General features: G+C 41.6%; 6 protein-coding genes and 1 long non-coding RNA gene across 12 annotated transcripts; 4 read left to right on the top strand and 3 right to left on the bottom strand.

The window, feature by feature from the left end:
• Positions 1-3,050: 3,050 nt before the first annotated feature.
• LOC149971463 (uncharacterized) lies at positions 3,051-10,291 on the bottom strand. Its single transcript, XR_016492334.1, has 2 exons — positions 9,848-10,291; positions 3,051-4,893 (listed from the first exon to the last, which is right to left on the bottom strand). It is a non-coding gene; the product is annotated as an uncharacterized LOC149971463 (long non-coding RNA).
• LOC110506873 (major histocompatibility complex class I-related protein 1) lies at positions 6,232-9,327 on the top strand. The gene is made up of 2 exons (XM_021586739.3): positions 6,232-6,782; positions 6,878-9,327. The coding sequence occupies exons 1-2, from the start codon at positions 6,725-6,727 to the stop codon at positions 7,894-7,896; spliced, it is 1,077 nt and encodes a 358-aa protein (XP_021442414.3). The 5' UTR covers positions 6,232-6,724; the 3' UTR covers positions 7,897-9,327.
• Positions 8,932-10,895, top strand: LOC110506872 (major histocompatibility complex class I-related protein 1). Its single transcript, XM_021586738.3, has 2 exons — positions 8,932-9,263; positions 9,364-10,895. The coding sequence occupies exons 1-2, from the start codon at positions 9,206-9,208 to the stop codon at positions 10,383-10,385; spliced, it is 1,080 nt and encodes a 359-aa protein (XP_021442413.3). The 5' UTR covers positions 8,932-9,205; the 3' UTR covers positions 10,386-10,895.
• A 10,861-nt stretch (positions 10,896-21,756) lies between these two features.
• LOC110506871 (major histocompatibility complex class I-related protein 1) lies at positions 21,757-25,514 on the top strand. Its single transcript, XM_090222872.1, has 2 exons — positions 21,757-21,916; positions 23,476-25,514. Exon 2 carries the CDS (start codon positions 23,778-23,780, stop codon positions 24,495-24,497), a length of 720 nt encoding a protein of 239 aa, XP_090078998.1. The 5' UTR covers positions 21,757-21,916; positions 23,476-23,777; the 3' UTR covers positions 24,498-25,514.
• Positions 25,515-27,799: 2,285 nt separating this feature from the next.
• Positions 27,800-66,837, bottom strand: LOC110506880 (fumarylacetoacetase). Of its 3 annotated transcripts, none has more exons than XR_016492332.1 (14): positions 66,624-66,824; positions 66,272-66,382; positions 65,153-65,274; positions 63,237-63,286; positions 62,656-62,746; positions 41,994-42,091; positions 41,770-41,822; positions 41,358-41,457; positions 39,175-40,628; positions 37,698-37,773; positions 36,007-36,053; positions 31,564-31,665; positions 29,829-29,946; positions 27,800-28,143 (listed from the first exon to the last, which is right to left on the bottom strand). XR_016492332.1 is itself a non-coding variant. In XM_036963664.2 (14 exons), the coding sequence occupies exons 1-14, from the start codon at positions 66,786-66,788 to the stop codon at positions 28,073-28,075; spliced, it is 1,335 nt and encodes a 444-aa protein (XP_036819559.2). In that variant the 5' UTR covers positions 66,789-66,837; the 3' UTR covers positions 27,800-28,072. The 3 variants fall into 3 exon arrangements, 2 of the variants coding, with proteins under 2 accessions (XP_036819559.2, XP_090078997.1); XM_036963664.2 differs by having other exon boundaries at positions 39,175-39,305; positions 66,624-66,837; XM_090222871.1 differs by having other exon boundaries at positions 39,175-39,305; positions 65,153-65,603; positions 66,624-66,817.
• A 428-nt stretch (positions 66,838-67,265) lies between these two features.
• LOC110506884 (AN1-type zinc finger protein 6) lies at positions 67,266-88,152 on the bottom strand. Of its 4 annotated transcripts, none has more exons than XM_090222873.1 (6): positions 87,918-88,152; positions 76,313-76,470; positions 73,820-73,934; positions 72,464-72,567; positions 68,312-68,443; positions 67,266-68,157 (listed from the first exon to the last, which is right to left on the bottom strand). In XM_090222873.1, exons 2-6 carry the CDS (start codon positions 76,461-76,463, stop codon positions 68,009-68,011), a joined length of 651 nt encoding a protein of 216 aa, XP_090078999.1. In that variant the 5' UTR covers positions 76,464-76,470; positions 87,918-88,152; the 3' UTR covers positions 67,266-68,008. The 4 variants fall into 4 exon arrangements, with proteins under 4 accessions (XP_090078999.1, XP_090079000.1, XP_090079001.1 ...); XM_090222874.1 differs by lacking the exon at positions 87,918-88,152 and adding an exon at positions 87,069-87,320; XM_090222875.1 differs by lacking the exon at positions 87,918-88,152 and adding an exon at positions 87,055-87,175.
• Positions 88,148-101,846, top strand: LOC149971464 (5-formyltetrahydrofolate cyclo-ligase-like). Its single transcript, XM_090222877.1, has 3 exons — positions 88,148-88,508; positions 90,286-90,556; positions 98,596-101,846. The coding sequence occupies exons 1-3, from the start codon at positions 88,398-88,400 to the stop codon at positions 98,820-98,822; spliced, it is 609 nt and encodes a 202-aa protein (XP_090079003.1). The 5' UTR covers positions 88,148-88,397; the 3' UTR covers positions 98,823-101,846.
• Positions 101,847-144,179: the final 42,333 nt, after the last annotated feature.

Here is a 144,179-nt window from a genome sequence, read left to right on the forward strand (position 1 = left end):
GTGGTCATGGTTATGGTCACAATATTATGGTCTGTCCAGCCCACTGGCATTGATCTGGCTTTCAAACATTGCAATGGTATATTACAGAAGATCAGATCAGTGTATATGTACGAACGGTGACCCAACTTAGTTGATGATCTAGTAGTTTCATTCACCATTTGTTTCAAACCACAGTTCTCTGCATATCTTATTCATTTAGTTCTATTTCAATTATTGTGATCCTTCCAATTTATAATATAATCACCCATCTCTGTTGATGATATTAATTAACACAAATTGTTTTTTTGTTTTTTTACACCTTTTTCTCCCCAATTTAATGGTACCCAATTCTTTTTAGTAGCTACTATCTTGTCTCATCGCTACAACTCCCGTACGGGCTCGGGAGAGACGAAGGTTGAAAGTCATGCGTCCTCCGATACACAACCCAACCAAGCCGCACTGCTTCTTAACACAGCGCGCATCCAACCCGGAAGCCAGCCACACCAATGTGTTGGAGGAAACACCGTGCACCTGGCAACCTTGGTTAGCGCGTACTGCGCCCGGCCCGCCACAGGAGTTGCTGGTGCACGAGGAGACAAGGATATCCCTACCGGCCAAGCCCTCCCTAACCCAGACGATGCTAGGGAAATTGTGCGTCGACCTCCCGGTCGCGGCCGGTTACGACAGAGCCTGGGCGCAAACCCAGAGTCTCTGATGGCACAGCTGGCGCTGCAGTACAGCGCCCTTAACCACTGCGCCACCCGGGAGACCCTAATTAACACTAATTTTGTTCCGAATGTGCAAATTGTCCAAACAGATCTGCAAGGTAGATGGATGATTTTAAATATGTAATTGGACCATAAACAGATATGGCTCATTAACCTTTAGGGACCAAATAATGATGATCCACACTTCTTTGAAAATATACAGTGGGGAGATTTGATTATCTGGATTTTTGTTTTAGATTCCGTCTCTCACAGTTGAAGTGTACCTATGATAAAAAATTACAGACCTCTACATTTTGTAAGTAGGAAAACCTGCAAAATCGGCAGTGTATCAAATACTTGTTCTCCCCACTGTATACAATAAATGATTAACCCTGCAAGCAATACAAGACTTTATGAATATGGTGGGAGATTATAATACTGTTTTAAATACCTCAATTGACCGTAAAGGAAATCACACTACAAACTATAACCCTCAGGCTCTTAAGGAAATTTTGAATGTCATGGATATATTAGAACTAGTGTATATTTGGAGGCTTAAATATCCTGACCAAGTGAGATATACATAGAGGAGGTTTAATACCCTGACCTAGTGAGATATACATGGCAGAGGCTGAATCAAGCTAGTCATCTTGACATCTTTCTTATGTCATTCTCGTTGGCACCAAAAGTGAAAAAGGTTTTGATAGAATGCGGTCCGACCATCAGATATATACATTACTCTTACTGAATTTCCACGTGGGCGGGGATATTGGAAATTTAATCAAAGCCTATTGGATGATAACTTTTTTTGTAACTAGGACAGAGAAATGTATAACTGAATTGTTCTGCCGTAACATAGGTACAGCAAATCCGCTTATTATATGTGACACTTTTAAATGTGCCTTTAGAGGTCATGCAATTCAGTACTCATCTCTAAAACAAAAAGACATTTAGGTCAAAGGAATCCATACTAACAAAGCAAATAGAAGGTCTAACAGAACAGATAGATAGCAATAAAAACTGACCCATAGAGGCACAGAATCAGTTAGAGGAAAAACTAAAAGAAATGGAGGAATTTATTCAACAAAGATCAAGTGTAATAATAAAGCTGGATGGAAAATGGGGAAAAATGAATCTTCAACATAGAAATGCTACCAAAAATAATTTACTGAAACGTATTACAAATGATCGAGTCACCTACGATTCACCCCCAAAAATGTTGAAAGTGGAAGTAAAATACTTTAAGCATATGTTTTCGTTCCAGTCTCCTCCATCTCCTCTAACTGAAGCAATTTCTTTCTTCTTCTATTAATAATGTCAAATGAACAGCCATACAGAAAGACTCATGTGAAGGTGAAATTACAGAGGAGCAAATTCTTGATGCAATTAAAGCCTTTAAGTCCAGGAAAACTCCAGGGCTGGATGGCATACCAGTATAGGTATACCAAACCTTTTTTGATATACTCAGAGGACCGTTATTAGCGTGTTTTAACCCATCCTATGTAAATGGTAGATTATCGGACACTCAACAAGAAGGTCTGATTTCATTATTACTGAAACAGGATACAAGTGGGAAATATAAAGACCCAGTCCATTTAAAATTATTGGAGGCCCCTTACACTTCAATGTTGTGATGCAAAAATTCCAGCAAAATGTATAGCGCATTGAATTTAAAGGTTTTGTCCGACATTATTCATTCTAATCAGACAGATGTTTTACATGGATGATACATTGGAGATGATATAAGGCAAGTACTGGAGACAATAGAACACTATAAAAAATCTGGGAAACCAGGCCTGCTATTCATAGCGGACTTTGAAAAGGCAATTTTATAAAGTACGACTGGAGTTTATATATAAATGCCTGGAACATTTCAATTTTGGAGAATCTCTTTTAAAATGGGTTAAAATCATGTATAGTAACCCTAGGTGTAAAATATTAAACAATGGCTACTTCTCAGAAAGTTTTAAACTGTCAAGAGGAGTAAAACAAGGTTGTCCACTATCGGCATATCTATTTATTATGGCCATCGAAATGTTAGCTATTAAAATCAGATCCAACAGTAACAACAATGGATTAGAAATAGAGGGCTTAAAAACAAAGGTGTCATTGTATGCTGATGATTCATATTTTCTTTTAAATCCACAACTTGGATCCCTCCACTGCCTCATAGAGGATGTTTTTTGGAACAGCAAGCCAGACAAAATTAAACGTGCATATTTATATAATTAATAAAAATTCAGAGGACTGAAATGATTAAATATTAAAGCATTAGACCTCTCACTAAAGGCTTCAGTCATACAAAAGTTATACTTAAATCTAAACTGGTTCTCTATCAAATTAGTAAAATTGTCTCAACCTATGTTCAAGAAAGGCCTTTTTCACTTTATTCAGATTACAACCTCTCACTTTCATTTGTTTGAAAAGGAAATCATCTCCCAAATATCGCTATTTTTAAAACAAGTCATAAGAAGTTGGTTACAATTTCAATTTAATCCACCAGAAAAGACAGAACAAAAATTACAACGAATATAATACACTAATTGATTAAAAAAAACATTATAAAATAAAAAAAGACGCCTCACAGGTCCTCAACTGGCAGCTTCATTAAATAGTACCCACAAAACACCAGGCTCAATGTTAACAGTGAAGAGGCGACTCTGGGATGCTGGCCTTCTAAGCAGAGTTGCAAAGAAAAACCATATCTCAGACTGGCCAATAAAAATAAAAGATTAAGATGAGCAAAAGAACACAGACACTGGACAGAGGAACTCTGCCTAGAAGGCCAGCGTCACGGAGTCACCTCTTCACTGTTGACGTTGAGACTGGTGTTTTGTGGGTACTATTTAATGAAGCTGCCAGTTGAGGACTTTGAGGTCTGTTTGTCAAACTAGACACTCTAATGTACTTGTCCTCTTGCTCAGTTGTGTACCGTGGCCTCCCACTCCTCGTTCTATTCTGGTTAGAGACAGTTTGCGCTGTTGAAGGGCGCAGTACACTGCATTGTACGAGATCTTCAGTTTCTTGGCAATTTCTTGTATGGAATAGCCTTCATTTCTCAGGATGTTCTCAATGGTGCAGCTGTAGAACTTGTTGATGATCTGAGGACCCATGCCAAATCTTTTCTGTCTCTTGAGGTGGAAAAGATGTTGTCGTGCCCTCTTCAAGACTGTCTTGTGTGTTTGGACCATGATATTTTGTTGGTGATGTGGACACCAAGGAACTTGAAGCTCTCGACCTGCTTTACTACAGCCCCGCCGATGTGAATGGGGGAGTGCTCGGCCCTCCTTTTCCTGTAGTCCACGATCAATCTCTGGTTCTATCACACTTAGAGTACTGTCCTTTCATATGGTCATCTGCAGCAACAAACGTACCTAAACCAGCTCCAACTCACTCAAAACACGGCTGCCAGGTTAACTCTTTAATGCTTTGTTCAAATGAATATCAACCAAATGCACCAGAATATCTTATGGCTCTCCGTTGAACACAAATTACCATCAAGTCTTTCGATTTTCTTTATGAATGTTAGATTTTTCAAGAAACCACAGTATTTCTCAGACCAATTAGTGTATACTGGTGTAAGAGATGGTAAGAGAATATGGTTCTCGGGCCCAGTGTAACAGATGCTCCATGAAGACCAGAAGACTGGTTTCGGGCCCAGTGTAACAGATGTCCCATTAAGACCAGAAGACTGGTCTCGGGCCCAGTGTAACAGATGCTCCATGAAGACCAGAAGACTGGTTTTGGGCCCAGTGTAACAGATGTCCCATGAAGACCAGAAGGCTGGTCTCATACCCAGTGTAACAGATGCTCCATGAAGACCAGAAGACTTGTCTCGGGCCCAGTGTAACAGATGTCCCATGAAGACCAGAAGACTTGTCTCGGGCCCAGTGTAACAGATGTCCCATGAAGACCAGAAGACTGGTTTTGGGCCCAGTGTAACAGATGTCCCATGAAGACCAGAAGACTGGTCTCGGGCCTAGTGTAACAGATGTCCCATGAAGACCAGAAGACTGGTCTCAGGCCCAGTGTAACAGATGTCCCATGAAGACCAGAAGACTGGTCTCGGGCCCAGTGTAACAGATGCTCCATGAAGACCAGAAGACTGGTCTCGGCACCAGTGTAACAGATGTGATCGTACTTCGTAAATCTCGAGTAATAGAGAAAAGATGTCTATCCAGAGATCCCAGTTGATTGCTGTTTATTCCTGATGATAGACACAAGGAAGCACATTAGATGGGTGTAGATTTGTGATTCGTCTGTAGTAATAACTGTGAATTAGCAAGGAGCTAATGCCACCATTGTAATTAGAGCATGCTAGCTAACTCGCTCTTACAGCAATAACATACTATTAGAGCATGCTATCTAACTCGCTCTTACAGCAATAACATACTATTAGAGCATGCTAGCTAACTCGCTCTTACAGCAATAACATACTATTAGAGCATGCTAGCTAACTCGCTCTTACAGCAATAACATACTATTAGAGCATGCTAGCTAACTCGCTCTTACAGCAATAACATACTATTAGAGCATGCTAGCTAACTCGCTCTTACAGCAATAACATACTATTAGAGCATGCTAGCTAACTCGCTCTTACAGCAATAACATACTATTAGAGCATGCTAGCTAACTCGCTCTTACAGCAATAACATACTATTAGAGCATGCTAGCTAACTCGCTCTTACAGCAATAACATACTATTAGAGCATGCTAGCTAACTTGCTCTTACAGCAATAACATACTATTAGAGCATGCTAGCTAACTCGCTCTTACAGCAATAACATACTATTAGAGCATGCTAGCTAACTCGCTCTTACAGCAATAACATACTATTAGAGCATGCTAGCTAACTCGCTCTTACAGCAATAACATACTATTAGAGCATGCTAGCTAACTCGCTCTTACAGCAATAACATACAAAAGCACATCCCAGGATGCCCCCATTTACGCTTCTGCTACAATAAGGCACTACTTAGTTAGTGTTGAAAAGTCTATTATAAAAGTCTAGGGTTGGAAAGTTATAGGAACTAAACATAAGCAATACCTACAACATACTGTATTTGGTTGTACTTTTATATGAACAGCTGCTGTTTTTATCATGTGTATGACAATATAATTCATACATCATTTAATGTCACCCTGCCATTTTAAAACAAAAGATGGCTCCTGTAATATCCATCCAAAAGCACAAACAACCTAAACTAACTGGTTCAAAGTCCCCATTCCAAAGCACAATACCTAATGGTGGTTAATATTTGACCAGCTGTATTGGAAACTGATCTTTTCCACAAGTCTATTCAAGTCAAGAGTGGCCCCCAGCCTTTCCCTTCCTTTTCCTGTTTCATTGATTTAAAGGCAACAGTCAGTCATTTTTTGGGCAAAGTGGTCCTCAATCTTACTTAGCCTCTTATAGAAGTTTGTCTGGATTGGAAATTGTTCAGAAGGTAACATTAAAAATTCCCATTCCTGAACACACTCTGACAGGAGACGGGGAGGGAGGAGTGTGTATGTTTGTGTATGAGGAGAGCTGGACAGGCAAAACAGAGAGAGGGGAAGAATTAGTAGGGTAATACACACACACGCTCGCACGCACACACGCACGCACACACGCGCGCGCACACACACACACACACACACGCACGCACGCACGCACGCACGCACACACACACACGGACACAAACCACACACATGCTGCACACTCTAGCACAAATTTGAATCAAATACAGACAGACAGAACATGAACATACACACAAACGAACACATTCATGTCTAAGGATTTTTTGTAATTCATTTACAGTATCATCTGAATGGTGTTTGGCTGTGTGCGCAACATGCAACATGACTCACCCTCTCTTCCTCATTATACCCTCAGCTTCATTTGGTCTTAAATTTCCACCTCCATTTGTTCGACTCGTTCAACAACATTAAAGTACTTTACCTTGTTTTGACAAGTGAAAAGAAAAGTCTGTCAGACACTTCAGAGCTAGAAACCTGCTACGTGAGGCTACTGGAAAAGTAGTGAACATTTTAAAATCATGGGCAAACTGTCTGTCCTTCTTTTTGTTCATTCGTTTTCCACCATTGTCAACGCAGGTAAGATGTACTATCTACTTTCTCTCATAACTCATTTAATGATTTGTTATGTTATAAAAATATCCATATCTGTGTATAATATCACTCCTCTCCAGGTTCAGGATCACATTCTCTGTGGGTACTTGCAACATATATAAGTGGAGAGACGCCTTTCCCTGAGTTTACGGTTGTGGTGATGTTGGATGACATTCAAGTGACTTACTATGACTCCAACATGAAACACTTCATCTACAGGGTAAATAACACCCCTAACAAAATGCATGATAACGAAGCTCAGGACGGAGCTTATGTATTTGGAATGATGTTCAACAACATGAAAGAGAGATCATTTAACCTAAAGCACCACTTCAACCTCACGGAAGGTGTTCAAGTTCAGCAAAGAATGTCTGGCTGTGAGATGTTGGACAATGGTGAACCGGTCATGTTCGTGGTAAAGGACACTTTCAATGCCATTTATACAGATCAAATGGTATGTTACAACATGACACATTTTATATATGATGCTGGGAAACTACTACGAGGATGGGATGGGATGAGGCAAGCGTTTGAAAGAGTATTATTTGAGAATGTTCATCTTCCCATTTGCATCAGAACACTGAAGACAATCCTGAAGAGAGAGAAGACCTTTGCGATGCGTAAAGTTCCTCCCAGACTCAGGTTGATAAAGAAAGAGGTTTCTGGAGGGCTCAAGGTGAGCTGCCTGGCGTTTGGTTTCTACCCCCGCCACATCAACATGACCCTGCTGAGAGACGGCCAGCCAGTGGCAGAACAGGATCTGACAGGGGGGGAGGTTCTGCCTAGTGGAGACGGGACCTACCAGCTGAGGAAGAGTCTGGAGGTCAGTACTGAGGAGCTAAAGAAGAGACACAACTACACCTGTACTGCCTCTCACCTCAGTCTGGACAACAAGCTGGATGTCAGTTGGGAGTCTGGGGCAGAGAGAGTTCACCTATCCACCTTCTCAGCTCTACTGGTGATGCTGCTGATTGTTATTCTATTGGGCATTTTCATTTGCGTTAGGAGGTGGAGATACACTGCCTCACAGTCTAAAATTGCCAACGTTGATGCAAAAGTGTCAGAGGAAATGAACCTTTCTTCAGATTCTGAGACCTAATAAATTTTTGGGACACTGAGGCAGCTTTGTCAATTCAGCTCAATTCACAATGAAAATATGACTGCCAGAGCACCTATGAGGGAAGACACAAAATGTGTGAATGATTCTGTTATGGTCAGTTGATCTTCCCTTCCCCTCAACAAAGGACTGTAAAGGATCAATTTGGGGAGACTGATGACCAGAACAAATATCTGGGTATTATTAGTACAGATCTGCATTCATATATTTTATAGGCTGGTTTGGCATCCTGCTCATTAACAAAGGTATTATTTGAATTATTTCTGTTATGTAATCTGTCATTTTTAATCATGACTATTGATTCATTTCACAATGCACTTCATATCTGCAGTCAGTGCCATGAAAAAGTAATTTAGTGCTACTTTTCCCCAGTCAAATATTCAGGCCTACATTTCCACTCTGAGGCTGGACCACAACATAAAACATAGCTTTTGAATATAAGGTCTGTTTTAATTAACTGTTATTTTGTATTGGACACCCAATGATACATCAAAAGGCTACAAATCCAATGTCTCCATTCCACATTTTAAATAAGTATCCTTCCATGTTACCTGCTTCCTAATGAGACCAGCTAGGTTTGATGCACATCACAATACTGTGTTAGCCCTCTGAGCTAAAGCATAGGACCACTGGCCATATTATATTCCCTAAACCTGCTTTGTGCATTTTTCCATGTAAAAGCCATAAACATCTTTATCTAACCTACATTCTATTAATTATGTAAAGGGCAGGTGCTCAGAGGATACGTTCCAAATGGCACTCTATTCCCTACATGGTTCACTATGGGCCCTGGTCAAAAGAAGTGCACTATATAGACAATAGGGTGCCATTTGGGATGCATCATTATCATTGGCTTTAGTAATTCCAGTGACACACTTTTTTCCTATAATCTCGCAAATCTCCATTTTGGACGAGACTGACTTTATGACCAAAGTTATCCTATTTACACTTTGTAGTCAATGTTGACACTAGAATAAATGTTTCTGTCTCATATCGATGCCACACAGGACATTTTCTAAACGAGAAGTGATATTTCAGGGGCAGTAGCGCTTTTATAAAAGGGAGCATAGAAATATCAGAAATAGAACGGATATACCGCTTCTCAGACTTGCTTTCATTGAGAATGACATATCTATAACGTACATTTCTACGTGAATTTGGTATTGTCCCCCAAAAAGCTACACAACCAACTGTGTAGCACATTGTTATTCATAGCTAAAAGAAAGGGGAAGTCTGTCAGACACTCTTGAGAGCTTAGAAACTTGCTACGCGAGGCTACATTTTCTAAATCATGGGCAAACTGTCTGTCTTTTTGTTTGTTCTTTCCTTTTGCACCATTGTCAACTCAGGTAATATGGACTATTTACTTTATCTCAACTCATTAAATGATTTGTTATGTTATAAAATATAAAATGTTCATAACTCATTTTAATATAACTGCTCTCCCAGGTTCAGGATCACATTCTCTGTGGGCACTTGCAACATATATAAGTGGAGAGACGCCTTTCCCTGAGTTTACGGTTGTGGTGATGTTGGATGATGTTCAAGTGACTTACTATGACTCCAACATGAAACACTTCATCTACAAGGGACATAACACCTCAGACAAAATACATGATGATGAAGCTAAGAACGGAGATTTTGTATTTGGAGTTATGTACCACCACATGAAGGAGAGATACTTTCACCTAAAGCACCACTTGAATCTCACGGAAGGTGTTCAAGTTCAGCAAAGAATGGCTGGCTGTGAGATGTTTGACAATGGTGAACCAGCCCTGATCATGACAAAGAATACTTTCAATGCAGTTTTTGTAGATCATGCAATATATTACAACATGACACATTTTACATATGATGCTGGTAAACTACTGCAAGGATGGGATGGGATGAGGCAATTACAGGAAAAAAATCTTTATGAGAATGTTTTACTTACCCTTTGCATCAGAACACTGAAGACAATCCTGAAGAGAGAGAAGAACGTTATGATGCGTAAAGTCCCTCCCAGACTCAGGTTGATAAAGAAAGAGGTTTCTGGAGGGTTCCAGGTGAGCTGCCTGGCGTTTGGTTTCTATCCCCGCCACATCAACCTGACCCTGCTGAGAGACGGCCAGCCAGTGGCAGAACAGGAGCTGACAGGGGGGGAGGTTCTGCCTAGTGGAGACAGGACCTACCAGCTGAGGAAGCGTCTGGAGGTCAGTACTGAGGAGCTAAAGAAGAGACATAACTACACCTGTACTGCCTCTCACCTCAGTCTGGACAACAAGCTGGATGTCAGTTGGGAGTCTGGGGCAGAGAGAGTTCACCTATCCACCCTCTCAGTTCTACTGGTGATGCTGCTGGTTGTTATTCTATTGGGCATTTTCATTTGTGTCAAAAGGAGGTGGAGTAACACTGCCTCTCAGTCTAAACTTGCCAACGTTGATGCAACAGTGTCAGAGGAAATGAACCTTTCTTCAGATTCTGAGACCTAATATATTCCTGGGACACTGAGGCAGCTTTGTCGATTCAGCTCAATTCACAATGAAAATATGACTGCCAGAGCACCTATCAGAGCAGACACAAAATGTGTGAATGATTCTGTTATTGTCAGTCAATCTTCCCTTCCTCTCAATAGAGAACTGTAAAGGATCAGTTTGGGGAGACGTATCCAACATCTGGGCATTAGTCCAGAGCTGTCATTTCCAATCATGACTATTCATTAATTTCAGAATGTTCTCTATATCTGTGCTGTATCAGCTGATATCCAGTATCTTACCCAGAATGAGAATCATGTGATCATGTGTATGAGGTCTGTTTATTATTGGAATGTCTTTACAGTGTCTCTGTGTTGTATTGCATGTAGTGTTTGTTCATCATTACTGCACAATAATACCTTTATTACAGACAGTAACATGTAGCCTAATCGATTAATGGATTGATTCATGCCTACATTTCCACTTCAAGGCTGGACCACAACAATAAACATATGATTTTGAATATAAGATCTAGTTGAACTATTATTTTATGATGAACACTGAATGGTATATCAAAAGGCTGCAAAGCCAGTGTCTCCATTACACATTTTAATTAAGTATCCTTCCATGTTACCTTCTTCCTAATGAACCCAGCTAGGTTTGAACCTAGGTTTCCTGCACACCACGATACTGTGTTAGCCCTCTGAGACAAATCCCACAACCCCTGACAACATTCCTAAACTTGCTGCAATTTTAGATATAAAAGAAACATCTACATCTTCTCTACATTTCATTACTGACATAAAGGGCATGTGCACAATGACTGTGATCCAAATGGCACCCTATATAGTGCATTATGGGCCCTGGTTAAAAGTAGTGCATTATGTAGGGAATAGGGTGCCATTTGGGACATATCCGTATTTACTGTGTAACGGCTTTCTTCCGCTGAAGGAGAGGAGGACCAAAATTCAACGTGGTTAGTGTTCAACATCTTTAATATAGACGATCAACGAGAACACTACAAAATACAAAACAATAAATGTGAAAACCGAAACAGTCCTATCTGGTGCAATGACACAAAGACAGAAGACAATCACCCACAAAATACCCACAGAATATGGCTGCCTAAATATGGTTCCCAATCAGAGACAAAGATAGACAGCTGCCTCTAATTGAGAACCAATCTAGGCAACCATAGACCTACAAACTACCTAGAAAGGAAACAGCCCCATAAACATACAAAAAACCCTAGACCAGACAAAACACAATAAATCCCCCATGTCACACCCTGACCTAACCAAAATAATAAAGAAAACAAAGATAACTAAGGCCAGGGCGTGACATACTGGCTTTAGTCAATTTGTTTCCCCAGGTCTGCACACTCCAATGTTTAACCATTTAAAAACCTAAAGGTAGAAAAAAGCGTAATTGTATTTGTCTTGGAGACGGATGCCTCATAAAGAGTAAATGTCATTTGTCAATCTGAAATGAGTCAGAGTTAGTGCCTCTACCCTTTTCCAAATAAAGTATTGTTCATTGTGAAACTTGCCTGGTTGTCGTTCATACTTCCTGAAATTGCACTGGGGCACAAAATAACCCAAAATATCCACATCTGACACACACACAGGCACACAGTCACACACATAGGCAGGTATGGACAGACTTGGAGGTCGGGGACCCCTAGATAGCATGTGAGAAGAAAAAGTTTAGAATTGCAGGATATTAGCTTTAAAACTGCAACATTTTCTTTTAGCCTCATGACAAAATGTATAGAATAGCATTATAAAACTGCAAAATGTTGTCTCTGCACCATGGCAAAATGTGTTGAAATGTAGGAAGTTAGCTGATTCCTCTCCCCCTCTATCTTTTGCCAATTATTTGGATCTCAATCCTGATACAATTCGGCTCCACATGTGACCTCAGTCTGGAAGCTCAAAAATCAGATTTGTTTTGCTCTGAAGTATTTGTACATGACCTGCCATTACCATGACAACCATCCCAAAAATGTTAAGGAACAGTGACAGGAAATGAGCATTGCATCTGTGTGCTACTACAAAGGTTACATCCTGAACGTGCAAATCTGATTTGGGTCACATGTAAAACGGAGTGTGGACAGTTAGAAAAAAAGATGAGATATTTACCAGTTAATCCAATAGCAAACAATGTAAGATACAGTATGTGTTTCAAATCACCCTTAGAAGTGCAGAAAGTAATATGCTACAGTACTGTAAATACACTACAGTAGATTACACAGTTTTCACATTAGGCAATGCACTTACATTACCCAACACAATTGACAGAAAATCTATAATTCCCATATATATCCAATGTGTAATCAAAGATGTGATCAGTGAAGACATCCTGTACATTCATTCATGCAAATTTAGATTTTTTAAATTGTTCCGATATAATTGCATCAGAGGTGTACTGTCTGTAATCAAATGTAAGCAATTTAATTAAACAAATTAAATGAGAATGAAAACAAAACAACATTTAGCAGGCATTTGCATTCACAGTGAATGTGCTCATTGTTCATGCACCGTGGGAGAAACCTTTCGGCATGGCGAATCCAAGCTTGACAATGGTCTGCATTGATGTCATTGCATGCCTCGTCCATGGCCAGAAGGAGGGTGGCACACTCATGCGGATGGTGATCGTACACCTTCCACCTCCATGCTGAAAGGAGAGTATGGTGGCAGGTATAGGGTCACGAATCGGCGATGGGCCCGAAACCATGCCTGAACCACCTCTGCATGGTGGAACCTGATATTGTCCCACAGAATGACATAGGTGACCCCTTCACCTTGACAGGCCTGCTCAATTTAATTGAGAAACACATTGAGGTGTGCAGTGTTGTAGGATCCAAGTAATGGCCTACGTCCTAACACACCATCTTCAGAGATAGGGCGCATATGGAGATGTTTCCCCCACGTTGTCCAGGCACTTGGACAGTCAGTCGCCTGATGGCCGATGAGGTTCCGCCCACAGCACCAACTTTTGGCCAGGTTGAAGCCCGCTTCATCAACAAAGATATACTTGGTTCACAGCAGCATCAAGCACCATCACCCTCTAAAAATATATTTTGATATTGTGAAGTAGCATGTACATCAAATAATAACAGTAATACAGTATATAGTGCTGTACCTGAACATACTCGGCCCGCAGTTGTTTCACCCGGTCATTGTTTCTCTCAAAAGGCACCAGGTAAATGTGTTTCATATATACCTGGTGCCTCTTCAAAAGGCAGGTGATTGGATATTAGATTAGATATTAAAACAGTTACATTAAAAATATAATTATGTTGTGTTTTGGTGATTAAACCAATGTTCTCATTACATTTCACACTAAACATATATTTTGAATAAATGGTTGTGTGGTGAGAGATGTTTACAATCCACATGAATGAACAATGAATTAAAGCCTGGCAGTGTTACGTGTGTGACCAGTCTGTAGTTTTGCACTAAGAGTTGTGAAAATGTACCACATATAAGTGAAAATTGTACCAAAGCGAGAAAAAGAAAAGCTGTAATTTCACAAGTCTTCTTGATTATCTGGCATTTCTAACCAGATCCTTCCTCAGCAGCTCTGTCCTTCTGAGTGTAACGAAACAGTGGATCTCCTATTCTACCAGCCACTGCCCAGACGATGTCCTGAGGTGGTGAGAATGAGGGCTGTCCAGCATGTCTCCTGTCCTGAGGTGGTGAGAATAAGGGCTGTCCAGCATGTCTCCTATCCTGAGGTGGTGAGAATAAGGGCTGTCCAGCATGTCTCCTATCCTGAGGTGGTGAGAATAAGGGCTGTCCAGCATGTCTCCTGTCCTGAGGTGGTGAGAATGAGGGCTGTCCAGCATGTCTCCTATCCTGAGGTGGTGAGAATGAGGGCTGTCCAGCATGTCTCCTGTCCTGAGGTGGTGAGAATGAGGGCTGTCCAGCATGTCTCCTGTCCTGAGGTGGTGAGAAGAGTGGAAGAAAGGAGTGAAGTTGAAGAAGTAATGGTAGTAGGAGAAGAGACACCAGAGAATATTCCTTGTCAACAGAGGGACCTGTTGCATGTAAAGAAGGTGGACATGGTGGTGTTTATTGCATTGGTTATCAACTGCACAGCGCAAACAGAGAGGGAATCTGAGAAAATAGGCACCGTTGTGTGCGGCTGAAAGTTTTTTGGGACTCATGGACTTTCCACAGAGGCACTACAAGGAATCCTGTCGATGAAGGCCCCCGAGCCGGTGTAGGGATGTGATTTGAATTGTGACTTTAGTGGGATGTTTTTATTTTTAATTTTATTTTGTATGACGTCTGTGTTTTCCCCTAACTTTCCCACAATGGAACATTTTTGTTTCCCCACCCCGTACAGTAGGTGTCGGCAATAGAGCAGTAGGTTGTAGTCTGCCATAAAACCTCAAAGAAGAAGATTCACTTCTAACGTTTGTTTGCAGACAGCCATAATACCATAGAAGAAGAAGAAAGTTTTCTCAGCACCAAATATGGTAGTGAGAGCAAGTCCAGCTGTGGGTCGGAGACCGGAAGGACGCGCTATGACAAGAAAGGGAAAGAATGGTACCGTTAAGATCAGAGATTCATCTCCTGCCTCTTGATTTACATACCTTCGTCTTTGTTACGGATACAAGTATCCTGTGTGTGTATCCTGTGTGTGTGTTTATTTTCTCTCCTTCTCCCCTCACAGGTGAAAATCATCACTCCCCAATCAGTCACCAATCCAATCATCTATCAGAAGATACACCTCCTCCTGTTTCCTACCCTATCACAGTTCCTTTCCCTTGGTTTAAAAACTCTGTCAGTTGTTTGCTCTAGAGCTCAATCTCTCTGTAAATGCCATGTCTGTAGGTCTCTCTGTTTTACTTTCTCTTTGTTTATTGACCTCTCTGTTGTTTGAGCACCTCCATAGCACTTTGTTATCACCTGTGAGTATTGTTTTTGGTTATGGTGTTTGTTTGCTGGTGGGAAAAGGGGGAACCAAGACAAGTCGCCCATGGGCATACACTACCCGTAGGTAGACTTTGTTAAATACACTAGTTAGAACTGGGCGGACCACCCACTGTATTTTTGGTTAGTTAGTTAGCTGTTGTTAAAGTAGGCTAGTCTAGCTTAGGGGTGTTTTTGAATACTTATTGTTTCTTTCCTTGGGTCCAGCTCAGCCCCTTTTCCTGCTCCCCCCATTACCGTGTGTTTATTAATAAACCCTGAGTTTGACGGTAGATTTTAGTAGTCGTGGTTATTTCCTTCTCACTTATACTTTGTCACAATTATAATTTGCATGAGTTATGTTACGGGTCTCATTACCATCCCCCCTAGACTGTCGGGCCAAAAGGGATTCGTAACAGTCTTCCTAATACACACCAACAAATATGACTTATTGGTCTTCATGCTCTCCTTGAGCCAGCCCAGGATCAAGGGGACCTTCCTGCGGCGGCAGGTGTATTGGAGAGTTCCAACGTTTGTCCTGAGAATTCTACCAGAGGTGATTTTGGACGGGTAGGAGTAATACTTTTGGCCGACCCCACACCGACCCACACGTTGTGTCGCGCTGGTTAAAGGACAAACTGGGAATGGTCGATTCAGTGAAAGTTTTGAGAAGTGGCGCTGAGCTTTGACACAGCGTTTTTACCTTATAAGGTCAGGTTAGGTTATATTTTCTATTCTGTGAGGACCTATGTTTATAATCCACTGATGTTTTTTGTGTCAAGGATTCATACGTGTTGCAGCAGTGTGTAGAAGGGAGATCACCACACTGTGAGAAATGTCCAGGAGGGCATAGGCAGAGGGAGTGTACAGTTGCGAAAGAGAACAATCTGTGTGTCAACTGTGGGGGTGCTCATGCAGCTGAGGACCTGAAGTGAGAGAGACAGGTTGAGATTGCCAGAGTTTGAGTGGGACAGAATGTGTCCTATGCTGAGGCAGTGAAGAGAGCAGAGGATAGACCAAGGGTGAGTGAGTTGACTGGGTGATTCCCTGTGAGTAGGCCTGAAGAGAGAGATCCTGAGAGAATGAGTTTCAGTAAGATTGGATTTCTTGAGTTTATAGCTATAGGGATCATCTGCACTGTAATGATGGAGTGGAAGTCACAGCAGATAGATGTGGTAGTTACAGCAGCAGAGAAGTATTTGGATGTGAGAGATATCAGTGCAGAGATCTACAGGAAGTTGAGAGAATGGGTTACATCATAACAGGCCGATGGCCTGGTGTAGGATCGTTTAGGGCCAAAGTGGTGGGATGGGGTGGTGTTTTGGGGACACTGTATAACTGCAGGTTAGATGGTGGTGCAATTCAATATTTTCCTATTTCCCTTTTCCTTGTATTTTTTATTTCTTTTTTGTGACCAAAATGTGCAATCCACACCAAAACCTGTGAAAGGCAGCAATATGCAACACAGCGTCTAGCCTGTCAGAAAGTTACATGAAAAATAAGAAAGTTGCAGGTAGTGAGAGGATGGAACTAGGTGAAACTGGGCTGACATTCTGCACGTTTCCTCATCAATAAAACATCTGATCTCAATACATTTGTATGTTCCCCAAACTAGAATATGTTACAAACACAGTGCATTAAATGTTAGACTTGACGCTTTGACAGAGTTTCAGAAAATTGTGTTTAGGAGTGCAAGGTCGAATTGAGCTTGTGCACATGCGCACTTCACGGAGGAGACCTTCCCTCACGGAAATATGCAAACACATGCTACAACGTGCCAATAGGATCTCGCTAGCTCGTGCTTGGCTTTGCTTGTTCTGCCCAGTATGCTCCATTTGCTCCCACTGTAAACAACACAGATGAACGATCGGAGGAGGAAAGATGGGGGGAAGTGGATGTAGAGTACGATTTAGGCAACGTGTGGAGTAAATTTGGTGAAGAGGAATGTTCTGAATGGACTACAGTAGTATCGAAAACTGGAGCAAAAAGAAAATGGTCTAAAATTGTAGTGGAGGATGTGTGTGTAAATTATAATGAATCGCTTGTTGGGATGCGTTTATTGAGCAAGGATTCATATGTGGGAAACCCATTAGAGGTGTCAAAAATGGTGAAGTATGCCGTGTTTCAAGTGTGTGTAGATGAACAGAGTATATAGAAGAACGGTGTGTAGAAGGACGACGGTGTTGCTATTGTGGTGGGGATCATGATCCTGAGTTCCTGGAGTGCCCTGTAAAGGTGAAGGAGGTAGGGGTGGCAAAAGTTTGGTCAACCAAATCTCCTGTGTTGAGATTCACTGTCAGATGCTAGTGAAGATATGGTATTGGATAGAATACAGCCTGTAGTAAATGTTTGCTGTCAGACAAAAGATACCCTTTGTGTTAAAAGGTGGACTTTGTGGCGTTCATTGCCACAGTTATATACTGTACAGCACAAGTCTCAAAGAAGTTCAAGAAAAGTGACATTATTGTGGCTGAGGCAGAAAAGTTTTTGGCACTTACAAGGGGTACTGGAGCCGGAAGACCCGCCCTCCCAGGTACCCCTTGAGCCTGTGTAGGGATCAGATCTGTTTCATATAGTTATATTAACAGAAAAGTTGTTTAGTTTATTTATTTTTGGGTAGTTTTTTTGGTAGTTCAGTTTTTTGGTAGTTCAGTTTTTTGGGGAATCCTGTTTTCATCCTGTATTGTAGGTGGCAGAATGCACATTCAATTGTGATCATCAATATACCATAGAAGAAGAAGACACAAATGAACAATCATGGGTTAGTTATAAATATCTTTGACAACAAGCATGCAAGCTCTATACAAAAAATATGCTACTCAGTTGGCTAAGTGAAAGGGAAAGTCTTTCAGACTCACTTCTTGCTATGCAGTTGGCAGTGGCGATTTTAGCATGTAAATCTTGATGGGGCAAAACTAATAATAAGTGGGATGCATGCCAGCAATGCCACTACACAACAACACTTAACAATACATGAATTAAACTATAACGGTGACAAACGGTGCCCACAAACAGTTAGGGCCTCCATAAAGCTGTCCCAACAGCAGTCTCAACATCTTACCATTGCTACACCTGGCCATCAGCGGAGCCTTATCCGGCAGCAAAGCAGTTAATTCAGCCTCATTTACTGGATTTTAAAAAACATAGCTGATATGGCTGACTTGTTTAAACAAATATGGTTTCTAATAAGTATTGAGATGTACAAACTATGGCATAAGGGGATGACAAGCGAATAAGAGGCAATCCGTAATTTTGATTAGGACATTAATGAGCGAGCTAGGACGGACGTAATCAATATAACTATTTGTTCAGCAATTTTGAAATGTATTGTGACAGAATTCAGAACATGGACGGTTCTTACAGTGTTTTCCCTCTACACCAAGTCAGAACCGTATGATAAATAAGCAGACAATGAAAGCTTTACAATATTCAATAATTACATTTCTCTAAAACAGGTTATAGGCTAGATGTGCACCACCAAGTCAGAACAGTAGGCAAAATTAAGAGGGATAAATAGACCAAATGATTAGGGTGAGGCACATGGCCTACTAACATCTTACTACACAACATACACTTAGTATTACTTTCTTAGCGACAGTATACATACAGTGCCTTGCGAAAGTATTCGGCCCCCTTGAACTTTGCGACCTTTTGCCACATTTCAGGCTTCAAACATAAAGATATAAAACTATTTTTTTGTGAAGAATCAACAACAAGTGGGACACAATCATGAAGTGGAACGACATTTATTGGATATTTCAAACTTTTGTAACAAATCAAAAACTGAAAAATTGGGCGTGCAAAATTATTCAGCCCCCTTAAGTTAATACTTTGTAGCGCCACCATTTGCTGCGATTACAACTGTAAGTCGCTTGGGGTATGTCTCTATCAGTTTTGCACATCGAGAGACTGACATTTTTTCCCATTCCTCCTTGCAAAACAGCTCGAGCTCAGTGAGGTTGGATGGAGAGCATTTGTGAACAGCAGTTTTCAGTTCTTTCCACAGATTCTCGATTGGATTCAGGTCTGGACTTTGACTTGGCCATTCTAACACCTGGATATGTTTATTTTTGAACCATTCCATTGTAGATTTTGCTTTATGTTTTGGATCATTGTCTTGTTGGAAGACAAATTTCCGCCCCAGTCGCATGTCTTTTGCAGACTCCATCAGGTTTTCTTCCAGAATGGTCCTGTATTTGGCTCCATCCATCTTCCCATCAATTTTAACCATCTTCCCTGTCCCTGCTGAAGAAAAGCAGGCCCAAACCATGATGCTGCCACCACCATGTTTGACCGTGGGGATGGTGTGTTCAGCTGTGTTGCTTTTACGCCAAACATAACGTTTTGCATTGTTGCCAAAAAGTTCAATTTTGGTTTCATCTGACCAGAGCACCTTCTTCCACATGTTTGGTGTGTCTCCCAGGTGGCTTGTGGCAAACCTTAAACGACACTTTTTATGGATATCTTTAAAAATGTCTTTCTTCTTGCCACTCTTCCATAAAGGCCAGATTTGTGCAATATACGACTGATTGTTGTCCTACGGTAAGAGTCTCCCACCTCAGCTGTAGATCTCTGCAGTTCATCCAGAGTGATCATGGGCCTCTTGGCTGCATCTCTGATCAGTCTTCTCCTTGTATGAGCTGAAAGTTTAGAGGGACGGCCAGGTCTTGGTAGATTTGCAGTGGTCTGATACTCCTTCCATTTCAATATTATCGCTTGCACAGTGCTCTTTGGGATGTTTAAAGCTTGGGAAATATTTTTGTATCCAAATCCGGCTTTAAACTTCTTCACAACAGTATCTCGGACCTGCCTGGTGTGTTCCTTGTTCTTCATGATGCTCTCTGCGCTTTTAACGGACCTCTGAGACTATCACAGTGCAGGTGCATTTATACGGAGACTTGATTACACACAGGTGGATTGTATTTATCATCATTAGTCATTTTGGTCAACATTGGATCATTCAGAGATCCTCACTGAACTTCTGGAGAGAGTTTGCTGCACTGAAAGTAAGGGGCTGAATAATTTTGCACACCCAATTTTTCAGTTTTTGATATGTTAAAAAAGTTTGAAGTATCCAATAAATGTCGTTCCACTTCATGATTGTGTCCCACTTGTTGTTGATTCTTCACAAAAAAATACAGTTTTATATCTTTATGTTTGAAGCCTGAAATGTGGCAAAAGGTCGCAAAGTTCAAGGGGGCCGAATACTTTCGCAAGGCACTGTATATCCCTGCCATATTACATCATTTATGCAGCACCATAAAATGCATTTTTGGACTCACCTTGTTTTGCTGTTCTCACTTGAACAGGAAGGTGGCGCGGCGGCCCTTCGTGGGCAAATGTTGTCATCAAAGTCCGACATTCTCTGGATTGATGATGCTTTCAAGACAACTGGGAACTCTGGAAAAAAACTACGTTGAATCATGATGACGTCATTGATCTTCAGGTCGTAGCTCTAGAAAGAGGCCAGATTTACAATTCCGAGTTGGATGACCGTTCAAAACGTATTTTCACAGTCTTAGCTCATTTATTCCTGACTTCCCAGTTGTCTTGAACTCACTGAAGTCAGGTTTTCGCAGTTCTGAGTTAACAGTTGTTTTGACAGCATGGCCAATGTTGAATGTTTATCATTTTAAAATTGGGAAAGAACTTAATCCCAGATTTGGGACCACACATCCACTGTCACTGATTTCTTCCAAACCACTCATGGTTGAATTAGCGATTTCAAACTTGTGTAATGTTTATGTACAATGGCCGATGAGCACCGATACGCTTTATCTATAATTTCTCTTCATTAATTCTCTTCATATGACAAGGATTAAAAAGGATTTGCCAGTAGATTGTCGACTTGATTCATGATGATGTCTACTAGCTAAGATTTTGAAAGTATGATGTTGACATGATCAGTCCAATCAAAGCTACTGTAGATATAACGTGATTTGACGTAATTTTATCTGTGGCCAATGACCTTGAGCCTTCTTGGATGGGCACATCTAATGTAACTCTATGGTAGCATCCAAGGGGTTAAAGTTTGAGGTCTACCCTTAAGACTTTTCGGTGACGTAGTATCCCCATGAGTGACAGAACACTGAGCCAATCACTGCGCAATGCTCTGTGATGTACCCTAGTGGTTAGAACGTTGGACTAGTAACTGAAAGGTTGCAAGATCGAATCCCCAAGATGACAAGGTAAAAATCTGTCGTTCTGCCACTGAACAAGGCAGTTAACCCACTGTTCCTAGGCCGTCATTGAAAATAAGAATTTGTTAGATATTTTTATGTATATTTATACAGGCAAGCCTATATTTCTATATTTAAAATATCTATATTTTTTACATTGTTTGCAAACTGATATGTGACACTGATATGGGACATTAATGCTAAAAGAACATGCAAAACAGGCAAGCCTATTGCTCTGCCCCACCTGCCCTGAATGACGGGTCGCCATTGGCAGTTGGCTAAGTGAAAGAGAAAGTCTGACAGCCGATTGCGTAGCAAGAATTGAGTCTAAGTGGAAAGGAAAATCTGACAGACTCACTTTTTGCTATGCGAGGCTACACTATCAAAATCATGGGCAAACTGTCTGTCTTTTTGTTTGTTTTTTCATTTTACACCATTGTCAACGCAGGTAAGGGTTTAACTTTGTCGCTTACTCATTTAACGATTTATTATGTCAGACGATGTAAAATGTCCATAACTGTTTACAGGGTTGGGGAGTAGTGTGCCGACTATACTGATATAATTGATATCTAGGCTAAATGGCGCATTGATGATGCGAATCACACTGCTGCTCTCTATATCTTCTTGGCTGCATTCCAAACACTTGAAAGACACGGCCTATCCCCTGTGCCCTCAAATTAAGTGGACACTTCTGATGACGTATCATGACTTCTGACGGGTATACACTTGCAGGGCAAGGGGCAATCATCGCGGGATGAACGAGTGACGAATTTCCGGGCAAGTCCATTTAAAAATCATTACCTCCTCCCTTGCTCGGAAATTCGTCACTCGTTCATCCCACGTTGTGTTTTGAGCCACATGTAGCTTGTGGGTGCTTTATATGCACTACAGTCAATTATGATTTTAGTACTTAAATTTACTATATAATTATTAATTATATAATAATTATTATTATGCCTAATGTATGATCGCTATCAAATTAATTAGCTAACTAACGTTATTTCTCCAATTTCCAAAAGCTGACCGAACAAAAACATCATTACTTTTACGAGATGTGTTTGTGCCTTCATGTGCATTAGTAGCACAATTTCTGACTTATTTACATTTGTTTTTACTTACATTTGTATGTTGACTCCATATTGACATTGAGGTTTTACGTTTTTGCTGACTTTTCTTAGCAGATGTACAAACATTGTGAATTGAATTATGGGGTTTATAAAGGCTTCAAAGTGAACATAATTGTACACTCGCAAACTCCATTAAAAACGAGGGCTGAGGGGCTTATATGTTGAGGGCTGAGGGGCTTATATGTTGAGGGCTGAGGGGCTTATATGTTGAGGGCTGAGGGGTTTATATGTTGAGGGCTGAGGGGCTTATATGTTGAGGGCTGAGGGGCTTATATGTTGAGGGCTGAGGGGCTTATATGTTGAGGGCTGAGGGGCTTATATGTTGAGGGCTGAGGGGCTTATATGTTGCAAACGTCCCTTGCTTGGCTAATCGTTTGGACCGACAACAAATATGGCTGCGGGGATTCCCCCAAGGGCATAAGGCAAGTGGACGAGGGTGTCTTTTATGAGTTTGAAACGCAGCCCTAGTCAGTTGCACAACTGAATGCAGTCAACTGAAATGTGAGAATATGCCCCAGTAGACAGCCAATGAAAATGCGCTCCAACAACAGCTGCGGATCCCAACCTTTGGAATGAACGTTTGAGTTCCTCCCTTCTAAACTCCCCTGTGGTATTATGCTCCATACGTCATAAACTAGTTTAATTTAAGAAGACCACCAGTGGGGCTTTTATTTTCTTAATGGAAAATGACCATCTCGTTTTTCTTTCTCAACGAGAAGCAATGAGCCCAATCAGTCCTCCATGACAACAAAATAAAAAATAACAGATTAGGCTAATTAGTGGGTTATGCTCAGGTAAAACAATTTGGCTAATCTATGTTTCCATTTTCTTATAAAATGTCAAATGTCCACAATTGTGTATAATTTCACTTCTCTCCCAGGTTCAGGATCACATTCTCTGTGGGCACTTGCAACCTACATCACCGGAGAGACGCCTTTCCCTGAGTTTACGGTTGTGTTAATGTTGGACGATGTTCAAGTGGCTTACTATGACTCCAATGACAAACAGTCTGTCAACAGGGGACAACATATCACAGAAAGAAACAAGGACGATGAAGCTCAGGACGGAGCTCATGTATTTGGAGTAATATACCAGAGCATGAAAGACAGATCATTTGAACTAAAGCACCACTTTAATCTCACGGAAGGTGTTCAAGTTCAGCAAAAATGAACTGGCTGTGAGATGTTGGACAATGGAGAACCAGCCTTGGTCATGTTTAAGGATGCGTTCAATGCCATTTATACAGATCGAACATTATATTACAACATGACACATTTTACGTACGATGCTGGGAAACTACTACTAGGATGGGATGGGATGAGGCAAGCATATGAAAGAACACTTTATGAGAATGTTTACCTTCCTATTTGTATAAAATCACTGAAAAAAATCCTGAAGAGAGAGAAGAACATTGTGATGCGTAAAGTTCCTCCCAGACTCAGGTTGATAAAGAAAGAGGTCTCTGGAGGGTTTCAGGTGAGCTGCCTGGCGTTTGGTTTCTACCCCCGCCACATCAACCTGACCCTGCTGAGAGACGGCCAGCCAGTGGTAGAACAGGATCTGACAGGAGGGGAGGTTCTGCCTAGTGGAGACGGGACCTACCAGTTGAGGAAGCGTCTGGAGGTCAGTACTGAGGAGCTAAAGAAGAGACACAACTACACCTGTACTGCCTCTCACCTCAGTCTGGACAACAAGCTGGATGTCAGTTGGGAGTCTGGGGCAGAGAGAGTTCACCTATCCACCCTCTCAGTTCTACTGGTGATGCTGCTGGTTGTTATTCTATTGGGCATTTTCATTTGTGTCAAAAGGAGGTGGAGTAACACTGCCTCTCAGTCTAAACTGGTCAACGTTGATGCAACAGTGTCAGAGGAAATGAACCTTTCTTCAGATTCTGAGACCTGATACATTTTTGGGACACTGATGCAGCTTTGTCAATTCAGCTCAATTCACAATGAAAATATGACTGCCAGAGCACATTTGAGGGCAGAAACAAAATGTATGAATGATTATGGTCAGTCAATATTTCCTTCCCCTCAACAAAGGATCAGTTTGTGGAGACTGTTGACAAGAACAAATACCTGGCCATTATTAGTCTAGATCTGCATTTATACTTTTTATAGGCTGGTTTGGCATGCTGCTCATTAACAAACATAATCTGGTAGTTATATGTGTTATGTAATCTGTAATTTCTAATCATGACTATTCATTAATTTCAGAATGTTCTCTATATCTGTGCTGTATCAGCTGATATCCAGTATCTTAACCAGAAGGAGAATCATGTGATCATGTGTATGAGGTCTGTTTATTATTGGAATGTCTTTACAGTGTCTCTGTGTTGTATTGTATGTAGTGTTTGTTCATCACTGCACAATAATACCTTTATTACAGACAGTAACATGTAGCCTAATCAATTCATGGATTGATTCATGTTAACTACGACATTCATTTAAACAATGTCAAGTATACCGTAACTTCTCTCAGGAACTTGTTTATCAAGGTGGAAGGGAGAGATATCTGACACAATTTCTCTCCAGTTTAAGACTGGCATGAGTATTAAACTAAGGTGAATGTTTTATGCATTATAAACAACGAAACAGTTTTTTGATAGAACAGCTTTATTGGGGAATGAATCTGTTTGATCATGTTCAGGGCCATGAAAAGTATTTTTTTTACAATATGCACACCGCTCGTTCTAAACATTTTTTTAGTGCTACTTTTCCCCAGTCAAATATAGAAGCCTACATTTCCACTTCAAGCTTGGGCCACAACGTAAAACATAGCTTCTGAATATAAGATCAAGTTGAATTAACTGTTATTTTGTATTGAACACCCAATGATACATCAAAAGACTGCAAAGCCAATGTCTCCATTACACATTTTGAAATAAAATCCGGTCTTGCTATTTTACATATAAACAAACGTCAATATCGTATACCTACATAAAGGGCAAGTGCACAAAGGAAAGGTTGTGCTCCAAATAGCACCCTATTCCCTACATAGTGCACTATGTAGGGAATAGGGTGCCAATTAAATTCCCCAGGTCTGCATACTCCAGTGTCTTATCAATTATTTTATGCTTTATTTAAAGAGTTAAGTCAGTAAAGAACAAATTCTTATTTACACTGACGGCCTACTCCGGCCAAACACAAACAACACTGGGCCAATTATGCACCGCCCTATAGGACTCCCAATCAGGGTCGACTGTGATAGAGCCTGGATTCTAACCAGGTACTATAGTGACACCTCTTGCACTGAGATGCAGTTCCTTAGACAGCTGCGCCACTCGGGAGCCAACCATTAAATATCCTAAAGGAAGAAAAAAGGCAGAATTGTATTTGTCTTGGAGACTAATGACTAATAAAAAGTAAATGCCATTTATCATTCTGAAATGATTCAGAATTAGTGCTGCCTACCCTTTTCCAAATAAAGTATTGTTCATTGTGAAACTTGCCTGGTGTCGTAAAATGCACTGCGGCACAAAATATCCAGAAATGTCTATATCTGACACAAACAGGGACGGACAGACTTGGAGGTCGGGGGCCCCTAGATAGCGTGTGAGAGCAAAAAGTGTAAAATTGCAGGAAATTAGCTTTAAAACTGCAACATTTTATTTTAGCCTCATGACAAAATGTATAGAATAGCATTATAAAACTGCAAAATGTCTCTGCACCATGGCAAAATGTGTTGAAATGTAGGAAGTTAGCTGATTCCTCTCCCCCTCTATCTTTTGCCAATTATTTGGATCTCAATCCTGAAACAATTCGGCTCCACATGTGACCTCAGTCTGGAAGCTCAAAAATCAGATTTGTTTTGCTCTGAAGTATTTGTACATGACCTGCCATTACCATGACAACCACGGTCAAAATGTGAAGGAACAGTGACAGGAAATGAGCATTGTATCTGTGTGCTACTACAAAGGTTACATCCTGAACGTGCAAATCTGATATATTGGTCAGATGTAAAACAGAGTGTGAACAGTCAGAAAAAAAGATTGGATATGGAGAGAAAACAGAAGTGGGTTCTTCAGGTGGTTGTGTAAACATAGCCATGGAGAATTCAATAAATCAGAGTTTTGTTAAATATAAAGGCTTGCTAAAGTGCTAACATTCAGCATTTTGACATGTCTCTCATTCAACCATGTGTCACTTCTAGAAACATTTCAACCCCTTTAACCCCAAAATGTCTCCCAATTTTTATCATCATTTTAAAGCCCTAGCTATTTTTGAAAAGTCAAAGGAACAAAACAAGCTTCCATTCCCCCCTGTCAACAAAACAAGCTTCCATTCCCCCTGTCAACAAAACAAGCTTCCATTCCCCCTGTCAACAAAACAAGCTTCTATTCCCCCTGTCAACAAAACAAGCTTCCATTCCCCCTGTCAACAAAACAAGCTTCCATTCCCCCCGTCAACAAAACAAGCTTCCATTCCCCCCGTCAACAAAACAAGCTTCCATTCCCCCTGTCAACAAAACAAGCTTCCATTCCCCCTGTCAACAAAACAAGCTTCCATTCCCCCCCGTCAACAAAACAAGCTTCCATTCCCCCCCGTCAACAAAACAAGCTTCCATTCCCCCTGTCAACAAAACAAGCTTCCATTCCCCGTCAACAAAACAAGCTTCCATTCCTCCTGTCAACAAAACAAGCTTCCATTCCCTGCTGTCAACAAAACAAGCTTCCATTCCCTGCTGTCAACAAAACAAGCTTCCATTCCCCCTGTCAACAAAACAAGCTTCCATTCCCCCTGTCAACAAAATAAGCTTTCATTCCAAATAAATTAATTCATAAACACATGACGGCTTTATTGATTAGATATGCCAACAACATAGTAAAATAATATTCATTACAGATATTACCTAAAAGAGAACACCAGGCCTGACTCGTGAGGTAAGGGGTACTAGACAGTGGGCAATATGTTCATGGTGCAACAATATTCAAATCTGTGCAAAAGAATCTGTTTTAAAATGCCACTTCAGCAAAGTGCAAAATAAAAAGGCCACTATTTATGAATCGCTCAGTTTATTAAACTCTAGTTAAATAATCCCCTTTTCATAACGCACATTGTTCAAGAAAAGTGTCAAATTAAATGATACTTTCAGATTGTAATGCCTTTCATGGTACTTTTGTACAGATTTTAACTACAGTATTTTACACCATAAAGACGTCACTCAGTAAGTCAATAGGATGAAAACAAAACACAAAGTCACAGGAGGGTTTAAACATTTATAGTTTTTTAGATGTCAGGTCCCAAACCACATAGTTACAACATTATGGAATATAACACTGCTTCTGGCAACAATACTTTAGAATGATAAACAAGAATTAAAATGAACATTTAAAGAGTCAATCCTGGATTGGTACGTACATTCATCCAACTGATCTGTTGTATTTAAAATCCCAGATTTTCCCTTTTAAAGGACTTCAGTAACAACATTACTCCCCCCAGGATGGAAGAGACATTGAGGGTGGATGATTCTCAGGGTTACAGGGCTGGTAGAATGGTCCCCGCACACGGTCCGAAACCCACCCTATACCCACTCCCCTCACAGTAACCTAGAGAGAGAGGGGGGGGGGGGAGAGAGAGAGAGACGAGTGAGAGAGGGAAAAATAAATGAAGGACAACACAGACCAACAGGAGCGTCGGAACGTGTGTGTGTGTCTGTGTGAACGGTGGCTAATAGAAGCTGTGGTCACTAACACATAGGTGACAGACCGAGGTTCAAATAGGATTGAAGTTCCTGATGGGAGGGGTTTGCACTCCTAAGAATATCCCATTGGTTCCATTAAGACATGTCAGATCAATCAAGTTGAAGAATTGATTTAACTACTAATATTAGAAGGAAGAAAAACTAGCACCCTATTCCACCTGCCTTCCCAAACACTTCCTCTTTTCTGACTAGGACTGATGGAGCTGATGGCTGCTTTATAGAGGGATGTTCTACTTACAGTGATATGTGGTAGTCTAACCTAGCTAACGTAAGTTCATATAATAATAATGAATGCCATTTAGCAGACACTTTTATGCAAAGCCACACCACATGTGTGCATATACAGTATTTTATATATGGGTGGTCCCGGGAATCAAACCCTGAATCCTGGCAATAGAAGTGCCATGCTCTACCAACTGAGCAATACAGTTTCATTGTTGAATGCACTGACTGTCAGCTAAATGACCAAAATGTACATCTAAACAACAAGACTTGTCTCTTGATTTCTGTAGAGGTTCTGTCTGTAACAGTGTTTGTAGAGAGCTCAGTAAGGTTGTATCATGGTTTCTGTAGAGGTTCTGTCTGTAACAGTGTTTGTAGAGAGCTCAGTAAGGTTGTATCATGGTATCTGTAGTGGTTCTGTCTGTAACAGTGTTTGTAGTGAGTTCAGTAAGGTTGTATCATGGTTTCTGTAGTGGTTCTGTCTGTAACAGTGTTTGTAGAGAGCTCAGTAATGTTGTATCATGGTATCTGTAGAGGTTCTGTCTGTAACAGTGTTTGTAGAGAGCTCAGTAAGGTTGTATCATGGTTTCTGTAGAGGTTCTGTCTGTAACAGTGTTTGTAGTGAGTTCAGTAAGGTTGTATCATGGTTTCTGTAGTGGTTCTGTCTGTAACAGTGTTTGTAGAGAGCTCAGTAAGGTTGTATCATGGTTTCTGTAGTGGTTCTGTCTGTAACAGTGTTTGTAGAGAGCTCAGTAAGGTTGTATCATGGTTTCTGTAGAGGTTCTGTCTGTAACAGTGTTTGTAGAGAGCTCAGTAAGGTTGTATCATGGTTTCTGTAGTGGTTCTGTCTGTAACAGTGTTTGTAGAGAGCTCAGTAAGGTTGTATCATGGTTTCTGTAGAGGTTCTGTCTGTAACAGTGTTTGTAGAGAGCTCAGTAAGGTTGTATCATGGTTTCTGTAGAGGTTCTGTCTGTAACAGTGTTTGTAGAGAGCTCAGTAAGGTTGTATCATGGTTTCTGTAGTGGTTCTGTCTGTAACAGTGTTTGTAGAGAGCTCAGTAAGGTTGTATCATGGTTTCTGTAGAGGTTCTGTCTGTAACAGTGTTTGTAGAGAGCTCAGTAAGGTTGTATCATGGTTTCTGTAGTGGTTCTGTCTGTAACAGTGTTTGTAGTGAGCTCAGTAAGGTTGTATCATGGTTTCTGTAGAGGTTCTGTCTGTAACAGTGTTTGTAGAGAGCTCAGTAAGGTTGTATCATGGTTTCTGTAGAGGTTCTGTCTGTATCAGTGTGTATAATAGGGTTCCATCCACCTGTAAGAATGACCTCGTCTCCATCCTTTAGGAAGGTTCTTGTCTCTCCTCCTCCCAGGTCCACGGTCTTAGAACCCTTCCACGACAACTCCAACATAGAACCAAAACTGTCTGGATCCTACACACAGAGACAGAGAGAGACAGGCAGAGAGAGACAGGCAGGCAAAGAGAGACAGACAGACAGAGCGAGACAGAGACAAAGAGAGAGAGAGTGAGTGGGTCAGGAGAGAGAGACAGTCAATACTGAATAAAGTCATCAGAACATACACAGTAAAATGTGAAGACATGTAAACACTAATTCAGATAGAAAATGCTCCCAGACACACACAGAATAACACATACAGTACCGTTCAATAGTTTGGGGTCACTTAGAAATGTCTTTGTTTTTGAAAAAAAATAAAAAATAAAATCCATTCAAATAACATCACATTGATCAGAAATACATGGTAGACATTGTGAATGTGGTAAATGACTATTGTAGCTGGAAACAGCAGTTTTTTTTATGGAATATCAACATAGGCGTACAGAGGTCCATTATCAGCAACCATCACTCCTGTGTTCCAATGCCACGTTGTGTTAGCTAATCCAAGTTTATCATTTTAGAAGGTAATTGATCATTAGAAAACCCTTTTGCAGCATCAGCATTTGTGGGTTCGATTACAGGATCAAAATGGCCAGAAACAAAGACGTTTCTTCTGAAACTCGTCAGTCTATTCTTGTTCTGAGAAATGAAGGCTATTCCATGTGAGAAATTATCAAGAAACTGAAGATCTCGTACAACGCTGTGTACTACTCCCTTCACAGAACCAGTCTCAATGTCAACAGTGAAGAGGCGACTCCGGGATGCTGGCCTTCTAGGCAGAGTTGCAAATAAAAAGCCATATCTCAGACTGGCCAATAAAAAGAAAAGATTAAGATCGGCAACACAGACACTGGACAGACGAATCTAAGTTTGAGGTGTTCAGATCACAAAGAGGAACATTCATGAGACGCAGAAACAATGAAAAGATGCTGGAGGAGTGCTTGACGCTATCTGTCAAGGATGGTGGAGGCAATGTGATGGTCTGGGGGTGCTTTGGTGCTGGTAAAGTGGGAGATCTGTTCAGGGTAAAAGGGATCTTGAAGGAGGAATGGTATCATTCCATTTTGCAACTCCATGCCATACCCTGTGGACGGCGCTTCATTGGAACCAATTATTTATTTTTTTAACCTTTATTTAACTAGGCAAGTCAGTTAAGAACACATTCTTATTTTCAATGGAACATGTGCCTGTTCAGGTGCAGAACGACAGATTTGTACCTTATCAGCTCGGGGATTCGAACTTGCAACCTTTCGGTTACTCGTCCAATGCTCTAACCACTAGGCTACCCTGCCGCCCCAATTACAACAGGACAATGACCCAAAGCACAGCTCCAAATGATGCAATAACTATTTAGGGAAGAAGCAGTCAGCTGGTATTGTGTCTATAATGGAGTGGCCAGCACAGTCACCAGATCTCAACCCTATTGAGCTGTTGTTGGAGCAGCTTGACTGTATGGTACGTAAGAAGTGACCATCAAGCCAATCCAATTTGTGGGAGGTGCTTCAGGAAGCATGGGGTGAAATCTCTTCAGATTACCTCAACAAATTGACAACTAGAATGCCAACTCATTTCATGTATGCTTTCATGGAAAACAAGGACAAGTGACCTCAAACTTTTGAACGGTAGTGTATATGCATGCACACACACACTCACCGGTCCACTGATGGTTCCTGAGGCCAGCAGGTCTCCAGGTCTGACGTTACAGCCGTTGACTGTGTGATGGGCTAACTGTTGCTTCATAGTCCAGTACATATACTGGAGAGACAAAGAGAGAGATGGAGATAAGTGAGAGGGAAAGAGAGAAGTGAGTGACACACACCAACACACACACACCATGTGAATACAATGCTGCACAATTTAAACACTTGCGCCCCAATCCACCCTTACCCAGAACGGACACATGTCAATACTGGACTATAAATTGTGCCTTCCTGTATTATACTGATGTTAAAATGTTTATTCTATTCCACTGAGCCATTTACTTTATGTTTGTAGTCTTATATTTTATTATTGGTTATTGTTGTTGCATTGTCGAGAAGCAACCTGCAAGTAAGCATTTCATTGGACGGTGTATACCATGTGTATCCTGTACATACCACTAATACAACATAACTGTAACGCACACAGAAAGACAGGTAAAAAAGAGTCAGTCAGAAAGACATCCTGTACCTCATCAGTCAAAGCCATTGGACTAAGAGACGTTCTCATCAGAGAAGCTGATGGACTCCACTCACTCACCTCACCAATATATTGGTTACATCCCAAATGGCACTCTATTCTCTTCATAGTGCACTACTGTTGAACAGGTCCCGTAGGGCTCCCCTGATGGTCAAAAGTAGTGCACTATGTAGGGACTTGGGACATAACCATAGTCTATGTGTGAGTACTGAGTACTTGCAGCTGCCATAAGGAGGCTAGAGAGAGAGAGAGGGCTAATGAGATTTAAATCACACAGGATTTATTCCTATCATCTTCTGATTAAAGGGGTAGTCCACCCAATTTTTATAAATCATCATATTTAGTAATATATGATCGTAATATTACCGTTATGTTTTGTAATGTGTATCTTACCTTAGAAGTGGTCTAGAGACCAGTAGTGTGACAGTATCTACGCTAAGTCTTTCATTTCATGGGCATTTACATTGGAGGATGCTGCGTTGAAACATTGAAACTCAATGGTCAATGCTAACCGTTAGCCTGTGGAGCCTCTGGCAAAGACATGTAAGGGTCATCGTAGATGCTGTCACTCCTGCACTCTTAACTGCCTCTGACATGACAAATATTAACAACTTAAGAAAATTGAGTGACCTATCCCTTTAATGCAGTAAACACTAATGTATCTCAATGAAGGAAGCAATCAATCATCTATTGCTGATTACAAATTATCTATAGGGATAGGTCACTATTTTCTTAAGTTGTTAATATTTGTCATGTCAGAGGCATCACAGTAGTGACCGTGATGTATCGCTAATGTATCTCATCTACAGCTCGTCAAAACCCCTGGGCCAGTCCTGCATTCCATAAGAGCTGCATTCCAATTCAGAAAGTAAACCATATTCCAAATGTTCCTCATTGAAAATAATTGGAATTTTCGTGTACTTACTTAATTGACTGGAATTGAAATGGAATTGCCCCAAGCAAGTCTGGAGTAGAACAGTTCGTCTCTGCATTCTAAGTGCATGTTGAGTCAAGTTTGTTCAAGTCAAGTAAAATGTGTATATATATATATATATACACACATACACATTGACTTGTTCAACTACAATATTTTGTCTATTGATTGAGTCTACCAGATAGCCCTTTTCATTATTTTATCAAACTAAATATTTTTATTAAGTAAAAATTCATTTTAATATGGTTCAAAGCTTGCGACCCTCCCGCACGCTGCGCAAATGTAGCCTGTCATTACAGCCATAAACAGCGATTCATTTTTCAAAGTGCAAGACACAGAAATAAACTGCGTTTTACACCTGCATTTTTAGATGAAAGTCATTCATGTTAGCAGCCAATATCAACTTGGGATATCTTCTAACTCCTCTGGTGTCCAGAGACACCAGGATAATAGGCCTGTATGCAGCGGAGGCACCTTGCCTGTCACTCTGGAGGGCCGCCTGCCTGCACCTTGCCTGTCACTCTGGAGGGCCGCCTGCCTGCACCTTGCCTGTCACTCTGGAGGGCCGCCTGCCTGCACCTTGCCTGTCACTCTGAAGGGCCGCCTGTCTGCACCTTGCCTGTCACTCTGGAGGGCCGCCTGTCTGCACCTTGCCTGTCACTCTGGAGGGCCGCCTGCCTGCACCTTGCCTGTCACTCTGGAGGGCCGCCTGCCTGCACCTTGCCTGTCACTCTGAAGGGCCGCCTGTCTGCACCTTGCCTGTCACTCTGGAGGGCCGCCTGCCTGCACCTTGCCTGTCACTCTGGAGGGCCGCCTGCCTGCACCTTGCCTGTCACTCTGGAGGGCCGCCTGCCTGCACCTTGCCTGTCACTCTGAAGGGCCGCCTGTCTGCACCTTGCCTGTAACTCTGGAGGGCCGCCTGCCTGCAGCTCATTGCCAACTGGGAAGACCCTTTCTTCCTCACACATATGCTAATAAATTCACCAGAATATGTTAGTTCTACTTCTCCATCCCATAATATTCAAGGCTGTGTGATGTTACAGCTATCTTCAGACATATAGCCAGTTACCACCCAAACTAGGATTATCTGAAATGTGAAAATGATTAATGAAATCGCCACGTAGCCTAGCGTTGTTGTTCTGGAAAAGATGTGTCCGTAGTAGATTGCTAAACTGTAGATACGTGGTTCACTTTATATGGATAATATAAATGCAGTCTTACTCTGTTTTGACCAGGCAAAACCGGAGAAAATGAAACGCTTTCTGAAGACTAATCTGGATATGAGCCTTTGTGAGCTAATGCAGATCACTGTTCATTGGTCAACAGTCAAGACGTGCAACTTGATGGTTCTGAAGCACAGATGAGATGTTTTTTAGACAATAATTTGGTGTAATACCGTGGGCCTATGCCTGAAACCAGATCAAATAGACAACGGTATAAATATAAAATGTATGTAGCCAATTAAAATCTGTTTTAAAAATTCAGTTTCATACTCACAACAAACATCCCCTCTAAACTTTCGGGGGTGTGCAGTAGTGTGTGAATGCAGTGCAGCTCACAGAAGAAATATCAGACACGAGATTCCCTCCACTTTCTAGACTTTTCCCTGTTAGTTAACACTATCAACGTTTCCCTTTCCTGTGGCGATTGTGATGGAATCAACACATTAGCCACTGTCAATGCAACATACTGAAACAAAACTAACCATGCTAGAGATGATGTTGTAGGCAGAACGCATCACAGTAGGATTCTATTGCAACGACTCAGCCCTACTCTACACAGACCGGCAGCATAACCAATCAGAGCTGCAGTAGGCCTGTATGCAAAATCACCATTGCCACATATGGATCAATGCCATTAACTTTGAACTGGACTGTGTTTACAGCTGTGGTCATGAGTAGATGTGCTTGTTTTGAGATCAAAGCAAGAGCTTCATGTGTTCATATTCTTTGCTATTTAGTGAGCTATTAGCCCAGTTCTAGATCATTTGTCATCAGCAATAGATGATTGATTGCTTCCTACAAGAACACAAAACATGTACATTTCTAGACATCTTTGAAAAGCAAGACAGATTAACATATATTTATTTTGTCTTAAAAGGGCAGTGTTGTATTTTGAGACAGGCTTAAATAAACTAAGTAGCCAATAGGCAGAGGGTAGCATCATTTGTCTGATTCTCTGTAATAATGGTATGGGAATAATAATGAATTTGATTTTGTAAAGCGGTTTCTTGCATCAAACACAACAACATGTTCAGTCACCTCCTTGTCTGAAGGACAAGTGGATAAACAGGTTAATGTCAAGCCCTGCATTTTTTTATGGACTACAAGAACCCCACACATTGGCTGTTACTGTAGGCTGAATGATAGAACAGCTACTTACATGTTAAAATGTTATGGGATGCATTTTCTCCACTCTGGTAGGCCTCCATTATGATCAAATAGCCAGTGTAGCCTACTTGGTCACTGTTAAAAATATCTTAAAGCAGATACAGCCTCAGTGTTCACAGTAAACATGCACTGGAAGTTGCACAGAATTTTCACAACGTTCAAGTTTGTGCTTATCAGAACTTAAATTATCTCAGTGCCAGAAAAATTTAGGGAACATTGCTCACGACCCCACAAATAAACACTGCTCTACCTCACCAGACCTGTATTATTTGACCGTTTTCTGGTCCAATCAGAGGGCCAAGTGTGTGTTTCACTAGCCAATCTGTTGCTCTCTGGCTACGTGGAGAGTAATGTGCCACAAAATGAGTGACAAATTATTTCAAGTCATCAGTCTCAAGTCAAACTTGGGTCCCAAGTCTTGAGGCTCCAAGTCGAAGTCAAGCCTAAAGTTAATTTATTTTCTGTCGAATCTGAAGTCATCAAATATGTGACTCGAGTCAGACTCGAGACCAAGTCATGTGACTCGAGTCCACAACTCTGCACATTGATGCAACTGTAGTAAACTATCCAAAGTCTACTTCACCAACTGCTTACCTTGAAGTTGGACTTGCATATAGTGGCTGCTTCCTTCATTGCCTCTCCTGAAAAAAAACAACACACAACAGTTGATTGAGACAGGATATCAACACCTGATATACCCCCTCAATAATACCTCAGAATACATAGGAAGAGCAGTGGAGAGTCATGAGAGGGAGTCAGGACGGAGAGTCAGTGGAGATAGACAGGAGAGAGAGTCAGGACAGAGAGTCACTGGAGAGTCATTAGAGAGTGGGGACAGAGGTCACTGGAGAGAGAGTCAGGACAGAGAATCAGGACAGAGAGTCAGTGGAGAGTCAGAAGAGATAGTCAAGCCAGCGAGTCAGTGGAGAGTCAAGACAGAGAGTCAGGACAGAGTCAGTAGAGTGTCAAGACAGAGAGTCTGTGGAGAGTCAGGAGAGAGAGTCTGTGGAGAGTCAGGAGAGAGAGTCTGTGGAGAGTCATGAGAGAGAGTCTGTGAAGAGTCAGGAGAGAGAGTCTGTGGAGAGTCAGGAGAGAGAGTCTGTGGAGAGTCAGGAGAGAGAGTCTGTGGAGAGTCAGGAGAGAGAGTCTGGAGAGTCAGGAGAGAGAGTCTGTGGAGAGTCAGGAGAGAGAATCTGTGGAGAGTCAGGAGAGAGAGTCAGTGGAGAGTCAGTGGAGAGTCAGGAGAGATAGTCAAGCCAGCGAGTCAGTGGAGAGTCAAGACAGAGAGTCAGGACAGAGTCAGTGGAGAGTCAGGAGAGATAGTCAAGCCAGCGAGTCAGTGGAGAGTCAAGACAGAGAGTCAGGACAGAGTCAGTAGAGTGTCAGGAGAGAGTCAGTGGACAGTCGGACAGAGAGTCAGTGGAGAGAAAGTTAGTGGAGAGAGAGAGTAAGTGGAGAGAGAGTAAGTGGAGAGAGCGAGTCAGAGAATCAGTGGAGAGAGAGAGTCTGTGGAGAGTCAGGAGAGAGAGTCTTTGGAGAGTCAGGAGAGAGAATCTGTGGAGAGTCAGGAGAGAGAGTCTGTGGAGAGTCAGGAGAGAGAGTCTGTGGAGAGTCAGGGGAAAGAGAGTCTGTGGAGAGTCAGGGGAGAGAGTCTGTGGAGAGTCAGGAGAGACAGACAGGACAGAGAGTCAGGACAGAGAACCAGGAGAGAGTCAGTAGAGAGTCGGGAGAGAGAGTCAGTGGAGAGTCAGGAGAGATAGTCAAGCCAGCGAGTCAGTGGAGAGTCAAGACAGAGTCAGGACAGAGTCAGTAGAGAGTCAGGAGAGAGTCAGTGGACAGTCAGGACAGAGAGTCAGTGGAGATTCAGGAGAGATAGTAAGGACAGAGAGTCAGTGGAGAGAAAGTTAGTGGAGAGAAAGAGTAAGTGGAGAGAGTGAGTCAGTGGAGAGAGCAAGTCAGAGAATCAGTGGAGAGAGCAAGTCAGTGGAGTGAGCGAGTCAGTGGAGAGTGAGTCAGGAGAGAGTCAAGAGAGAGAGAGTCAAGAGAGAGAGGGTCAGGAGAGAGAGGGTCAGGAGAGAGAGGGTCAGGAGAGGGAAAGTCAGAACAGAGAGAATGAACAGTCTTGGTCGTAAAGAATACAAAGCTCTTAATGGTAAATCATTACCTCCCTTGTGTGTGTGTGCTTAATTACCAAGGCAAGGCACTCATTCACTAACAATTCCTTTTTACTGTGTGTCTGTGCACATACGTGTGTGTTGTGTGTGTTTGTGTAAAACCCAACATACCTTTCACTGACACAAATAAGTTAATGTTGAAGGTGAAGGCATCGTCATGGCATAGATAAGGGAGGGGCTTTGGATCCTGAAACAGAAAGTGGAAATAGAAGAGCATGAAGAGCCACAACACTCTTAGAAAAAAGGGTTCTTCAGCTGTCCCCATAGGAGAACCCTTTTTGGTTCCATGTTGAACCTTTTTTGGTTTCAGGTTGAACCCTTTTGGGTTCCATGTAGAAAATTGAGCCCAAAAGGGTTCTACCTGGAACCAAACAGGTTCTTCAAAGGGTTCTCCTATGGGGACAGCTGAATAACCCTTTTAGATTCTAGATGGCACCTTTTTTTCTAACACAGTGTGGATACTGGCTCTCATTACTAAAAGCTTACCTGAATGGTGAAAATGTAAGTGTTAATGTAATGTAAAATACATCCAGACCACCCACAGTATAATGTAATGTAAAATACATCCAGACCACCCGCAGTATAATGTAATGTAAAATACATCCAGACCACCCGCAGTATAATGTAATGTAAAATACATCCAGACCACCCGCAGTATAATGTAAAATACATCCAAACCACCCATAATGTAATGTAAAATACATCCAGACCACCCGCAGTATAATGTAAAATACATCCAGACCACCCGCAGTATAATGTAAAATACATCCAGACCACCCATAGTGTAATGTAAAATACATCCTGACCACCCGCAGTATAATGTAATGTAAAATACATCCAGACCACCCGCAGTATAATGTAAAATACATCCAAACCACCCATAGTGTAATGTAAAATACATCCAGACCACCCGCAGTATAATGTAAAATACATCCAGACCACCCGCAGTATAATGTAAAATACATCCTGACCACCCGCAGTATAATGTAAAATACATCCAGACCACCCGCAGTATAATGTAATGTAAAATACATCCAGACCACCCGCAGTATAATGTAATGTAAAATACATCCAGACCACCCGCAGTATAATGTAAAATACATCCTGACCACCCGCAGTATAATGTAAAATACATCCTGACCACCCGCAGTATAATGTAATGTAAAATACATCCAGACCACCCGCAGTATAATGTAAAATACATCCTGACCACCCGCAGTATAATGTAATGTAAAATACATCCAGACCACCCGCAGTATAATGTAAAATACATCCTGACCACCCGCAGTATAATGTAATGTAAAATACATCCAGACCACCCGCAGTATAATGTAAAATACATCCAGACCACCCGCAGTATAATGTAAAATACATCCAGACCACCCACAGTATAATGTAAAATACATCCAGACCACCCGCAGTATAATGTAAAATACATCCAGACCATCCACAGCATAATGTAATGTAAAATACATCCAAACCACCCATAATGTAATGTAAAATACATCCAGACCACCCGCATACTATAGGGCAGCAGGACCACCAGGTCTATACTATATTACACTACTATACTGTTTGTGTTCTTCACCTGGACAGTGTTGGGCTCAGCGAAGGGCAGCAGGGCCTCCATAGGAACCACCCAGGGTGAGATGGTTGTCCCAAAGTTCTTCCCCAGAAACGGACCCAGAGGAACGTACTCCCACGCCTGGATATCCCTGGCTGGAACACACACAGGAAGAAGAGTGGTTACCCTTTATTTTACCATTAGATGTTGAACTGGTATTTACTGAATATTCCTCAGTGGACACACAGATCACAGGTAGGTTTGAATACTATGTAACCTGCCCAGTGATGAGTCCATCCTATGTTGATTGGATGATCGTAGACCAACACAGCTAAAGTACCTGTACTAACAGTCCCTGTGCATAGCTTCAAAACCTTCGTATTGTGTAGGTGAAGTTGTGGGATGTTCAACTGAACTACTGGTCTTTTTGACTATTGACAATCCAGGAACTATTCTATGAAATATTGTGTTGAGGGATGTGATAAATGATCATGTACTGTAGTCAGCAGGAAAATCTATTTCAACTATCAATACCCCTCTACTCTACATATTAACCCAGGTGGAACCTGGCTCAGACTCCCTTACATCTGGGAGCCTGAGCCGCAGGGGTGGAAAATACGCCCCAAATGGCACCCTATTCCCTATATAGTGCATTCCCTTTGACCAAAGCCCTTAGAGTTCTATACACTGAGTGGACAAAACATTATGAACACCTGCCTTTTCCATGACAGACTGACCAGGTGAAAACTAAGATCCCTTATTGATGTCACTTGTTAAATCCACTTCAATCGGTGTAGATGAAGGGGAGGAGACAGGTTAAATAAGGATTGTTAAGCCTTGAGACAATTGAGACCGTGTGTATGTGTGCCATTCAGAGGGTGAATGGGAAAGACAAAAGATTTAAGTGCATTTGAACAGGGTATGGTAGTAGGTGCCAGGCGCACTGGTTTGTGTCAAGAACTGCAACGCTGCTGGGTTTTTCACACTTAACAGTTTCCTGTGTGTATCAAGAATGGTTCACCACCCAAAGGACATCCAACCAACTTGACACGACTGTGGGAAGCATTGGAGTCGATATGGGATCTGGCAAACTAACAATAAGGTGAAGCCTAGTAGGCTGCGTTCCAAATAGCACTCTATTCCATACAGTAAAGATACCTTAATAGAAAATTAAAAGTGAAAGTCACCCAGCATTATACTACTTGAGTAAAAGACTAAAAGCATTTGGTTTTAAATATCCTTAAGTATAAAAAGTCAAAATAATTTCAAATTCCTTATATTTAGCAAATAAGACGGCACACTTGTTTTTTAAATTTACGGATAGCCAGGGGCACACTCCACCACTCAGACATCATTTACAAACAAAGCATTTGTGTTTATTGAGTCTGCCAGATCAGAGGCAGTAGGGATGACCAGGGATGTTCTCTGTTTATTGAGTCTGCCAGATCAGAGGCAGTAGGGATGACCAAGGATGTTCTCTTGAGAGAGAAAGAGAGATAGAGAGACAGATCGCGACAGAAAGAGAGAGATGGAGAGAAGATGATCTTGAAATCTCAAGGCTACAGTCGAAACCACTCCTCCTCCTGAGATCCTTCTGCCTCATCAATAATCAATAACCTGTCATGTTTTCCTGAGTAACTTACCCTGATCCCAGTGACTAAATATGAAATGTTTACATCAACATGTATAATGAGGAACTAAATGAAGGAACTTACCCTGATCCCAGTGACTAAATATGAAATGCAGAACTAAATTAAGGAACTTACCCTGATCCCAGTGACTAAATATGAAATGCAGAACTAAATTAAGGAACTTAAGTTAGTGTTATTATGGAAAGTGGATGTTTTTCAATTAGTGTTATTGACGTTAGGATTTTTCATTTACTGATATATCATTTTTGGCTAATGATTCTACTATTGGCTGTTATAGTCGATAGATACATTCTTTTGAAAATAAAGAAATACGGTATGGTGCTTATTAATTTATGTCTTAAAGTGAGGTGGGCTGTGTAGGTGTGTGTGCATGCACATATGAGTGTGTAAATAAGTGAGTAAGTGTGTGTGTGTTATCGTGACTTGTGAGTGTTCTCATGAGTGAGTAAGCGTGTGTGTGTGTAGTTGTTAGTGACTGTGTGTGTACTCATGTGTGTGTGTGCGTGTGCATGAGTCTGCGAGTGAGTGTGTGTATAAGTGTGTGTGAGGCCTTACCACTCCAGTCATTCATTAGCACCATGCCAAAGATGTGTTGGTGGGCTCTCTCTATGGGAATGGGCTCACCAAGACGATTACCTCCACCTACAAAGAATGCCTGAGAGAGAAAAAAAGAGCCAGCGAGAGAGAGAGACATAGAGAAAGAGAACCAGCGAGAGAGAGAGAGACATAGAGAGAGAAAGAGAGCCAGCGAGAGAGAGAGACAGAGAGAAAGAGAGCCAGTGAGAGAGAGACATAGAGAGAGAAAGAGAGGCAGCGAGAGAGAGAGAGAGAGCCAGCGAGAGAGAGAGAAATGAGATAAAAGGCAGAGAAACAGAGTGAGAGAGACAGATCAATGTTTTGTGATGCCATTGATATGAACCATCTCCTTGGTTGTAATAAAGTGTAGCTATATAAAGTGTATACTGACCATCTCCAGCTCAATGTCCAGCTGCTTGGACTGGCCAAACACAGGAGGCTTAGCTAAGAGAGAACACAATGGAAGAGGAAGACCGTTAGTGAGGGACACAAAAACAAAGTGACACTGGTCTGAGAGGTTTTGTGTGTGTGTGTGTGTGTGTGTGTGTGTGTGTGTATTTCTCTTTGAATTCAGAGTCTGCTTTGATTTTCAGACTAGGCGGTGTGTTTCATTACATTGGTCGGGTCTCATCTGTCCAGAGGGTCTGCGTATGGGGGTCCCAGACACCACTATGGAAGAAGCCCTGCCATGATACCCCACGGGCAGCCTCAACCTGAGGGATACAATCAGTCAGTCAAACAAACATAATAATCATTTGGGGGGGGGGGTTATATTTGTCCTGTCACACATACGTGTTTTTTGCATATCCCAACTCCCCCAAAGACAGCCACAGGGAGTGTGATCACCATTGTCAAGAGCCCCTAGAGACATCGGGGTTAAGTGCCTTGCTCAAGGGCACAGGGACCAATTTTTTTCACCTTATCAGCTCCGGGATTGGAACCAGCAACCTTTTGGTTACTGGCCCAACACTCTAACCTTGAGGCTACCAATCAATTATTCAGCCAGCCAGCCAGCCAGTCCAATAAACAGGCAATTAGTCAGTCAGTCAGTTAGCCAGCCAGTCAATGCGTCAGTCATCCAGGCAGCCAGCCAGTCAAACAAACAGCTAGTCAATCAGTCAGGCAATGGTTCAGTTAATCAACCAATCAATCAGTTTGTTTATAACATTGTACAAATACAGAAATACGGATCCAGAGAGAGTAAGAAATGAAGAAAAATGGAAAGAGAGACAGAAAGAAGAGAGGTTCTACATAGAGGTTCCCAACCGTGACAAAGACAACAGCCATATGAACAGCAGCTGTGGTGTCTGAAGGATGGTGCAGTGTTGGACTACAGACTCACTGACTGACTGACTGGATGGTGCAGTGTTGGACTGCAGACTCACTGACTGACTGACTGGAAGGATGGTGCAGTGTTGGACTGCAGACTCACTGACTGACTGACTGGAAGGATGGTGCAGTTTGTGAAAGAACTGAAACCGCCCGAGCGCTCCAGTCAATTAGAGAAAACTAATTGTGTCCCTCACACATCATAGGTCACAGTACAGCACCAGGCCTTAGCACGTTTCTCTCTCTTTCTCCCTCTCTATCTTGTTCTCTCACTTTGAATTCTTATTTCATCCTTTCTCTTTTCTTATTTTTCCCTCTCCCGCTTATTCTCTCTTCTATCTCTCTTTTTATTTATCATTTATTTTTCTCACCGTGTCTCTCTCCAAAAACCACCAGGAGAGATAAAAACAACTCAAACAAGACAAGCTACACTGTTATCTGAGGAGTTTGACTTCTAGTGGATGGTTTTCAGAGAACCTGACCAATATGATTACTCTGTCTACATCTAATAATATGGTTAGTTAGTGAGTTACTCTGTCTACATCTAATAATATGGTTAGTTAGAGAGTTACTCTGTCTACATCTAATAATATGGTTAGTTAGTGAGTTACTCTGTCTACATCTAATAATATGGTTAGTTAGTTACTCTGTCTACATCTAATAATATGGTTAGTTAGTGAGTTACTCTGTCTACATCTAATAATATGGTTAGTTAGTTACTCTGTCTACATCTAATAATATGGTTAGTTAGTGAGTTACTCTGTCTACATCTAATAATATGGTTAGTTAATGAGTTACTCTGTCTACATCTAATAATATGGTTAGTTAGTGAGTTACTCTGTCTACATCTAATAATATGGTTAGTTAGTGAGTTACTCTGTCTACATCTAATAATATGGTTAGTTAGCGAGTTACTCTGTCTACATCTAATAATATGGTTAGTTAGTGAGTTACTCTGTCTACATCTAATAATATGGTTAGTTAGTGAGTTACTCTGTCTACATCTAATAATATGGTTACTCTGTCTACATCTAATAATATGGTTAGTTAGTGAGTTACTCTGTCTACATCTAATAATATGGTTAGTTAGTGAGTTACTCTGTCTACATCTAATAATATGGTTAGTTAGTGAGTTACTCTGTCTACATCTAATAATATGGTTAGTGAGTTACTCTGTCTACATCTAATAATATGGTTACTCTGTCTACATCTAATAATATGGTTAGTGAGTTACTCTGTCTACATCTAATAATATGGTTAGTTAGTGAGTTACTCTGTCTACATCTAATAATATGGTTAGTTAGTGAGTTACTCTGTCTACATCTAATAATATGGTTAGTTAGTGAGTTACTCTGTCTACATCTAATAATATGGTTAGTGAGTTACTCTGTCTACATCTAATAATATGGTTAGTTAGTGAGTTACTCTGTCTACATCTAATAATATGGTTAGTTAGTGAGTTACTCTGTCTACATCTAATAATATGGTTAGTTAGTTACTCTGTCTACATCTAATAATATGGTTAGTTAGTGAGTTACTCTGTCTACATCTAATAATATGGTTAGTTAGTGAGTTACTCTGTCTACATCTAATAATATGGTTAGTTAGTGAGTTACTCTGTCTACATCTAATAATATGGTTAGTTAGTGAGTTACTCTGTCTACATCTAATAATATGGTTAGTTAGTGAGTTACTCTGTCTACATCTAATAATATGGTTAGTTAGTGAGTTACTCTGTCTACATCTAATAATATGGTTAGTTAGTGAGTTACTCTATCTACATCTAATAATATGGTTAGTTAGTGAGTTACTCTGTCTACATCTAATAATATGGTTAGTTAGTGAGTTACTCTGTCTACATCTAATAATGTGGTTAGTTAGTGAGTTACTCTGTCTACATCTAATAATATGGTTAGTTAGTGAGTTACTCTGTCTACATCTAATAATATGGTTAGTTAGTGAGTTACTCTGTCTACATCTAATAATATGGTTAGTTAGAGAGTTACTCTGTCTATATCTAATAATATGGTTAGTTAGTTACTCTGTCTACATCTAATAATATGGTTAGTTAGTGAGTTACTCTGTCTATATCTAATAATATGGTTAGTTAGTGAGTTACTCTGTCTACATCTAATAATATGGTTAGTTAGTGAATTACTCTGTCTATATCTAATAATATGGTTAGTTAGTGAGTTACTCTGTCTACATCTAATAATATGGTTAGTTAGTGAGTTACTCTGTCTACATCTAATAATATGGTTAGTTAGAGAGTTACTCTGTCTACATCTAATAATATGGTTAGTTAGTGAGTTACTCTGTCTACATCTAATAATATGGTTAGTTAGTGAGTTACTCTGTCTACATCTAATAATATGGTTAGTTAGTTACTCTGTCTACATCTAATAATATGGTTAGTTAGTGAGTTACTCTGTCTACATCTAATAATATGGTTAGTTAGTGAGTTACTCTGTCTACATCTAATAATATGGTTAGTTAGTGAGTTACTCTGTCTACATCTAATAATATGGTTAGTTAGTGAGTTACTCTGTCTACATCTAATAATATGGTTAGTTAGTGAGTTACTCTGTCTACATCTAATAATATGGTTAGTTAGCGAGTTACTCTGTCTACATCTAATAATATGGTTAGTTAGTGAGTTACTCTGTCTACATCTAATAATATGGTTAGTTAGTGAGTTACTCTGTCTACATCTAATAATATGGTTAGTTAGTGAGTTACTCTGTCTACATCTAATAATATGGTTAGTTAGTGAGTTACTCTGTCTACATCTAATAATATGGTTAGTTAGTGAGTTACTCTGTCTACATCTAATAATATGGTTAGTTAGTGAGTTACTCTGTCTACATCTAATAATATGGTTAGTTAGTGAGTTACTCTATCTACATCTAATAATATGGTTAGTTAGTGAGTTACTCTGTCTACATCTAATAATATGGTTAGTTAGTGAGTTACTCTGTCTACATCTAATAATGTGGTTAGTTAGTGAGTTACTCTGTCTACATCTAATAATATGGTTAGTTAGTGAGTTACTCTGTCTACATCTAATAATATGGTTAGTTAGAGAGTTACTCTGTCTATATCTAATAATATGGTTAGTTAGTTACTCTGTCTACATCTAATAATATGGTTAGTTAGTGAGTTACTCTGTCTATATCTAATAATATGGTTAGTTAGTGAGTTACTCTGTCTACATCTAATAATATGGTTAGTTAGTGAGTTACTCTGTCTATATCTAATAATATGGTTAGTTAGTGAGTTACTCTGTCTACATCTAATAATATGGTTACTCTGTCTACATCTAATAATATGGTTAGTTAGTTACTCTGTCTACATCTAATAATATGGTTAGTTAGTGAGTTACTCTGTCTACATCTAATAATATGGTTAGTTAGTGAGTTACTCTGTCTACATCTAATAATATGGTTAGTTAGTGAGTTACTCTGTCTACATCTAATAATATGGTTAGTTAGTGAGTTACTCTGTCTACATCTAATAATATGGTTAGTTAGTGAGTTACTCTGTCTACATCTAATAATATGGTTAGTTAGAGAGTTACTCTGTCTATATCTAATAATATGGTTAGTTAGTTACTCTGTCTACATCTAATAATATGGTTAGTTAGTGAGTTACTCTGTCTATATCTAATAATATGGTTAGTTAGTGAGTTACTCTGTCTACATCTAATAATATGGTTAGTTAGTGAGTTACTCTGTCTATATCTAATAATATGGTTAGTTAGTGAGTTACTCTGTCTACATCTAATAATATGGTTACTCTGTCTACATCTAATAATATGGTTAGTTAGTTACTCTGTCTACATCTAATAATATGGTTAGTTAGTGAGTTACTCTGTCTACATCTAATAATATGGTTAGTTAGTGAGTTACTCTGTCTACATCTAATAATATGGTTAGTTAGTGAGTTACTCTGTCTACATCTAATAATATGGTTAGTTAGTGAGTTACTCTGTCTACATCTAATAATATGGTTAGTTAGCGAGTTACTCTGTCTACATCTAATAATATGGTTAGTTAGTGAGTTACTCTGTCTACATCTAATAATATGGTTAGTTAGTGAGTTACTCTGTCTACATCTAATAATATGGTTAGTTAGTGAGTTACTCTGTCTACATCTAATAATATGGTTACTCTGTCTACATCTAATAATATGGTTAGTGAGTTACTCTGTCTACATCTAATAATATGGTTAGTTAGTGAGTTACTCTGTCTACATCTAATAATATGGTTAGTTAGTGAGTTACTCTGTCTACATCTAATAATATGGTTAGTTAGTGAGTTACTCTGTCTACATCTAATAATATGGTTAGTTAGTGAGTTACTCTGTCTACATCTAATAATATGGTTAGTTAGTGAGTTACTCTGTCTACATCTAATAATATGGTTAGTTAGTGAGTTACTCTGTCTACATCTAATAATATGGTTAGTTAGTGAGTTACTCTATCTACATCTAATAATATGGTTAGTTAGTGAGTTACTCTGTCTACATCTAATAATATGGTTAGTTAGTGAGTTACTCTGTCTACATCTAATAATGTGGTTAGTTAGTGAGTTACTCTGTCTACATCTAATAATATGGTTAGTTAGTGAGTTACTCTGTCTACATCTAATAATATGGTTAGTTAGAGAGTTACTCTGTCTATATCTAATAATATGGTTAGTTAGTTACTCTGTCTACATCTAATAATGTGGTTAGTTAGTGAGTTACTCTGTCTACATCTAATAATATGGTTAGTTAGTGAGTTACTCTGTCTACATCTAATAATATGGTTAGTTAGAGAGTTACTCTGTCTATATCTAATAATATGGTTAGTTAGTTACTCTGTCTACATCTAATAATATGGTTAGTTAGTGAGTTACTCTGTCTATATCTAATAATATGGTTAGTTAGTGAGTTACTCTGTCTACATCTAATAATATGGTTACTCTGTCTACATCTAATAATATGGTTAGTTAGTTACTCTGTCTACATCTAATAATATGGTTAGTTAGTGAGTTACTCTGTCTACATCTAATAATATGGTTAGTTAGTGAGTTACTCTGTCTACATCTAATAATATGGTTAGTTAGTGAGTTACTCTGTCTACATCTAATAATATGGTTAGTTAGTGAGTTACTCTGTCTACATCTAATAATATGGTTAGTTAGTGAGTTACTCTGTCTACATCTAATAATATGGTTAGTTAGTGAGTTACTCTGTCTACATCTAATAATATGGTTAGTTAGTGAGTTACTCTGTCTACATCTAATAATATGGTTAGTTAGTGAGTTACTCTGTCTACATCTAATAATATGGTTAGTTAGCGAGTTACTCTGTCTACATCTAATAATATGGTTAGTTAGTTACTCTGTCTACATCTAATAATATGGTTAGTTAGTGAGTTACTCTGTCTACATCTAATAATATGGTTAGTTAGTTACTCTGTCTACATCTAATAATATGGTTAGTTAGTGAGTTACTCTGTCTACATCTAATAATATGGTTAGTTAGTGAGTTACTCTGTCTACATCTAATAATATGGTTAGTTAGTGAGTTACTCTGTCTACATCTAATAATATGGTTAGTTAGTGAGTTACTCGGTCTACATCTAATAATATGATTACTCTGTCTACATCTAATAATATGGTTAGTTAGTGAGTTACTCTGTCTACATCTAATAATATGGTTAGTTAGTGAGTTACTCTGTCTACATCTAATAATATGGTTAGTTAGTGAGTTACTCTGTCTACATCTAATAATATGGTTACTCTGTCTACATCTAATAATATGGTTAGTGAGTTACTCTGTCTACATCTAATAATATGGTTAGTTAGTGAGTTACTCTGTCTACATCTAATAATATGGTTAGTTAGTGAGTTACTCTGTCTACATCTAATAATATGGTTAGTTAGTGAGTTACTCTATCTACATCTAATAATATGGTTAGTTAGTGAGTTACTCTGTCTACATCTAATAATATGGTTAGTTAGTGAGTTACTCTGTCTACATCTAATAATGTGGTTAGTTAGTGAGTTACTCTGTCTACATCTAATAATATGGTTAGTTAGTGAGTTACTCTGTCTACATCTAATAATATGGTTAGTTAGCGAGTTACTCTGTCTATATCTAATAATATGGTTAGTTAGTTACTCTGTCTACATCTAATAATATGGTTAGTTAGTGAGTTACTCTGTCTATATCTAATAATATGGTTAGTTAGTGAGTTACTCTGTCTACATCTAATAATATGGTTAGTTAGTGAGTTACTCTGTCTATATCTAATAATATGGTTAGTTAGTGAGTTACTCTGTCTACATCTAATAATATGGTTACTCTGTCTACATCTAATAATATGGTTAGTTAGTTACTCTGTCTACATCTAATAATATGGTTAGTTAGTGAGTTACTCTGTCTACATCTAATAATATGGTTAGTTAGTGAGTTACTCTGTCTACATCTAATAATATGGTTAGTTAGTGAGTTACTCTGTCTACATCTAATAATATGGTTAGTTAGTGAGTTACTCTGTCTACATCTAATAATATGGTTAGTTAGTGAGTTACTCTGTCTACATCTAATAATATGGTTAGTTAGTGAGTTACTCTGTCTACATCTAATAATATGGTTAGTTAGTGAGTTACTCTGTCTACATCTAATAATATGGTTAGTTAGTGAGTTACTCTGTCTACATCTAATAATATGGTTAGTTAGCGAGTTACTCTGTCTACATCTAATAATATGGTTAGTTAGTGAGTTACTCTGTCTACATCTAATAATATGGTTAGTTAGTGAGTTACTCGGTCTACATCTAATAATATGGTTACTCTGTCTACATCTAATAATATGGTTAGTTAGTGAGTTACTCTGTCTACATCTAATAATATGGTTAGTTAGTGAGTTACTCTGTCTACATCTAATAATATGGTTAGTTAGTGAGTTACTCTGTCTACATCTAATAATATGGTTAGTTAGTGAGTTACTCTGTCTACATCTAATAATATGGTTAGTGAGTTACTCTGTCTACATCTAATAATATGGTTAGTTAGTGAGTTACTCTGTCTACATCTAATAATATGGTTAGTTAGTGAGTTACTCTGTCTACATCTAATAATATGGTTAGTTAGTGAGTTACTCTGTCTACATCTAATAATATGGTTAGTTAGTGAGTTAATCTGTCTACATCTAATAATATGGTTAGTTAGTGAGTTACTCTGTCTACATCTAATAATATGGTTAGTTAGTGAGTTACTCTGTCTACATCTAATAATATGGTTAGTTAGTGAGTTACTCTGTCTACATCTAATAATATGGTTAGTTAGAGAGTTACTCTGTCTATATCTAATAATATGGTTAGTTAGTTACTCTGTCTACATCTAATAATATGGTTAGTTAGTGAGTTACTCTGTCTATATCTAATAATATGGTTAGTTAGTGAGTTACTCTGTCTACATCTAATAATATGGTTAGTTAGTGAGTTACTCTGTCTACATCTAATAATATGGTTAGTTAGTGAGTTACTCTGTCTACATCTAATAATATGGTTAGTTAGTGAGTTACTCTGTCTACATCTAATAATATGGTTAGTTAGTGAGTTACTCTGTCTACATCTAATAATATGGTTAGTTAGCGAGTTACTCTGTCTACATCTAATATAATATGGTTAGTTAGTGAGTTACTCTGTCTACATCTAATAATATGGTTAGTTAGTGAGTTACTCTGTCTACATCTAATAATATGGTTAGTTAGTGAGTTACTCTGTCTACATCTAATAATATGGTTAGTTAGTGAGTTACTCTGTCTACATCTAATAATATGGTTACTCTGTCTACATCTAATAATATGGTTAGTTAGTGAGTTACTCTGTCTACATCTAATAATATGGTTAGTTAGTGAGTTACTCTGTCTACATCTAATAATATGGTTAGTTAGTGAGTTACTCTGTCTACATCTAATAATATGGTTAGTTAGTGAGTTACTCTGTCTACATCTAATAATATGGTTACTCTGTCTACATCTAATAATATGGTTAGTTAGTGAGTTACTCTGTCTACATCTAATAATATGGTTAGTTAGTGAGTTACTCTGTCTACATCTAATAATATGGTTAGTTAGTGAGTTACTCTGTCTACATCTAATAATATGGTTAGTTAGTGAGTTACTCTGTCTACATCTAATAATATGGTTAGTTAGTGAGTTACTCTGTCTACATCTAATAATATGGTTAGTTAGTGAGTTACTCTGTCTACATCTAATAATATGGTTAGTTAGTGAGTTACTCTGTCTACATCTAATAATATGGTTACTCTGTCTACATCTAATAATATGGTTAGTGAGTTACTCTGTCTACATCTAATAATATGGTTAGTTAGTGAGTTACTCTGTCTACATCTAATAATATGGTTAGTTAGTGAGTTACTCTGTCTACATCTAATAATATGGTTAGTTAGTGAGTTACTCTATCTACATCTAATAATATGGTTAGTTAGTGAGTTACTCTGTCTACATCTAATAATATGGTTAGTTAGTGAGTTACTCTGTCTACATCTAATAATGTGGTTAGTTAGTGAGTTACTCTGTCTACATCTAATAATATGGTTAGTTAGTGAGTTACTCTGTCTACATCTAATAATATGGTTAGTTAGCGAGTTACTCTGTCTATATCTAATAATATGGTTAGTTAGTTACTCTGTCTACATCTAATAATATGGTTAGTTAGTGAGTTACTCTGTCTATATCTAATAATATGGTTAGTTAGTGAGTTACTCTGTCTACATCTAATAATATGGTTAGTTAGTGAGTTACTCTGTCTATATCTAATAATATGGTTAGTTAGTGAGTTACTCTGTCTACATCTAATAATATGGTTACTCTGTCTACATCTAATAATATGGTTAGTTAGTTACTCTGTCTACATCTAATAATATGGTTAGTTAGTGAGTTACTCTGTCTACATCTAATAATATGGTTAGTTAGTGAGTTACTCTGTCTACATCTAATAATATGGTTAGTTAGTGAGTTACTCTGTCTACATCTAATAATATGGTTAGTTAGTGAGTTACTCTGTCTACATCTAATAATATGGTTAGTTAGTGAGTTACTCTGTCTACATCTAATAATATGGTTAGTTAGTGAGTTACTCTGTCTACATCTAATAATATGGTTAGTTAGTGAGTTACTCTGTCTACATCTAATAATATGGTTAGTTAGTGAGTTACTCTGTCTACATCTAATAATATGGTTAGTTAGCGAGTTACTCTGTCTACATCTAATAATATGGTTAGTTAGTGAGTTACTCTGTCTACATCTAATAATATGGTTAGTTAGTGAGTTACTCGGTCTACATCTAATAATATGGTTACTCTGTCTACATCTAATAATATGGTTAGTTAGTGAGTTACTCTGTCTACATCTAATAATATGGTTAGTTAGTGAGTTACTCTGTCTACATCTAATAATATGGTTAGTTAGTGAGTTACTCTGTCTACATCTAATAATATGGTTAGTTAGTGAGTTACTCTGTCTACATCTAATAATATGGTTAGTGAGTTACTCTGTCTACATCTAATAATATGGTTAGTTAGTGAGTTACTCTGTCTACATCTAATAATATGGTTAGTTAGTGAGTTACTCTGTCTACATCTAATAATATGGTTAGTTAGTGAGTTACTCTGTCTACATCTAATAATATGGTTAGTTAGTGAGTTAATCTGTCTACATCTAATAATATGGTTAGTTAGTGAGTTACTCTGTCTACATCTAATAATATGGTTAGTTAGTGAGTTACTCTGTCTACATCTAATAATATGGTTAGTTAGTGAGTTACTCTGTCTACATCTAATAATATGGTTAGTTAGAGAGTTACTCTGTCTATATCTAATAATATGGTTAGTTAGTTACTCTGTCTACATCTAATAATATGGTTAGTTAGTGAGTTACTCTGTCTATATCTAATAATATGGTTAGTTAGTGAGTTACTCTGTCTACATCTAATAATATGGTTAGTTAGTGAGTTACTCTGTCTACATCTAATAATATGGTTAGTTAGTGAGTTACTCTGTCTACATCTAATAATATGGTTAGTTAGTGAGTTACTCTGTCTACATCTAATAATATGGTTAGTTAGTGAGTTACTCTGTCTACATCTAATAATATGGTTAGTTAGCGAGTTACTCTGTCTACATCTAATATAATATGGTTAGTTAGTGAGTTACTCTGTCTACATCTAATAATATGGTTAGTTAGTGAGTTACTCTGTCTACATCTAATAATATGGTTAGTTAGTGAGTTACTCTGTCTACATCTAATAATATGGTTAGTTAGTGAGTTACTCTGTCTACATCTAATAATATGGTTACTCTGTCTACATCTAATAATATGGTTAGTTAGTGAGTTACTCTGTCTACATCTAATAATATGGTTAGTTAGTGAGTTACTCTGTCTACATCTAATAATATGGTTAGTTAGTGAGTTACTCTGTCTACATCTAATAATATGGTTAGTTAGTGAGTTACTCTGTCTACATCTAATAATATGGTTACTCTGTCTACATCTAATAATATGGTTAGTTAGTGAGTTACTCTGTCTACATCTAATAATATGGTTAGTTAGTGAGTTACTCTGTCTACATCTAATAATATGGTTAGTTAGTGAGTTACTCTGTCTACATCTAATAATATGGTTAGTTAGTGAGTTACTCTGTCTACATCTAATAATATGGTTAGTTAGTGAGTTACTCTGTCTACATCTAATAATATGGTTAGTTAGTGAGTTACTCTGTCTACATCTAATAATATGGTTAGTTAGTGAGTTACTCTGTCTACATCTAATAATATGGTTAGTTAGAGAGTTACTCTGTCTATATCTAATAATATGGTTAGTTAGTTACTGTCTACATCTAATAATATGGTTAGTTAGTGAGTTACTCTGTCTACATCTAATAATATGGTTAGTTAGTGAGTTACTCTGTCTACATCTAATAATATGGTTAGTTAGTGAGTTACTCTGTCTACATCTAATAATATGGTTAGTTAGTGAGTTACTCGGTCTACATCTAATAATATGGTTACTCTGTCTACATCTAATAATATGGTTAGTGAGTTACTCTGTCTACATCTAATAATATGGTTAGTTAGTGAGTTACTCTGTCTACATCTAATAATATGGTTAGTTAGTGAGTTACTCTGTCTACATCTAATAATATGGTTACTCTGTCTACATCTAATAATATGGTTAGTGAGTTACTCTGTCTACATCTAATAATATGGTTAGTTAGTGAGTTACTCTGTCTACATCTAATAATATGGTTAGTTAGTGAGTTACTCTGTCTACATCTAATAATATGGTTAGTTAGTGAGTTACTCTGTCTACATCTAATAATATGGTTAGTTAGTGAGTTACTCTGTCTACATCTAATAATATGGTTAGTTAGAGAGTTACTCTGTCTATATCTAATAATATGGTTAGTTAGTTACTCTGTCTACATCTAATAATATGGTTAGTTAGTGAGTTACTCTGTCTACATCTAATAATATGGTTAGTTAGTGAGTTACTCTGTCTACATCTAATAATATGGTTAGTTAGTGAGTTACTCTGTCTACATCTAATAATATGGTTAGTTAGTGAGTTACTCTGTCTACATCTAATAATATGGTTAGTTAGTGAGTTACTCTGTCTACATCTAATAATATTGTTAGTTAGTGAGTTACTCTGTCTACATCTAATAATATGGTTAGTTAGTGAGTTACTCTGTCTACATCTAATAATATGATTAGTTAGTGAGTTACTCTGTCTACATCTAATAATATGGTTACTCTGTCTACATCTAATAATATGGTTAGTGAGTTACTCTGTCTACATCTAATAATATGGTTAGTTAGTGAGTTACTCTGTCTACATCTAATAATATGGTTAGTTAGTGAGTTACTCTGTCTACATCTAATAATATGGTTACTCTGTCTACATCTAATAATATGGTTAGTGAGTTACTCTGTCTACATCTAATAATATGGTTAGTTAGTGAGTTACTCTGTCTACATCTAATAATATGGTTAGTTAGTGAGTTACTCTGTCTACATCTAATAATATGGTTAGTTAGTGAGTTACTCTGTCTACATCTAATAATATGGTTAGTTAGTGAGTTACTCTGTCTACATCTAATAATATGGTTAGTTAGAGAGTTACTCTGTCTATATCTAATAATATGGTTAGTTAGTTACTCTGTCTACATCTAATAATATGGTTAGTTAGTGAGTTACTCTGTCTACATCTAATAATATGGTTACTCTGTCTACATCTAATAATATGGTTAGTGAGTTACTCTGTCTACATCTAATAATATGGTTAGTTAGTGAGTTACTCTGTCTACATCTAATAATATGGTTAGTTAGTGAGTTACTCTGTCTACATCTAATAATATGGTTAGTTAGTGAGTTACTCTATCTACATCTAATAATATGGTTAGTTAGTGAGTTACTCTGTCTACATCTAATAATATGGTTAGTTAGTGAGTTACTCTGTCTACATCTAATAATGTGGTTAGTTAGTGAGTTACTCTGTCTACATCTAATAATATGGTTAGTTAGTGAGTTACTCTGTCTACATCTAATAATATGGTTAGTTAGCGAGTTACTCTGTCTATATCTAATAATATGGTTAGTTAGTTACTCTGTCTACATCTAATAATATGGTTAGTTAGTGAGTTACTCTGTCTATATCTAATAATATGGTTAGTTAGTGAGTTACTCTGTCTACATCTAATAATATGGTTAGTTAGTGAGTTACTCTGTCTATATCTAATAATATGGTTAGTTAGTGAGTTACTCTGTCTACATCTAATAATATGGTTACTCTGTCTACATCTAATAATATGGTTAGTTAGTTACTCTGTCTACATCTAATAATATGGTTAGTTAGTGAGTTACTCTGTCTACATCTAATAATATGGTTAGTTAGTGAGTTACTCTGTCTACATCTAATAATATGGTTAGTTAGTGAGTTACTCTGTCTACATCTAATAATATGGTTAGTTAGTGAGTTACTCTGTCTACATCTAATAATATGGTTAGTTAGTGAGTTACTCTGTCTACATCTAATAATATGGTTAGTTAGTGAGTTACTCTGTCTACATCTAATAATATGGTTAGTTAGTGAGTTACTCTGTCTACATCTAATAATATGGTTAGTTAGTGAGTTACTCTGTCTACATCTAATAATATGGTTAGTTAGTGAGTTACTCTGTCTACATCTAATAATATGGTTAGTGAGTTACTCTGTCTACATCTAATAATATGGTTAGTTAGTGAGTTACTCTGTCTACATCTAATAATATGGTTAGTTAGTGAGTTACTCTGTCTACATCTAATAATATGGTTAGTTAGTGAGTTACTCTGTCTACATCTAATAATATGGTTAGTTAGTGAGTTAATCTGTCTACATCTAATAATATGGTTAGTTAGTGAGTTACTCTGTCTACATCTAATAATATGGTTAGTTAGTGAGTTACTCTGTCTACATCTAATAATATGGTTAGTTAGTGAGTTACTCTGTCTACATCTAATAATATGGTTAGTTAGAGAGTTACTCTGTCTATATCTAATAATATGGTTAGTTAGTTACTCTGTCTACATCTAATAATATGGTTAGTTAGTGAGTTACTCTGTCTACATCTAATAATATGGTTAGTTAGTGAGTTACTCTGTCTACATCTAATAATATGGTTAGTTAGTGAGTTACTCTGTCTACATCTAATAATATGGTTAGTTAGTGAGTTACTCTGTCTACATCTAATAATATGGTTAGTTAGTGAGTTACTCTGTCTACATCTAATAATATTGTTAGTTAGTGAGTTACTCTGTCTACATCTAATAATATGGTTAGTTAGTGAGTTACTCTGTCTACATCTAATAATATGATTAGTTAGTGAGTTACTCTGTCTACATCTAATAATATGGTTACTCTGTCTACATCTAATAATATGGTTAGTGAGTTACTCTGTCTACATCTAATAATATGGTTAGTTAGTGAGTTACTCTGTCTACATCTAATAATATGGTTAGTTAGTGAGTTACTCTGTCTACATCTAATAATATGGTTACTCTGTCTACATCTAATAATATGGTTAGTGAGTTACTCTGTCTACATCTAATAATATGGTTAGTTAGTGAGTTACTCTGTCTACATCTAATAATATGGTTAGTTAGTGAGTTACTCTGTCTACATCTAATAATATGGTTAGTTAGTGAGTTACTCTGTCTACATCTAATAATATGGTTAGTTAGTGAGTTACTCTGTCTACATCTAATAATATGGTTAGTTAGAGAGTTACTCTGTCTATATCTAATAATATGGTTAGTTAGTTACTCTGTCTACATCTAATAATATGGTTAGTTAGTGAGTTACTCTGTCTACATCTAATAATATGGTTACTCTGTCTACATCTAATAATATGGTTAGTGAGTTACTCTGTCTACATCTAATAATATGGTTAGTTAGTGAGTTACTCTGTCTACATCTAATAATATGGTTAGTTAGTGAGTTACTCTGTCTACATCTAATAATATGGTTAGTTAGTGAGTTACTCTATCTACATCTAATAATATGGTTAGTTAGTGAGTTACTCTGTCTACATCTAATAATATGGTTAGTTAGTGAGTTACTCTGTCTACATCTAATAATGTGGTTAGTTAGTGAGTTACTCTGTCTACATCTAATAATATGGTTAGTTAGTGAGTTACTCTGTCTACATCTAATAATATGGTTAGTTAGCGAGTTACTCTGTCTATATCTAATAATATGGTTAGTTAGTTACTCTGTCTACATCTAATAATATGGTTAGTTAGTGAGTTACTCTGTCTATATCTAATAATATGGTTAGTTAGTGAGTTACTCTGTCTACATCTAATAATATGGTTAGTTAGTGAGTTACTCTGTCTATATCTAATAATATGGTTAGTTAGTGAGTTACTCTGTCTACATCTAATAATATGGTTACTCTGTCTACATCTAATAATATGGTTAGTTAGTTACTCTGTCTACATCTAATAATATGGTTAGTTAGTGAGTTACTCTGTCTACATCTAATAATATGGTTAGTTAGTGAGTTACTCTGTCTACATCTAATAATATGGTTAGTTAGTGAGTTACTCTGTCTACATCTAATAATATGGTTAGTTAGTGAGTTACTCTGTCTACATCTAATAATATGGTTAGTTAGTGAGTTACTCTGTCTACATCTAATAATATGGTTAGTTAGTGAGTTACTCTGTCTACATCTAATAATATGGTTAGTTAGTGAGTTACTCTGTCTACATCTAATAATATGGTTAGTTAGTGAGTTACTCTGTCTACATCTAATAATATGGTTAGTTAGTGAGTTACTCTGTCTACATCTAATAATATGGTTAGTTAGTGAGTTACTCGGTCTACATCTAATAATATGGTTACTCTGTCTACATCTAATAATATGGTTAGTTAGTGAGTTACTCTGTCTACATCTAATAATATGGTTAGTTAGTGAGTTACTCTGTCTACATCTAATAATATGGTTAGTTAGTGAGTTACTCTGTCTACATCTAATAATATGGTTAGTTAGTGAGTTACTCTGTCTACATCTAATAATATGGTTAGTGAGTTACTCTGTCTACATCTAATAATATGGTTAGTTAGTGAGTTACTCTGTCTACATCTAATAATATGGTTAGTTAGTGAGTTACTCTGTCTACATCTAATAATATGGTTAGTTAGTGAGTTACTCTGTCTACATCTAATAATATGGTTAGTTAGTGAGTTAATCTGTCTACATCTAATAATATGGTTAGTTAGTGAGTTACTCTGTCTACATCTAATAATATGGTTAGTTAGTGAGTTACTCTGTCTACATCTAATAATATGGTTAGTTAGTGAGTTACTCTGTCTACATCTAATAATATGGTTAGTTAGAGAGTTACTCTGTCTATATCTAATAATATGGTTAGTTAGTTACTCTGTCTACATCTAATAATATGGTTAGTTAGTGAGTTACTCTGTCTATATCTAATAATATGGTTAGTTAGTGAGTTACTCTGTCTACATCTAATAATATGGTTAGTTAGTGAGTTACTCTGTCTACATCTAATAATATGGTTAGTTAGTGAGTTACTCTGTCTACATCTAATAATATGGTTAGTTAGTGAGTTACTCTGTCTACATCTAATAATATGGTTAGTTAGTGAGTTACTCTGTCTACATCTAATAATATGGTTAGTTAGCGAGTTACTCTGTCTACATCTAATAATATGGTTAGTTAGTGAGTTACTCTGTCTACATCTAATAATATGGTTAGTTAGTGAGTTACTCTGTCTACATCTAATAATATGGTTAGTTAGTGAGTTACTCTGTCTACATCTAATAATATGGTTAGTTAGTGAGTTACTCTGTCTACATCTAATAATATGGTTACTCTGTCTACATCTAATAATATGGTTAGTTAGTGAGTTACTCTGTCTACATCTAATAATATGGTTAGTTAGTGAGTTACTCTGTCTACATCTAATAATATGGTTAGTTAGTGAGTTACTCTGTCTACATCTAATAATATGGTTAGTTAGTGAGTTACTCTGTCTACATCTAATAATATGGTTACTCTGTCTACATCTAATAATATGGTTAGTTAGTGAGTTACTCTGTCTACATCTAATAATATGGTTAGTTAGTGAGTTACTCTGTCTACATCTAATAATATGGTTAGTTAGTGAGTTACTCTGTCTACATCTAATAATATGGTTAGTTAGTGAGTTACTCTGTCTACATCTAATAATATGGTTAGTTAGTGAGTTACTCTGTCTACATCTAATAATATGGTTAGTTAGTGAGTTACTCTGTCTACATCTAATAATATGGTTAGTTAGTGAGTTACTCTGTCTACATCTAATAATATGGTTAGTTAGTGAGTTACTCTGTCTACATCTAATAATATGGTTAGTTAGAGAGTTACTCTGTCTATATCTAATAATATGGTTAGTTAGTTACTGTCTACATCTAATAATATGGTTAGTTAGTGAGTTACTCTGTCTACATCTAATAATATGGTTAGTTAGTGAGTTACTCTGTCTACATCTAATAATATGGTTAGTTAGTGAGTTACTCTGTCTACATCTAATAATATGGTTAGTTAGTGAGTTACTCGGTCTACATCTAATAATATGGTTACTCTGTCTACATCTAATAATATGGTTAGTGAGTTACTCTGTCTACATCTAATAATATGGTTAGTTAGTGAGTTACTCTGTCTACATCTAATAATATGGTTAGTTAGTGAGTTACTCTGTCTACATCTAATAATATGGTTACTCTGTCTACATCTAATAATATGGTTAGTGAGTTACTCTGTCTACATCTAATAATATGGTTAGTTAGTGAGTTACTCTGTCTACATCTAATAATATGGTTAGTTAGTGAGTTACTCTGTCTACATCTAATAATATGGTTAGTTAGTGAGTTACTCTGTCTACATCTAATAATATGGTTAGTTAGTGAGTTACTCTGTCTACATCTAATAATATGGTTAGTTAGAGAGTTACTCTGTCTATATCTAATAATATGGTTAGTTAGTTACTCTGTCTACATCTAATAATATGGTTAGTTAGTGAGTTACTCTGTCTACATCTAATAATATGGTTAGTTAGTGAGTTACTCTGTCTACATCTAATAATATGGTTAGTTAGTGAGTTACTCTGTCTACATCTAATAATATGGTTAGTTAGTGAGTTACTCTGTCTACATCTAATAATATGGTTAGTTAGTGAGTTACTCTGTCTACATCTAATAATATTGTTAGTTAGTGAGTTACTCTGTCTACATCTAATAATATGGTTAGTTAGTGAGTTACTCTGTCTACATCTAATAATATGATTAGTTAGTGAGTTACTCTGTCTACATCTAATAATATGGTTACTCTGTCTACATCTAATAATATGGTTAGTGAGTTACTCTGTCTACATCTAATAATATGGTTAGTTAGTGAGTTACTCTGTCTACATCTAATAATATGGTTAGTTAGTGAGTTACTCTGTCTACATCTAATAATATGGTTAGTTAGTGAGTTACTCTGTCTACATCTAATAATATGGTTAGTTAGTGAGTTACTCTGTCTACATCTAATAATATGGTTAGTTAGAGAGTTACTCTGTCTATATCTAATAATATGGTTAGTTAGTTACTCTGTCTACATCTAATAATATGGTTAGTTAGTGAGTTACTCTGTCTACATCTAATAATATGGTTAGTTAGTGAGTTACTCTGTCTACATCTAATAATATGGTTAGTTAGTGAGTTACTCTGTCTACATCTAATAATATGGTTAGTTAGTGAGTTACTCTGTCTACATCTAATAATATGGTTAGTTAGTGAGTTACTCTGTCTACATCTAATAATATTGTTAGTTAGTGAGTTACTCTGTCTACATCTAATAATATGGTTAGTTAGTGAGTTACTCTGTCTACATCTAATAATATGATTAGTTAGTGAGTTACTCTGTCTACATCTAATAATATGGTTAGTTAGTGAGTTACTCTGTCTACATCTAATAATATGGTTAGTTAGCGAGTTACTCTGTCTACATCTAATAATATGGTTAGTTAGTGAGTTACTCTGTCTACATCTAATAATATGGTTAGTGAGTTACTCTGTCTACATCTAATAATATGGTTAGTTAGAGAGTTACTCTGTCTATATCTAATAATATGGTTAGTTAGAGAGTTACTCTGTCTATATCTAATAATATGGTTAGTTAGTTACTCTGTCTACATCTAATAATATGGTTAGTTAGTGAGTTACTCTGTCTACATCTAATAATATGGTTAGTTAGTGAGTTACTCTGTCTACATCTAATAATATGGTTAGTTAGTGAGTTACTCTGTCTACATCTAATAATATGGTTAGTGAGTTACTCTGTCTACATCTAATAATATGATTAGTTAGTGAGTTACTCTGTCTATATCTAATAATATGGTTAGTTAGTGAGTTACTCTGTCTACATCTAATAATATGGTTAGTTAGTATGTGGGGAATGAAAACAGATATATACACTGAGTGAACAAAACATTAAGAACACCTTTCTAATACTGAGTTGCAACCCCCCTCCTCAATTCGTCGGAGCATGGACTACAAGATGTCAGAAGCGTTCCACAGGGATGCTGTCCCATGTTGACTCCAATGCTTCCCACAGTTGTGTCAAGTTGGCTGGATGTCCTTTGTGTGGTGGACCATTCTTGACACACACAGGAAACTGTTGAGTGTGTAAAACCCAGCAGAGTTGCAGTTCACGACAAAAACCGGTATGCCTGGCACCTACTACCATACCCCGTTCAAATGCACTTCAATCTTTTGTCTTGCCCATTCATCCTCTGCACACATACACTATCTATGTTTCAATTGTCTCAATGATTAAATTATTATTTAACCTGTCTCCTCCCCTTCATCTACACTGATTGAAGTGGATTTAACAAGTGACATCAATAAGGGATCATATCTTTCACCTGGATAGTCTGTCACAGAAAGAGCAGATGTTCTTAATGTTTTGTCCACTCAGTGTAGTTGTGGAACAGGGAACCCTACAGGGAACCCTATTCCCTTTGTAGTTTACTACTTTGACAAGAGCTATTTGGGCCGAGTGGCGCAGCAGTTTAAGGCACTGCATCTCAGTGCTAGAGGCATCACTACAGACCCTGGTTCGATTCCAGGCTGCTTCACAACCGGCCGTGATTGGGAGTCCCATAGGGCGGCGCACAATTGTCACAGCGTCGTTAGGGTTTGGTAGTACGTCATCGTAAATAACAATTTGTTCTTAACTGACTTGCCTAGTTAAGTAAAGGTTACAAATAAAAAAAGTTGTGCACTATAAAGGGAATAGGATGCCATTTGGGACACAGATGAAGTGTTGGTTGTCATATCATACCAGTTGGGCATCAGGGCATTCTCCTTCCCTCGGAACATAATGCCAACATTGGTGGCATGGTCCCTGGATGAGTAGAAGTCAGTGTAGTCACCTGTGTGTGGTTATATATAGATGCATGTTTGTGTGTGTGATAGAGAAAGAGGGCAATTAAGTGACACTGTTAAATATGTACAGTGAACCAATGATCAGCCTTCAGAACCTTTTATATCAACATTTAGCTAGCAAACAAATCTCACAGTCACTAGTAAAGTTCTATTGGTTAACAGCGCCCCCTCTTGTTCAAGCATTATACAAACACCTCAATTGCATTGTCTTGACTCCTCGCGTCCTATCAACTTGCTTCCTTCTCAAAAACATTGGATGATCCTCTCATCTGATACAGGGTCAGATTTTGTTTAATACCACAGAGTTAAAGTTAGCAATGGCAGAGCCATAAATCTGATCCTAGATCTATGCTTAGGGACAATTGTAGGACACATCAAGCTCAGTGAAGAGACAGGAGGAGTGAAATATTGGGTGCATGTCAATAGTCTAAAGTGGCTTCCTCTCCTTGCCTCTTGTCCTACTGTTAAACAACTCACCTATCTCAGCAGGCAGATGCATCGTGGCTGAACTCTTATGGAAGAACGCTCTGAGACATAAACACACACACACACATTACAGAAAAGTAAACATGCTACAAACCATGATAGAAAATTAAAGGATAAGGGAATACAAGAACATAATATGATTTTGATTGCAGCCAAAAACCATATCCTAAACAATTAATATAATAATTCAATATATTTGACATGAACTGTTGAAGTGTTATAGAAGTACTATAAAAGTGATATAGAAATTATAAATTATATAAGTGTTATTGAATATAAAAGTGTTATTAATATAGAAGTGCCATAAATTATAGAAGTGTTATTGAATATAAAGTGTTATTGAATATAGCAGTGCTATAAAGTATAGAAGTGCTATAAAGTATAGAAGTGCTATAGAGTATAGAAGTGTTATAGAATATAGAAGTGTTATAGAATATAGAAGTGTTATAGAATATAGAAGTGTTATAGAATATAGAAGTGTTATAGAGTATAGCAGTGCTATAAAGTATAGAAGTGCTATTGAGTATAGAAGTGCTATAGAGTATAGAAGTGTTATAGAATATAGAAGTGTTATAGAATATAGAAGTGTTATAGAGTATAGAAGTGTTATAGAGTATAGCAGTGTTATAGAGTATAGCAGTGCTATAAAGTATAGAAGTGCTATTGAGTATAGAAGTGCTATAGAGTATAGAAGTGTTATTGAATATAAAGTGTTATTGAATATAGCAGTGCTATAAAGTATAGAAGTGCTATAGAGTATAGAAGTGCTATAGAGTATAGAAGTGTTATAGAGTATAGAAGTGTTATAGAGTATAGAAGTGCTATAAAGTATAGAAGTGCTATAGAGTATAGAAGTGCTATAGAGTATAGAAGTGTTATAGAGTATAGAAGTGTTATAGAGTATAGAAGTGCTATAAAGTATATAAGTGCTATAGAGTATAGAAGTGCTATAGAGTATAGAAGTGTTATAGAATATAGAAGTGTTATAGAGTATAGCAGTGCTATAAAGTATAGAAGTGCTATTGAGTATAGAAGTGCTATAGAGTATAGAAGTGTTATAGAATATAGAAGTGTTATAGAATATAGAAGTGTTATAGAGTATAGCAGTGCTATAAAGTATAGAAGTGCTATTGAGTATAGAAGTGCTATAGAGTATAGAAGTGTTATAGAGTATAGCAGTGCTATAAAGTATAGAAGTGCTATTGAGTATAGAAGTGCTATAGAGTATAGAAGTGTTATAGAATATAGAAGTGTTATAGAGTATAGCAGTGCTATAAAGTATAGAAGTGCTATAGAGTATAGAAGTGCTATAGAATATAGAAGTGCTATAAAGTATAGAAGTGCTATTGAGTATAGAAGTGCTATAGAGTATAGAAGTGTTATAGAATATAGAAGTGTTATAGAATATAGAAGTGTTATAGAGTATAGCAGTGCTATAAAGTATAGAAGTGCTATAGAGTATAGAAGTGCTATAGAGTATAGAAGTGTTATAGAGTATAGCAGTGCTATAAAGTATAGAAGTGCTATTGAGTATAGAAGTGCTATAGAGTATAGAAGTGTTATAGAATATAGAAGTGCTATAAAGTATAGAAGTGTTATAGAATATAGAAGTGTTATAGAATATAGAAGTGTTATAGAGTATAGAAGTGTTATAGAGTATAGCAGTGCTATAAAGTATAGAAGTGCTATTGAGTATAGAAGTGCTATAGAGTATAGAAGTGTTATAGAGTATAGCAGTGCTATAAAGTATAGAAGTGCTATTGAGTATAGAAGTGTTATAGAGTATAGAAGTGTTATAGAATATAGAAGTGCTATAGAATATAGAAGTGCTATTGAAGTGCTTCTTACATATGGCAAAATCCAATAAATAATTGTAAAAAAGTGCTACAGAAGTGCTGGAGGCTGACCTGCTCCTGAGGCTGACGTCGTCTCTGAGCGTGGTCTCGTTGGCAGACAGCAGCTGCTGTAGACTCCTCCTGGCCTCCCTCCATGCCTCGTACCCCAGACCCATGAACGCATTCAGGGTCGGCTAGTCGAGAGGTTGGAACATATGATGGAGGAAACGCATAAAAATCTAAAAGTATTATTTGATTTTATACTGTTCATAGCCCTCATAACAAGTAACCCAGGCTGGACCCCCAAGGAGCAAGTAACAGCACAGTGGCAATGAAATACAACCTGAAAGGAAGAAACTTCAAGAGAAAACAGGCATGTTTGCAAGTTGAATGCAAGTCCAATTTGTTTTGACGTTGGTGTGGGGGCGGATCTCACTCATGCAAGCAGGTCTCTTCATTGACGCCCCCAGGGGTGGAAATGGGGGGAACCGGGTTCCAGGAGGGAAAATATCCTCGGGGGAACCTGTGCATTTAAGATTGAATTCAAGGAGTGAAATCATGATAGAAAATATTCTTCTTCTTTCATTTCCTGTTGATAGCCTCATCATGCTGTTGAAATCACATGAGGTTTCTCTCCTTGTCTCATTCCCCTATCAGCACTAATGTGACAGAACTGGACAGGCGAAAGACAATTCCCAGTAGGAATTCACCATTGTGCTTTAACGGATCCTGTTATGTCAGAGCAGCACCCAGCTGACGGGGGAGACAGTTGGGAGGCAGCAGCACACAAGGCCTCCAGACAATAGTGGTATTAGGGACCCATTCACAGGCAGAGGGCGAGAGGAGACACTCCAAACCAATTCACACTACTCGCTTGTAGATTTAATGTACTGTACAGTCCACAATATATGAAGCATACATCCTAATTGATGACTCGGGTATGGATTTTCTCAAGGAAGAAAAGCAGTGCATCGTGGCCATTGAATAGACCTACCCTCCTAGCATACTGCACTATTGACTACATAAGGTAGAGGCCCATGTAGCTGTAAGTAAACTAGTGGAGATACATAGTAAACGTGCCATGTTACATTACCAGGTGAATGCATAATGTATATTGCCATCAGTGCCGATAAGAAATATCAACCATCAATACGAGACATTGAGGAGCATTATACATTTTGATGGCCTTACCTGGTCAAACACATCCTGGTGATTGGAGAGCACAGGGCCTCTGAAGAGTGATTTTATAACGCTCAAATCCAAAATCTGATCTCCAATCGCAACCCCAATCCGGTGCCTGGGCTAAGTGACACGAGACATTTGTGAAAACAGTAAACAGGAATGAAATACCAAAATGGAACGATATTGGAGAAGCTACCTTGTAAACTACAATGTTTCATCCAAGAAAACCTCACGTTTCCACAGTGGTTTGTAACATTTTATCCCAAGAAAATCCATTTACATGCCCTAGTTTTATGGCACAGGAGACGGTGTAGGAAAACCGATTCAACTAAAAGTACAACACATTTAGCGTCATACTCACATTTTCCGGTGTCGAGAACACGCCATATGGTAAATTGTGATAGGAGAAGTCGGACTTTTCGTCAATTTTTACAAAAGACATTTTGAAATTGCAGTTGTACTCCGGTATACTTTCCAAGGTAAGCAACAGCGTGAGTAACTTCTTCCAGATGTTGACCGCAGCCATAGGACAGCCCGCCTCCCACAGAATGAGCCAACGACCAATAGGAAACGCTCTCTTATATCCACCCTTTTTCAAGAACTGTGATGAACCCAAAACGGTTTGAAAATGACTCAGCAAAAATGATGCGGTCTAGAACTGATTACCTTTTATTGATTGGGGTGTGATAAATATTACCCTATTAAAAAAGTTAAAAGTGACGTTATTTTGTGATATCAATGAAGTAGACTGTTAAACTGCGTTTACACAGGCAGCACAATCCTGATTTTTTCCCCCCACAAATTGGTATTTTGATCAATCACAAAATATTTTCAGTCATATTTTTCAGAGATGATCTGACTGGCCAAAATGCAAATTAGTAAATACCAAATATGAGAATTGGGCTGCCTGTGTAAAGGCATTATATGACAGTACTCATTAACATCCAAAACCACTTTTTGGACCTTCATTTGTTTTCTGAGAAATTGTACCAAATGCATAACATTTCAAATTTTCAAAAAATGTGTTAGAGCTTTATTCAGATCAAAGTTAAGACAGTGAATAAACTAACATAAATACAGAACAATAGATTCAGGTCATACTCCTGTGCACCCATAAATGAACTTTATAATCCTCAAACGCACAACCGGAAACATGCATACAGGCTATTCATAATCATATGATAAACATAAACTCTTTTACACAGCAGATCACACACAGTCTTTAAAATGACTCAATTATACAAAAAGGTCTGGGAGCAACGGCCCAATCCTGGTTTCTGCTCTCTCGCTGATAATGTAAAACAATCTGTTCTGTCGTCTTTGTCAGGCTACATACAGTCTAAAAGGAGGAAAGATCCTTCATGCTTTTTAACATGCTTGTTTTGGGGATTTTTTTAACACCAGAAAAACACAGCCTTTCCAGTAGTAGCCAACAAAGTAATTAAAGCCCAATTAATCAATCTAAATATTGTAACGGTTTAAATCTTCAGATTTTTCATAAACCACAACATTTAAGGGATAAAAGAATTAAAACTACAAAAGGAAACAGGTTAAGTGAAAATACATTTACAAAGACATTGTTTTTGCAGCTGACATGCATGATTTTAAAGTGTCCGATGGGAATGGAGCGTTGCTCACATTAACAACTTCAAATGAAAAGAGGAAACGGAGAAAGGAAGAGGTGGTTGATGGGTCATCTAAAAGCGCAGGCTTCCGGGTAGACATCGATTCACAGCAAACCTGCTTTCAGATCTTCTGTATCTTCTCCCCGACGCAGACAGGGTTGGCTTTCCTGATCTTCTCCGCTGCGTCGGCCTTGTAGTTGAAAGTGCAGTTGTGAACGTCTGAGTACCGGTGCATGCTGCAGAACACGTTGCCGCATCGGCAGTCGAAGCCTGGGAACACAGACGGAAGAGTTTGAAGGTAAAACAAAATGGCTGACCGCCAAATGTATCTCCAGGATATAAAGTACATACAGAGACAGAGCGAGAAAATGGGAACTATTAAGTCACTGCACTAAGCCAACAGGAGAATGTGTCAGAACCTTACCCGTGAGGCCGACTTTCTTGCGGCAGGAGAAGCAGCGATTCTTCTTGGCGGCTTTGGGTTGGTCTGAGTCCGAGGGTTTGTCCTGTCCGTCTACCGAGGCCTGGTCCGTGTCCTCGGATACCGATACAGACACTGGATGGATCACACAGAACAACTTTAGTCACACCTTTTCAGCAATACTGCTGCAGCTTTAAAGGAATTCCCAATAGCCATGCTTTTCAGGAGATGGCACTACAATTCACTGTGCTACAGACTAACGCTTCCATCACACAGACAGCGTCATTGCATTTTGGTACACCAGAAGTACATTCATTTCCAATGAAAACGCTGCGTTTGCCTTGCAGCATTGCAGAGCGTTCGGTGTGGTGCATACGGTGGATTTATCCATGTGTCAAACTGTCTGCGTAGACGACATGACAGAAATGGTAGCAGAAGGTGAATGTTGAACATTCGGAGAATACATAGCCAGATGTTGCGTACTATTTTGCACAAGGACACTGTCAGTGTGATCGAAGCGGAAGCCTACTATGCTTGTTGCCACTTAACATATTTTCAGTAGGAAATAAAAAACAGCTGAAAAACAGACATTTTTACAACACATTTGCTTTTCTTTGTTTAGATTCATTTTGAACATAATGGGTAGAAAAGCTCATCTTATCTGGCACAAAGCCAGCGCCCTTTCCCTGTCATGGAGAAGAGAAGTCACGGGGTTATTGCATGGTGCCAGTACTTGCCTTTGGGTAAACGTATCACACAGTAAGCATTCAACTGTAAGAATGAAGTGTTAAAGTACTAACCAGTTCCTTTATTGTTCGTTTCTTGATATTTTTTCCTCCTATTAACAAAGTAAACATTTTTATATACACGTGTCCTTTTTAAGTTTATACAAAACCCATATTGTACAGTCTTGACCATATGGATATGAAGGGATGATTTTTAGAAGGGGCCTGAAGATTCCAGTCCTCTCAAAGAGCTTCCTGTCTTCATTACCTTTGAATAGTAGTGGATGGGGTTTCTACAATACCCTTTCACCCATGGTGACATGGAAGATCAGTGGTTGTGGGGGAAAGGAGATAAGGAAAGGTGGCCATTGGGATTAAGTAGAAACCAAACGGAAGGAAATGTACCGAATCAGGGAGTACCTGAACTTGTCCAATAAGAAACGCTTGTTTTCATTTTTCATTGCAAAACATTTTGCTACGGTGTGCACTTATGAATACGACCCAGGTTTTGGCCACCCTTGGTACAGGGGAAGCAGCTAGCAGCTGTTCTCAGACTCTCACTGCTCTCTAGAACTCACTCAATCCACTCTCTAAAAGCTTATAAGCCATTATAACAACCATTGACAGCCGTCTGTTCTGTCTGTGTGCGTCCCAAAAGGCACCCAATTCCCTATATACACAGTAGTGCACAACTTTAGACCAGATCCCCATAGGCCATGGTCAGAAATAGTGCACTACACATTGGGAATAGGGTGCCATTTGTCGCGATTGTCCTCACTCACCCTTCTCTCCATGTGGCTCCTCTAGCTTCCTCTTGCGAGAGCTGTCCTCTGGGGCAGGCCTTCTGACTGACTTCCTGTCCTGGCTATCCTGGCTTCTCACTGGCTGACTGTCCTGTCTATCAGGGCAAGTCCCTGAGCTACCTGCTGTGCTGGGCTCCCGCTGTTCACTTTCTACAGCTGCTCTACATGGTGCTCGCTCTGCACACAGACACACACACACACACACACACACACGTAGGCACACACAGAGACATACACACACGTATGTAGGCACACAGACAAACTTTAGCGACTAGTTTGTAATTCAAGACTAAAAGCTTAACACTTTGGGGTATTTTCTACCCTTCTAACACAGTTCCTCTTTAATAAATGTTGAATTGGGTATATGTACTGTAACTGTTCTAGAAGACAGTTCTCTAGTGTTTCTATAGGTTATGACTGTAACCCCGGTTCTCTGATAGTATGAGTGAGGTTTTTCACTATGGGATACGCCCCCAGTGTATTCGTCAGAAGCCTTACTACACTACATGATTGGCTGGACGTCGAGACGTGCGAGTTGGGAAAGGGTGTCCCTCCTACCCTATAAAAAGAGCCCAACGCAACATCTGAGTCATTCAAGAATAAGCCACACCTCTTCCCCACTCATGCAAGGAGGGTGTTCTAGTGAAATACCTCACTCATACTATCAGAGAACCGGGGTTACAGTTGTAATCTATAGTTCTCTTAAGTATTAGTTTCAGTATTTCACTATGGGATATACTGACTCTCGTATTGTCAGACAAGCTTATCCTGACGACCGACTGCCCTGTGCTATATATCAAACGCTGGGGGCGTATCCCATAGTGAAATACATAAACTAATACTTGAACTGTTCTAGAAGAGGGTAGACAGAAACACTAGAGAACCAGTGTAACAGGAAGCTCCCGCGCTCAGGTCTGTTCAACGCTGGTTCGACCAATCGGATTCCACGCTTCAAGATTGCGTCGATCACGTGGACTGGGATATGTTCTGCATTGCGGCGAACAACATTGATGTATATGCTGATTCAGTGAGCGGGTTCATCAGAAGGTACAACATCGCCGATGCACTCACAGCGTCTGTTAAAACATTCCCAAACCAGAAACTGGATTGATGGCAGCATTCGAGCAAAACTGAAAGCGCGAACCACTGCTTTTAATCAGGGCAAGGTGACCAGAAACATGACCGAATACAAACAGTGTAGCTATTCCCTCCGCAAGGCAATCAAACAAGCTAAGCGTCAGTATAGAGACAAAGTAGAGTCGCAATTCAACGGCTCAGACACGAGAGGTATGTGGCAGGGTCTACAGTCAACCACGGACTATAAGACTATAAGCAAGACATCCTGGTCCCCGTCTGCTGTTCCCACATGCTTCAAGAGGGCCAACATTGTTCCTGTTCCCAAGAAAGCTAAGGTAATTGAGACAGAAACACTAGAGAACCAGTGTAACCGTTCTAGAAGAGGGTAGACAGAAACACTAGAGAACCAGTGTAACCGTTCTAGAAGAGGGTAGACAGAAACACTAGAGAACCAGTGTAACCGTTCTAGAAGAGGGTAGACAGAAACACTAGAGAACCAGTGTAACCGTTCTAGAAGAGGGTAGACAGAAACACTAGAGAACCAGTGTAACCGTTCTAGAAGAGGGTAGACAGAAACACTAGAGAACCAGTGTAACTGTTCTAGAAGAGGGTAGACAGAAACACTAGAGAACCAGTGTAACCGTTCTAGAAGAGGGTAGACAGAAACACTAGAGAACCAGTGTAACTGTTCTAGAAGAGGGTAGACAGAAACACTAGAGAACCAGTGTAACCGTTCTAGAAGAGGGTAGACAGAAACACTAGAGAACCAGTGTAACCGTTCTAGAAGAGGGTAGACAGAAACACTAGAGAACCAGTGTAACCGTTCTAGAAGAGGGTAGACAGAAACACTAGAGAACCAGTGTAACCGTTCTAGAAGAGGGTAGACAGAAACACTAGAGAACCAGTGTAACTGTTCTAGAAGAGGGTAGACAGAAACACTAGAGAACCAGTGTAACTGTTCTAGAAGAGGGTAGACAGAAACACTAGAGAACCAGTGTAACTGTTCTAGAAGAGGGTAGACAGAAACACTAGAGAACCAGTGTAACTGTTCTAGAAGAGGGTAGACAGAAACACTAGAGAACCAGTGTAACTGTAATCCAGCAGGAGAGGATTGTGTCTGAAATCCTTCCTGAAATCCCTAGGCTGAACTTTGGGCTTTCTCTACTACAGATCTCTAAGCAAATAGAGATGGGACAACAATGTGCGTCTGTGTGTAAAACCACCCCACGGACTGAGATTGACTGCAAGAGGGTATGAGGTGAAGGGTTCCCATGGTAGTGAGCCCGCATTTGGTGTGTGTGAGACCTCAGGCTATTCACAGGAACATGAGAGGGTAGCAAAGCAACAGCACTATTGTCTGAATCCTAACTTGAGAGTCGCCTGCATAACTCAAAGTCTTATGTACACCATGCATTGATGTCAATGAGAACATGTCAATTCATGTCAATGACATCTAGCACAGAAATGTGAGTTACACGCGCAGATCTCAAATGAGGATTGACTCGTCCCTGTGAGAAAAGGTTTGTGTGAAACGCGCTGGTAATACACACCTTGTATCTCTTCGGTTTTCAGGTCTTCTTCAGACTTGGCTGTCCTCTCCTCTTCTGAATGAGTAGCTGGTGCTGTCGTTAAGAGTGACTGGCTAGATACAACCCTGGGGGGGGGGGGATATAAGTGTTCAATTAGCCTAAAACATGATCCATCAGTTGGTAGTCTAGATTAGAAGACTAGCTATATACAGTATTATGAAAATGGTACACTTGAAGACTTCAATTTAATCCTATTCAGGATGTTTCTGAAAATGTACTGAAGGAAGAAGACTGACTAAAATCCAATGACATGCGACTCATTGTCATCAACTATGGCAATCATACTACAAAGCATTTCACCACTAATGCCCACCTCACTGTCAGACAGTCAGAATGATTGGCATTCACATGAGGCATTTAGCAGACGCTCTTATCCAGAAAGACTTAGTGGCAGCTGTCCACTGTGGCTTCATAATAGGGTCTCTGTGGTTATAGATAGAGCTACAAGCTTTCAATGTTGAAGCAATAAAAAGTGTATTAAAAATGGATAAAACCGTAACGACTGTAGAGAAATGAGCAGAACTCAATTCTATACAGTGATTTTTTTGACATTTCAAATCATTTTCTGTGGGTTTGAGAAAACAGTGTCCCTGTAGATTTGGGCAGGGCTAGGTACGGTACAGATTGACAAAGACAGAGCTCATTAGATAACCACAGAAGGTCTCGTGTCTTTAACACAAACACACACACTGAGTGGGGAAACGGACATGGCAAGTGGAATCTGTCCGGGGAGATGACATCACACTATTCAGACAGAACTATAGATGATTGACTTCCTTGTACTGTACTTCAATGGGGTACAGGAAGACCATGGTGCAAAAATAACCTTCACTTCCAGTGAGAAACCACTTAATGATTGACACACTAATTTAAAATGACACAACATCTTTGAATTTTGTAACAGGAAATAAATTATCCAGGTTTAAAATAATAATTAAAGCCTGGGAATCCACCGTCATACTAGCCTTGACCATACGTAGTAAGCAATGCAAGAACTACAAATAGCGACGCAAAATGATTCTACTTAGTTGCGCAGCAAAAATTCTCAGACGTGGGCAGCCCCACAGCTATAAACTGGTGTGCAAGTCTGCAGGATTGCCATGTGTTTTTTTTGGCATCGCGTACGTACAGTAATAACTATGTATATCTAGTGTACTTACGTTTCACAGGCTACTTTATTACATTCATTTCCACAAGGCCTGTGTATCCTATACTGTATGTTGCATGGCTGGCTTGGCAGCTACACCGTAGACATGGTGGAGGTGTGATCATGCTTATAGCGTGTTTCAGAGAATAGTAGCTCTATACCTACTGTACCTGTTCATCCTGGTGTCTGTGTGGGTCGTGGCTGACGGCACATCTACAGTACTGCTCTCTGAGCACTGGGCTAGGAGGGACTCCCCCAGGCTGCTAACCGCCGCCGAGGACGACACTGCAATGACAACACACGTTTCAATCAGAGCAGTCCCAAAACAGAGAGGAAGAGGCAAACGAGAGGGACGACTGGGCCCAAAATCTGTCTCCTCCAGCAGGTGCCGGTTTGATTTGATTTGTCACTCACCAAACAAGGAGGTTTTGTATGTCGGTCAATGAGTGTAGAATCTGATAGAATCTTACCCTGATGAAGACAGCTTGTCTGTCGAAACATTGGATATTAGGTTAAATTATTGGATCCTCCTAGAGTGTGGGCTCTCCTTTAAATGTTTCAAGTGTTCTACTCCGCTAGCCAGCACCTCGCCTAAATAGCTGTGTGTTTCAAGTGTTCTACTCCGCTAACCAGCACCTCGACTAAATAGCTGTGTGTTTCAAGTGTTCTACTCCGCTAGCCAGCACCTCACCTAAATAGCTGTGTTTCAAGTGTTCTACTCCGCTAACCAGCACCTCGCCTAAATAGCTGTGTGTGTCAAGTGTTCTACTCCGCTAACCAGCACCTCGCCTAAATAGCTGTGTGTTTCAAGTGTTCTACTCCGCTAGCCAGCACCTCGCCTAAATAGCTGTGTGTTTCAAGTGTTCTACTCCGCTAGCCAGCACCTCGCCTAAATAGCTGTGTGTGTCAAGTGTTCTACTCCGCTAGCCAGCACCTCGCCTAAATAGCTGTGTGTTTCAAGTGTTCTACTCCGCTAACCAGCACCTCGCCTAAATAGCTGTGTGTTTCAAGTGTTCTACTCCGCTAGCCAGCACCTCGCCTAAATAGCTGTGTGTTTCAAGTGTTCTACTCCGCTAACCAGCACCTCGCCTAAATAGCTGTGTGTGTCAAGTGTTCTACTCCGCTAACCAGCACCTCGCCTAAATAGCTGTGTGTTTCAAGTGTTCTACTCCGCTAGCCAGCACCTCGCCTAAATAGCTGTGTGTTTCAAGTGTTCTACTCCGCTAGCCAGCACCTCGCCTAAATAGCTGTGTGTGTCAAGTGTTCTACTCCGCTAACCAGCACCTCGCCTAAATAGCTGTGTGTTTCAAGTGTTCTACTCCGCTAACCAGCACCTCGCCTAAATAGCTGTGTGTTTCAAGTGTTCTACTCCGCTAGCCAGCACCTCGCCTAAATAGCTGTGTGTGTCAAGTGTTCTACTCCGCTAACCAGCACCTCGCCTAAATAGCTGTGTGTTTCAAGTGTTCTACTCCGCTAGCCAGCACCTCGCCTAAATAGCTGTGTGTTTCAAGTGTTCTACTCCGCTAGCCAGCACCTCGCCTAAATAGCTGTGTGTTTCAAGTGTTCTACTCCGCTAGCCAGCACCTCGCATAAATAGCTGTGTGTTTCAAGTGTTCTACTCCGCTAGCCAGCACCTCGCCTAAATAGCTGTGTGTGTCAAGTGTTCTACTCCGCTAACCAGCACCTCGCCTAAATAGCTGTGTGTTTCAAGTGTTCTACTCCGCTAGCCAGCACCTCGCCTAAATAGCTGTGTGTTTCAAGTGTTCTACTCCGCTAGCCAGCACCTCGCCTAAATAGCTGTGTGTTTCAAGTGTTCTACTCCGCTAGCCAGCACCTCGCATAAATAGCTGTGTGTTTCAAGTGTTCTACTCCGCTAGCCAGCACCTCGCCTAAATAGCTGTGTGTTTCAAGTGTTCTACTCCGCTAGCCAGCACCTCGCATAAATAGCTGTGTGTTTCAAGTGTTCTACTCCGCTAGCCAGCACCTCGCCTAAATAGCTGTGTGTTTCAAGTGTTCTACTCCGCTAGCCAGCACCTCGCCTAAATAGCTGTGTGTTTCAAGTGTTCTACTCCGCTAGCCAGCACCTCGCCTAAATAGCTGTGTGTTTCTTTCACCACTTGTAGCATTTGATTAACATAAAATGCAATGGCTTATTTGATAGAATATATATTTTATAATGCTTAGGTTGTTACGAGTGTACTGATATAAGTAGGATACATGACATCCTGGAAACTTAGAGAAAAAATATGTTATATTGGAGTTGTGCCTGTTGTTCATACAGGCATCTGCCCTCTCATTGGCTAGAATGGGCCAACTTGATCTTGCCTTCCATTTTTAAGACATTTCTTTTAATTGGGTATCTGCTAAATATAATGGATAATCTGTGGCAAATGTCACTCACTCAAACGAGACACTGTCTAAAGTTACAGTCACTGTCTGGTGTTACTGTCTCTATCATTAGACTTTCAAACAAACTTCAGTCGTTTTTTTGTAAACTGACTTCATTGTGAAATAGTAAGTCCCAAACACCAGCAATTGTGCTCACTCAGTCAAAAGTCAAAGAGTCCGTGTCAATATTTTGGTCTAACAGGTCTTTTTTGATTGATAAACTAAATGATCATCAATAAGATACTGGAAAGCTCTGGAATCTCTTTCCTACTCACCTGGTGGACTGACTCGTCCATTGTTGTTTTGTCTCTGGAGGAAGTCCTTGTAGCACATCGAACACATGCCATTGTTTCGTGGGTTGCTGTAGAAACCGCAGCCAGTGGTGCAGAGCAGCGGCCCTTGGTTCTGGTTAGTCTCCTGGGCCATGTCCCTCCTGTGGAGGTTAAGAGTGGAGAGATCAAAGCCATATTGACCTATCACGCCATTTCAGGATTGGCTGCTGCCTAGGTCTAAAACATGCTTAGGTATTGGTGAAAGCCAAAGGTTAGTTTCTTGAAAAGGGAGCGGAGATGGCCAGTGTGCTGTTGCAAAAGGCTATACCACTTAGCACACACTTTTATCCAAGGTGACTTTTAGAATAAGTATGTAATCCTTGTGGTAATTGAACACACACCTGTGGTGTTGCTAGTGCCATACTCTTACCAACTGACACACAGAAGCGGAAGGAAGATTGTCTTCTAATCTCTAGCCAGCTGTAGCATTGAAAGTGGTGTAAAACAAAACAAGGTGGTCACAATTCCCTAGACTTGGACTCACAAGTTCTAGAAGTTGTTTGTTGCATCACGATGCCAGAGCATTCTATGGCAACACAATGACCTAAGCACTGAAAACGTATAATCCCTTGTACTTAGGCTATCTGATATTAACACATAGGAGAGCTATGTACAGTGGGGCAAAAAAGTATTTAGTCAGCTACCAATTGTGCAAGTTCTGCCACTTAAAAAGATGAGGCCTGTAATTGTCATCATAGGTACACTTCAACCATGACAGACAAAATTAGAAAAAAAAAAATCCAGAAAATCACATTGTAGGATTTTTAATGAATTTATTTGCAAATTACAGTGGAAAATAAGTATTTGGTCAATAACAAAAGTTTCTCATTACTTTTTTATATACCCTTTATTGGCAATGACAGAGGTCAAACGTTTTCTGTAAGTCTTCACAAGGTTTTCACACACTGTTGCTAGTATTTTGGCCCATTCCACCATGCAGAGCTCCTCTAGAGCAGTGATGTTTTGGGGCTGTTGCTGGACAACATGGACTTTCAACTCCCTCCAAAGATGTTCTATGGGGTTGAGATCTGGAGACTGGCTAGGCCACTCCAGGACCTTGAAATGCTTCTTACGAAGCCACTCATTCGTTGCCCGGGCGGTGTGTTTGGGATCATTGTCATGCTGAAAGACCCAGCCACGTTTCATCTTCAATGCCCTTGCTGATGGGAGGTTTTCACTCAAAATCTCACGACACATGGCCCATTCATTCTTTCCTTTACACGGATCAGTCGTCCTGGTCCCTTTGCAGAAAAACAGCCCCAAAGCATGATGTTTCCACCCCCATGCTTCACAGTAGGTATGGTGTTCTTTGGATGCAACTCAGCATTCTTTGTCCTCCAAACACAACGAGTTGAGTTTTTACCAAAAAATTATATTTTGATTTCATCTGACCATATGACATTCTCCCAATCTTCTTCTGGATCATCCAAATGCTCTCTAGCAAACTTCAGACGGGCCTGGACATGTACTGGCTTAAGCAGGGGGACACGTCTGGCACTGCATGATTTGAGTCCCTGGCTGCGTAGTGTGTTACTGATGGTAGGCTTTGTTACTTTGGTCCCAGCTCTCTGCGGGTCATTTACTAGGTTCCCCCCGTGTGGTTCTGGGATTTTTGCTCACCGTTCTTGTGATAATTTTGACCCCACGGGGTGAGATCTTGCGTGGAGCCCCAGATCGAGGGAGACTATCAGTGGTCTTGTATGTCTTCCATTTCCTAATAATTGCTCCCACAGGCAGCAGGGTAACCTAGTGGTTAGAGCGTTGGACTAGTAACCGGAAGGTTGCAAGTTCAAACCCCTGAGCTGGCAAGGTACAAATCTGTCATTCTGCCCCTGAACAGGCAGTTAACCCACTGTTCCTAGGCCATCATTGAAAATAAGAATTTGTTCTTAACTGACTTGCCTAGTTAAATAAAGGTAAAAAAAATGTTTTAACCAAGCTGCTTACCTATTGCAGATTCAGTCTTCCCAGCCTGGTGCAGGTCTACAATTTTGTTTCTGGTGTCAGCTCTTTGGTCTTGGCCATAGTGGAGTTTGGAGTGTGACTGTTTGAGGTTGTGGACAGGTGTCTTTTATACTGATAACAAGTTCAAACAGGTGCCATTAATACAGGTAAAGAGTAGAGGACAGAGGAGCCTCTTAAAGAAGAAGTTACAGGTCTGTGAGAGCCAGAAATCTTGCTTGTTTGTAGGTGACCAAATACTTATGTTCCACCATAATTTGCAAATAAATTCATTAAAACTCCTACAATGTGATTTTCTGGATTTTTTTTCTCATTTTGTCTGTCATAGTTGAAGTGTACCTATGATGAAAATTACAGGCCTCTCATCTTTTTAAGTGGGAGAACTTGCACGTGGCTAATTGCTGAAAGTGGAAGATAACAGTAGCTACTACTAATCTGTGTCTTTGGTCACGCCCAATCTCTGACCGACCGACTGCTGAGTGTGTATGGTGTAACTCTCACTTCTGTTTCTCTGGGCCAGCCTGCCCTTGTAAGGCAGTCAAAACAACATATAGCCTAAGCGCAGAGTTAAAATGTGCTGTATTAAAAATCAGAGGAGAAACCCAAGCCTCACACTCACTCTCCTGTATAACAAGTGACAGGCTGACACAGACTTGAGAGAAGAGGGTAAGAAGAGGGGCAGGGAATGAGGCTGCTTATGGATATGGGTGACCTAGAGACAGAGACTAGAGAGCAGGGAGACTAACTACAGGTCAAATACAGCCTAGAGAGAGACTAGAGAGCAGAGAGACTAACTACAGGTCAAATACAGCCTAGCGACAGAGAGACTAACTACAGGTCAAATACAGCCTAGAGACAGAGAGACTAACTACAGGTCAAATACAGCCTAGAGACAGAGACACTAACTACAGGTCAAATACAGCCTAGAGACAGAGAGACTAACTACAGGTCAAATACAGCCTAGAGACAGAGAGACTAACTACAGGTCAAATACAGCCTAGAGAGCAGAGATACTAACTACAGGTCAAATACAGCCTAGAGACAGAGAGACTAACTACAGGTCAAATACAGCCTAGAGACAGAGAGACTAACTACAGGTCAAATACAGCCTAGAGACTAGAGAGCAGAGAAACTAACTACAGGTCAAATACAGCCTAGAGAGCAGAGAGACTAACTACAGGTCAAATACAGCCTAGAGACTAGAGAGCAGAGAGACTAACTACAGGTCAAATACAGCCTAGAGAGCAGAGAGACTTACTACAGGTCAAATACAGCCTAGAGACAGAGAGACTAACTACAGGTCAAATACAGCCTAGAGAGCAGAGAGACTAACTACAGGTCAAATACAGCCTAGAGACTAGAGAGCAGAGAGACTAACTACAGGTCAAATACAGCCTAGAGAGCAGAGAGACTAACTACAGGTCAAATACAGCCTAGAGAGCAGAGAGACTAACTACAGGTCAAATACAGCCTAGAGACTAGAGAGCAGAGAGACTAACTACAGGTCAAATACAGCCTAGAGAGCAGAGAGACTAACTACAGGTCAAATACAGCCTAGAGACTAGAGAGCAGAGAGACTAACTACAGGTCAAATACAGCCTAGAGAGAAGAGAGACTAACTACAGGTCAAATACAGCCTAGAGACAGAGAGACTAACTACAGGTCAAATACAGCCTAGAGACTAGAGAGCAGAGAGACTAACTACAGGTCAAATACAGCCTAGAGAGCAGAGAGACTAACTACAGGTCAAATACAGCCTAGAGACTAGAGAGCAGAGAAACTAACTACAGGTCAAATACAGCCTAGAGACAGAGAGACTTACTACAGGTCAAATACAGCCTAGAGACAGAGAGACTAACTACAGGTCAAATACAGCCTAGAGAGCAGAGAGCAGAGAGACTAACTACAGGTCAAATACAGCCTAGAGACTAGAGAGCAGAGAGACTAACTACAGGTCAAATACAGCCTAGAGACTAGAGAGCAGAGAGACTAACTACAGGTCAAATACAGCCTAGAGACAAAGAGACTAACTACAGGTCAAATACAGCCTAGAGAGCAGAGAGACTAACTACAGGTCAAATACAGCCTAGAGAGCAGAGAGACTAACTACAGGTCAAATACGGCCTAGAGACTAGAGAGCAGAGAGACTAACTACAGGTCAAATACAGCCTAGAGAGCAGAGAGACTAACTACAGGTCAAATACAGCCTAGAGACTAGAGAGCAGAGAAACTAACTACAGGTCAAATACAGCCTAGATACAGAGAGACTAACTACAGGTCAAATACAGCCTAGAGAGCAGAGAGACTAACTACAGGTCAAATACAGCCTAGAGACTAGAGAGCAGAGAAAGTAACTACAGGTCAAATACAGCCTAGAGACAGAGAGACTAACTACAGGTCAAATACAGCCTAGAGAGCAGAGAGACTAACTACAGGTCAAATACAGCCTAGAGACTAGAGAGCAGAGAGACTAACTACAGGTCAAATACAGCCTAGAGAGCAGAGAGACTTACTACAGGTCAAATACAGCCTAGAGAGCAGAGAGACTAACTACAGGTCAAATACAGCCTAGAGACTAGAGAGCAGAGAGACTATCTACAGGTCAAATACAGCCTAGAGACTAGAGAGCAGAGAGACTAACTACAGGTCAAATACAGCCTAGAGAGCAGAGAGACTAACTACAGGTCAAATACAGCCTAGAGACTAGAGAGCAGAGAGACTATCTACAGGTCAAATACAGCCTAGAGACTAGAGAGCAGAGAAACTAACTACAGGTCAAATACAGCCTAGAGACAGAGAGACTAACTACAGGTCAAATACAGCCTAGAGAGCAGAGAGACTAACTACAGGTCAAATACAGCCTAGAGACTAGAGAGCAGAGAGACTAACTACAGGTCAAATACAGCCTAGAGAGCAGAGAGACTTACTACAGGTCAAATACAGCCTAGAGACTAGAGAGCAGAGAGACTTACTACAGGTCAAATACAGCCTAGAGACAGAGAGACTAACTACAGGTCAAATACAGCCTAGAGAGCAGAGAGCAGAGAGACTAACTACAGCTCAAATACAGCCTAGAGACTAGAGAGCAGAGAGACTAACTACAGGTCAAATACAGCCTAGAGACTAGAGAGCAGAGAGACTATCTACAGGTCAAATACAGCCTAGAGACAGAGAGACTAACTACAGGTCAAATACAGCCTAGAGAGCAGAGAGACTAACTACAGGTCAAATACAGCCTAGAGACTAGAGAGCAGAGAGACTAACTACAGGTCAAATACAGCCTAGAGAGCAGAGAGACTTACTACAGGTCAAATACAGCCTAGAGAGCAGAGAGACTAACTACAGGTCAAATACGGCCTAGAGACTAGAGAGCAGAGAGACTAACTACAGGTCAAATACAGCCTAGAGAGCAGAGAGACTTACTACAGGTCAAATACAGCCTAGAGAGCAGAGAGACTAACTACAGGTCAAATACAGCCTAGAGACTAGAGAGCAGAGAAACTAACTACAGGTCAAATACAGCCTAGAGACAGAGAGACTAACTACAGGTCAAATACAGCCTAGAGAGCAGAGAGACTAACTACAGGTCAAATACAGCCTAGAGACTAGAGAGCAGAGAGACTAACTACAGGTCAAATACAGCCTAGAGACTAGAGAGCAGAGAGACTATCTACAGGTCAAATACAGCCTAGAGACTAGAGAGCAGAGAGACTATCTACAGGTCAAATACAGCCTATAGACTAGAGAGCAGAGAGACTATCTACAGGTCAAATACAGCCTAGAGACAGAGAGACTAACTACAGGTCAAATACAGCCTAGAGAGCAGAGAGACTAACTACAGGTCAAATACAGCCTAGAGACTAGAGAGCAGAGAGACTAACTACAGGTCAAATACAGCCTAGAGAGCAGAGAGACTTACTACAGGTCAAATACAGCCTAGAGAGCAGAGAGACTAACTACAGGTCAAATACAGCCTAGAGACAGAGAGACTAACTACAGGTCAAATACAGCCTAGAGACTAGAGAGCAGAGAGACTTACTACAGGTCAAATACAGCCTAGAGACAGAGAGACTAACTACAGGTCAAATACAGCCTAGAGACTAGAGAGCAGAGAGACTTACTACAGGTCAAATACAGCCTAGAGACAGAGAGACTAACTACAGGTCAAATACAGCCTAGAGACTAGAGAGCAGAGAGACTTACTACAGGTCAAATACAGCCTAGAGAGCAGAGAGACTTACTACAGGTCAAATACAGCCTAGAGACTAGAGACAGAGAGACTAACTACAGGTCAAATACAGCCTAGAGAGCAGAGAGACTAACTACAGGTCAAATACAGCCTAGAGACTAGAGAGCAGAGAGACTTACTACAGGTCAAATACAGCCTAGAGACTAGAGAGCAGAGAGACTATCTACAGGTCAAATACAGCCTAGAGAGCAGAGAGACTTACTACAGGTCAAATACAGACTAGAGACTAGAGAGCAGAGAGACTAACTACAGGTCAAATACAGCCTAGAGAGCAGAGAGACTAACTACAGGTCAAATACAGCCTAGAGAGCAGAGAGACTAACTACAGGTCAAATACAGCCTAGAGACTAGAGAGCAGAGAGACTAACTACAGGTCAAATACAGCATAGAGACAGAGAAACTAACTACAGGTCAAATACAGCCTAGAGAGCAGAGAGACTAACTACAGGTCAAATACAGCCTAGAGACTAGAGAGCAGAGAGACTAACTACAGGTCAAATACAGCCTAGAGAGCAGAGAGACTTACTACAGGTCAAATACAGCCTAGAGACAGAGAGACTAACTACAGGTCAAATACAGCCTAGAGACTAGAGAGCAGAGAAACTAACTACAGGTCAAATACAGCCTAGAGAGCAGAGAGACTAACTACAGGTCAAATACAGCCTAGAGAGCAGAGAGCAGAGAGACTAACTACAGGTCAAATACAGCCTAGAGACTAGAGAGCAGAGAGACTAACTACAGGTCAAATACAGCCTAGAGAGCAGAGAGACTTACTACAGGTCAAATACAGCCTAGAGAGCAGAGAGACTAACTACAGGTCAAATACAGCCTAGAGACTAGAGACAGAGAGACTAACTACAGGTCAAATACAGCCTAGAGACTAGAGAGCAGAGAGACTTACTACAGGTCAAATACAGCATTGGCGTAGGCTAACAACTTGATTTACAGCTCACTTTTTTGTTATACACTAAGTCAGGGTTCCCCAACTGGCAGCCCGCAGTTCAATTTATTTGCCCCCCAAGTTTTCTGAGCAACAAAAAGGGACATAAGACTAAAAGACTAAAAACACCAGCAAATCAGCTCCAAATTAACTTGAGATCTTTTCCAAAGAATTTCCACACATAATAAAGAGATATGTAATCATACACAAATGTAAGCAAGGTTTGAAATGACTATTTTAGTCAAATGATATCTGTTTGGGCTTCTTGCAGTCAATTTGCACGTTTACAGTAATTATGTTCTGGCCCCCTGACCATCTGCCTGCTGCTGAATCTAGTTGATGATCCCTGAACTAGGCTATATAATTGAGCCTAATACAGTCTATGCGGCCTCATTTTCTGTGCGGGGAACAGCATTAGGCCTAATTCGATACAGGCTACTGCTCCATAGCCTACACTCTTTGTAACACTTAGGCTACTATGTCAAAACATCAAAGAAGCCACAGAAATGAAAACTCTGCTAATGTGGCATAAGCTGCATAAGCATGCATCCCAAATGACATTATATTAGGCCCTGCTCAAAAGTAGTGCACTAAATGTTTATGCATTTAACCAGGAAAGTCAGTTAAAAACAAATTCTTATTTACAATGACAGGCTACATCGACCAAACCGGGACAACACTGGACCAATTGTGTGTCGCCCTATGGGACTCCCAATCACAGCCGGTCGTGATACAGCCTGGAATCAAATCAGAGTGTCGGTAGTGACGCCTCTAGCACCGAGATGCAGTGCCTTGGACCGCTGCACCACTCGGGAGCCCAAATATAGGGAATAGGGTGCTATTTGGGACGTAGTCTAAACTAAGCCTGGATATGGTAACACTGATCTGGGTAGTAGTGATGTAATGGTGCATCTGCTGGGTTGGACATCTGGTGTATGGTTTAGTACACTGCCATTTCCTCCATGGGAGACAGGGTAGGGAGGGCTGCTCCACTACCCTGAGAATGCATAGGAAAATATACAGAACGCATAACAAGTTTAAGAGCGCGTGGACGTGTGACACCAAAGTGTCGTCAGCATCGTACTGGGCTCTTAAGGTAATACGGAGAGGACATCATTTGACTTCATCATCCTAAATATTTTATATAAACACAGAGAGAGACAGAGAGAGAGAGAGAGAGAGAGAGAGACACAGAGAGAGAGAGAGAGAGAGAGAGAGAGAGAGAGAGAGAATAATCCAGTGGTAATCTCAGGGACTGTCTTTAATCAGGGTGGATAGCAACCACTCACAGAGGGGCTGAAATACCAAGATTACCATGGTGAAAAGAAAGCGAGCCATACAACAGCAGGTTAACTCAATGAAGATCATGCTAACAGTGAGCTGAGATTCACGCTCTTTCTATTGCTACAGCCTGAAACCATAGACCGCCTATAGGCTCTCCTTTTGCTCAGGTCTTGTGCCACGTTCAGAATTTGTGCCGTGCCTGTGTGATTTTTCTCCTTTGATCTGAAATAGCCTACTGGTGGAAGAGACATGAAGAGGTCCTAAGTAAGCATTTCGTTGGACGGTGTATACCATGTGTATCCTGTACATACGACTAATACAACTTATCCAGAGCCCGTATTTATGAAGTGTCTGATCTAGGATCAGATCCTGCCTGTCCATAATAATTTGATTCATTATGATCTGAAAGGCTAAACTGATCCTAGATCAACACTCCTACTTTGAGACACTTGATAAATACAGGCTCAGATCTCAGGTTCCGAAGATCAGCACCATTCCATCCTTCTCAATATTACTGTAATTAAAGTCCCCCCTCGCTCCCCTTCCTTACACCAATCATTGCCCCAATTCTCTACCCCTGCCCCCCTGATGCCAATCTCCAGATGAATGAGTGAGATTTCATGATGGCCTCCTCTAGTCTAGATTATGTTATGCAATCTGCCATTTAAAATCTACAATAGTAACAATCCCACACTATGCCCACACACACGTGAGAGAGAAACACACACACATCATCAATGCATATAGACCGAAATCAGATCAAGCTTGAGTAGGCTACGTGGAAGCGATAAGTGCTGACTTCACACACAGCAGGCTACTTTCTCAGGTTGAACATAGAAACGATGTGGACTGTCTTTACAGCAGGCCAATGAGATGCTCCAGTCCAAAACAATGGCACCATAGTATTCCCTCCATAGCCCCACGGGCCCTGGTCAAAAGTAGTGCACTATATAGTAAATAGGGTGCCATTTAGGACCTACACCTGGTGAGAGGTGAATCATTCAGAGAACAACAACCATTAGGCCTACCTGGGGCTGAAACTATGTCTGGCATGCCATCGTTACGCAGTACAGTAACGGATCTTTAACGAACATGGTGAGGAATCCAATATGTAGACTAGCCTGAACATCTTCCCTAATCATACATCTTAGCTAACAGGTAAGAGACATAAGGCCCATCTAAATGCCAAAACATGTGTAGACCTACACATTCAGTTTAGCTGAAATCTGGAAAACAAACGTATGAACTCCAGCTGAAGCCTTGTTGCACACATCACAGCAGAGGCTAAGGACAGTGTTATGTCATTGGCCTAGTTGTGCAACCACAGTGAACCAGTTCAACAAAGACTGACACACAGTCACTCATGACTATAGGCTACATGCTGACTCTCACACAGATAGGCTGATATATTCACCTTGGCTGTGGAAAGAACTCTCTCCTCTACTAGCAAGGATGTCATCTGAGGGTATCGGCCAGGGACTTGTCATCTGATTCCATGTATCTAAAGTGGCGTAATGTGGTTTGGGGGAACCTATATAACTAAATAACTGTTCTTATAGGCTGGGGTAATAGCCTACTAGTGTTGTTTGAATAGGCCAACACTATCCAAGTCACAGGAACCCATAGCCTACATCCACATGACATCACAGGTGTTAGCCTACATTATGATTTGCCATTGGCTTTGTTTATTTAGCAAGTAAGCTATCATTTTAACTGAACAGCTGTCTTACAGTAACACTGGGCCTCTAGTAGTAGATGGACCTAGCAGCAACAGAGGAAGTATGGGTCCTCCATTGAGACTCAAAATAGTCCAATATAAGCTCCGAGATGCAACAAAGCGAAGGGCATTGTACGATAACATAAAAGCTATTTGAGTGTCCTAGTCCCAAGCACATTAGCTACAAAAACAAACTGGGGAAATAAATGCTGCCATCAACTAGACAACATTATACAAACATTTAAATCAAACAATGAAAAGTTGCAACAATGAACCTAGTCAGTAGCTCTTACAGTAGCTTGCAGTGAGCGCAGTAAATTGCGATTAAAATCACACGGAACTGTGTGAAAAATTGTTAGAAATCCCCAGCCTAGCCTGTATTATCGTTTCACTGCCTGTCTCAACAGTGCCCAGTATTGTTCGGATAAGTGTATCATTGTAACAGGCAACTTAGGCAGAGAAAAATAACGTTGGTTGAGAATAAACCTGAAATGGGTGTCCATCACAATCATGTAACTTTGTATTGGACCAACCTCAAGAAACGTACCAATTTCCCCCTCTCTCCTACTCCTCTCTTTCTTCGTCTCTACACCAGCAGATTACATCCGACATCATACGCAGAATGATCCCACAACGTAATTTACTCAACTGACTACACATAATCCATTGTCATTGGCTGTTTGTTTAGTAAACCACGCCCATATATATTATCGTCTTGCACAAATTAAACGTCAATCATTTACAGCCTTTTAAAAACACAGCTGGTTGGACAGGGTATGTGAAAGTATACACCCCGAATACAGCAGTGACAGAAAACAAGTATAATAACAAATTGTCACCAGCCATAACGTAAATGTAACGTTAGCGACCTCTTAATTAGCTGTCATTTATCATTGTAACGTTAAGCAAACGTTATCTACTGTACGTCCAAGAAGTTGTTGACATCAACATGATTATGATGTAGTTAACTGCCTATGCATCTCGTCTCTACTGACCTATTATAGTTAAAATCCAACTTTAAAACAGGGAATGTAACATTAAAAACAAAAAGTATCTAGCTAACGTTAGCTAACATCAAGTGTTAAAGTTTTGTGCAGGCTAGCCGTCCTTGGATAAGTGGACACTAACCTAGTTTTCAAGGACCGAGGTCATACACTGTATGATACAGTTACAGTAGCTAACTAGCTAACGTAGTAGCACTGGCAGGATAGTATATCGTGTATATATAGTCACACTAACGTTAGTTAGATAACTTAGCTGTACCAGAACATTAGATGCTGTAGCTAAAAAAAGATCCAAAGCATCGTTAAAAGTTCGTGCGATATCTACTGGCTAGCCAGCTAGCTACACAGACCTATCAGTAGCTAGCTAGTTTGAACTGACGTTGCCTCCTTACCTTCTGTTTAACGTTATGCTTCTACTCGTAAGTAGCTAGCCCACGATAACTTTCTTGGACTTCGGAAAAGACTAGCTAGGTAAGAAAAACGAACGACCACGATTGTAGGCTTGCTAACTCTACGCGGTGTTGTTGGGTATGTCTTTTCTCGCCTCTCGCCTACCCCCGACCAGACACTGTCTATTTGTTACTTTTTACACTTCAACTCCGACTGTTAAACTGGCGGTGACGTCACAGACAATCCGTCACACGTCACTGGGCTGTCAAATAATGCCAGTGGGGTAGTGTGATAGCCATACAGATAGATAGATAGGTAATTATGTTATTGCAGTCTGTTTAATGATTGATTGGCGTGGCTAGCTGAGTCCAATCCAAATGTAGAATTTGCTCATTTCAAGGCCAGCCTAACTTGCTGCCTTCCCTGAACTCACACACATTGCAACATTTTTATCTTTGGACACGAGTTTTACATTAGCCAGCATGGCCGCCTTGCGTGCAGCCAAACAAGCTATGAGGAGAGAAATAAAGAAACGAGTAGCTGCGTTGGACGATCAAGAGAAACTTCGCCAGTCTCGAGTCATTTCGCAAAAGGTAACTGCAATCATGTAACAAACAACTGGGTATCACATTTACTGTGTGCTAGTGTATTTTTTTTTACAACGCTACAAACTCATTTTGTGTATGCATGTGTCCTGTCGTCATCGTCGCGTGGCCAATAGAGCTCACCAGTTTGTAGTCCTAAAAACCGGAAATCTGTTTCGTTCAGCCATTCCAATGGGAAATTGAATGCGGAAAAATGGGGTTCTGGGATAAATGTCGAAAATTAGATCTGAGATTAACACAGGTTTATGGTGCTTTCAAAACAAATGGGAACTTGGAAAAAATAGATCAAATCACGACGTCAGTGATCTTCATTTCGGAAATTCGGTGCTCTAGAAGTTTGGACTTGGAATTCCCAGTTGACCTTTCCAAAAAAAAAAGTTCGTTTTTCCACTCAGAAGTCTGAGATTTCCGAGTTCCCAGTTCATTTGAATGTTGCATTAGGATATCCGGTATGTTTTGCTCTATGAGATAATATCACATGACCTTTATGAATTAGGAAGCCTTTTATGCGCCTTTTCAGATAATTTTTGGGAAAACCACAAAATAATGTTAGTTGATGGAGATGATCTCATAGAACAAACATTTAAGATCTCCTAAGCCTGTGTTTACTGCATACCTACTTTTCGGGCGTTTATCCCAAAATTAACGACCAGTGGCGTCCCCTTGTGGTGGATCCCAGGTGGGGTGTGATGGCCCCCCTAGGGGGTCTTACCCAACCCGGCCATGGACCCCCAGCCCACTATCGAGGACCCCCCCCCACACCTCCATCAGCACCTGGTAACCTGTGTGTGGCTAGACAGCCTGTGGAGCCAAAGCCTGATTTAGTGGGAACCAGGGTAGAGTTGGTGCCTCTAAAAACATGCCATTACTATTGTTCTCTATAGCTACTTTTGTGTTTAGTATTGTCAAGGAGACAGAAGACACCTAGCCATGAATGCTTTCAATTATATGTAACTTCTCTTTTACTAACAGATAGACAATATTGCTTTTAAAATAATCAAATAGCTCAAACAATTTGTTTGTCAAATGTCTCCAGTTGGTGACCTCCTAGAGTGTTAAACTCAAATCAAATCAAATAAAATGTTATTTGTCACATACACATGGTTAGCAGATGTTAATGCGAGTGTAGCGAAATGCTTGTGCCTCTAGTTCCGACAATGCAGTAATAACCAACGAGTAATCTAGCTAACAATTCCCAAAACTACAACCTTATACACACAAGTGTAAAGGGATAAAGAATAGGTACATAAATATATATGAATGAGTGATGGTACAGAGCGGCATAGGCAAGATGCAGTAGATGGTATCGAGTACAGTATATACATATGAGATGAGTAATGTAAACAGAGTGGCATAGTTAAAGTGGCTAGTGATACATGTATTACATAAGGATGCAGTAGATGGTATCGAGTACAGTAAATACATATGAGATGAGTAATGTAAACAGAGTGGCATAGTTAAAGTGGCTAGTGATACATGTATTACATAAGGATGCAGTAGATGGTATCGAGTACAGTATATACATATGAGATGAGTAATGTAAACAGAGTGGCATAGTTTAAAGTGGCTAAACTGGCAGTACCTTAATGCTGTAATCATATAATTACCAGTCTAACACCTCATACCTAATTACTTTCATAAAACCCAACGGCACATTTTGAATGGTTAATTTACATGCATTATTTGATGTAATTTTCTCCGTAAATAACAGGGAAGTAGAAAAACTATGCCTACACTAACCCGTTTATACTCTCCTCTCAACCAGCTCTTCAAGCACCCCAAGTATGCCAGGTGTAAGCGCATCGCTGTGTTCCTCAGCATGCACGACGAGGTGAGAACAGAGGAGATCATTCAGGACTTGTTTAAGCACGGTAAGACCTGCTTTATGCCCAAGTACTTGACTCAGGGCACCAGTAACCACATGGACATGGTGAAGCTCACCAGCATGGAGGATATGATGTCACTGCCTCTGACTTCTTGGAATATCAGACAGCCTTCCGCCGCCGACAACACCAGAGAGGAGGCCTTGGAGACAGGTTAGTGTTAGTCTACACACACACACATATACACACACACACACACACACACACACACACACACACACACACATACGCATACACACACACACACACACACACACACACACACACACACACACACACACACACACACACACCCAACACACAAGCTTTTTGCCCTGTTGCTGCAAGAAAGAAAAAAATAAAAAATCACAAAGAAGAAGATATTGGAGTCCGTCCACTTTGTGTGAGAACCTATTCTATTTTTCTGTGATCTCTTTATTGGTTTTACACAACAACCAAATATCCTTTATATCCTACCGAGTCAGGTAAGCGTGATGGCACCTTCTTTCAGTACGCACATAGGGCCACACACACGCACAGTGCTTAGTTTTCGTGATTCATTTTTTACTTTTTGGGGAGTAAAAATGTATTCTCAATCAAAATCCTATTTTCCCTAACCCATAACCTTTAACCTAACTCAAACCCAAATGCCTAACCTAAACCTAACTCCTAAACCTAACTCTTAAGCGTAAAATAAAATGTTAACAAATTCAGGACATGAAAAAAGTTCTGACTGTTTTCCTACCTTGTCAGGACATTCCGGTGACTTGTCAGGACATTATGGACCTGATAAGGTTGAAAACACACACACACACACACACACACACACACACACACACACACACACACACAGGGTGCCCTATGGTGATACGATCCTCACAGTGTGTGTTGACATATTGTACTTTAGTTTGCCTGTTGTATATTACCATCTGTGTGTATCATAACACACTTATGACCTATTTGTTGGAATGACCTAAATCCTGGCACGGCCTTGCAATGTTCGTCTTTCTTCCCTTATACACAGTTAATCTTTGTTCCCCTATGGGCCCTGTTCAGAAGTAATGCACTATTTAGGGGAAAGGGTGCCATTTGGGATGCGTGCACAGTCTCCAACGAGGGACACCATATCAGCGTCAGATCAAAGTTCCTGTTTTGGTTTCCTCCACAAGATGGTGGTATAGCATCATCATCAAGACGGATCAAAATGGTCGTCTCCTGCAATAACAATCTTACGTCTGGACACACACCTGTCATGTGACACTTAATCGAAATACTATGCAAGGGGATGGATGGAATTGCCCCACCACTGATCCAAGGTCATTTACCCCCTAAAGGTTAATCATTGGGTAGGGGAAGGATAAACTGATCCTAGATCTGGTAACATCTACCCTGAGCACCAAATAAGCACTGTGAATCATTGGTGAAGTTGCATAATTCTATTGTAATCAACTCTGTTGCTGCTGTATAATAAGAAAGATCATATTGATAACAGTTATTAGCATTGTAATCTCCTGGATGGTGAATACGTAGTTTTTCCTCTGTCAACCTCAGCTATTTTAATCCAGACCGTCACAGCTTTAATCATTAGATAGGATATGAAATACCGACGCCTGGGGAGGAAATGTGTTTGTTGTGCATTCTCTGAGTCTATTTGAGCTGTGCAAATAATGTCATCATTACTTCTGGAACCAAACTGGTCATAACCCCGCTCCTTCATTGTGTATGTGTAACAATATTGCTTCCGTCCCTCTCCTCACCCCTACCTGGGCTCGAACCAGGGACCCTCTGCACACATTGACAACAGCCTCCCTCAAAGCATCGTTACCCATCGCTACACAAAAGCCGCTTGCAGAGCAAGGGGAACAACTACTTCAAGGTCTCAGTGCGAGTGACATCAGCGATTGAAACGCTATTAGCGCGCACCCCGCTATAACTAGCTAGCCATTTCACACCGGTTACATATGTATGAATTCACTCCTGTCTGGCAATAACCTGTGTCAATTCTAATTATCGCTCTCACTCCACTCACCAGCTCAAGTAACCAGGTTCACTTGTAACCAGGTTCACTTGTAACCAGGTTCACTTGTAAATCGGTTCACTTGTAACCAGGTTCACTTGTAACCAGGTTCACTTGTAACCAGGTTCACTTGTAAATCGGTTCACTTGTAACCAGGTTCACTTGTAACCAGGTTCACTTGTAACCCGGTTCACTTGTAACCCGGTTCACTTGTAACCAGGTTCACTTGTAACCACGTTCACTTGTAACCACGTTCACTTGTAACCAGGTTCACTTGTAACCCGGTTCACTTGTAACCCGGTTCACTTGTAACCACGTTCACTTGTAACCACGTTCACTTGTAACCACGTTCACTTGTAACCAGGTTCACTTATAACCAGGTTCACTTGTAACCCGGTTCACTTGTAACCCGGTTCACTTGTAACCACATTCACTTGTAACCACATTCACTTGTAACCACATTCACTTGTAACCACGTTCACTTGTAACCCGGTTCACTTGTAACCCGGTTCACTTGTAACCAGGTTCACTTGTAACCAGGTTCACTTGTAACCAGGTTCACTTGTAACCCGGTTCACTTGTAACCCGGTTCACTTGTAACCCGGTTCACTTGTAACCCGGTTCACTTGTAACCACGTTCACTTGTAACCACGTTCACTTGTAAATCGGTTCACTTGTAACCAGGTTCACTTGTAACCAGGTTCACTTGTAACCCGGTTCACTTGTAACCAGGTTCACTTGTAACCACGTTCACTTGTAACCACGTTCACTTGTAAATCGGTTCACTTGTAACCAGGTTCACTTGTAACCAGGTTCACTTGTAACCAGGTTCACTTGTAACCCGGTTCACTTGTAACCAGGTTCACTTGTAACCAGGTTCACTCTTGGTGTTGGTGACTATAGAAAGTCTACACTCCCTTTAACTTTTTCCACATTTTGTTGCGTTTCAAAGTGGGATAAAAATTAATTTCATTTTTATTTTTTGTCAACGATCTTCACAAAATACTCATGTCGAAGTGGAAGAAAAAATTCTATTAAAAAAAAGAATGAAAAATAAAACCCTAATATACCTTGATTAGATAAGTATTCACCCCTCTGTGTCAATACATGTCAGAAACACATTTGGCAGCGATTTCAGTGGTCAGTCTTCTGGGGTAAGTCTCTAAGAGCTTTGCACACCTGTATTGTGTGCAATATTAGCCCATTATTCTTTAGAAAATTCTTCAAGATCTGTCAAGATGTTGGGGATCATGGCTAGACAGCAATTTTCACATCTTGCCATATATTTTCAAGCAGATTTCAGTCAAAATTGTAACTTGGCCACAGGAACATTCACGGTGTTCTTGGTAAGCAACTCCAGTAGATTTGGCTTTGTGTTGTAGGTTATTGTCCTGTTGAAAGGTGAATTCCTCTCCCAGTGTCTGGTGTAAAGCAGACTGAAGCAGATTTTCCTCTAGGATTTTACCTGCGCATAGCTCCATCCCGTTTCTATTCATCCTGAAAAACTCCCCAGTCTTTGCCGATGTCAAGCATACCCATACCATGATGCAGCCACCACCATGCTTGAAAATAAGGAGGCAATTACTCAGTGATGTGTTGTGTTGGATTTGGCATAAGGCTTTGCATTTCTTTGCCTTGTTTTTTTTGCAGTATTACTTTAGTGCCTTGTTGCATAGATATACATGTATTCTGTATATTTGTATTCTTCTTTTCACTCTTTTCATTTAGGTCATTATTGTGGAGTCACTACAATGTTGTTGATCCATCCTCAGTTTACTCCCATCACAGCCATTGAACTCTAGCTGTTTTAAAGTCCCCAATGGCCTCATGGTGACGTCCCTGAGCAGTTTCCTTCCTGTCCTGCAGCTCAGTTCAGAAGAACGACTGTATCTTTGATGTGTCTTGGTGGTTTAATACATCATCCACAGCATCATTATTACCTTGACCATGCTTAAATATATATTAAATGTCTAATTTGTTATTGTTACCCATCTACCAATCACTGCCCTCCTTTATGAGGCTTTCGATAAAGCTCCCTGGTCTTTGTAGTTGAATCTGTGCTAGAAATGTCGTATTTGACAGAGGGACCTTACATATGTTGTATGTATGGGGGACAGAGGAAAGTATAGTCATTAAAAAATCATGTCAACCCTTGTTATTTCACACAGAGGGAGTCCTTATTTGATTTGTTAAGCCAAATAACTAATTTAGGTTTGCCTAAACAAAGAGGGTGAATACTTTTGCAATGACTATTTTAGTTGTTTATTTTTTATTCATTTGTAAAAATATATATATATATATATATATATATATGACTTTAAAAAAAACAACAGTTAAATCTATTTCAATCCCACTTAAAAATGCAAGAAAATGTGAAAAAATTTCAAGGGGGTGGAGCCTTTCTATAGTCTCTGTATACCAACCAATCACGTCTTCAGTTTAGGGCTCCCTCTGACAGTGAACAGCTGGTTTGATTAATTTCTCTCTACTCTGACTCAGTCCTGCAGCCTTGAATACCTCTCATGAACCTATCATGGCTGTTGTCAAGGAAACTACAGATAGACCATAATGCAAAGCAAATTTAAATACATGAGAAGAGATGGGGGGAAAAAAAGGTCTGTCTTGCCGTGCCACCAAATTTGCTTTGATTATCGTCATGGTTTTCACATAGCAACAAGAAGGGCACCTTATTCCAAGTACCTTGAATATTCCCAGCAGCTGACAGAAGGTTTTAGACCCTATTATTTCCCCCTCTTTTCATAACAGAAGTTCCATCCTCATAACGAATGTCTCTTTGTCCTGGGGTGCATAGAAAGCAAAGGTCTGGAGGTGTGTGTGTGTGTGTGTGTGTGTGTGTGTGTGTGTGTGTGTGTGTGTGTGTGTGGACAACACAAATTGCTACCTGCCAGGGTTGACATCCTGCTGAGCATCTGAAACTTGTTTCAAAGCATTTTCCTCTTGTTCAGATACTTACTTACATGTGGAGAGAGAGAACACGACAGAGAGAGAGAGACCACAACAGAGAGAGGGAGAACACGACAGAGAGAGAGAGACCACAACAGAGAGAGAGAGACCACGACAGAGAGAGAGAGAACACAACAGAGAGAGAGAGAACACAACAGAGAGAGAGAGAACACAACAGAGAGAGAGAGAGACCACAACAGAGAGAGAGAGACCATGGCAGAGAGAGAGAGAACACGACAGAGAGCGAGAGACCACAACAGAGAGAGAGAGAGAACACGACAGAGAGAGAGAGAACACGACAGAGAGAGAGAGAACACAACAGAGAGAGAGAGACCACAACAGAGAGAGAGAACACAACAGAGAGAGAGAGACCATGGCAGAGAGAGAGAGAGAACACAACAGAGAGAGAGAGAGACCATGGCAGAGAGAGAGAGAACACGACAGAGAGCGAGAGACCACAACAGAGAGAGAGAGAGAATACAACAGAGAGAGAGAGACCATGGCAGAGAGAGAGAGAACACGACAGAGAGCGAGAGACCACAACAGAGAGAGACAGAGAGAGAGAGAACACGACAGAGAGAGAGAGAACACAACAGAGAGAGAGAGAGAACACGACAGAGAGAGAGAGAACACAACAGAGAGAGAGACCACGGCAGAGAGAGACCACAACAGAGAGAGAGAACACAACAGAGAGAGAGAGACCATGGCAGAGAGAGAGAGAGAACACAACAGAGAGAGAGAGAGACCATGGCAGAGAGAGAGAGAACACGACAGAGAGCGAGAGACCACAACAGAGAGAGAGAGAATACAACAGAGAGAGAGAGACCATGGCAGAGAGAGAGAGAACACGACAGAGAGCGAGAGACCACAACAGAGAGAGACAGAGAGAGAGAGAACACGACAGAGAGAGAGAGAACACAACAGAGAGAGAGAGAACACGACAGAGAGAGAGAGAACACAACAGAGAGAGAGACCACGGCAGAGAGAGAGAGAGAGAACACAGCAGAGAGAGAGAGAGACCACGGCAGAGAGAGAGACCACGGCAGAGAGAGAGACCACGGCAGAGAGAGAGACCACGGCAGAGAGAGAGAACACGGCAGAGAGAAAGACCACGGCAGAGAGAGAGAGAGACCACGGCAGAGAGAGAGAGAGAGAGAACAAAGAGAGAGAGAGAGAGAGAGAGAACACAGCAGAGAGAGAGAGAGAACACAGCAGAGAGAGAGAGAACACAGCAGAGTGAGGGAGAGAGAGAACAGCAGAGTGAGAGAGAGAGAGAGAGAACACAACAGAGAGAGAGAGAGAGAACACAGCAGAGAGAGAGAACACAGCAGAGAGAGAGAGACCACAACAGAGAGAGAGAGAGAGTGAACACAGCATAGAGAGAGAACACACAGCAGAGTGAGAGAGAGAGAACACAACAGAGAGAGAGAGAGAGAACACAGCAGAGAGAGAGAGAGAGAGAACACAGCAGAGAGAGAGAGACCACAACAGAGAGAGAGAGAGAACACAGCAGAGAGAGAGAGAGAGAGAACACAACAGAGAGAGAGACAGAGAACACAGCAGAGTGAGAGAGAGAACACAACAGAGAGAGAGAGAGAGAACACAACAGAGAGAGAGAGAGAGAGAGAGAACACAACAGAGAGAGAGAGAACACAGCAGAGAGAGAGAGAGAGAGCACAGCAGAGAGAGAGAGAACACAACACAGAGAGAGAGAGAGAGAGAACACAGCAGAGAGGGAGAGTGAACACAGCAGAGAGAGAGAACACACAGCAGAGCGAGAGCGAGAACACAGCAGAGAGCGAGAGAGAACACAGCAGAGAGAGAGAGAACACAGCAGAGAGAGGGAGAGAACACAGCAGAGAGAGAGAGAACACACAGCAGAGAGATAAAAGGGGCAATGGCATTTTGGCACAGCAGGAGTAGATGTCCTTCAGAAAGTGAATGATTTAACATTCATCTGAGATCTTTGTTATTGGCTAGGAATAGAAGAGACTGGAGTCGATAAAAACAGAGGCCTTTGATTGGGCTCTGTGTTATGTACACATTGGGAGGGTGTGTGTGTGTGTGTGAGCGTGTCAAGAACTATCAGGGTTCGATTGTTAGCATTACATCCTTACTGCCATTTAAAGTGGATGATGTGATGCCAGATGAGTCATGTGAACAACAGTAGGCTATATGCATCAATAATAGATGGATGTTACCCTGCAGTCTGGAGGGCCGGAGAAGAGACCACAGCAGTATGGCATCCTCAACCTGCTGCTGTTGTGAGGAACGTGAATGCATAATGTCCCTGCTTAATCTGCATAAATGATTCATGAACGTCATGGTTGCGTGACAACAGGAAGAGATTTTGATATTGGAGTCTCAGGCTACACCGAGCAGAATGGAGTGATAGGTTCACATCATCACCTGGTGATCGCCTGGTGCCTCATTCATAAAGTCTAGGATCAGGTCCACTCTTTCCATGTAATCTTGTTCATTTTAACCGTAAAAGCAAAAGTGATTCTAGATCAGCACTCCTACCCTGAGATGATACATACGGGCCCTGATATCAGATGTTTTAAGAAACATTCTGTGAATCATCTCCTCTGTTATTTCTTTGGGTTGTCAGCGAGCACTTGATGCTATGGTTACACCAGGATGTTGTGAAATATTGATCCAAGGGCTTGTGAAGTCTTGCAGTGAACACCATCCATCTTTCGACCCACAGAGAATCTGTAGCTTGTTGGGTCTGATGGAATTATAAAGAATTGATCATGCTGGAGACTGTAGAACTGGCGGTGCATGTTTTAGTTCTGGCATTTATTGAGGCAGGCCTGCAGTTCACTGCTACGAAGCAACAATAGCATTTTTAGCCACATTTATTTTGTAGGGTGAAGTGTATTTCTGTTTTAAAACAGGATGAACAGCGTTGTTTTATAGCTTTGAGAAACTCCTTTCATGTTCTTGAACCAACCAATCCTTTCATAGTGTTGAACTTGGATCACCATACAGGGGTAAGGCAACGGTTTAACAAGATGTATTGTAATTGAGGTTGAAGATCTGACATACTATTTTAAAGATGCATAGAGATGGCTAACTATAGACCTATATCACCACTGCTGTAAAACCTCTGACCCAGATAACAGGTTTACATTGTGAGATGGCATCAGCTCTCTGAAAAATGGTTCATAAGGTATTCTAGTAAGCCTCCTCCTCATTCATGTATTTCCCATGTGTTCCTCCCATGCAGGAGGTCTTGACCTGATCTTGATGCCAGGCCTGGGATTTGACAGGAAGGGGAATCGTCTGGGCCGAGGGAAGGGCTTCTATGACTCATACCTGGAACGCTGTATGAAGCACCCCAAGGGGAAGCCGTACACCATCGCTCTGGCCTTCAGGGAGCAGCTGTGTCAGGACATACCTGTGGGCGACAACGACGTGCTGATAGACGAGGTCCTGTGTGATGTCCTGGACTAGTTAAAAGGCACATTTTCATATTTCTGAAGTAAATCTCTATTTGTAATGTAAATGAAATGTCCAAGAAGGGTTCAGACACATTTTTTGTGCTTTGTCTTGTTTTTGAGAAACTTACCCCAGCCGTGACACACTTCGTTGCTCGTTGTGCAGTAATCGGGCAACGCAAATGACATGAACAAAACCCACCCAAATATGTTGTTTTAGAAACAGACTTTCAGTATAGTGATGTAGGTCTTTAGATGTTGTACACATTAAATTGTGTCATTCCAAACTTGATCCACAAAGTCATGTTCCATTTTGTGTGACTGGAGCCGTTTGTTCTAGCAGCTGTGCTGCGCGGGCTGTGTCCCTGTACTAAAGGGGCTCAACCTGCACGGCTGTGCTGCGCGGGCTGTGTCCCTGTACTAAAGGGGCTCAACCTACACGGCTGTGTCCCTGTACTAAAGGGGCTCAACCTACACGGCTGTGTCCCTGTACTAAAGGGGCACGCTCAACCTGCACGGCTGTGCTGCACGGCTGTGTCCCTGTACTAAAGGGGCTCAACCTGCACGTCTGTGCTGCGTGGGCTGTGTCCCTGTACTAAAGGGGCTCAACCTGCACGGCTGTGCTGCGCGGGCTGTGTCCCTGTACTAAAGGGGCACGCTCAACCTGCACGGCTGTGCTGCGCGGGCTGTGTCCCTGTACTAAAGGGGCACGCTCAACCTGCACGGCTGTGCTGCGCGGGCTGTGTCCCTGTACTAAAGGGGCACGCTCAACCTGCACGGCTGTGCTGCGCGGGCTGTGTCCCTGTACTAAAGGGGCTCAACCTGCACGGCTGTGTCCCTGTACTAAAGAGGCTCAACCTGCACGGCTGTGTCCCTGTACTAAAGGGGCACGCTCAACCTGCACGGCTGTGTCCCTGTACTAAAGGGGCTCAACCTGCACGTCTGTGTCCCTGTACTAAAGGGGCTCAACCTGCACGGCTGTGCTGTGCGGGCTGTGTCCCTGTACTAAAGGGGCTCAACCTGCACGGCTGTGTCCCTGTACTAAAGAGGCTCAACCTGCACGGCTGTGCTGCGTGGGCTGTGTCCCTGTACTAAAGGGGCTCAACCTGCACGTCTGTGCTGCGTGGGCTGTGTCCCTGTACTAAAGGGGCTCAACCTGCACGTCTGTGCTGCGCGGGCTGTGTCCCTGTACTAAAGGGGCTCAACCTGCACGGCTGTGTCCCTGTACTAAAGGGGCTCAACCTGCACGGCTGTGCTGCGCGGGCTGTGTCCCTGTACTAAAGGGGCTCAACCTGCACGTCTGTGCTGCGCGGGCTGTGTCCCTGTACTAAAGGGGCTCAACCTGCACGGCTGTGCTGCGTGGGCTGTGTCCCTGTACTAAAGGGGCTCAACCTGCACGGCTGTGCTGTGCGGGCTGTGTCCCTGTACTAAAGGGGCTCAACCTGCACGGCTGTGCTGCGCGGGCTGTGTCCCTGTACTAAAGGGGCTCAACCTGCACGGCTGTGTCCCTGTACTAAAGGGGCTCAACCTGCACGGCTGTGCTGCGCGGGCTGTGTCCCTGTACTAAAGGGGCTCAACCTGCACGGCTGTGCTGCGCGGGCTGTGTCCCTGTACTAAAGGGGCTCAACCTGCACGGCTGTGCTGCGTGGGCTGTGTCCCTGTACTAAAGAGGCTCAACCAGCACGGCTGTGCTGCGCGGGCTGTGTCCCTGTACTAAAGGGGCTCAACCTGCACGGCTGTGTCCCTGTACTAAAGAGGCTCAACCAGCACGTCTGTGCTGCGCGGGCTGTGTCCCTGTACTAAAGGGGCTCAACCTGCACGGCTGTGCTGTGCGGGCTGTGTCCCTGTACTAAAGGGGCTCAACCTGCACGGCTGTGTCCCTGTACTAAAGGGGCTCAACCTGCACGGCTGTGTCCCTGTACTAAAGGGGCTCAACCTGCACGGCTGTGTCCCTGTACTAAAGGGGCTCAACCTGCACGGCTGTGTCCCTGTACTAAAGGGGCTCAACCTGCACGGCTGTGCTGCGCGGGCTGTGTCCCTGTACTAAAGGGGCTCAACCTGCACGGCTGTGCTGCGCGGGCTGTGTCCCTGTACTAAAGGGGCTCAACCTGCACGGCTGTGTCCCTGTACTAAAGGGGCTCAACCTGCACGGCTGTGCTGCGCGGGCTGTGTCCCTGTACTAAAGGGGCTCAACCTGCACGGCTGTGCTACGTGGGCTGTGTCCCTGTACTAAAGGGGCTCAACCTGCACGGCTGTGTCCCTGTACTAAAGGGGCTCAACCTGCACGGCTGTGCTGCGCGGGCTGTGTCCCTGTACTAAAGGGGCTCAACCTGCACGGCTGTGTCCCTGTACTAAAGGGGCTCAACCTGCACGGCTGTGCTGCGCGGGCTGTGTCCCTGTACTAAAGGGGCTCAACCTGCACGGCTGTGCTGCGCGGGCTGTGTGGATTTAAATGTGATCCCAGCTAACAGATATTGGTTCCCAGAACACTGTGGAAGTTATTTCAAACAACCAAAAGATAACCTTTAGGGAACGTTCTGTGCTAGCTGTGATGATATTGTTTGGTATGATGATATGACATTCTCATAAGACATGAAGCTGTGAACTAGTCAAGACAGTGGTGGAGCTGAGTCTGGTGGCCCCATTCCAAACGGATCATTAGCCCTTACTCCAAGGTTTTTGTTTAAATACTGATCCATCCATTTAAATATTCTAGTGGGGGCATCAACAAGGGCATAAGTAAGGGGCCAGGGTTCAGTTTGGACTTGGGACATCTTAAGTGCTTGCTAAAGACCCCATATTAATCATAATGGTCAAACGAGTTGTCTTAGTATGTGCCTGAATTGGTGAGGAATAAACTGTTCTCTACAGATGACACTTCTACCAGATGACACTACCTTGTTTCCATTTCAAGATTCCTGTGATTTCAGTTATTAGATTTTTTTAGACTGTCAAACGTCCTGGTCTTCTGTAATGAGATGATTATGCTGCCATCAGGGGACAAAGGAAGTTCAGTTAGGAATAAAGATGGCTGAATGAACACACGCTTGTTTATTGCTCACCAAAGCTAGCTAGCATAGTTTGGTGTCAGAAGTGGGATCCAAACCCCTCGGTTGTCTTAACAAAGGAATGAGTATTATTACTAGAGACTGAGAGCATGCTGAGAATGAGTGTTTGACTGGCAGAATGTTAATGAACTGCCTAGTGACTGCCTCGCTTGTTTGCCTAATTGCTGTGATGCCCTTGGGAATGAATCCATCAAGTTTTGCTTATCAAAGTGTTGCCTGTTTTAAACTGAGACTGAATGACATGACATTGCTAAGTGCAGTGGACCGGCTCACCGTAGATCCAAGAGGAAAACACACTCTCTCCTCTTGTGTGACCGCACTTCAACATACATTGCTGGTCCTCCGTTTCTTTTATTTATTGACCGTGATTATTAAGATCAGGAAACCTTTGTTCCTGGGCTTTAACAAAAGGCTGTACACACCTGCAGTAGACCTTCAGAACCACAGTCATCCATCCATGATCTAAACAAGACCTTCAGAACCACAGTCATCCATCCATTATCTAAACAAGACCTTCAGAACCACAGTCATCCATCCATGATCTTAACAATACCTTCAGAACCACAGTCATCCATCCATGATCTAAACAAGACCTTCAGAACCACAGTCATCCATCCATGATCTAAACAAGACCTTCAGAACCACAGTCATCCATCCATGATCTAAACAACACCTTCAGAACCACAGTCATCCATCCATGATCTAAACAAGACCTTCAGAACCACAGTCATCCATCCATGATCTAAACAAGACCTTCAGAACCACAGTCATCCATCCATGATCTAAACAAGACCTTCAGAACCACAGTTATCCATCCATGATCTAAACAAGACCTTCAGAACCACAGTTATCCACCCATGATCTAAACAAGACCTTCAGAACCACAGTCATCCATCCATGATCTAAACAAGACCTTCAGAACCACAGTTATCCATCCATGATCTAAACAAGACCTTCAGAACCACAGTCATCCATCCATGATCTAAACAAGACCTTCAGAACCACAGTTATCCATCCATGATCTAAACAAGACCTTCAGAACCACAGTTATCCATCCATTATCTAAACAAGACAGAAAAAGGCACCTGTCAGAAAGAATATGTGACCTGTGTGATCCAGTGATTATAGTGCCACTGACCCACGTCTACCAGAGTCAACATGGGTTCAAATCCAATCCTCCGACTCTCCTCCAGTCTCTCCTGACTTCTCTCTACGGTCCTCTGTTCAATGCAAACCATTAAAACATATGAAAGGAGTGAGGGGGGGCAAAAGAGAGATTACAAAAGACCTTGTCTCAATCTTAATATTTTAGACTGTGGCTGTACTTCCACCACGACCTGCCCACTCATTAAATCCCCATGGTGATTTATAGTTTGTTCATCTGCTGAAATCACAAAAGTGGTTTTACATAAACGTTATTCGGTTCCTTTATGTGTTTAAGATTGGTTTCAGTTGTAAAGCCCCGGTTACCTAACAGTCCCATCTTTCTAAGGCTGTGTCTGTCTGTTTGTCTGTCTGCTCAGCAGTTGATTTATTACCATAGCGGGAAGGAAGTCTTTTTCCAGCTGTACAGAACAGAACACACACACACAGTACATCTCGCTCAGTATCAGCCAGCTTTATTATGACATGGATCAGGAACATATATGTAGGACAGCAGTTACACACACACACACACAAACACAAACACACACACACAGTACATCTCGCTCAGTATCAGCCAGCTTTATAATGACATGGATCAGGAACATATATGTAGGACAGCAGCTACACACACACACACACACACACAGTACATCTCGCTCAGTATCAGCCAGCATTATTATGACATGGATCAGGAACATATATGTAGGACAGCAGCTACACACACACACACACACACACATACTTTTTCACCTACCACTGCCTTCTCTCCATCACTCTCTCTATCCTCTCTTTCTCTGCTTGCTCAATCTCTCCCAGAGAGTTACAGCTGCCTGCTTCATCAGAACCAGTGTGATGATGGTTTATTAAAGAAATGAGACCTTTGTGTGTGTGTGTGTGTGTGTGTGTGTGTGTGTGTTTGTGTGTGTGTGTGTGCGCGCTCAGCATAGCTGCTCATTACAGAGAGGTAACACGACTAGATAGGACAGGCACATTTTAAAATTAATTTTTATTTAACTAGGCAAGTTGATTAAGAACAAATACTTATTTACAATTACGGCCTACCACATATAGGACTGTCAGTGTCAGGTGACACAGCCACCAGGTGACAGGTCTGGCTACGATGACGCAGGTAGCTCTGATGTCACAGCCATTCTGCATGATCAGGGGCCAAGCATCTCAGTGCAGGAGTGCTGATTTAGGATCAGTTTATCCTTTTAGATCACAATGAATAAAATACATGGACGGGAGGGACCTGATCCTAGATCAGCACTCCTACGTTAAGACGCTTGATACTGTACTGTAGGGCCCCTGGGGTGTGTCTCATACGGCCCCTGGGGTGTGTCTCATACGGCCCCTGGGGTGTGTCTCATACGGCCCCTGGGGTGCGTCTCATACGGCCCCTGGGGTGCGTCTCAAACGGCCCCTGGGGTGTCTCAAACGGCCCCTGGGGTGCGTCTCATACGGCCCCTGGGGTGCGTCTCAAACGGCCCCTGGGGTGTGTCTCATACGGCCCCTGGGGTGTGTCTCATACGGCCCCTGGGGTGTGTCTCATACGGCCCCTGGGGTGTGTCTCATACGGCCCCTGGGGTGTGTCTCATACGGCCCCTGGGGTGTGTCTCATACGGCCCCTGGGGTGTGTCTCATACGGCCCCTGGGGTGCGTCTCATACGGCCCCTGGGGTGCGTCTCAAACGGCCCCTGGGGTGCGTCTCAAACGGCCCCTGGGGTGCGTCTCAAACGGCCCCTGGGGTGCGTCTCAAACGGCCCCTGGGGTGCGTCTCATACGGCCCCTGGGGTGCGTCTCATACGGCCCCTGGGGTGCGTCTCAAACGGCCCCTGGGGTGCGTCTCAAACGGCCCCTGGGGTGTGTCTCATACGGCCCCTGGGGTGCGTCTCAAATGGCCCCTGGGGTGCGTCTCAAACGGCCCCTGGGGTGCGTCTCAAACGGCCCCTGGGGTGCGTCTCAAACGGCCCCTGGGGTGCGTCTCATACGGCCCCTGGGGTGCGTCTCAAACGGCCCCTGGGGTGCGTCTCAAACGGCCCCTGGGGTGTGTCTCATACGGCCCCTGGGGTGCGTCTCAAACGGCCCCTGGGGTGCGTCTCAAACGGCCCCTGGGGTGCGTCTCAAACGGCCCCTGGGGTGCGTCTCATACGGCCCCTGGGGTGTGTCTCATACGGCCCCTGGGGTGCGTCTCAACAGTCTAGAAAACTCAGGAAATCATTACAACAAATGACATATAGATCTATTATTATTCATAAATATAAGTAAGCCTCCCCTAAATACTGTTATATTTATGAACAGTATGAACCATTTAGTCTGAATGTCATCATATATAAATCATGAACAACAGGCCTTATACATGTTCTAACAAACTGGAAACATGTTAAATAAAAGCAGATCCATAAATAAAGTGTTAGGATGTGCGCCAAATAGCACCCTATTCCCTTTATAGTGCACTATTTTGTACTGGGACTCATAGGACTCTGGTTAAAAGTAGTGTACTATATAGAGAATAGGGTTGCTCTCTTCCACAGTCATTTGGCCGTCTCCTTGTGTTTAACCTGTTTGTAAATTGCCTGTGTGTGTTTTCTCTCTCCCCTATCCGTGTGTGTGTGTGTGTGTTTTCTCTCTCCCCTATCCATGTGTGTGTGTGTGTGTGTGTGTGTGTGTGTGTGTGTGTGTGTGTGTGTGTGTGTGTGTGTGTTTTCTCTCTCCCCTATCCGTGTGTGTGTGTGGATTTCTTCCCCAATGAACCACAAGAATGAGGACTCTTCAATATTTCATGAGAACGGGAAGAGTGTTTATGCTCTGGGGACTGCACCGAAAATGAGCATGAGTTCAGATTTCACACCCCAAGTACACCCCAGGTGAACACACACACACACACACACACACACCTGTAGGTCTCATTTCTTTGATGAGCCATCTTCAGAATGACACTGGTTCTGATGAGATTATCTCAGAGAGCCAACACATGTCTGCAGGTTACTCATCACAGTTCACTAACTCAATTTGCTTAGGTAAATCGATTGAATAAATGATATGGTAGATATTAAACCAGAGATGTTTTCCACAGTTACTTGCAGTTGAATAATCAACTAAATGAGGCTTGATTAGAAATAGAAACATCATGAACTAGATTCTCAGTTTACAGAGATTGGCCTACTAAAGTATTTTTAATGTTTGATTCTGTTTTGGGGTGATTCCCGAGGCAATTACTTTATGGCATCTATGCTGGAGCCTTATGCTGTGTTCGTAACCAAGAGGGAAGTGTGAATTTACCACACACCGGGAGAAATCCACTTGAACAGCCCTCTAACTGGTAATTACTAGCAGGAAATCTTCCCTGATCTCCGACTTCTACCATATGCTGATCTCTGACATCACCTACTAGGAAAAGGACATCGATAACAGCATTTTCGACAGTTAAAAAAACATTAATTATAAGAAGTAATCGATTAATATAATTGTTTTACTCTATAATTTGTTTACAAGCATGATAGCTGTACTTTTAGTGTATGTTTGACACAGCTTTTGGTCATTAGCCAATAAGCTACCCAGGTAAGGGCTGAAAATAGCCCATATTAATATATGTAGCCTTAGAAATAAGGTTCATGAAATCAATAACTTGCTAACATTAGATAACATTCATATATTAGCCATTTCTGAGACTTACTTAGTTCATTTGATGATACAGCAGTAGCAATACAAGGCTATAACATATATAGAAGAGACAGGAATGCTTATGGGGGAGGTGTGACTGTATATATTCAGAGCCATATCCCTGCAATGCTTAGAGAAGATCTTATGTCAAGTGTTATTGAAGTGTTGTGGTTGCAGGCACATCTAAAGCCTTTTCTTTTGGACTGTTGCTATGGGCCACCAAGTGCTGACAGTCAGCATCTAAATAATATGTGTAAAATACTTGATAGTGTATTTTATGTAAACAGAGAGGTCTACTTTCTCAGGGACCTGAATGTTGACTGGTTTTCATCAAGCTGTCCGCTCAAGACGAAGCTTCTCACTGTAACCAGTGCCTGTTATCTGGTTCAGGTTATTAGTCAACCTACCAGGGTGTTTACAAACACTACAAGAAAAGATCATCCACAAGTATTGATCAGATGTTTGTATCCATACCCATTGGATCCAGTGATCACAATATAGTGGCTATATCCAGGAAAGCCAAAGTTCCAACAGCTGGGCCTAAAATAGTGTAGAAGAGATCATACAAAATATTTATCTGTGACTCTTATGTGGATGATGTTCAAAAATATGTGTTGGTCTGATGTGATTAATGAGGAGCATCCAGACGCTGCATTTGATGAGTTTATTGATAAACCTATTAAGAAACAGACTGTTAGAACTGTTTAGGCTCCATGGATTGATAAGGAGTTGAAAACCTGTAGGGCTGAAAGAGAGGGGGCAAAAGGAGTGGCTAATAAGTCTGGCTACACAGTTTTACTGGCTGACTTTTCAAATGGAGAAATGATGTGATTAAACTCAACACAAAGAAGAAGAAACTGTATTATGGTGCCAAGATCAATGATATAAAGAATGATGGAAAAAATGAGGGGCAGAAAGACATTCAACTCCATCTTTCATCGAATCAGATCGCTTCATCACAAAACCATTTTAAGTTGGTAATTATTTTAATGATTAGTGGGCAAACTTAGGCAGGAAATGCCAACAATGAACAGTGAGCCATCGTAATCATGTATAAAAAAAAAACTAATAATGCAAGAAAAGCATTGCAACAGATTTTGTAAAGTTAGTGTGGGAGAGGTGGTGAAATGACCTGGGGCGGCAGGTAGCCTAGTGGTTAGAGCTTTGGGCCAGTAACCAGCAGGTAGCCTAGTGGTTAGAGCTTTGGGCCAGTAACCAAAAGGTTGCTACATCAAATCCCTGAGCTGACAAGGTAAAAATCTGTCGTTCTGCCCCTGAACAAGGCAGTTAACCCACTGTTCCTAGGCCGTCATTGAAAATAAGAATTTGTTCTTAACTGACTTGCCTAGTTAAATAAAGGTCAAATAAATACACAAATGGTAATGACAAACCTCCTGGCCTTGACAACTTATGTAGATGGAAAGCTACTGAGGATGGTAGCTGACTCTAGAGCCACGCATATCTGTCATATCTTTCATCTGAGCATAGAGGAAAGTCTTTGTCCTCAGGCCAGAAGGGAAGCCAAAGTCATTCCACTACCCAGAGTGGCAAATCGGCCTTTACAGGTTCTAACAGCAGACCTATCAGCTTGCTGCCAGATCTTAGCAAACTTTTGGAAAAAATGGTGTTTGACCAAATACAATGATATTTCTCTGTAAAACAAATGAACAGCAGACTTTCAGCATGCTTATAGAGAAGGGCACTCAACATGTACTACACTGACACAAATGATGATTGGTTGAAATAAATTGATAATAAGAAGATTGTGGGAGCTGTACTGTTATATTTCAGTGCTGCCTTTGATATTATTGACCTGTTGTTGAGAAAACGTATGTGTTATTGCTTTTCAACTTCTTACATATTGTGGATTCAGAGCTATCTATCAAATCTAACTCAGAGGGTATTATTTAATGGAAGCTTCTCGAATGTCAAACATGTAAAGTGTGGTGTACCGCAGGGCACAGCTCTCTAGGCCCTCTACTCTTCTCTATTTTTACCAATGACCTGCCACTGGCATTAAACACAGCATGTGTCCATGTATGCTGATGATTCAACCATATACATCAGCTACCACAGCTAATGAAGTCACTGAAACCCTTAACAAAGACTGTTTTGGAATGGGTGGCCAGGTAGTCTTGAACATCTCCAAAACTAAGAGCATTGTATTAGCTACAAATCATTCCCTAAGTTCTAGACCTTTGTGCACGCCCAATTTTTCAGTTTTTGATTTGTTAAAAAAGTTTGAAATATCCAATAAATGTCATTCCACTTCATGATTGTGTCCCACTTGTTGTTGATTCTTCACAAAAAAATACAGTTTTATATCTTTATGTTTGAAGCCTGAAATGTGGCAAAAGGTCGCAAAGTTCAAGGGGGCCGAATACTTTCGCAAGGCACTGTAGATTCAATGGTTGTAAAGATGGGGAGAGGTCTATCCGTGATAAAGAGATGCTCTGCTTTTTTGACACCACACTCCACAAAGCAAGTCCTGCAGGCTCTAGTTTTGTCTAATCTTGATTATTGTCCAGTCGTGTGGTCCAGTGCTGCAAGAAGGACCTAGTTAAGCTGCAGCTGGTCCAGAACAGAGCGTCACGTCTTGCTCTTCATTGTAATCAGAGGGCTAATATTAATACTGTGTTTGACAGTCTGTCTTGGCTAAGAGTTGTGGAAAGACTGAATGCATCACTTCTTGTTTTTATAAGAAACATTAATTTGGAAATTCCAAATTGTTTGCATAGTCAACTTACACACAGCACGGACACACACAGCACGGACACACACAGCACGGACACACACAGCACGGACACACACAGCACGGACACACACAGCACGGACACACACAGCACGGACACACACAGCATGGACACACACAGCACGGACACACACAGCGCGGACACACACAGCGCGGACACACACAGCGTGGACACACACAGCACGGACACACACAGCACGGACACACACAGCACGGACACACACATTTTCCCCACCAGACATGCCACCAGGGGTATTTTCGCAGCACCCAGGTCCAGAACAAATTTAAGTAAACGTACAGTATTATACAGAGCCATGAGTGAATGGAACTCCGATCTTATATAGCACAAGTGAACAGCAAACCTGTTTTTTTTTATAAAATTAAGAAAGCAACACCTCACAGCACAACGCCTCACCCCCATGTGACCTACTTGTTGTGTTTATGTACTGACATGTATGTGGAACTGATAGATGCAAACACACACACACTACATGTTAATGTTTTTAAATGTGTTTTAATTGTAAAGTATTTTGTCTGTAATGTCTTTTTAGGTACATGTCGGACCCCAGTAAGACTAGCTGTCACCATTGGCGTAGGCTAATGGGGATCCTAATATATTAAATCAAATTCTCAACAAGTTCAAAGCATGTGAATGCATCCAACTAGTATTTACGACTTCACAAATGGTAAATTCCCACCTCCCACATGGTTACGAACGCAGCATTAAACACAGGCTCCAGCATAGATATGGAAAGATAGCACACATTCTATCCTTGCAAATGAGGTCTTCTGTGACAGCATGGGCAGCTATCTCCCCTATAACAGCTATCTCCCCTTTAACAGCTATCTCCCCTTTAACAGCTATATCCCCTTTAACAGCTATATCCCCTTTAACAGCTATCTCCCCTTTAACAGCTATATCCCCTTTAACAGCTATATCCCCTTTAACAGCTATCTCCCCTTTAACAGCTATATCCCCTTTAACAGCTATCTCCCCTTTAACAGCTATATCCCCTTTAACAGCTATCTCCCCTTTAACAGCTATCTCCCCTTTAACAGCTATATCCCCTTTAACAGCTATCTCCCCTTTAACAGCTATCTCCCCTTTAACAGCTATATCCCCTTTAACAGCTATCTCCCCTTTAACAGCTATCTCCCCTTTAACAGCTATCTCCCCTTTAACAGCTATCTCCCCTTTAACAGCTATCTCCCCTTTAACAGCTATCTCCCCTTTAACAGCTATATCCCCTTTAACAGCTATCTCCCCTTTAACAGCTATCTCCCCTTTAACAGCTATCTCCCCTATAACAGCTATCTCCCCTTTAACAGCTATATCCCCTTTAACAGCTATCTCCCCTTTAACAGCTATCTCCCCTTTAACAGCTATCTCCCCTTTAACAGCTATATCCCCTTTAACAGCTATATCCCCTTTAACAGCTATCTCCCCTTTAACAGCTATCTCCCCTTTAACAGCTATATCCCCTTTAACAGCTATATCCCCTTTAACAGCTATCTCCCCTTTAACAGCTATCTCCCCTTTAACAGCTATCTCCCCTATAACAGCTATCTCCCCTTTAACAGCTATCTCCCCTTTAACAGCTATATCCCCTTTAACAGCTATATCCCCTTTAACAGCTATCTCCCCTTTAACAGCTATCTCCCCTTTAACAGCTATATCCCCTTTAACAGCTATCTCCCCTATAACAGCTATCTCCCCTTTAACAGCTATATCCCCTTTAAAGTAATACATTTCCTCTACTTCTATGAGTCTTTTGGTCATTTGTAAATAAACTGAACAGGTATGTACCACCACGGACTGTGCTGGACTGTGTATACTCTGAAAGGTATACAGCCACGTTGGTGATTTACTGCTACCTGCAGTTCTGGAATGTTTTTGTCCAATAATAATCCAATAACCAGGTTTCCAAGTTGTGTTGTGCTTGTAGAGCTGACTAATGATAATGGACTGATGGTGACACACACACACACACACACACACACACAGAGTGCCTGTAGAGCTGAGTAATGACAAGCGGCTGATGTAGCACACACAGGCCTACAGAACTGCAGAGCTTTCAGAGGCGTTCCACACACAGATCTACAGAACTGTAGAGCTTTCAGAGGCATCCCACACACAGACCTACAGACAGACCTACAGACAGACACATTTGTTCTGAGGGCTTACATATGAGCAGACTACCATTCTCTCTGGTTGCTTCTCAAATGACATTGACCATGGCCATTGTGAATAGGGTAGCATTTGGGAAACACCCTCTGCCATGAGCAGCAGAGAAACATGGCTGAAGAGATTTAACGGTCTGAGTAGCAGTTCTAATATTCTGTAATCCATCATCGGTACAGGCCTGCACCCACCTGGAATCTGAGGCAGAGGACAGGACAGTGAATGGATTAATGAATGAATGGGCATATGGATGGATGGATGGATGGATGGCATATACAGGTAGGTATGAATGTGTATGAGAAAGTGAATGAATGAACGAATGAATGAACAAATGAATGAATATTTAACACGAGGTGATAGCCACTTTTATCCCGTGTTAAATGTGTTATTTTAATATGCGATTGCACCCTGGACTCTAGGCAGGTGTTCCCACATCCAGTCAACCTGTCAGTGATGACTGTACTGACTTCATCAGTTTCTAACTGTGGACACTAATGTTGTAGTGTATATTCATGTTGAATCTGACATGAATATGTATGTTAAGTCTGAACATCTCATTTTGCAACAGGTGCAGTGAGGACTGACCAGTCTTGAGATGGAGAGCTGACTAGAGTTTGGTTTGTGGGATGGAACTGAAGGATTTTGGGTACTGGCCAGCTGGGCTACTAGACTGCGGTTTCTACTAGCCCAGGTAACATTCAGGTCCTAAATCTGCGCCATGCAACGTTTATAAAGACAACATTTCACTGGCCAGCCGGGCTAGTTGGGCATATTTTCTACTAGCCTAGTCTGAAAAGTACTAGACTCGGGCTAGAGGACTGGCTTAATATCCAGATCTCACTGATTGCTATTGGCTACATACCAGTGGCTTGACAGTGTAAGCACCCTCAAGTCCCAATGAACAGCTGATAGGGAATATTCTGGAATAAGTTACCCTCTGATTTGAGGTTTGTGTGTGTGTGGACCTTCAACTCTGTACAATGTAACTGTAAGGCAGATGTGCACTGAACATGAAATCTGTCAGTGCACTTCTGCCTCTATTGTTTAATTGTCATGCTCTTACTAACAATAATAAGAAACTATGGAAATAATTGTACCCTTAGCTGAAAAGCAAAAGCAATTGTATTTAAAAATGTATACCATTACAACGACACAACACGCTTACAGAACTAAGAGGGAAACAAAGGACAGGGTGCGTGGGGGAGGGGGGCTGAGGGCCATGTTATGGAAGGCCCTCCTACATCCCTCCCCAGTGATTGGCCTTCTGATGTTATGGAAGGCCCTCCTACATCCCTCCCCAGTGATTGGCCATCTGATGTTATGGAAGGCCCTCCTACATCCCTCCCCAGTGATTGGCCTTCTGATGTTATGGAAGGCCCTCCTACATCCCTCCCCAGTGATTGGCCTTCTGATGTTATGGAAGGCCCTCCTACATCCCTCCCCAGTGATTGGCCATCTGATGTTATGGAAGGCCCTCCTACATCCCTCCCCAGTGATTGGCCTTCTGATGTTATGGAAGGCCCTCCTACATCCCTCCCCAGTGATTGGCCTTCTGATGTTATGGAAGGCCCTCCTACATCCCTCCCCAGTGATTGGCCTTCTGATGTTAAGGAAGGCCCTCCTACATCCCTCCCCAGTGATTGGCCTTCTGATGTTATGGAAGGCCCTCCTACATCCCTCCCCAGTGATTGGCCTTCTGATGTTATGGAAGGCCCTCCTTCTTCCCGCCCCAGTGATTGGCCATCTGATGTTATGGAAGGCCCTCCTACATCCCTCCCCAGTGATTGGCCTTCTGATGTTATGGAAGGCCCTCCTACATCCCTCCCCAGTGATTGGCCATCTGATGTTATGGAAGGCCCTCCTACATCCCTCCCCAGTGATTGGCCTTCTGATGTTATGGAAGGCCCTCCTACATCCCTCCCCAGTGATTGGCCTTCTGATGTTATGGAAGGCCCTCCTACATCCCTCCCCAGTGATTGGCCATCTGATGTTATGGAAGGCCCTCCTACATCCCTCCCCAGTGATTGGCCTTCTGATGTTATGGAAGGCCCTCCTACATCCCTCCCCAGTGATTGGCCTTCTGATGTTATGGAAGGCCCTCCTACATCCCTCCCCAGTGATTGGCCTTCTGATGTTAAGGAAGGCCCTCCTACATCCCTCCCCAGTGATTGGCCTTCTGATGTTATGGAAGGCCCTCCTACATCCCTCCCCAGTGATTGGCCTTCTGATGTTATGGAAGGCCCTCCTACATCCCTCCCCAGTGATTGGCCATCTGATGTTACGGAAGGCCCTCCTACATCCCTCCCCAGTGATTGGCCTTCTGATGTTATGGAAGGCCCTCCTACATCCCTCCCCAGTGATTGGCCTTCTGATGTTATGGAAGGCCCTCCTTCTTCCCGCCCCAGTGATTGGCCATCTGATGTTATGGAAGGCCCTCCTTCTTCCCGCCCCAGTGATTGGCCATCTGATGTTATGGAAGGCCCTCCTTCTTCCCGCCCCAGTGATTGGCCATCTGATGTTATGGAAGGCCCTCCTTCTTCCCGCCCCAGTGATTGGCCATCTGATGTTATGGAAGGCCCTCCTTCTTCCCGCCCCAGTGATTGGCCTTCTGCGTTTGAACAGCATTTCTTTCTCTTCTTTCCCAATGCTCTCCTCCCCTCCTGTCTGGGCCCAGCTAATCTCCAGAACAGGGAGGAATCCAACTTGATTGAACTTCCGCACAAAGATTATTATTATTATTCCAATGCAATTATTTGCACTAAAGGGTGAGTTACTCTGTTATGCCTGAAGTTGATTGGCTCTCATGGGTAGGTCATTTATTGTAGAGCACGTTGACTGTGACGGTTGTCCTGATTAGTAAGTGGTTGGCTTGCCTTTTAGCCTGACAAATATTGCTCTCTGTGTTGCAGGTATTGGGACAATTCAGCTAGCATTCAATTCAACTTTTTTCTCATGCTTGTGGTCAAAAATCACTGCTTTTGCTGTGGCAATTCTGACATTTATTTGACTGGTTTATGTGGAAATAGTGCAGTGATTGGTCAATTAGCAACCCCTCGCATAATATGGAGGGTATTGTTGATTCAATCGCAGAATCCTGGAGGGACTGCTTTATCCTTATTCTTTAACTCACTCTCTTTCTCTCTCTCACACACACATATGCAACCATACACACACACTCACACACACTCCCTGTGTGCCCATACATGTAATCAGAGCCTGGCAGTGGCCCATGGAAATCTCATCAGCAGGTGGGATGCGACAGTGTGTGTGAGACTTTTGATGGTGGTGAAGGCCTGTGAGGCGTGAAGGGGGCGGATGTGTTTGGGGCAGAGGGTCAAGGACAGGTTGGGGTGGTGGGGGTGGCTCTTTGAGCCATGTGGATGGAGGAGGGATGACTTACAAGCAATCTGGGGTGCGGGTGCTAGTCAGCACTGGCATTTACACACAAAAACACAGACACACACCCTCTGTCTGAGACAGAACGTGCCTCGACTCCGGATGACAGGATGAAAGCCAGGTCAGACAAGGTTTAGATAGGGAAAGAGGTAAAGATGTGTGATTAAAAAAGACAGTGTTCTCTCAACCATTGTGTCAGTATACAACCTGAATCTCTGAGATGAATATACCAGCGATGCACAGCCTGTCAGTACAGAAAATAATACCATTTTAAATTACAGTCAGAGCCTTTTAAAGGTGAGATCCAAGCACAATAGCACTGCATACAAAACAGGTTCTCTCTTGTGCTGTTAGCAAAAGACACCCACTTACATTGAAATTCAGAAGCATTTCTGAGTCTATACATTTGACATGTACCTGTACTGCTACTGTCTTGAATGCTTGTGTGTGGGTGGGCAGGGCCGGATCCAGGGATAAGGGGCCTGAGTTGTTGGTTAGGGTCCCCGGCTGCTAGTTTTCTTTTTAGGAACTCAGTCTGGGTCTCAACTTACTACTGAGAGTAAGAATAGTAGAATACACCAGGTGCAATTTGAAATTTGGTTGTGTCAGCAATGTTTTCTCTTGTTATGTCTGTCACTGACAGTCGCTCAATTAGCCATGTCAGCAAATTTTTGATTGGTAGTTAGTCTAGCCAGATATCTAAACTTGTAGTAATCATGGCCGGATACTGGCCGGGCACGCAGGGCATATGCCCAGGGGCCCTGACCTCCAGGGGGCCTCTTTGATTTTGTTAATCATTCTCATTCAGATATTCTATTTACATGGAATAAGTCATTACAAAATGTGTAGAATTGCTGGAAATTAACTTTCAAACTGCAGAAATGTCTCTCCACCCCATGGGAAAATGAGTAGAATTACATGACGATTTTATAAAATTGCTAAGTTTTCTTGCTTTAATACTGTAACATTTTCCAAATAGCTCTCACAGTTTCACGTCAGAATGAGACGTTCATCCATGTTTCTCAAACGTCAAATTTCTAAGTTGTTGCAAATGTTACATTTGGAAATGTTGAAGATGAAGGTTAGACATAAACCTTAAGGTTAGGCATTAACTGAATGGTTAAGGTCAGGTTTGGGATAGGCTTAAAACAAAGATCTCAAAAACAACTCTATCGCTGGATTCAAACTGGCAACCTTTGGAATCAGAGGCAGATGTGTAGGCACTCTCTCTCCCCCCTCCCTCTCTTTCCCACTCTCTCCCTCCCTCTCTCTCCCTTCTCTCCCTCCCGTCTCCTTCCATCTCTACTTCTCCCCATCCCTTCCTCCCTCTGTATCTACCTCTCTCCTCCCCGTCCCTACCTCTCTCCTCCCCGTCCCTACCTCTCTCCTCCCCGTCCCTACCTCTCTCCTCCCCGTCCCTACCTGTCTCCTCCCCGTCCCTACCTGTCTCCTCCCCGTCCCTACCTCTCTCCTCCCCATCCCTACCTCTCTCCTCCCCATCCCTTCCTCTCTCCTCCCCATCCCTTCCTCTCTCCTCCCCATCCCTTCCTCTCTCCTCCCCATCCCTACCTCTCCTCCCCATCCCTTCCTATCTCCTTCCATCTCTACCTCTCCCCATCGTAACTCCCTCCATCTCTCCCTCTCTTCATCTATCCCTCCCTCTTTCCCTCCCTTCTTCCCTCCGTCTATCTTTTTCAATCCCTCCCTCCCTCCGTATCTACCTCTTTCTCTCTCCCTTCCTTCGTCCATCCCCATCCCTCCTACCTCCTTCCATCTCAACCACTCTCCATGTCTCCCCATCCCTCCCTCCTTCCTTTCATCTCTCCTTCTCCTCATCCCTCCCTACCCCCTTTCCTCCCTCCATCCTTCCACCTCTACATCTTTCCATCTCTCCCTCCTACCTGTGTGGTAAAATCCTGCTGTTGCAGAGGCTGTCCCTCCCACCTCCCTTCCTCCCTCCTTCCCTCCCTCCCTCCCTCTGCCTCATACCCTGTCATCCATACTTCTCCTTCCTTCCTCCTCTTCCCAGCTCACCAGTAGCTCCAGCTCTGCAGATGGTCCCTCTGTTGGCAGTCCGGTATCACAGCAGCTCAGTCACCTCCCTCGCACACACACACACACACACACACACACACACACACCACACTAGCAGCCAGCCTCTTGGCAGTGCAGTATTCATGCAGGGAGGTTTGATGGCTGTGTCCATATGTGTCCATAAAGCCACTGATAGGGATACAGAGGCCACAACATGGCCGTGTGTGTGTGGCGTGCATACACACATGTGTATGTGTGCATGTGTGTGTGCCAGAGAAAGAGAGATGGTCATAAAAGTGTTATTGTCCTAAATCACCCGGCTGTGTTCACAGCACTACCATAGAGTCTAGTTCACATCAAATCAAAATCAAATCAAATTTTAAAAATGTACATGCGCCTAACAGTGAAATGCTTACTTAGAAGCCCTTAACCAACAATGCAGTTGTAAGAAAAATAAGTGTTAAAGTATTTACTAAAATAAACTGAAGTAATAAAAATAATAATCTCTGTTATTGTCCTAAATCACCAGTCTGTGTTCACAGCATTAACATAGATGTTCACACCAAGTGTCAATTATTTCATCTCAACAGATGTGAAGGTGATTCACAGCAATTGGGTTCACTACCGAGGCAATCTCACTAAGAGGCGCTCTTTCTTGCAGTGCTGAGAGTACTGATATCAAGTGGAATACCTGTGAATGTGTGTTTGTGTGTGTAGGCATGAACACAGACACACACACACACACACACGCGCACACACACACACAGTTTTCTATCCAGCAGAGTACCAGCCAGGGAGGGCTGCTGGGGGAAGAATAGAACAGCCTAGTTTCTCTAATCCTTTTGATAACACATCTCATTTGTACCAGATGACACATACTTTAACACACAGTCAGACAGGAAATCTGAGGAAACATGATCAACATCTCAAATGGTTGTGTCAGATTTCCTCTCTGACTGGTGTTACAGTATGTGTCATTCCAATATAGTGCACTACGACCAGGTCAGATCCCTATAGAACGGGTTGGCTGACAACGTCACCAGAACGAACGATGCTCAGGCTTCAATGGGGCAGAAGGCCGTGTGGTCTTGTGATTCTGGGTGGCCAGATAGATAGCAACAATGACATAGAAGCTGCCATGTGAGGAATCGTAGGTTGCTCATTTCAGCTAGTTTTATCTGATTATTGATATGCTAATATGGCAAAACTTTGCTAGTTAGCTAACCAACAAATGTAACAATGTATTTGAGAGACAACAAGTGCTCATTCTGCAAATGTATTTTCAATAAATATTGGAGACTAAATATAGTTTCCATGTCGTCAACAATCTAAACCAACCCAGTCTGTTTTGCCCTATAGTTTCCATGTCGTCAACAATCTAAACCAACCCAGTCTGTTTTGCCCTATAGTTTCCATGTCGTCAACAATCTAAACCAACCCAGTCTGTTTTGCCCTATAGTTTCCATGTCGTCAACAATCTAAACCAACCCAGTCTGTTTTGCCCTATAGTTGACATGTCGTCAACAATCTAAACCAACCCAGTCTGTTTTGCCCTATAGTTTCCATGTCGTCAACAATCTAAACCAACCCAGTCTGTTTTGCCCTATAGTTTCCATGTCGTCAACAATCTAAACCAACCCAGTCTGTTTTGCCCTATAGTTGACATGTCGTCAACAATCTAAACCAACCCAGTCTGTTTTGCCCTATAGTTGACATGTCGTCAACAATCTAAACCAACCCAGTCTGTTTTGCCCTATAGTTGACATGTTGCTAACAATGATCCCTTATTGATGTCACTTGTTAAATCCACTTCAATCAGTGTAGATGAAGGGGAGGAGACGGGTTAAATAAGGATTGTTAAGCCTTGAGACATGGATTGTGTATGTGTGTTGTTCAGAGGGTGACTGGGCAAGACAAAAGATTGAAGTGCCTTTGAACAGGGTATGGTAGTAGATGTCAGGGGCACTGGTTTGTGTCAATAATTGCTTTTTCACGCTCAACACTTTCCTGTGTGTATCAGGAATGGTCCACCACCCAAAGGACATCCAGCCAACTTGACACAACTGTGGAAAGCATTTGAGTCAACATGGACCAGCATCCCTGTGGAACGACACCTTGTAGAGTCTATGTCCCCAACGAATTGAGGCTGTTCTGAGGGCAAAAGGAGAGGATGCAACTCGATATTAGGAAGGTGTCCCTAATGTTTGGTATACTCAAGGTATGTTGCTCCCTAATCCCTATCTAGTGCACTACCTTTGGCCAGATCCATATGGAGCCACATGAGGCTCTGGACAAAAATGGTGCACTAATGACTAGGGTGTCATGAGATTTGACCAATGGCCATCATCTCATCTGTCACCAACTTCATCACAGAAACCTAGACGTCCTGGCAAACTGTGCTGTGTCCCAAATGGAACCCCATTCCCTATGCTATGCACTACTCTTGACCATTAGGCTGTGGTGAAAGGTAGTGGACTATATAGATGAGGGGGGTACCATTTAGGACGCAAGCCTGTGCCTCATTGAAACATGTATGCATATCCCATCAGATGCTGGACATGTAATCTGTGCATATTTTACACCAATATCTCCTCTAAACCCACAGGGAGAGAGATGAGGCGGCCCTATTGAATTATTCAAAGCTTCTCCATTTCAATATCTGGAATGCTGTTTATTTATATTCCTCAGGCTGAACAGGATTCGCCGGCAGAGGTTGGCGACTTTCCACGAGGTGAATCTTTTTAAAACTGTCCTCATCAGGGTTAAAACCTAGCTGAGGTGAAATGTCACACACGCACCCACACACACACAAAAGCAGAGCCTCAGCATGTTCTCTGTCTATCTGTCTGATGTACTGAAGAGAGCAGAGACATCAAATGTTCTCCGTCTCAGAGATATGCTCTCTCTTTTTGAAAGAACTCTTTTCTGATCTAGATGTGAAGTTCATATGGGCCCAGACAGTGTTAAATAGTGCAGAATACTGCATAAATAGTGCAGACTGTATAAGGCCTCGCAGCTCAGCTCACTCTCTTCCACTTTCTATCTTCTGCCCCTCTCTCTCCTACCTCTCTTCTACCTATCTCCTACCCATCTCTGTCTATCTCCTACCCATCTCTGTCTATCTCCTACCCATCTGTCTATCTCCTACCCATCTGTCTATCTCCTACCCATCTCTGTCTATCATCTCTTTCTTCCTCTCTTGTTCTATCTTTTCTGCCCTTCTCTCTTCCAGTCTACACCCTGCTACTCTTTCTCTTCCCCCTATATCTTCTTTCTCTTTCTCTCTAATGAGCTCATCCACGCTAACTTCATTATGGCCTCATCTTATCGTAATCTCACTTCAGGCATCAGAGTCAATTCATTTCCCCATCCACATGAATGGCATATGGAGCCTAGTAAAGCCATGGATAAGATGGAAGATTTGTCAGTATTTCTCCCACCTGATATTATGTTGTGTGTTGAGGTGTTAATGATGCTCCATCACACAGACATCACACACACCTCAAACACCGGAGTTGGTCCTAAAGCTCACCCTCAATTCTTACCTAAAATAAATCCACGAGTGTTGACACTTTCTGGAGCGGTTTCCCAAACACAGATGACATTTTAATCATTTAGCAGACGCTCTTATCCAAAGTAACTAGGGTTAAGTGCCTTGTTCAAGGGCACATCGACAGATTTTTCAACAAGTCAATTCGGTGATTCAAAATAGCGACCTCTGGGTTACCGGCCCAAAACTCTTAACTGCTAGGCTATCTGCAGCCTAGAATGATCCTAGACAAAATGCATTTTCTATTGAGATTGCTTTTTAGGCCAGCGCCTAATTTGTGTCCGGGAAATCTTTGTCAAAGGAGAGATACTTTTTCACATTTTAATGGATGTTTGAAGCACACACTGAGTTTTGCCATTGCAGTTGCAACCCAACATGTCATTGTATCACTCTCTATGTATAGCTCTCTATCACAGCAACCTGTTGGACAGAATATGACTCTCCTCACCTCACAGTACCATCCTAGGGCCCAATGATCACTCTATTCCTATAGGGGCCCTTGGGAGTAAAGACCCCTAGACCTCTTGGGAGTATAAACCAGCACACAAGGGATTATGGGTTCTAGCATTGAGACACACAATCTCTCTCTCTCTCTCTTTCTCTCTCTTTCTCTCTCATATTCAATGTTCTTTATTGGCATGACGTAACATGACATTTTGCCAAAGCTTACTATGGAGATGAAGTGATATATTTACAATATTAACTTTCCTTGTTTTTGAAAGAAAATACATTTTTTTCCCCATAAAAATAACATCAAATTGATCAGAAATATAGTGTAGACATTGTTAATGTTGTAAATGACTATTGTAGCTGGAAACGGCAGATTTTTTTTATGGAATATCTACATAGGCGTACAGAGGTCCATTATCAACAACCATCACTCCTGTGTTCCAATGGCACGTTGTGTTAGCTAACCCAAGTTTATAATTTAAAAAGTCTAATTGATCATTAGAAAACCCTTTTGCAATTATGTTAGCACAGTTGAAAACTGTTGTCCTGATTTAAGAAGCAATAAAACGGGCCTTCTTTAGACTAATTGAGTATCTGGAGCATCAACATTTGTGGGTTCGATTACAGGCTCAAAATGGCCCGAAACAAATAACTTTTTTCTGAAACGTGTCAGTCTATTCTTGTTCTGAGAAATGAAGGCTATTCCATGTGAGAAATTGGCAAGAAACTGAAGATTTTGTACCACGCAGTGTACTACTCCCTTCACAGAACAGCGCAAACTGGCTCTAACCAGAATAGAAAGAGGAGTGGGAGGCCCCGGTGCACAACTGAGCAAGAGGACAAGTACATTAGAGTGTCTAGTTTGAGAAACAGATGCCTCACAAGTCCTCAACTGGCAGCTTCATTAAATATTTCCCGCAAAACGCCAGTCTCAACGTCAACAGTGAAGAGGCGACTCCGGGATGCTGGCCTTCTAGGCAGAGTTCCTCTGTCCAGTCTCAACGTCAACAGTAAAGGCGACTCCGGGATGCTGGCCTTCTAGGCAGAGTTCCTCTGTCCAGTCTCAACGTCAACAGTGAAGAGGCGACTCCGGGATGTTGGCCTCCTAGGCAGAGTTGTAAAGAAAAAGCCATATCTCAGACTGGCCAATAAAAATAAAAGATTAAGATGGGCAAAATAACACAGACACTAGACAGAAATTTGACCAACTGGGGACCTTTTGTTAGTCCCCACGAGGCCAAATGGTATTTCTAGGTGGTTTAGGGTTAAGGTTAGGGTTAGTGTTAGGGTTAGAATTATGTTAAGGTTTATTTTTGTTATTTAATCTTTATTTAACTAGGCAAGTCTGTTAAGAACAAATTCTTATTTACAATGAAGGTCTACCGAAAGGCAAAAGGCCTCATGTGGGGATGGGGGATTAAAAATTAAAAATAAATAATATAGGACAAAACACACATCACAACAAGAGAGACAACACAACACTACATAAAGAGAGACCTAAGACAACAACATAGCAAGGCAGCAACACATGACAACATAGCAAGGCAGCAACACATGACAACATAGCATGGCAGCAACACATGACAGCATGGCAGCAACACATGACAACATAGCATGGTAGCAACACAGCATAACCACAACATGGTAGCAACACAAAGCATGGTACAAACATTCGGCACAGACAACAGCACAAAGGGCAAGAAGGTAGAGACAACAACACATCACACAAAGCAGCCACAACTGTCAGTAAAAGTGTCCATGATTGTATCTTTGAATGAAGAGATGTAGATAAAACTGTCCAGTTTAAGTGTTTGTTGCAGTCGCTAGCTGCAGCAAAGTGAAAAGAGGAGCGACCCAGGGATGTGTGTGGTTTGGGGACCTTGAACAGAATGTGACTGGCAGAATGGGTGTTGTATGTGGAGGTTGAGGGCTGCAGTAGATATCTCAGATAGGGGGGAGTGAGGCCTAAGAGGGTTTTATAATTAAGCATCAACCAGTGGGTCTTGCGACGAATTTACAGAGATTACCAGTTTACAGAGGAGTATTGAGTGCAGTGATGTGTCCTATAAGGAGCATTGGTGGCAAATCTGATGGCCGAATGGTGAAGAACATCTAGCCGCTCGAGAGCACCTTTACCTGCCAATCTCCGTAATTTAGCATGGATAGGATGGTCATCTGAATCAGGGTTAGTTTGGCAGCTGGGGTGAAAGAGGAGCGATTACGATAGAGGAAACCAAGTCTAGATTTAACCTTATCCTGCAGCTTTGATATGTGCTGAGAGAAGGACAGTGTACTGTCTAGCCATACTCCCAAGTACTCGTATGAGGTGACTACCTCAAGCTCTAAACCCTCAGAGGTAGTAATCACACCAGTGGGGAGAGGGGCATTCTTCTTACCAAACCACATGACCTTTGTTTTGGAGGTGTTCAGAACAAGGTTAAGGGCAGAGAAAGCTTGTTGGACACTAAGAAAGCTTTGTTGTAGAGCATTTTACACAAAATCCGGGGAGGGGCCAGCTGAGTATAAGACTGTATCATCTGCATATAAATGGATGAGAGAGCTTCTTACTGCCTGAGCTATGTTGTTGATCCAGAACTTATTTTTTTTATTTTTTTACCTTCATTTAACTAGGCAAGTCAGTTAAGAACAAATTCTTATTTTTAATGATGACCTAGGCGGTTAACTGCCTTGTTCATGGGCAGAACGACAAATGTTTACCTTGTCAGCTCGGGGATTCGATCTTGTAGGTTACTTCTAGGCTACTGCCTAGTGGTTAGACCCACAGAGAGAGAACTGCTCCTTAAAGTAACTAACTTTGGCCTTCTGGATAGCCTGAGTGTACTTATTTCTCATTTGCCTGAACTATAGCCAGTCAGTCTGAGTATGTGTGTGCCGAGCCTTTCACCAAATTCAATTCTTCAGGTGGAGTAACTCTGCAAGATCACGGTCGAACCAGGGGCTGAACCTGTTTTTAATTCTCTTTATGGGGGGCGTGTTTGTTAACAATACCTCTAAAAATATCAAAAAAGAAGGTCCAAACGTCTTCGACAGAGGGGATCAAGCTGATTCTATACCATTTCACAGAGACCAGGAAGGCTTGCTCATTAAAGTTTTTTTGCAAACATCTATGACAGGTCGTTTCACTGAGCAGCCATTACGAACACAGGCTGTAAAACAGGGATCACTAAGGTCATTACAGAAAACACTGATACCTATCAGGATTATTTGTGAGGATAACATGGAGTCATACCTTGTGGGATTGGTAATAATCTGAAAAAGATTTAAAGAGTCATTGTTTTAGGACTTGGTCAGCTGGTTTAAGCATGTCCCAGTTTAGGTCACCTAGCAGGACAAATTCAGACTTAGTGTAAGGGGCCAGGAGAGAGTTTAGGGCAGGTAGGGTACAGGCCGGTGCTGATGGAGGACGATAGCTCTTTGGTGACTTTTGCTGGGTGCTATTTGAAAGATTAATGTTTAAAACCAGCAAATCAAATTGTTTGGGGACAGACTTGGTGGAGACAACCCAGCAGTGAAGGTGATCCTTGGTAAAGATTTCCACTCCCCCACTTTTGGAAGATCTGTCTTGACAAAAAAATTATATAACCAGAAAGGTTAACATCAGTATTCAAAACACTCTTCCTTAACTACGTCTCAGTAATGACCAACACATCTGGATTGGAGCTGTGAACCCACACTTTCAATTGATCCATTTTAGGTACTGTAATAAGCTTCTAGTGTTAACATGCAGAAAACCCAGGCTTTTACAAGAGCAGAAATCAGTGAAGCAGATATCAGAGTACGAGTCAGAATAGGGGCTGGCAACAGTAGATGGGCCAGGGTGTACATGCATCAACAGTAATACAATCAAGGCACGGCATAGGACAGGGAGAGCTCTGCAGTGCTGATTTATGACATCTGAATGTGCATCAGATGGCAACAAGATCATATTGTACAGCAATTTCATCAGGTAACATGAATACAAAGCCAGTGAGAGGTGGTTAGAATGGGATGGGAGGCCAACAGTCTCTGTAACCAATAGAGAGAGTCCCGAGTCTGGGAACAAACAGTCTGTCCCATGGTTGGGTAAAGAACATTTATAGACAACAAAGTATGCAGGAGTCATGAGGCAAATAGAAAAATGCACAAGAAAAAATGTACACATATAATGACTTGAGGCTAGCCATTGTAAGTGGTGTATCTGTACCAGACAGGGGGAGACAGGCCAGGGCAGACGGAGAACAGAGAGGGGGGAGTGTGGTGGAGGTACCTGTACCACACAGGGGGAGACAGACCAGGGCAGACGGTGAACAGAGAGGTGTGAGTGTGATGGAGGTACCTGTACCAGACAGGGGGAGACAGACCAGGGCAGACGGTGAACAGATCGCCAGGTGGAATCCAAGCAGCAGTGCAGCAGGCAACAAGAGCAGGTGTCACACCCACTGGGGAGATGCTTTTGTTTCTGGAGGCAGATTTCTTGTAGAAAATACCAGTGAATGGTCTTTGAACAGGAGGAGGGGGCTTCAGAGGATGCTTCAAAGACTCCTGACACTTGATGGGCCCAAAGGCCTCGACACCTTTTACTTCACACCTTAGTGCTGATTGAATTTGTATCTGGTCTGTCCTTGCAAGCCTGGGAGCCTTAACTCAGCATTCAGTCCCCATAAAGTCAAATATATCATTGTGATGTACTTTCTATTTTATTTTTCTTCTTGGCTTTCAAAACAGCATCAGACCAAACACTACTCACTCAGTTCCAGGTTGGATGGTGTCCTCAGGTCTCTGCTGTTTGTTTGCTAGAGCACCCTCTGTATAGCTTGGACAAATAAAACCTTGGAAGCAGTAATCTCTCTGGTTAATTTTGATTAAAATTAGGTTGTAGGTTTGGAGTTTTGATCTGGAGTGAAGGCCATGCTGTGGAGGGTAGCATCCTGTATATGTACCTGCTGAAAAATCAAAGTTTATCTAATTCCAAATCTATCCTTGAAAAATGTGAGATGCCACATGCAGCTGTGTCTCTCTTAGGAGCTAAGAGCTAAGAGCTAAGAGCTAAGAGCTAAGAGCTAAGAGCTAAGAGCTAAGAGCTAAGAGCTAAGAGCTAGTTTTAGGGTTAGGAGCTAGGGTTAGTTTTAGGGTTAGGAGCCACGGTTAGGAGCCTGGGTTAGGAGCTAGGGTTAGGAGCTAGGGTTAGTTTTAGGGTTAGGAGCTAGGGTTAGTTTTAGGGTTAGGAGCTAGGGTTAGTTTTAGGGTTAGGAGCTAGGGTTAGTTTTAGGGTTAGGAGCTAGGGTTAGTTTTAGGGTAAGGGTTAAGGTTAGGTTTTTGGGTAAAGGTTAAGGTTAGGGTAAGAGTAGTTCCGACTGCATTGTCGGAACTAGAAGCACAAGCATTTCGCTACACTCGCATTAACATCTGCTAACCATGTGTATGTGACAAATAAATTAGATTTTGATTTGGTTAGGGTTATGTTTAGCATTAGGGATTAGGGAAAATAGGATTTGGAATGTGACTGAATGTTGTGTCCCCTCAAGGTTGTGTGTGTGTGTGTGTGTGTGTGCACATGTGAGTGCGTATATGCTCCTGAGCGCATAAACTAGATCATTGACAAGCTGAATACCGTAGGTATAACCTGAAATAGGTATCAACTAAAATAGGCTTATGTTAATATGATTCAGATCAAATGTCCTTCTTGTGTCACGTCTATTTAGAGGTGGCTTTACCTTAGTACTGACCAGCCAACCTCTTTTCCAACCTGAAACTGTGCCACTATATACAGTACTTTACAACTCATCAGAGCTTCTCCCTCCAAAATACATCTTACACCCAAAGTCCCCAAACCAACTCTGAGAGTTGGGCGTTTGAGACCAAACTGGGTCAAGAATCCTCCAGAAAACAGAAAGAGGTAATTTGGGTCTTAGAAATTTCTGCGCTCACACAAGCATAAGCATATTTTCAATTATGCACAGACACACAGACACACACAGACACACACAGACACACACAGACACACACAGGTCCCCTGTAGGGCTGGATTAATAGTTTATGATTACATCAAAGGAGTTGCAGCGTTTCCTGTTCTGTGTTCAAGTGGGGCTTCACACATCCAGATAAAGAGAGGAGAGAGAGGGGAGAGAAGAGAGGGAGAGAGAGAGGGTGAGAAAGAGAGAGAGTGAGAAAGAGAGGAAGAGAGAGGGAGAGGAGAGGAGAGGAGAGAGTGAGGGTGAGAAAGAGAGAAGAGGGGAGAGAGGGAGAGGAGAGAGAGAGGAAGAGAGAAGAGAGGGAGAGAGAGAGGGAGTGAGGAAGAGAGAGAGTGAGAAAGAGAGAAGAGAGGGAGAGGAGAGGAGAGAGTGAGGGTGAGAGAGAGAAGAGGGGAGAGAGTGAGGGTGAGAGAGAGAAGAGGGGAGAGAGAGAGAGGAGAGGAGAGGAGAGGAGAGGAGAGGAGAGGAGAGGAGAGGAGAGGAGAGGAGAGGAGAGGAGAGGAGAGGAGAGGAGAGGAGAGGAGAGAGGAGAGGAGAGAGGAGAGGAAGAGAGAGAGGAGAAAGAGAGTGAGAAAGAGAGGAAGAGAGAGAGAGAGAGGAGAGAGGAGAACGAGAGTAAGAGAGAGAGAAGAGAGGAAGAGAGAGAGAGATGTTTGCCAGGACGTGACACTTGGTAGACAAACACCCCATGCCTCACTTGACATAGGACGGATGACCACCCACTGCAACACCAAGGAGACCCAGTCCCAGACCCAGCGCTCCCCACTGGTCCCACCCACCACCAGAGCATCACCACCTTCATTGGCGCAGCCAGACTGGACAGGGCTAGCCTACTACCCCACAGCCCCCCGGCCCAGACCTGGCCCCACCCCCCTCCACTGCAGGACCAGTGCAGCTACGCAGAGGCCCTCAGAGGACAGGACAACTCTGTAGGATTGAGTGAGATTAAACAGCTCCTCCAATACAACTGCACTAAATGCGCGCACACACACACACACACACACACACACACACACACACACACAGTTCCTTCCTCCTAACTTCCTGTGTGTGTGTGTGTGTGTGTGTGTGTGTGTGTGTGTGTAAGAGAGGTGAAGTTAGGTGTGTGTGTCCACAGGGAGTCATTCAGACTGTTTCAGGAGGCTAAGGGTAATCAATAACATTTTACTAAGCCCTGACAGGAGTCGTGCCATGTTGCAATGGTGATGATTGAACAGTATGGGAGGCCATGACTCAAAAAACAGTGCACTATATGCAAGATTCTTTCAGACACTATCACGTATACTGTAGACACAGCACAGGAACCTGCTGCCTTGCCTTGGGTGTGATCACATCTTATCTAGCCTACGGGCGCGCGTGTGTGTGTGCGTGTGCGAGCAAGTGAAAAAATGTATGATTTTCACATAAAAATGCAGGTTTCTAGTTTCACATCAATATTTGAATATCTTATTACATTTTTGTGTTCAAAAAGCAGTACATTAGAAAATGTACATAATGTAATACACTGCAAAATCTGAACGATTGTTTGCGTGTAAAAAATAACTACAAGGGAAACTCTGTTTAATTGAACCCCTTTTGTTATTCACCCAATTATTGGGTTTTTAAAACAATACAGCCATAACAATTTACATAAAAATACTTAATACTTAGATGTTGACTCATATCAATTACAACCAATATAGACACCATCCATGGTTAATATGTGCCATTTACCTTATCACATTGGCAGCCATGCTCATTCCTTGGGCAAGAAGACCATTCAATTTCACTATTATCTGACATCCATATTTCTCCTTCTACAGGCTGCTGACTCGCTGGTCCTGGGGCTGGCTGAGGGCCAATCTCATCCTCTTCTACCAACTCACTGTCAGACTCTGAATTGACAGAGGCATGATCCTCATATTCGGGAAAATTCTTCATCTTCCAAAGTGGAAGACGCTCCTTCCACACCAGCTTCTCTCTCTACAAAAATGAGCAGAGATCTCTGAGCAGAGATGATTTTTGCCATGCTGACTGATTGTGGTAAGGAGCCACACATACAAAGCTATTTATTTGTTGTGTCCCTCCCCCAATTTGCACCTTGTGCAGGTTCCCGAAAGACATTGTGTAGTTTCACACACTACAAAGTGTAAAGAGTGAGAGAAAAGCGGGAGACAGGCAGGGAGACAGACAGGATATTGGTGGTATGTTGAAACAGCAGGCCCAGGGAGGAGGAAGACAAAGTGAAGGCACACAGCAAACCTTTTTGCTCAGTTTGGACTTGTTTTCACGTACACACACACTTTTCCACACGTTTATTACCCTCGGGGCCTGTGGACCCTAACACCACATATGTAATATAAATATGTAGGGAGTTGTACAGTGTGCACTCAATGACAATGTGTTCTTTTACATGTTCTTTACAGAAAATGAGCCAAGGCCAATGAGTCTCAGGTTTAAATAATAATTAATTCTGTCATTTTTCTTTGAATAAACATTGAAAATGGGTCCCACAGACCCGAACACCACACAAGGGTTAAGAATTGTACGTTTTTGCAACAACTTGCCATGTGGCTCAGTTGTTAGAGGATTGTGGGTAATTCAACATTTTAAGATGTTATGATACTTTTACACAATGTTGATGCATGTTTGAAGAAAGAAAGTACATTTCTATATTAGTATTAAGCAGTCTGTTGTGCTATGAGGTGTAATGGACCAGGATGAATGGATATCAGAACTGTCAGGCAAACTGACATTCTGATCTGACCAGCCATTCCCACCATCAGCTAGTCCGCATGCATCACCCTTAATATCAGAGGCAAATGCAGCATCCTACAAGGCTTGCAGCTCTACCTCCACTTACTGCAAGGGGATTGAGCAATGCCTGCTAAAGTGGGTTAAAATGACTAATAATTAGAAACATAATAGAATGGTAAACAAATGTAAAACTGAAAGTAAGATTCAAGTAGATCTGACGAATAATAACAGTTTGGGAATTGATCAAATGAAGTTGGACATAAGCCATTTTGCTGGACTTAATATATGAGTGTTTGTGAAACAGCATAAGTTAAGTAGGTATACCGTATACTATTCATAAGAATACCTCATGTTTGAAATACTCAAACTGATGCAAATAGTTGTTATATTTTAAAAGTAGAACTAGCACAATATTTTGTACAATGTATGTGCACATGTTTTTATGAAAAGTTGTGTGTACATTAGCGTGTGTGCATGTGAGCTTGCATGTTCATGTGTACGAGTGTGTATATTTATTTGTGTATGTGTGTGTGTGTGTGTGTGTGTGTGTGTGAGGGGGGGGGGGGGGGCAGTAGGTTCATCCTGTAGGCTGTGAATGTTCATGACACACAGCACTCATGGGACGGGCTGTCAAGCATGACGGGACGGGCTGTCAAGCATGACTAAGCACATTCTGTGAGTGTGTGCTTGATCTGTGTGTGTGTGTTTTGAGCGTGTGTGTGTGTTCTGTGTGTGTGTGTGTGTGTGTGTGTTCTTTGCATGCGTGAGTGTGTGTGTGTGTGAATATCAACCTGAGACCTCCACATCCATGACTTTACCACAGTGACTGGATAAAAGATGATGCCTCGATCATCATTGAACTGTCAAGGCTGCTTATTCAGTGGCGTTCAATCATATCACTGCAGATAGAAATGCAATATATAGAGTTGACACTGTTTTCTATTTTCCATCACAGAGAAGCATGTCTGGTCTACAAACAAACATCTCAAGCTGAACTTACTCTCTCTCCTGTATACACCTCTAATGAGGATGTTTTCAGCTGTACTTCTGTAACAGAATGTACTGACTGCTGATTCCTTACACTACTTTCTCATCTTTCTTTGTTTTCCAGAGAGAGGTAGGTTGCAACCCAAATGGCCCCCTATTCCAGAGGTCAAAAGTAACACACTATTTTTTAAACCACATCTCTCTACCATCGCTCCATGGTGTATACAGAGAATGAGTAATAACAGTCTTTACTCAACAAAACAACAAAATATTCCACGCAGGGAAACTATACCAGCTCACAAATATAAGAGACCGCTTAACACAGAACAAAGACGCACAAAACCATGGAGGGTTAAATAAGGAACATAATTATGGGAATGGAAACCAGGTGTGTACAATGAAGACAAAACAAATGGAAAATGAAAAGTGGATCGGTGACTGCTAGAAAACCGGTGACGTCAACCGGCGAACGCCGAACAAGGAGAGGGACCAACTTCGGCGGAAGTCATGACACCCACTCTTCATCTTTCTCCATCTCTCTGCATCTCTAAGAAACGATTACAATTGCACCATTCATGGTCGTATTCACACACAACAGTAAATATACATTATCTCTCACATGCAGTTCAGCTACCTCTATTACTGCAGCTCACCTATTTATAGGCCCCAACTGGTAGAATGTACTGTATGTCTCAATCTCTCTCTGTTAGATGTAAGCTTACTAAGTTAGAGAACATTACTGCTAAAGACGAGATGGTCACACGGAGCCACTGCTGGGATTTCAACATAGGATCTCCTGTTTACTATTCTAAGCAGATGGTAATATATTCCACTAATGTCTTATCAGAATCATGTTAGATGAATAAATGATATCTTTCAATCGGACTTCAAGGCTGATTATGCTGCTTCTATAATCCCTTTCACATCCTCTTGTCCTCAACTCATCTTTTTCAACACATTCTTCACTTACAGAATCAAAGTTGACTAAAACCATCGCTCTGTATAGACTGAGTTGAGAAATCCCTCTTAACCTCTCGCTATGGGAGATGGATATATTGTCGTCACATCTCACATGGGCGGTATAGATCTGATATAATGCCTGCCTTGCCTGAAGCATATCTAATTTATACATTTCACATTACTACAGTAGAAATGGAGATTGGTTATCAGAGTAAAGCAATTTAAACATTTAGGACCACCATTAATATTTGATGAGCTTTAATTGCTCAAGACAAATTCACAGTCAATTCCTCTTTTTCTAGAGGGAGAGTTAAAAGTGAAATATTTACATGACTTCTTTAACCAGTGCCTGTAAAAGACACACAAAGGGAAGCTTAGTTCTGGCTACTTCATTCTTTGGAACTGTGTCCTACTGAGACTATCCTAATGTAACGTGGCATTACTGTGTCCTACTGAGACTATCCTAATGTAACGCAGAGTTACTGTGTCCTACTGAGACTATCCTAATGAAACGCAGAGTTACTGTGTCCTACTGAGACTATCCTAATGTAACGCAGAGTTACTGTGTCCTACTGAGACTATCCTAATGTAACGTGGCATTACTGTGTCCTACTGAGACTATCCTAATGTTATGCAGAGTTACTGTGTCCTACTGAGACTATCCTAATGTAACGTGGCATTACTGTGTCCTACTGAGACTATCCTAATGTAACGCAGAGTTACTGTGTCCTACTGAGACTATCCTAATGAAACGCAGAGTTACTGTGTCCTACTGAGACTATCCTAATGTAACGCAGAGTTACTGTGTCCTACTGAGACTATCCTAATGTAACGTGGCATTACTGTGTCCTACTGAGACTATCCTAATGTTATGCAGAGTTACTGTGTCCTACTGAGACTATCCTAATGTAACGCAGAGTTACTGTGTCCTACTGAGACTATCCTAATGTAACGCAGAGTTACTGTGTCCTACTGAGACTATCCTAATGAAACGCAGAGTTACTGTGTCCTACTGAGACTATCCTAATGTAACGCAGAGTTACTGTGTCCTACTGAGACTATCCTAATGTAACGTGGCATTACTGTGTCCTACTGAGACTATCCTAATGAAACGCAGAGTTACTGTGTCCTACTGAGACTATCCTAATGTAACGTGGCATTACTGTGTCCTACTGAGACTATCCTAATGAAACGCAGAGTTACTGTGTCCTACTGAGACTATCCTAATGTAACGCAGAGTTACTGTGTCCTACTGAGACTATCCTAATGTAACGTGGCATTACTGTGTCCTACTGAGACTATCCTAATGTTATGCAGAGTTACTGTGTCCTACTGAGACTATCCTAATGTAACGCAGAGTTACTGTGTCCTACTGAGACTATCCTAATGTAACGTGGCATTACTGTGTCCTACTGAGACTATCCTAATGTAACGTGGCATTACTGTGTCCTACTGAGACTATCCTAATGTAACGCAGAGTTACTGTGTCCTACTGAGACTATCCTAATGTTATGCAGAGTTATTGTGTCCTACTGAGACGATCCTAATGTAACGTGGCATTACTGTGTCCTACTGAGACTATCCTAATGTAACGTGGCATTACTGTGTCCTACTGAGACTATCCTAATGTAACATGGCATTACTGTGTCCTACTGAGACTATCCTAATGTAACGTGGCATTACTGTGTCCTACTGAGACTATCCTAATGTAACGTGGCATTACTGTGTCCTACTGAGACTATCCTAATGTAACGTGGCGTTACTGTGTCCTACTGAGACTATCCTAATGTAATGCAGAGTTACTGTGTCCTACTGAGACTATCCTAATGTAATGCAGAGTTACTGTGTCCTACTGAGACTATCCTAATGTTATGCAGAGTTACTGTGTCCTACTGAGACTATCCTAATGTAACGTGGCATTACTGTGTCCTACTGAGACTATCCTAATGTAACGTGGCATTACTGTGTCCTACTGAGACTATCCTAATGTAACGTGGCATTACTGTGTCCTACTGAGACTATCCTAATGTAACGCAGAGTTACTGTGTCCTACTGAGACTATCCTAATGTAACGTGGCATTACTGTGTCCTACTGAGACTATCCTAATGTAACGTGGCATTACTGTGTCCTACTGAGACTATCCTAATGTAACGTGGCATTACTGTGTCCCACTGAGACTATCCTAATGTAACGCAGAGTTACTGTGTCCTACTGAGACGATCCTAATGTAACGTGGCATTACTGTGTCCTACTGAGACTATCCTAATGTAACGTGGCATTACTGTGTCCTACTGAGACTATCCTAATGTAACATGGCATTACTGTGTCCTACTGAGACTATCCTAATGTAACGCAGAGTTACTGTGTCCTACTGAGACTATCCTAATGCAACGCAGAGTTACTGTGTCCTACTGAGACTATCCTAATGTAACGCAGAGTTACTGTGTCCTACTGAGACTATCCTAATGTAACGTGGCATTACTGTGTCCTACTGAGACTATCCTAATGTAACGTGGCATTACTGTGTCCTACTGAGACTATCCTAATGTTATGCAGAGTTACTGTGTCCTACTGAGACTATCCTAATGTAACGCAGAGTTACTGTGTCCTACTGAGACTATCCTAATGTAACGTGGCATTACTGTGTCCTACTGAGACTATCCTAATGTAACGTGGCATTACTGTGTCCTACTGAGACTATCCTAATGTAACGCAGAGTTACTGTGTCCTACTGAGACTATCCTAATGTTATGCAGAGTTATTGTGTCCTACTGAGACGATCCTAATGTAACGTGGCATTACTGTGTCCTACTGAGACTCTCCTAATGTAACGCAGAGTTACTGTGTCCTACTGAGACTATCCTAATGTAACGTGGCATTACTGTGTCCTACTGAGACTATCCTAATGTAACGTGGCATTACTGTGTCCTACTGAGACTATCCTAATGTAACGCAGAGTTACTGTGTCCTACTGAGACTATCCTAATGTTATGCAGAGTTACTGTGTCCTACTGAGACTATCCTAATGTAACGCAGAGTTACTGTGTCCTACTGAGACTATCCTAATGTAACGCAGAGTTACTGTGTCCTACTGAGACTATCCTAATGTAACGTGGCATTACTGTGTCCTACTGAGACTATCCTAATGTTATGCAGAGTTACTGTGTCCTACTGAGACTATCCTAATGTAACGCAGAGTTACTGTGTCCTACTGAGACTATCCTAATGTAACGTGGCATTACTGTGTCCTACTGAGACTATCCTAATGTAACGTGGCATTACTGTGTCCTACTGAGACTATCCTAATGCAACGCAGAGTTACTGTGTCCTACTGAGACGATCCTAATGTAACACGGCTTTACTGTGTCCCACTTAGACTATCCTAATGTAACGTGGCATTACTGTGTCCTACTGAGACTATCCTAATGTAACGCAGAGTTACTGTGTCCCACTGAGACTATCCTAATGTAACGCAGAGTTACTGTGTCCTACTGAGACTATCCTAATGTAACGTGGCATTACTGTGTCCCACTGAGACTATCCTAATGTAACGTGGCGTTACTGTGTCCTACTGAGACTATCCTAATGTAACGTGGCGTTACTGTGTCCCACTGAGACTATCCTAATGTAACATGGCTTTACTGTGTCCTACTGAGACTATCCTAATGTAACGTGGCGTTACTGTGTCCCACTGAGACTATCCTAATGTAACGTGGCGTTACTGTGTCCTACTGAGACGATCCTAATGTAACGTGGCGTTACTGTGTCCTACTGAGACTATCCTAATGTAACGTGGCATTACTGTGTCCTACTGAGACTATCCTAATGTAACGTGGCATTACTGTGTCCTACTGAGACTATCCTAATGTAACGTGGCATTACTGTGTCCTACTGAGACTATCCTAATGTAACGCAGAGTTACTGTGTCCTACTGAGACTATCCTAATGTAACATGGCATTACTGTGTCCTACTTAGACTATCCTAATGTAACACGGTGTTACTGTGTCCCACTGAGACGATCCTAATGTAACGCAGAGTTACTGTGTCCTACTGAGACTATCCTAATGTAACGTGGCATTACTGTGTCCTACTGAGACGATCCTAATGTAACGTGGCATTACTGTGTCCTACTGAGACTATCCTAATGTAACGTGGCATTACTGTGTCCTACTGAGACTATCCTAATGTAACGCGGCGTTACTGTGTCCTACTGAGACTATCCTAATGTAACGTGGCATTACTGTGTCCTACTGAGACTATCCTAATGTAACGTGGCATTATTGTGTCCTACTGAGACTATCCTAATGTAACGTGGCGTTACTGTGTCCTACTGAGACTATCCTAATGTAACGTGGCATTACTGTGTCCTACTGAGACTATCCTAATGTAACGTGGCATTACTGTGTCCTACTGAGACTATCCTAATGTAACGTGGCGTTACTGTGTCCCACTGAGACTATCCTAATGTAACGCAGAGTTACTGTGTCCTACTGAGACTATCCTAATGTAACGTGGCATTACTGTGTCCTACTGAGACTATCCTAATGTAACGTGGCATTACTGTGTCCTACTGAGACTATCCTAATGTAACGTGGCATTACTGTGTCCTACTGAGACGATCCTAATGTAACGTGGCATTACTGTGTCCTACTGAGACTATCCTAATGTAACGTGGCATTACTGTGTCCTACTGAGACTATCCTAATGTAACGCGGCGTTACTGTGTCCTACTGAGACTATCCTAATGTAACGTGGCATTACTGTGTCCTACTGAGACTATCCTAATGTAACGTGGCATTACTGTGTCCTACTGAGACTATCCTAATGTAACACGGTGTTACTGTGTCCTACTGAGACTATCCTAATGTTATGCAGAGTTACTGTGTCCTACTGAGACTATCCTAATGTAACGTGGCATTACTGTGTCCTACTGAGACGATCCTAATGTAACGTGGCGTTACTGTGTCCTACTGAGACTATCCTAATGTAACGTGGCATTACTGTGTCCCACTGAGACGATCCTAATGTAACGCGGCGTTTGGAGGGTTCCCGAAAGTGGAGCATCTATCAGAAAGTTAACCAGACAGAGGCAGCATACACCAGTTTTACCCAGCTTACACCAACTCTACCCTGCTTACACTAGCTCTACCCTGCTTACACCAGCTCTACCCTGCATACAGGCAGCATACACCAGCTCTACCCTGCATACAGGCAGCATGCACCAGCTCTACCCAACATACACCAGCTCTACCCTGCATACAGGCAGCATGCACCAGCTCTACCCAACATACACCAGCTCTGCCCTGCATACAGGCAGCATACACCAGCTCTACCCAACATACACCAGCTCTACCCTGCATACAGACAGCATACACCATGGGACAAGGACAATCCGGCTGGCCAAACCCTCCCCTCACCCGGATGACGATGGGCTAATTGTACGCCACCTCATGGGTATCCCAGTCGCGACCAGCTGCAACACAGCCTGGGATCGAGCCAGGATCTGTAGTGACACAGCTATCACTGCAATGCAGTGCCTTAGAATGCTGTGCCACTTGGGAGGCCGTTGAAGTTAAAGTTATTATGTTGAGAGAGTCCACTGCCTTTGGACAGATTTGTGCCTGATAAGCCAAAGTAGCTAGAAACAGGCGTTCACGTAGAAGACGGCGTTCACTGCTTGGAGAAGGGTTCTACGGGTACAGCAGTCGGACCTTAAACAAGACTCTTCTCATGCTAGCCAAGGGGCTAACATTTGTATTGATTTGAGCTCAAAATTAACAAGAGCTCTTTTTTCTCATAAAGCCAGACAAAAATCTAACATTGTGATTCACTCCCAAACGCTCCAATTCAAGAATTGAAAATCTAATTCCATCCTACTCCGAACATATTGTGACCAGAAAATATGAAAGCAACAACATTCCCAGTTCTATTTGTTTTGTTCTGCTGTTGTCAGCAGCTGTTTGCGGCTTGCTCTATTTAATGCATGGCTGAATACATTCTCCCAGACAGGGCAGTCTATAAAGTCGGTGACGGGAGGAGAGCCAATTGCAGGGCCGGCTGACAGCGCTATCAGTCACATGTCCAATACCAGAAACACAGACATGGGGAGAGAGAGACGGAGTTACACTTTGGCTGAAAACAGATTCCAATCCTCACATGACTCAAGGAACGTTTGGTGCAATTCCACGAACACAAGAAATACTGTGCCATAGTGCATTGTCCCTCATTTGTTGAACTGTTCACCTCTTGACTGGCATGTGCAGAGATTTAGGAAAGCCTCAGAGCTTACGTGGAGCGTTACTTCTCTCCACTTCTCTCCACGAACATCCCAGCTGCACAAAGAGAAACAATTAAAAAATCTATACTTTGTACATGAAGGAAAGGCATTTGTGAAACAAAGCACTTAGCTGTTGTACGAGTTCCCTGGCTTTGTCCTGGGTCATCCAGTAAACATCCATGTTAGATACACAGGTTTAGGGATGACCCAGGTTTTGTCCTGGGTCATCCACTACACATCCATGTTAGATACACAGGTTTAGAGATGACCCAGGTTTTGTCCTGGGTCATCCAGTAAACATCCATGTTAGATACACAGGTTTAGGGATGACCCAGGATTTGTCCTGGGTCATCCAGTAAACATCCATGTTAGATACACAGGTTTAGGGATGGCCCAGGTTTTGTCCTGGGTCATCCAGTACACATCCATGTTCGATACACAAGTTTAGGGATGACCCAGGTTTTGTCCTGGGTCATCCAGTAAACATCCATGTTAGATACACAGGTTTAGGGATGACCCAGGTTTTGTCCTGGGTCATCCAGTAAACATCCATGTTAGATACACAGGTTTAGGGATGGCCCAGGTTTTGTCCTGGGTCATCCAGTACACATCCATGTTAGATACACAGGTTTAGGGATGGCCCAGGTTTTGTCCTGGGTCATCCAGTAAACATCCATGTTAGATACACAGGTTTAGGGATGGCCCAGGTTTTGTCCTGGGTCATCCACTACACATCCATGTTAGATACACAGGTTTAGGGAAACCCAGGACATTATCGGAAACAAGTGTTTTCAATGACTCCCTCACTAGATAAAGCAAAAATAGTTCAAACAAAGAAATATAATTATTTAATATTTCTAACAAGGTAGATTTCGCGAACACGTTCTCTACTGTATGTCTAGAGTGACAGAACAGGAGAATGGCAGTGATGGGGAGAGATATGGTTGAATATAAATGTCACAATGTAGTTTTCTTACAGTATATGCCTGACCGCACTCAGCACAGATAAAGCTGAAGGTTGGTGGGGGTTTCTGTTTAAATGGGGGCACAGAACCACAGTCAGCTTCAGTATAACCTGCCACCAGCTCAATAATCAGGGGCTTGTCTCACATCTTGTCTCATATATTTCTTTGTGTCCTGCCTGATCACTTTCTCTGGTCAAGTTGACCTTGAAATAGAAATCTGTTTAATTCTTCTTATTATCATGACTCATATAGCTTGTTCAGGTTACATAATCATATCATGAGTCATTCATATAGCTTCTTCAGAGAACTGAAACACAGCCGTATTGACAGGGGTGATGAAGGGAGGGTACAGTGTGTTCGACCAATGTGGAATCGATGTGAAGGTGACAGGGAAGCAGTGGCAACAGAGAGCAATGGCAGTAAGGAGGGCAATGGCAGTAAGGAGGAGAGTTAATGGCAGTACGGAGAGCAATGGCTTTACGGAGAGCAATGGCAGTACAAAGGAGAGCAATGGCAGTACAAAGGAGAGCAATGGCAGTACAAAGGAGAGCAATGGCAGTACAAAGGAGAGCAATGGCAGTACGAAGGAGAGCAATGGCAGTACGGAGGAGAGCAATGGCAGTACGAAGGAGAGCAATGGCAGTACGGAGGAGAGCAATGGCAGTACGGAGGAGAGCAATGGCAGTACAAAGGAGAGCAATGGCAGTACGGAGGAGAGCAATGGCAGTACGAAGGAGAGCAATGGCAGTACGGAGGAGAGCAATGGCAGTACGGAGAGTAATGGCAGTACGAAGGAGAGCTAATGGCAGTACGAAGGAGAGCTAATGGCAGTACGGAGAGCAATGGCAGCACGAAGGAGAGCTAATGGCAGTACTGAGGGCAATGGCAGTACGAAGGAGAGCCAATGGGCTCCCGAGTGGTGCAGCGGTCTAAGGCACTGCATCATCTCAGTGCAAGAGGCGCCACTACAGTCCCTGGTTTGAATCAAGGCTGTATCACATCTGGCCATGATTGGAAGTCCCATAGGGCGGTGCACAATTGACCCAGTGTCGTCCGGGTTTGGCTGGGGAAGGCTATCATTGTACAGTTGAAGTCGGAGTCATTAAAACTCGTTTTTCAACCACTCCACAAATGTTTTGTTAATTAACAAATTATAGTTTTAGCAAGTTGGTTAGGACATCTACTTTGTGCATGACACAAGTAATTTTTCCAACAATTGTTTACAGACAGTTTATTTCACTTATAATTCACTGTATCACAATTCCAGTGGGTCAAAAGTTTACAATCACTAAGTTGACTGTGCCTTTAAACAGCTTGGAAAATTCCAGAAAATGATGTCATGGCTTTAGAAGCTTCTGATAGGCTAATTGACATAATTTCAGTCAATTGGAGGTGCACCTGTGGATGTATTTCAAGGCCTACCTTCAAACTCAGTGCCACTTTGCTTGATATCATGGGAAAATCAATAGAAATCAGCCAATACCTCAGAAAAAAAATTGTAGACCTCCACAAATCTGGTTCATCCTTGGGAGCAATTTCCAAACGCCTGAATGTACCACGTTCATCTGTACAAACAATAGTATGCAAATATAAACACAATGGGACACGCAGCCGTCATATGGCGCAGGTAGGAGACGCATTCTGTCTCCTAGAGATTAATGTACTTTGGTGCGAAAAGTGCAAATCAATCCCAGAACAACAGCAAAGGACCTTGTGAAGATGCTGGAGGAAACAGGTACAAAAGTATCTATATCCACAGTAAAACAAGTCCTATATTGACATAACCTGAAAGGCCGCTCAGCAAGGAAGAAGCCACTGCTCCAAAACCGCCATAAAGAAGCCAGACTATGGTTTGCACTATGGTTTGCAACTGCACATGGGGACAAAGATTGTACTTTTTTGAGAAATGTGGCCAAACAAAAACTTTTTGGCCATAATGACCATTGTTGTGTTTGGAGGAACACCATCCCAACTGTGAAGCATAGGGGTGGCAGCATCATGTTGTGGGGGTGCTTTGCTGCAGGAGGGACTGGTGCACTTCACAAAATAGATGGCATCATGGGGAGGGGAATTATGTGGATATATTGAAACAACATCTCAAGACATCAGTCAGGAAGTTAAAGCTTGGTCGCAAATGGGCCTTCAAATGGACAATGACCCAAGCATACATCCAAAGTTGTGGCAAAATGGCTTAAGGACAACAAAGTCAAGGTATTGGAGTGGCCATCATAAAGCCCTGACCTCAATCCCATAGAAAATTTGTTGGCAGAACTGAAAAAGCTTGTGCGAGCAAGGAGGCCTACAAACCTGACTCAGTTACACCAGCTGTCAGGAGGAATGGTCCAAAATTCACCCAATTTATTGTGGGAAGCTGGTGGAAGGCTACCCAAAACATTTGACCCAAGTTAAACAATTTAAAGGCAATGCTACCAAATACTATTGAGTGTATGTAAACTTCTGACCCACTGGGAATGTGATGAAATAAATAAAAGCTGAAATAAATCATTCTCTCTACTATTATTCTGACATTTCACATTCTTAAAATAAAGTGGTGATCCTAACTGACCTAAAACAAGGAATTTTATTAGGATTAAATGTCAGGAATTGTGAAAAACTGAGGTTAAATGTATTTGGCTAAGGTGTATGTAAATTTCAGACTTCAACTGTAAATAAGAATTTGTTCTTAACTGACTTGCCTAGTGAAATATAAAATACAAATATAATAAGGGCAGTACGAAGGAGAACTATGGCAGTACGGAGGGCAATGACAGCATGGAGGAGAGCTAATGGCAGTATGGAGGGCAATGACAGTATGGAGGAGAGCTATGGCAGTACGGAGGGCAATGACAGTATGGAGGAGAGCTATGGCAGTACGGAGGGCAATGACAGTATGGAGGAGAGCTATGGCAGTACGGAGATCAATGACAGTATGGAGGAGAGCTATGGCAGTACGGAGGGCAATGACAGTATGGAGGAGAGCTATGGCAGTACGGAGGGCAATGACAGCATGGAGGAGAGCTAATGGCAGTACGGAGGGCAATGACAGTATGGAGGAGAGCTATTGCAGTACGGAGGGCAATGACAGTATGGAGGAGAGCTAATGGCAGTATGGAGGAGAGCTAATGGCAGTACGGAGGGCAATGACAGCATGGAGGAGAGCTATGGCAGTATGGAGATCAATGACAGTATGGAGGAGAGCTAATGGCAGTATGGAGGAGAGCTAATGGCAGTACGGAGGGCAATGACAGTATGGAGGAGAGCTATGGCAGTACGGAGGGCAATGACAGTATGGAGGAGAGCTATGGCAGTATGGAGGGCAATGACAGCATGGAGGAGAACTAAGGGCAGTATGGAGGGCAATGACAGCATGGAGGAGAACTAATGGCAGTACGGAGGGCAATGACAGCATGGAGGAGAACTAATGGCAGTATGGAGGAGAGCTAATGGCAGTACGGAGGAGAGCTAATGGCAGTACGGAGGGCAATGACAGCATGGAGGAGAGCTAATGGCAGTATGGAGGGCAATGACAGTATGGAGGAGAACTATGGCAGTACGGAGGGCAATGACAGTATGGAGGAGAGCTATGGCAGTACGGAGGGCAATGACAGTATGGAGGAGAGCTATGGCAGTACGGAGGGCAATGACAGCATGGAGGAGAGCTAATGGCAGTACGGAGGGCAATGACAGTATGGAGGAGAGCTATGGCAGTACGGAGGGCAATGACAGTATGGAGGAGAGCTAATGGCAGTATGGAGGAGAGCTAATGGCAGTACGGAGGGCAATGACAGCATGGAGGAGAGCTATGGCAGTATGGAGATCAATGACAGTATGGAGGAGAGCTAATGGCAGTATGGAGGAGAGCTAATGGCAGTACGGAGGGCAATGACAGTATGGAGGAGAGCTATGGCAGTACGGAGGGCAATGACAGTATGGAGGAGAGCTATGGCAGTATGGAGGGCAATGACAGCATGGAGGAGAACTAAGGGCAGTATGGAGGGCAATGACAGCATGGAGGAGAACTAATGGCAGTACGGAGGGCAATGACAGCATGGAGGAGAACTAATGGCAGTATGGAGGAGAGCTAATGGCAGTACGGAGGAGAGCTAATGGCAGTACGGAGGGCATTGACAGCATGGAGGAGAGCTAATGGCAGTATGGAGGGCAATGACAGTATGGAGGAGAACTATGGCAGTACGGAGGGCAATGACAGTATGGAGGAGAGCTATGGCAGTACGGAGGGCAATGACAGCATGGAGGAGAGCTAATGGCAGTACGGAGGGCAATGACAGTATGGAGGAGAGCTATGGCAGTACGGAGGGCAATGACAGTATGGAGGAGAGCTAATGGCAGTATGGAGGAGAGCTAATGGCAGTACGGAGGGCAATGACAGCATGGAGGAGAGCTATGGCAGTATGGAGATCAATGACAGTATGGAGGAGAGCTAATGGCAGTACAGAGAGCAATGACAGTATGGAGGAGAGCTAATGGCAGTATGGAGATCAATGACAGTATGGAGGAGAGCTAATGGCAGTACGGAGGGCAATGACAGTATGGAGGAGAGCTATGGCAGTACGGAGGGCAATGACAGTATGGAGGAGAGCTAATGGCAGTACGGAGGGCAATGACAGTATGGAGGAGAGCTATGGCAGTACGGAGGGCAATGACAGCATGGAGGAGAGCTAATGGCAGTACGGAGGGCAATGACAGTATGGAGGAGAGCTATGGCAGTACGGAGGGCAATGACAGTATGGAGGAGAGCTATGGCAGTACGGATGGCAATGACAGTATGGAGGAGAGCTATGGCAGTACAGAGGGCAATGACAGTATGGAGGAGAGCTAATGGCAGTACGGAGGGCAATGACAGTATGGAGGAGAGCTATGGCAGTACGGAGGGCAATGACAGTATGGAGGAGAGCTATGGCAGTATGGAGGGCAATGACAGCATGGAGGAGAACTAATGGCAGTATGGAGGGCAATGACAGCATGGAGGAGAACTAATGGCAGTACGGAGGGCAATGACAGCATGGAGGAGAACTAATGGCAGTATGGAGGAGAGCTAATGGCAGTACGGAGGAGAGCTAATGGCAGTATGGAGGAGAGCTATGGCAGTATGGAGGGCAATGACAGTATGGAGGAGAGCTAATGGCAGTATGCAGAGCAATGACAGTATGGAGGAGAGCCAATGGCAGTATGGAGAGCAATGACAGTATGGAGGAGAGCTAATGGCAGTATG

Source organism: Oncorhynchus mykiss, chromosome 26, assembly GCF_057628025.1.
Source record: "Oncorhynchus mykiss isolate SJ-2025 chromosome 26, ASM5762802v1, whole genome shotgun sequence".
Lineage (NCBI taxonomy): Eukaryota > Metazoa > Chordata > Actinopteri > Salmoniformes > Salmonidae > Oncorhynchus > Oncorhynchus mykiss.

Bases quoted from the DNA above. Each gene is read 5' to 3' on its own strand.
- LOC110506873 (XM_021586739.3), top strand. From the start codon at position 6,725: ATGGGCAAACTGTCTGTCCTTCTTTTTGTTCATTCGTTTTCCACCATT. The intron at 6,783-6,877 runs GTAAGATGTACT...ACTCCTCTCCAG, and splicing joins TTCCACCATTGTCAACGCAG to GTTCAGGATCACATTCTCTG.
- LOC110506872 (XM_021586738.3), top strand. From the start codon at position 9,206: ATGGGCAAACTGTCTGTCTTTTTGTTTGTTCTTTCCTTTTGCACCATT. The intron at 9,264-9,363 runs GTAATATGGACT...CTGCTCTCCCAG, and splicing joins TTGCACCATTGTCAACTCAG to GTTCAGGATCACATTCTCTG.
- LOC110506871 (XM_090222872.1), top strand. From the start codon at position 23,778: ATGTTGGACAATGGAGAACCAGCCTTGGTCATGTTTAAGGATGCGTTC.
- LOC110506880 (XM_036963664.2), bottom strand. From the start codon at position 66,788: ATGGCTGCGGTCAACATCTGGAAGAAGTTACTCACGCTGTTGCTTACC. The intron at 65,275-66,271 runs GTAAGGCCATCA...CCTCTCGACTAG, and splicing joins ACCAGGATGTGTTTGACCAG to CCGACCCTGAATGCGTTCAT. The intron at 63,287-65,152 runs GTCAGCCTCCAG...TTTATGTCTCAG, and splicing joins GACGTCAGCCTCAGGAGCAG to AGCGTTCTTCCATAAGAGTT.
- LOC110506884 (XM_090222873.1), bottom strand. From the start codon at position 76,463: ATGGCCCAGGAGACTAACCAGAACCAAGGGCCGCTGCTCTGCACCACT. The intron at 73,935-76,312 runs GTGAGTAGGAAA...TTGTCATTGCAG, and splicing joins TGGACGAGTCAGTCCACCAG to TGTCGTCCTCGGCGGCGGTT. The intron at 68,444-72,463 runs GTGTGTATTACC...TGATCCATCCAG, and splicing joins GAAAACCGAAGAGATACAAG to TGTCTGTATCGGTATCCGAG.
- LOC149971464 (XM_090222877.1), top strand. From the start codon at position 88,398: ATGGCCGCCTTGCGTGCAGCCAAACAAGCTATGAGGAGAGAAATAAAG. The intron at 88,509-90,285 runs GTAACTGCAATC...CCTCTCAACCAG, and splicing joins CTCGAGTCATTTCGCAAAAG to CTCTTCAAGCACCCCAAGTA. The intron at 90,557-98,595 runs GTTAGTGTTAGT...CCTCCCATGCAG, and splicing joins AGAGGAGGCCTTGGAGACAG to GAGGTCTTGACCTGATCTTG.